We start from the raw sequence: 112,036 nt of genomic DNA on the forward strand, positions 1-112,036 counted from the left end.
GGAAAGTTGAGATCATGGAGGTTGGCTTTTGTGTGTGTGTATGTGTGTGTTTGTATTCCACTACGCGAATGATGGGTTTTTGGAATATCATATCCATGCGGGTCATTGCTACAGGCCAAAATATGCTTTCGTTCATCAGAACTTTGCCGTCTGAGCTGCTCTCTTCAACGTTTGATGGACGGGAGCACGATTTGCGTCCAGTTTTGCATTTTCCACCCGAAATGTGCAACGGTTCCCATGGACATGGAAATTGAATTCCAATGAACAAAAACTCCCATCGTCATTGCCATTGGAGAGGCGATCCAGAGTCACATGAAGGACCCAGTGTCGTTTCGATGTCCTGGAATATGGCACCTGTTTGGACGTTTGCAACACGTGACACGACTAGCTTGTTTACAAACAAACACAGATGCTCGCCTACTCTTCGCTCAACATCCTTTACTCCCTCCTACCACCCAACACTCCATTTCTAGGGCGACCATACAAACGCCTGCTATGATTCTCCAACACGTTCGGACGAGTGTTGCATTTTTATTTGCTTTTCTCTTTTGTCTTGCCCGTTCCTTGGAACCCTTTTCAGGTCACATTGTTTTATTGTGTCCAGATCGTCCAGCGAGGACTGTGTGTGTATGTGTGAGTGTGTCGAGGTGGGTCTTTAATTTTTAAAGGGTCCATCCACCCTCACGACTCATCCTTTCGCAGTGCGGCCTTCGACAGTAGTGCTTGATAATTTATTCATAAATGCTTTGGAGCTTTCCTTGCCGCTTCGGTCCTTGGTCTGAGGCATTACAAAAGGGAAGAAGCCCTTTCTTTCTCCGTTCTCGGATTCTTAGGGCGGGTAGGATTGTCTTCCGCGCTTCGTCAACCGCGCGGTTCTTCCGCGTAGGTCTTCCTTCCCACATTCCACTGTGTCTGGCATGGGCGACGTTCACGACTCTAAACACACACGTTTTCCATTCCCGTATCTTTGTCTGCCCCGGAACCCTCTTCTTACCAAGTGGCCTTCGTGTGGATGAACACATCGAAGTTCGCGGCCTGCCTGTCAGCTCACTCACGCAACCGGGGCATTACCTTCGCGTCTTCCCACTCGCCTGTGTCGTTGTTCATGCGAGATGAACGCTTCTTGGCGTTTCCCTACGTTTTCCCTTTTATTCGGTGTTTCCATCCCCCCCATTTCACCAACACTCGATCAGCGTCTTGGACGGCTCACTGTCGATTGCCTCTTTGTACAGCGCGCTCTCCTACACACTCCCCCCGCCTGGTCGACCGGTTCTGGGCTGCTCTACGACACGTTCAAGCGCCACAGTTGCGAAAGTTCCCACGGTTCCCACAATGTAAATGTATACGGAATGAATATTTTCCGTACGAAGCCAACTGTGAAACGACCGACGAATCCCGTACTCCCGGCCCTAACCTAAAGGGGGATGGTGATGTGATCATCGGGTTGTTCTTCTCCTTCATGTTGCCACGCAACCATGATGATGATGCTCACGGCTGAAGAGCGTGTTGTTGTTTTTGTTTTGATGTTTTATGATGGACATTGCTGAATACTGTGCCCAGGAGTCAATCAGAGAAGGGTTTATTGAAGCTCTGAAGTTGTTAGTGTTGGACAGTAGGATATGTGGTTCAAATTCAGTATCATTAGGAGAAGTATGAAATAAAGCAGTCAAATTGGATTCAAAAGAATGATACAAAATAAAATATCAACAAAACATTCCAGAGAAGATGGAATTGACTAAAAAAGATGTAATAGAAGGACTATACAAAACATGGAAGGACATGTTTTTAGACCTTTTCTTCACCGAAATTATTTGTGTTAGTTGTGTTTATGAATTTAATGTTTCCTCTAATTCATCATATTCTACCAAATTTATTTCAATTTTTACTACATATTAATATTAATATTAATATTAAACATATTTCTTTTATATTACACAAAAACCCAACTTAAAAGGAGTATTTTAATTTAATTTTGCACGTTGTGTCATTTTTCACTTTATAAACTCCCTTCCACGTTTCATAAATTCGTACTCAACATCAATCGATACTGACTTGCGACCCACATATCGTGCCACCCTTCGGTGGTGATTCAGGAGCTCTACCCAACATCCTGCATCGATGTAACTTCATCATTGTCCATCATAAAACATCACAACATTCGGCTCCTATCAACAAAAACAACAATATACTCTTCAGCCGTGAGCATCATCATCATCATGGGTGCGTGGCAACATGAAGGAGAAGAACAACCCGATGATCACATCACCGTCCCCCTTTAGGTTAGGGCCGGGAGTACGGGATTCGTCGGTCGTTTCACAGTTGGCTTCGTACGGAAAATATTCATTCCGTATACATTTACATTGTGGGAACCGTGGGAACTTTCGCAACTGTGGCGCTTGAACGTGTCGTAGAGCAGCCCAGAACCGGTCGACCAGGCGGGGGGAGTGTGTAGGAGAGCGCGCTGTACAAAGAGGCAATCGACAGTGAGCCGTCCAAGACGCTGATCGAGTGTTGGTGAAATGGTGGGGATGGAAACACCGAATAAAAGGGAAAACGTAGGGAAACGCCAAGAAGCGTTCATCTCGCATGAACAACGACACAGGCGAGTGGGAAGACGCGAAGGTAATGCTCCGGTTGCGTGAGTGAGCCGACAAGCAGGCCGCGAACTTCGGTGTGTTCATCCACACGAAGGCCATTTGGTAAGAAGAGGGTTCCGGGGCAGACAAAGGCACGGGAATGGAAAACGTGTGTGTTTAGAGTCGTGAACGTCGCCCATGCCAGACACAGTGGAATGTGGGAAGGAAGACCTACGCGGAAGAAACGCGCGGTTGACGAAGCGCGGAAGACAATCCTACCCGCCCTAAGAATCCGAGAACGAAGAAAGAAAGGGCTTCTTCCCTTTTGTAATGCCTCAGACCAAGGACCGAAGCGGCAAGGAAAGCTCCAAAGCATTTATGAATAAATTATCAAGCTCTACTGTCGAAGGCCGCGCTGCGAAAGGATGAGTCGTGAGGGTGGATGGACCCTTTAAAAATTAAAGACCCACCTCGACACACACACACTCCTCGCTGGACAATCTGGACACAATAAAACAATGTGACCTGAAAAGGGTTCCAAGGAACGGGCAAGATAAAGGAGAAAAGCAAATAAAAATGCAACACTCGTCCGAACGTGTTGGAGAATCATAGCAGGCGTTTGTATGGTCGCCCTAGAAATGGAGTGTTGGGTGGTAGGAGCGAGTAAAGGATGTTGAGCGAAGAGTAGGCGAGCATCTGTGTTTGTTTGTAAACAAGCGGGTCGTGTCACGTGTTGCAAACGTCCAAACAGGTGCCATATTCCAGGACATCGAAACGACACTGGGTCCTTCATGTGACTCTGGATCTCCTCTCCAATGGCAATGACGATGGGAGTTTTTGTTCATTGGAATTCAATTTCCATGTCCATGGGAACCGTTGCACATTTCGGGTGGAAAATGCAAAACTGGACGCAAGCTCAGACGGTTGAAGAGAGCAGCTCAGACGGCAAAGTTCTGATGAACGAAAGCATATTTCGCCTGTAGCAATGACCCGCATGGATATTCCAAAAACCCATCATACGCGTGGGGGAATGCACACACAAGAGCCATCATTCAATGTAACAAGGTGATCTCAATTTTCCAGGACGAATTCTATGTAAAATGCAATGTGTCATATCGACTAGCGCCATATGGAGAACGTTTTCCATCTGTTCCTGATGTCCTGCCTGTGAAAGAGATTGATAACCGTACCTTGTTCGCAAGAGACCATATCCTTGTAGCTGAGCGCCTTAGGTTCTACTTTATTATTGTGAGCTTTGTATAACCTTTTACATCTTGAATATTTAAATTATAATTGATCTGTTTTAGTTGTGCTTCGTTCAATGTATACCAATCTGTTGTTTAATCGGTTATTTACATATTGAACGGTATAATTGTTATCTTCCATGCAGCCTAATGGAATGTAAGGAGCATTGTTTGCAAATTACCCATTTTTCTCCACCGGGACCGGAACCATGCTCGTCTGGGATGGAATTAATTTTGTAGCACCTAACGTCATCTTTTGAATTCGCTCGTGTATCCCTCTGCCCTTAACTTGCTTGTGTGTATGAATAATTAAAGCCAGCTGTCTTTAAGATACCGAGCATACGTTATGATGCCAATATGCCATTCGGGAATTTGCTCTCGCCCCCGTTATCCTGTCCCTTTGGCTGGAATTTCATGCGCATGTTTACCGTGCCCGTACGCCGGTTTGGCAGTAAGCCGCCTTGGTGCTCATGCATAGGTAAATGAATTGCTACCGTTTGGTTTGGTAGTTTTGTCGGTTGTCCTTTTACGTGGTAGCTTCCTGCTGTAATCCTGCACACCGCACCGTCGTAGCGCCGTCAGGTGAAGAGGTTTGTCGTCTGCTGGATTCAATTATTCCACTTTTGTACCATCAGCACACATCTGTCTTAGTGTGTCTTAGTGCCAGTGTCTCTTGTCCTTGAGCATACAAAAAAGACCCCCCAAGTTTATTCGTACTCGTTGCAATGTGTAAGCTTAATGTGGCGAGTTGCGGGAGTGATATCAATCAATCAATAAATCAATCATTCAATTTTAGGAATTCGGCGTTATTTGCCAACTGTTATTTTTCTTTAATTCTGTGTGTTTTAGTAGTTTTTTTTTACTTTCCTTTTTTGTTATCTTTTATTGCTTACAGTTTCAATTGTGCTAGTGAACATTCAATTTGCTAATTTAAAGTGTTTTTTTATTTGCACTTATTATCTTATATCAATTATACCCTTTAATATAATATTAATTCAATATAAATACAATAAATACAATTAAATTCAATACAATATAAATACAAGTATTATTCATATTGATCCTAGCATGAATGCATTAAATGGGCTAAAAGTTGAAAAATTATAATAAATTATAATTCAATGTTTGAAAATTGTTATTTAAAAAAAGTTAAATTAAAAAAAATGAGAGAAGGTAAAAATCCGAACTTGATAAACCATGTAAAAATTACAAAAACTAAAAAAACCAATTCATTAAAGCCAATTAAACTGCCAAAAAATAGTATAAATTGATAGATATTTCATGTAAAAATTTCCGAATAAGAAAAATTCAAAAATTATTAAAAATTGCTTTATTTGAAGAATGTTATTAATTACCAAAAATGCTTGGAAAATGTCCTTCCATTTAAACTTATCTTAAGACTTTATTATACCTTTCAACTTCTAGTTGATAGGAATAAGAAATTGGATGTTAAATATTTTAAATTATTTTAAAAGTAATTCATTTTTAAAGCTAAAACTAAATTAATCTAAATTAAATCGTTACAAAAAGAAAAGAATTTGGCAGATATGTTATATCGAATGATGTGGATGGTTAGATTGTTGCTAGATTTAAAATGTCTATAATTTTTATTTTAGATTTGATTAGTTTTCCATCGCAACTACTTCCAAAGTGTTCAACTTTGGAATGTTATAACCATTTCAAAATGTCTAATTTCAATCATAAAAGACAAACAAGCATGATCATACAAGAAGTACTTGAGTTAATTTAAGTTGTCGTTCAAGAAGCTACTCGATCTTCAAATAAACTACAAAATTTAAAGAAAAATCAAATTCCAACCAATCTTTCGGGTTCTTACGGGCAGCAAGTGCATCCCAAAAGAAACAACAGCAACAGAAGAACAAAAAAAACCGATGCTTCGACACCAACCTTACAATTACCAGTTTAAAATTGCACGTTTGAGTGCGTTTTTCTCACGAACCACGATTCCACGGGACACGGACCCGGATCCGCGACGCTCTTCTTGGGAACGAAGGAAACAATCTTTAAGAAATGGCACCCCTGCAACCCATCTCCCCTTCACACAAAGGGGGGTTGAATCATTTTTATTCTCTTTACCCTCTCCCTTCCATGCTACTTGACTTTCTTTCGTCGCCACCTCAGCCTCGACCGTGCATTAGGCAGTGATTTTCTCATGATGATAAGACCAGCTCAGGGTGTTACACCTGAGAAGACACCGTGCGGTCCAAGTCTCAGGATTCACCCTTTGTTTTTTTGCGTGTTGGTGGATGGGGGAGGAATGTGCAATCACTCTTATCGGGTGTGGGAAGCAGCAAATCGGAAGCAATGTGTCTTGAGAAGAAGGGGTGTAAGGCAAGAAGCATCTCAATGTGGGGCGGTAAGAGGGAAGTTAAGAAAGGGTAAGGGTTGCTTGAGGAAGGGGAATAAACGAGAGTAAAATCACACCAGAGCGGAAGAACAAGGTCTTCATATGGTTGGGGAAGGGTTTTCCCACAACAACAGGAACCCTTTCGTTTGATCTTATGATTAGCGTGTGTAGATCGGGGGAAGATCAATCGTATGAGGTCGCTTTGAACGCTTATTTGTTGTGGCACATAATTTGCATTATTAGGTATTTAAATCTCAAAGAAATATGCCTGTCTCTATATTTATTAACGAATCATTTCTTTCCCTTTACTTAAAGCACTGAAACAATCATTTATGCAAACAATAAAACTAACCACAAAAAACCTACCTTTTTTATTAACCACCATCATTCACGCACACACACCACTGATCGCGTTTAAAGGGACCAAACCGAGGGGCCGGGGAATGGCCGTGCTTGAATGTCTTCCTTTCACGGTTCACGGATTCGCTTCCCACCTGTCTCACAAGACGCGTCTCGACTTGGCTTGGCTTTGGCTGCTTGGCGATTTTTCCACGATCATTCTGTTTGTCGCTGCGAAGCTCGCCCAGTGCTTCGCTTCCGTTCCGCACACTGAACCTGCCTTTGTGTAGGGGGGAAGCGCTTCTCCAATAACAGTAAAAATTAAAGCAACACAGAATAGGGTCGTGTCGGGGTCAAGGCATATTTTGGCAAAGGAATTTTCGGGGGAAAAGGGACGGGGAATTTAAAGGGCAGTTTTTTTTAGGTGTTTTGTAGCGTGTGTAGGTTTTGTTTTCTCTTGGTATCTAATGGTAGGAATTGGCAGATTTGAATAATCGCATGGGAGAATAGGCATGGGAATGTTTTTGGAAGGAGCTTCGGCGAAAGGGTCAATCTTGACTGAGTAATTAATGTTAGTCAAACGATTTTATACAATAAAAATGTTAAATAAGTGTATAAAATATTGTTAAATAATTCGTTTAAATATTCTATTGGAAAACCATGTGAACATTATTTAAAAATTATATTAATTCTGTATTAGAAAATGTTTAATATTAAGTCGTTCTGATGCATAAGAAAGCCATACTATCTTATAAGTTATGAAAAGGAATTCAAATGAAGTTATGCTTTTGTTGGATCTATCATAATAATAATAATCAAAATTTCATGTTTGATGCAAATTTGATTGTTTTTTTTTTAATTATTATTCTGTACATTTATTACATTTGATTCCAATTTAATTGTTTTTATTATTGTACTGTACATTAATTACATTTAATTTTAATGATTTGTTTTGCTTCAACCATTTGGTTCATTCTATTCCAGTACTTTTCTTAAATGTTTTTTGTAATGATTTGCCCTTTGCATGACCCTAGTTAATGCTACTTTACGAACAAATAAAGGATAAAAAAGGAAAATAATGATATTTAAATCTTTTTTGCAGCATCTTCATTTGGCGATAGTAAAGAGTAAGTAAATTTAATGAATGAAAATGATAAAACTTCAAACAAGCAAAGCTTCACAGCAGATTTCCTGTACATCCTCCAGTCCGAAATTTACTTTCGAAGTTTTAGAGGCGCCTTAATTAGTGATCTTTCGATAATGAAAGTCAATCGCAAACCTAAACTATGCCGTGTTTATCCTCTATTAATCTATCCTCGATTGTCTTACAGTATTTTTTAAAGACGACTTTCAAGCTTCAATTCGTTAGTGATGATATGAGAACTGATCTGTGAAATCCTTAGTGTAAAACGCCAGAATCGAACGCAATCCTTATCATCAGTACCAAGTGTAGTTGTACAGCAACTGAGGTATTTCATACTCAATTAGACCCTCCTAAACAAATTATAACCTATAATCTATACTTCTACTGCTCTATCAGTCACTATCTGTAGCGAGATCGATTACTGTCGTGTGAGATTTATCGTTCCTCTTGCTCCGATCGCGTCTCTTCTCTTTCGTCGGTTTACTGGAGCGTTCCCGCGTATCCTCGTTCCCTTTCCGTACCAGCTCGGTCAGCTTGAGCAGTGACCGATGGGTTGTATTCTGTTTTACTCGCGCGTTGTGCTTCACCATCGATTCCAGCGTCCGGTTTAGGAAGCGTTTGTTTGTTTTCCGCAACGGACACGGTCGCCAGGCGGTGGAGCCACGTTCTTCGGCGCGCATTTTCCCTAGCCGCGTCTCGCGCAGGATCTCTTCAACAGCTCGGCTATGGCAGGGTAATAGAAATAAGGGAATGTTTATCGTATAAAACTAAAGGAAATATAATAACAAACCATACCTGGTCAGTTGATCGGCACCGGTCGTTGTGCAAGGTGTGCTGGGAGCAGGTACAATAGCGACAGGAGCCTTCCCATAACAAACGTTACACGCAACCGGTCTTATCGATCCGGGAATGATACCATTCTGTGGATACGACTTTTTGATGGCCTTTACAATGCAGGGCGAGGGTTTCGGTTGCAGAGAAACAGCCGCTTTACGCACGACACCTGGTATCAGTTGCGGTTGGCCATTCATCGCTACCATATCACAGACGGTTTCTGGGACTAAATTATCGCAAAATTGAATCAACTTGGTAGTGAAATTGTGTCGAGGAACCGCATAACCAGTGCGAAAGGGGTTTTTTTGTTCAGTTACACTGTTTACAGCGCGCAAAGGGTTGTTTTTTGGTGGATGTAAACAATGCGCCATTTGACAGCTTTCGTGCAGAAGAGACGTCAGACGTATAACACGGACAAAGGTGTATAACAGTTCATTTTAAAATGACAGTTGATGTGTATAACTACAGCCCAAGTGCAAAATGGACCCATTTGAGGCAAATTAAGTAATAAACAAAACGTTTCAATTTAAGTCATGCCATTGCACATTGTTTTATCCATTCTTTCGTTTTCATTGTGTTTTTTATTTATAAATCATGAATCGAACTTTACAATTTCTCCCACCGGTGGTTCCTTTTTTTACATGTCTGTGAGTGTGAGTGTTTCGTTTCACTATGGTTGCTGTTATTGTTACTGTGAGTTAATGGCTTTTTTTCTTCTTTCACCATCGATGAGTGCAGGTAGACAGTTACAGCGAAATTTAAAAACAATTTTTTCAGTTCTGAGGAACTGTGGTTCGCCTAAAAGGGAGGAGGGAAGTACGATTACGTCTGTAGTGGATTTTTGCAATGTACTACACAAAACGAGCTCGCTCTCGCACTCAACTGTACTACTAAACTATATTATTTGTGAGTGTGTATGCATGAGTGGCAGGAAAAGCTACCGCTACATCGAGTTCGCATCAAGATGGGATTATAAAAAAACCTGTGACTGCGAAGGAAGGACAAACGTAAGCGTGTAGCGTGTCTTCCTGTAAGATTTCCTGTACCCGGTCTCCGGTGTTGCTATATCGGTAATGTTTACACCGTCTTTCTTCCTCATCCCATTGTGGTTCTTTTGTTTGCGATTATTGCCCTACTGCTGCTAAACATCTCTCCCATCCGTACGATTTCGTACGTGTAGTTTAGTGACTGTCTGCTTGCTATGTTGTGTTATGGAAAGTGTATAATGAAGGGTGCAGATGATCTAGACACTATGACTATAACCGTATAGTACATTTGCTTTGAGTAGCAAAACTCGTATGACAGTGAGCGGGTGTGGCTGTACAAAATACACTTGTTGTGTAAGTAGCTTGGTTTTGTTTTTCCATCATCATTTATTCCAACAGTTGTCGACTTAACGATTGGTCCAGTAGCGTTTGGTTCCAACCGTATTTTCAAACAAATATTATCATGTGGAAGGGCAGAGGAAAAGAGAAGGGTTTTTTTTTTAATAAAAACACAAACTCAAACAGTCATGCTGCTGATTGTTTTTAAAAACATAATAAGTTAAATCATTCCATGCAGAATGCCTTTTAGTTTGTTTTTAATCTACTCCTTCACAAATATATTCCGCTAGCTAGTAGACTAGTATAACTTAACAAACTTAATACTAGCCGCATTCTTTTTTATCTGCGTCTCTCTTCATATCCAAAATACTGGACAATTGCCAACACAACAATCAACTTATCGTACAGTACAAATTTTGCTACAATTTAGCTAATAATTAAAACAAATAATTAAACTTCAAAGAGAGGAGAGCTAAACGAAACATGATCTAGCACTCGATCGAGTAGATCGGACAATTATGTACAAAGTTTGCCTTTCGCTAGGGCTAGGCGGTCTTTGCTGCGCGCGCGATGGTGGAAGGATCCAAACCATCCAAACTACAGAACAGAAAAGGCTGTGACAAATCACGCACAACGAACGAGCACAAAGGTACGGTTCTACCAATATGTCATATATTCATAACTTAACCTGTTACTGTCGATCTCTTACCTCGATCGAACGATCGAGACATTAGAAAACAATTAGCTAAAACTCATCGGTCAACGGTTGGTAATTGGGACGCTTTCTGCGCTTTTGTCTTAGAGATCCTTCGCGAAACAACCTGCTTATTAACAAAGTGTATCTATGTCTGTATGTGTGTGTGTGTGTGTGTGTGTGTTTATGTACGTGTGTATGCACTTGAAACCCATAACGGTGCGCAATTGCTGAATGTTGTTAGTATCTGTGTCTTCATACACTTTTCCGTCTGTTTTTTTGCTTCCTTTTTGCAAGGTTCTTTTGTTGCCTATAATTCCCTAACATTTATGCCTATCCTACTACAAATGGCGAGCAATCTCTGGATGCCCGTGTTCTCCCCAGTGGCGCGCGGTTGACGGTGTGGCGGTGGAAGTTACAACAAAATCTTAGTGACGGGTTTGATGTTGCGCGGAATGGGCAGACGATAGGGGCCCCGTCAGCTTTGGAGGACCCTTGGATGGTTAGTCCAGCTTATATTGGTACAGTAGTCACATGAGGGGAGCCGATCTCGTGGTACAGTCGTCAACACGTACGACTTAACAACATGCCCGTCATGGGTTCAAGCCCCAATGGACTGTGCCGCCATACATTTAGGACTGACTATTCTGCTTAACCCCACAAGTGGTACAGGCAGGCTGGCAGACCTTGACGTTGTTGGGTCACGTGAGAGACTTCGTGGATGTATAGGAGACCATATGACACCCTTCTTATCGCTTAGGACCCCCGACACCCTAAACCCGCCAGTGCAAATCCCGCTACAACAAAGTCGGGTACATCCCGTCCCGATGACCTCAAAATCAAACAACCAAGAAGAGCACACCTCGTGGCATAAAGCACAAAGATGCCTTTCCGTAAGACGCTTTCAGTACAAGACAAGATGCGCACTTGATTCCAAATTCTGGAACCAGAACTTCTCGAAAACACAAAAATGAACGCGGCCATCGCGCGCCACCACCACACCAATTCTAATCCAATTTAGCTAACCGTCCCCGTCGGGTCAATGGGAGGAGGTCATGATGATGACGTCCGGTGCCGACTTCCGAATGTCGGCCCCGTACGAACCAGCCCCACCACTGCCGCCACCACCTCGTCCAGGACCGCCGCCAGTTTCAGTCAGGTTGGTGCGGTCGTGCGCCATCTTTTGGTGCGCGTGCGGATGCTGGTGGGTGTGGTGGGCGTGACCGTGCGAGTGGCCATGCTGTTGGCCCAGCTGTTGGTGCAGTGCCGTCTCGTCGCCACGGTCATCGTACCCGCCGCCCGACCCAGGGGGCGATAGGTCCTCCAGCTCGATCCGGTTCACCTTGGCGCTTTTCGTACCGTCGAGCGTCCCGCCGTGATGGTGATGATGATGGTGATGATGGTGTTTCACCCGCGGTGGTGGCGGTGTGACGGCAGGAAGCTGCTCCTGTTGCTGCTGCTGCTGCTGCTGTTGCTGCTGACTTTCGTAGCCGAACGTGGAGAAGCGTATGCTGTTTTGCAGCTGGTTCGGTGATTGGTTGAGCTTGCTTTTAAACACCGGCTGGAAGAGCGATTCCCTGGAGAGGGCGAAGAAAAAAAAAGGAACAAAGATAATTACAATTTAATCATCACCGAGCGCTTCCCTTTCCTTACCGCGTCTGGCACGCCATATCACACATGCCGCCGTCCCGCCCGAGCGTCCCGGACCGGGACAGTGGATCCTCCTGGTAGCTGCCCCGCAGCACGTCCGCCTGCTGCGGGTCCGCCTTGATGTCTATCCGGCTGCTAAACATGTGCGGTCCCGTTCCACCACCACCACCACCACCACTTCCTGCACTTCCTCCACCAACGCTCCCAATGCCCAGCTCGCGATAGTACTGCCCATTGGACGCGTTCGTCGCACCGCCACCACCCTCCAGCACGTTCAGCGGCTCCTTGTCGAACGCGGGCGGCGGCAGCTTGGTAATGTCCAGATCAACAAGCTTCTTCGTCGAATGGCGCCCGAGCTCGTTGAGCTTGCTTTCCCGCGACTGCCGGATGTGCTCGCGGATGATCTTGTGGTCGCGGATAATCTTCCTGCTGCAGTTGAACAGGAACAGCAGTATCATGCCGCCGAGGATGAGCCCGAACACAATCACGATGATGATGACGTGCTCCGATTGGGCGGCCGCTTGTTTCTGTTGTTTGTTGTTGTTGGTGCGCAGTGGACAGGAAAAGGAGAGAAATAAGAGCATTTTAGTGAAAATAACTGTGCTTTTGTGCAGTGTGCTTCCCTCTCTCTTACCTGACACTCGTCCTCGTCCCACCGGAACCGGCAGTTGATGCGGCCGTTGCAGCGCAGCTCGCCGGATATACAGGTCGCGTCCTCGCAATCGTACTCCGTATCGTCACAGGCTGTGTGTGCGTGCGCGAAGGAAATCGAAACCGTAAATTAAATGAACGGAACAAAGCGGCGGGGTACCACAACCCCCCCGCCCGCTGCACAAATGCACTTACTTTCACCGGCCGCCTTCTCCCTAAATGCAGTGAAGAGGATGGAGAAGGTGGAATTAATGGCGGCCGCTTCCGCGAAGAAGCGGATGTGCAGGACGTTCGAGCGCGATACGACCGAGTCGGCAATGGAGCCGCAAAAGTTTTTCAGTCTGTAGAGGGAGAGGGAGAGAGCGAGAGAGAGTTAATTTGTGCGACACGGTAATGATGCAGCAGTCCATGGCCGCTATTCGTCCGTCGCGGTCGTGTCTACATCCTAGCGCTAGTTGGTGGGAGATTGAATTATCTGCGTGGTACAATGGACACGGTTCCCTTACCTCGATGGTAGGTCCGTCCGTTCGGTGAACACGTCCACAAAGTTGCTTTCACAATCGTTCGGTCGCTCCAGCTTGAACTTGAGGAAGGATAGTTGAATCTAAAAATCCGAACGAATGCAGAGTGAGAAAGTACAACCGGTGAGAGATGTTAGCTCTTCGGGGCGATAAAAAAGCGATGGTAATTGAATGGTGTAGGTAATAAAAGGGGAACATCCATAAGTTACGTAACGAGTAAAGTGAGAATAGGAAAGTGTAAAAAATGTATCTTTTTATTAGTAAAGCTTAGTAGTTTTCGTTTTTTACCTGTTCAATGAAACTATTTTAAGTTTCCGGAAAGATTAAACAATCATACTTAATCAATATTACTCACATTTTAGAAATATGTTGGCTTAAAAGTATGGAATTTGACATTCGAGATATTCAAATTAAGCAGATGTGTTTGTTATGGGTCTATTACATTGGGCAGGTGGTAATAAATTCATATGTCAAAATACATTTGACAGTTGTGCATGTATGCGTGGCTGTTACCGTTCCGAAATGAATTTAACTGTCAGAGTGCTAAATAAAAGGCCAACAAAATCTTATTTTCATTTCAGCATTTCAGATTTCAGTGTATTATGATTCGCTTTTTCCGACGTGATTGAACGGTCAAGCGGACTACTTGACAGAATAATTCCACACAAAATCGAACTTGACAAAATAATTCCAATTCAACCTAAATCTAGTGTAATACTACCGACAAACCGACGTGACACTGGCGTTACAAAAGTGTCCCACACGAAAGTACTGTCATTTACCAGTGAGGCGAACACTTCTGTCAAAGTAAGCTCTGTTCACTGCTGCTTCGATGTAAACAACTTTTCTAAATACAAATTGGGAAGGAAGTGTGAGGCAAGATTTTGGGAGAATTATTGGACAAAACACCCAGGAAAATCATTTTATAAGTTTCCAAATCCATGCAAAAGATGTGAGAAGTACATAAAACAATACGCATTGATTTTGGGAAGAAAAACAAAAAGGGGATTTAGCAGTTTCTTTTCTGTGTCAGTGTAGTAAGCGAATCATTATAGAGATGGCGCTAGTGTTTAACGTATTTTCATTTGAAATAAGGAGACAAATTTTGAAGCTCATTTTGTTCGAAGTGTCACGTCGGTTTGTCGGTGGTAATACAGCCATTAGCGGTGCATATGTACTTTGCTATAGACTTAACATTGAGAAAAAAGTGTCAAATGATTTAACTTTTTGTCATATTGAAAATATAAATTAATTAAAAGCATGTAGAATGGGCAATTTTACAAAAAAAATCTTCAAAAATACTCCAGAACCATAAAAAATAAAATAAAACAATCGCTCCATTCAAATGAGTCAAATGAATATGAGAGGTAGCAGCTCGGTTTTCCTTTTTTAAAGGCTTTCCATTAATGCATAAAATAATTAAATAAGTTAATCACTTTTTCGTGATTCCATGTACTCTTTTTCCGTGCAGACTGTGTCGAGTGATTTGTTTTTTTGTGATTCGTCTCACTGATTCTCTAGGCCGTCTCGCTGGACACTCTATTTCTATTCAAAACATTTATTTTCCGCACTGACTCGCGATTCACTATTTTGTGATTCAGGTCACACCGAGTGAGTTACTAAACAATAAGCAAGGTGAAAAAGTTTTGCAAGCAATCATAATGATTCCTCAGGTGGAGTTGAATAGTTTTCTTAAAATGTTGAAACCACTCAGTTTTTTACTTTTCATAATGGCAATTTTCAAAAGAACCTAAAAAACAACTTTATCCGAGCATTACGTAACTTATGGATACGCACTGCCTAAGGTGTTAAGTGCATTGATTTTGGGCGTTTCATTTCTCCCCTTACCTTCCACCCGTCCGCCACCGTGACGACCCACATGCAGTCCAGCGACAGCCCATGCTCGATCACGGTTTGTTGCTTTTCGCGCGGCACATCGGTACGGTTGACGAACCCCTCCATGCCGGAAACTTCCATCCGGCAGCTTTCGTCGTCGTAGATGGCTGTGAAATAAAGCAAAAGTTGTACGACACACACACCCACACATACACACACTCGTAAATCCGCATCTACTTACACGAAGTAGGCCGCGGCACGTAATCGTACACGACGACGAACCCGTTGTACTCGATGTTTTCGTCGGAGTGGAAGTGCAACCACAGGAAGCGCTCCTTCGAGGTGATCATGGGCGGGTAGGTTTGACCGCAGTACTTCCCGATCAGCGTCGAGAAGCCGTGCGCACCGTCACGGATCTGCAAAAGGGCGACAAGAGGAGCATTACATTACAGCCGTCGTCGTCACATTGTGGCCGGAAGCGTGTGTGTGTGTGGTTTGGGGTGCAAATCACAATCTCCCCGATGCCACCCAGCACCCCCATATCGCCCCCTTACCTCGAGAAAGTCGTACTTGCACTCTTCCGACGGTTCGACGTGAAAGTGGTCCCGGAAGTCGAGCCGCACGAGAAAACCGACCGGTGCCTCCAGCACCACCACGCAGTCACTGTTGTTCGGGTAGTTGCCCGGCCAGCCCGGATTGTACAGCGTTTTCGTGTCCGGATCGCCCATCGTGAACGTTTCGCAGTGGGGCAGGGCGGACGCGCCGGCATACTCGGGCGGTACCGCCCGCTGGTACCGCACGTCCCGGCGCGGTATAAAGCTGACCGCACCGTCCCGGTCGAGGTTGATGATGTCGGCCGCCACGAACGCGTTACTGTCGGCGCCCGTTGGCTCCCCATCGTACCTGCTCGGGGCTCGGGGTAACGTTTCCACGGTTGGCACCGCAATCGGTACCGGCAGCTTGTGATGCAGCAGGAGTGCGGTGGTGGAGCCGCTAGAACCAACGGCAGCCTCGCTCGCAAGGCAGCCCGTCACTAGGAGACCTGGGGAGCGCGAAATCGAATTAAATTAACAGCACAGAACCTCGATGGGAGCGCTTCTTACCTGCTAACACGTTGGCACCGAACAGGAAAATGCTCAGCCAGCGCTGGACACTCATCGTTGCTGTGTTGCCCCGGTCTCGACCCACCGTTTCGTGCGTGCGCCGGCCACTGCTCGCCGCCACGTTCGGGCGCAAACGAATTCGGTCGAAATTGCTCAATTTCCACTGTTGCTAAACGCTTCCTTCCTTGCATTAAAAATGTGTTCCTATTGGTGCCTGCCTGCTCCGGGTTGCTCCCGTTGTCCCTCGCCCGTTGCTACTTTTAAGGGCACGAAATGAGCACACGCACTCTCCCCAGAGATGAGGCTAGTAGTAGTGATTCAATAAAAAAGGCGAATCCTGCCAATTTGCTCACACAATAGCAGGAACCGAGGGGAGGGCGCCGAATGTGTTGCAACGATGTCCGTTCTAATCTCGCTGCCAGCCTACACTTCCGGCCCTGCGTACGGCAAACAATGTCGTCGTCCCCTAGTGTAGGCAATTCAGGTGAACTCTCGCTACTTTAACGAGTAAATGTAATTATTTACCGAAAAACCGAGTGGTATCGAGAGCCCAGGAGAATGTTGTTCGACGGGGAATTGGTTCTTGCGGCTTGAGGGTGAGCGGTTCTTGTTTGCTGTTCCTTGCCAGCTCTCCTTGTTTTATACCGCGCCAAAACCCTGCGATGAGTGGTTTCTCTTGGGAAACACAAACCGCACACGGCCGCGGCACTTTTGCCGTTTGGACGTCGTCGTCCTCGTCTTTTCCGGGCCAAAAACTAGGTAAAAAGGTTCCTCGAAAGTGCGGCGCGCCGACCGTTGCTTTTCACTGCAAAGGAAAAGAAGAACATAAAAAAGGCAGGTTTAGTATTGGTTGGTTCCGCCAAAAACGAAAAAGAAAGCAGGTCCTGGTCCGTGTCTGGCCGTGTCTGGATAGGATACAGGCAATCAGTCACGTTCAAGAAGGCTGCCAGAGGCTCCGCCCATATCACCCGCGACCCTTTGGTGCGTCGGAATTCGATTAGGGTGTGGGGAGGGAGAGGGGAGGGGGGAGTGGAAGTGCTTTCCCACCAGCAAACAGACAATGATCAACTAATCAACTTCCATCATCCCCTTTTCGCCCCATGTTGCCCAGGCTACCATCACAAGCGCAGTAGGCCACGGGCTTCCAGGAAATCGAAAAGCTGCAAACGACGAAATAGCACTTAAAAATATGTCCCCTTTTTTATGCGCGCATCAATCTTTTTGCTCTTTCCCATTTTCTGCTCTGCCAAGGCTTCGGCTTTCGGGTGTGGTGCGCGGGGGGAAAAAAGGGATCTGCAAAAGTGTGACACACATCTTCACATCCGAACCCAAGAGCACATCAGCACGATTGCTGATCGATTGCGCGCGGGGCATGTAAATGATAAATGGAACACCAAAACTCTCCCTTCTCTCTCTCTCTTTGTTTTCTTTTTGTTTGGAACCGTGGAATAAACAACCACAAAATGAAAACAATCCAAAAGTGGAATCGAATATCCCCCCTCTGCATCGTATCGATGATGCACCATCACCACCATCAGGCTCGGTACGGAGAATTTGAGGCTCGAAGACGGATGGCCCGCTGAAAACCATGCAACATTGCTTCCCAATTCCCGTACACCGGGTACTTGTTTGGAACGTATCCGGTTCCACTTTCACCGGGCAGAAATGGAGCGTACCTGGGAGGCAGAAATAGAATCCCCTTGTGCGCTACTGTGCTGTCCCCCCCCCTCCGTAAGGATTCCTATTTCCTAGCCGCAGGCACCAAAAAAAGGACAAGCTAGTGCCAAGCTCCGATTTCTTGCGATTTTGGGGAAAGAAAGCATTGGTAAAATTAGGACGATAAATCAATTTAACGCTTTCGTTTCGTTTTCTGGTGTGACGGAGAAGAAGCAGCAGAAGAAGGAGGTGGAGGTCACTGCTAAGGAGGAAAGCTTTAAGGAACCGGCACTCCTGCTTTGCTGTACGATTGATTCTCCCGGGTGTGTGGATGTTCAATTTGCCAACTGGGGATCAGTGTATTCGTCTTGCCACTCTCACGCAATCACCGTTCCTTGGGTACTGGCGATTGTACCAGTTCGAAGCACTTCCGGGGACGCTGCCGTTTCTGCCGGGGGTGGTTTGATAAAGAACAGTATGCTTCGGCAAGCAGAAACCTACTACATCCCTTCCCTTTCCTGGAGCAATGCGAATTGCTATCGAGGCGGTGATAATGGTGTGTCTTCTATTCTTTACGCTTGGGACAATGCTTTTGGCTCCTGGGTACGCTTGGGTGTACAAAGAGAGAAAGACAGATTTATCGGCCGGTCTGTTTTATTTGCTCGGGAATTTGCGACCACTGAGAAAGCTGTTGGGAGGGTGAGGCATTAGATAGTCAAAGTCGAATTGATGAACCCTTCATCATCGACGGCAGACAATGTTGTAAGAAAAGTAGGCGTAATAATGGAACGAAGCAGCGTAAAAGTTAACCTGCCCCCCCTTCAAAGCCTGCTGTGGTCTGTTGTTTGCGCTATCGCGCTTTACGCACGAAACGGCCTTACGGAGTGTTTCGGCAGCGTGACAGCAAGATAAGAGTACGAGGGAAGTACTTTGAAGCTGAAGTGTAAACTTCCTTATTTGCCGATGTAAGCTAGAATTGCTGGTGTTCACCCACACTCTGTGGGCTACAAAAAGGTACACGGGTTTTTTGCTGGGCATTCTTTGGGCGTGGAAGAAAAATTGCTCAATGATTCCCGAATGTTGTACTGCTTCTTTTTTTTGTTGGTTTTTGGAGGATTTGTTTCCGAGTCTTTCAAGAGCTGTTGTGCCGACAATTTGTTATCAGGAGAGTACAGTACTTTTTAGGGTACGCATTGTCAGGATTTGATGTAACTGGAAAGGGGTGTACGTATAGTGAGTCAACGAAGTGTAATTCTAGTTCAATATTTTACAGAAAAAGGCAGATTGCAGTCACAATAGCTGTGCGACGAAGAAAATAATGATCAGGTTTGATAGGTTCGTCACTAAAACATATAGTTGCTGGAAATATAGACTGAGACTTTTCTTTTACATTTCAAAGGAAATTTGGATTGGACAGGTCATTGAGCATATAGTTGATGAAAATAGAGACTAGGTCACTTATTTTAGATTTGTAAGAAAATGTTGGGCTCACTTCCGAGACGTTAGGCTCAACAAGGACTACAATTGTAAAATCGATCATAAAGCTAATCTAATGGTAGACTATACAAAACACCAAACCAGCGAAAATCAAATTGATGAAAACACCTAGTAAAGACTAAATATAACTCAATATGTGGGGTTTTTGTGGGGTAGGTCAAAGGTCACATGAAATTACTCGTTGCAATTGAGAGTGAAATTAGTCAGAATTACAAGCAAAAACCAGATTGAACTATTTTTTTGATGCCAGAACCTCTTGTTACTTCGCATATTACGTCAAAAACGGGATAGACGTATACTTTGTTATCTCGAAAAGAGTTTTATTTTTAATATTTTAAGTGATTTTGATGTAAGTTAACTATTGAATGCATTTTTCTTCAAAACATGTGACTTGATAGACCTTCTATTAAACTGCATTATTACCAATGCCTATTACGGCCATCATTCGCCTTTTTCCTGTATTATATTCAGCTTCATGGATGCAAAGGTATCGATGTACATTTTTTCGAAGATTGGTATTAGTTCCTCTGGTTGTTGATCGTCATTCAAATACTTAAGCCGCAAAGAGGATCTCTTTAACTCTATTTCTTTGTAAAATAAGTCGCACAGCGTCAAAACATTCAACATTGAAATTATGCTTCCTTTCCGAAACCCTGGAGAGACTTTCATCGGAACTTACAGAGTTTGGGGGTTTTTAATCAAAACCCTCAAACAATTCGATTATCAATTTTCCAAACCCAATCCCCTACCCAAATGTATAAACTGTTAACAACTCGGAACAAGAGTGATTACATCACACGGTCGGTTAGTAGTCATCGGGTCGGGGTGCGTGGGGGATATCCGACCTGACAACGGAGTCACAAATTATCCCAGGAGAAAACATTGGGTGTGTGTGTGCTACAGTGTTGAAGTTGGCAGAACATAAGTTTGCAAACCGAGGATTCGGGACGGTTTGGGCCAATTGAATAAATATTAATTCGACTGTATCATTCAATCGAAACCGGGGTCGAACATAACAGGAAGCCTACAGTGGGATGCAAAAGGCAGGGTGGTGATGGTGAACCGCATCCTGCCCCTATCATGGTCCATCATCGCCATCCGGGTTCCGGGTCTGTTTCGGGGCCGCATTTGTGACAAGGAAATGTATAATGATGTTTGCTGAGGTTTCTGGTCCCTGGCAATCTCCCTGCAATCTCCGGGGTTCAATGTGCTCGCGCGGACGTCCTGGGATGGGTCGTCTTTTCGCCCCTCGGGGATGGAGTATTGCACTGGAAGATGTCCAAAAGATTTCCTCAGTTCTGTTGCGACACTCAACCTGGGGGCGGATGTGGAGGCTGCTGAGGCGAGGACCAATGTTCCGGTTTACAGAGAACAACTCACCCGTCCTCACACATACACAAACACACATGGGCGCAGGCGGCACGGACGCAGTCCGTGTCAAGATGCCAGAACGATCACGCCCGTACACGCACCGAAAGGTGCGAATGAGCTTTGACAGAAGCGTTCGACCGTGTCCTTGGGTTGGACTGTTAGAATCACCCTGCACAATCAAGCCCTTTTCGCTCGCTGCCGGTCGCTTCCTCTCGGCTCTGCCCGTGCCCGGTTGAACGATCGTAATTATACAAACGAAACGCATCGTTACGTTGGGTCACCGCCTCCCCAGTCGGCACGCCTACCATGGCGGGACGCCATGATTAAGCAAATCAAATTAATTCACGCTTCAATAGCTACCGTGTGCTAGGCCGAGATAGCCGCCGTGCAGGATGGTTTTGGTTCCTCGTATGAGTGTGTTTGTGTATGGGGTGGGGAGGCAAGGTGGGATAGCATACGCTGAGTGGCAAAACAAATATCGTCAATTAGGGCTCCAAACCGCCGTGACAAATTCCGGTTTAGGTGAGTGGATGATAAATTATTCGTGCTGCGTGATTTGATAAGCGGCCAACCTCCCGTGCGGCCCACTCCCCAAGCAAAGCGGCCGAGGAGATGTACGCAGGCAAGATTAAAAGGATTTCAAGATGGGTTGCGCGTGGGCAAAAGGATTGGCTTGTACGCTCAAGCCAGATAGGGAGCAAAAGGGAGAGACCGAGAGAGTACGCGCGCGAGCACCGTTTGTGTAATTTTTCACGAAAAATGTAATCTTTTCTGTCGCTTTGTCCCTATTTTTCTCCAGTGGAACAAGATTATCATTTTTAGTGTTTTTGTTCAAGCCTTGTGCTTCGAGTGCTTTTGTTGATGGTTGAAAACATGATTGCAATTGTTATGGCAGCTTGAAAAGAGAAGCTAAAGCCTGCTAGTAAAAACTGTGTTAAACTGATAGTGACATGGTGAGCGAGTAATAAATTTAGAAACATCGTTAAACTGGGTGTAACATCCTGGCCGTACTGGATGGATGAAACCGCACTAGGATTACAAAACTTCCAAAGACTTTTCAATGTGTCAACTAATAAGTCTAAGACAGTTTGATGCACAATTAGGTCAGATACGATGGTTTACTATAACATCAGGGAAATTATCTGAGTAACCCAGACGGAAAAGTGTCAAACGCCATTATTTTATCAAATGTTGCACACAAAATATGAATTTGATTGTAAACATTTAATGTGAAACATTTAAATAACACGTTTGTAATAAATCATTAAATTGAAATAGGTAGTTGTGTAAAGATACACTAAATTAGTCAGTGCTTTAATTTTAAATAACTGCAGATGACAGTTGAATACCTGCAGCTTTCGTGCCGAAATAATCATGTAAAATTTGTAAAAAAAAAATTATTCTGCAAACTTAAAAAGGACAATAATGAGCTTTTTTGGTTAGCAAAAACTGGATATTAATTTATTTAATTAATTTATTTATTTATTTGAAGTAAATTTAAATTAATTAATCCATTTAACTTATTTAAAAGAGTTTACATCGAGAAATTAAAATAATAATATTTTCAGCACTTTATGCTTAGAATGAAGAATGTTTAAATGGCAGTTTTAATAAAGTGTTTCTTTTCTTTCGTGTGGATTAGTGTACAGTATAAAGCTTATCTTACAGTTGTTGCCGATACATTTTGGTATACGTTTTTTGTTTGTCCATATTTTTATTCTGTAAGTCAACAATTTTTGACTGGTGAAGGAATTATAATAAATTTTCGATTTGAGTATTTGAGTAGAATTATGTCAACTGTAATTTTACATTACGAAAACACCTCAAAAACTGTGTAATTTGGTTAAAAAAAATTGATTTCCATACATTTTCAAGACATTGTTAGCACCTCAAAATACATGCCAACCTTTTTCATTCTGTTAAAACTGCCAAAATGGGCAAAACAGTTGATATGTTTTAAATATTATCAATTGGAAGATTAATTATCTACCTACTTCATGCGGACTGTCAAAAATTGAAACCTTAGAGGCAAAAATTGTGACACGCAGTCGCTGTGAAATGGATGCCGTAGCGACAAAACTAGGTGAGTTAGAGCCAACATTTAGAGCGGAAACTGTAATTTAAAAATCAGAAATTCAAACAGTATTATTGAATTTTGCTAATCAACGGTAGGTATTACAATACATGATCTTGTTACTTTTATTTTATTTTAATTTGTTAATTTTCAATCTTGGCGACAACGGATCAAGACAGATGTTAGGGGAATAATTTAAGGATGTAAAAGATGAATTAATCATGGACGAAATATTAATCATATTAAAAGGCATATTAAAAGGCGTAGAGTGAGTAAACCAAATTAAGATCGTTGTTTGAAGTGAGGACCAATCTAGTGATTTAATAAAAATTGTACGGACTTTCCCAATTCTGGACGTAGATTAATCTCCGCTTCAGCCTTTGCTGCACCTACCTAGCAGTAGGTCGTTTGGTTTTGATAATCTTCTAACAAACTCAAGTAATTTCATCTAAATCAACTCAAAATCAACGCCAGCGCACAAACCAAACCTTGTAATTGAATTATTCTTTCTTCGCAAATTCAATATTCTCAGCCCAATTTTCAGGCAACTCTGTCAGTCTGTCGGTCGCATCGAAGTACCAACAAAGGAACCATGACGATGCCAGCAACGACGACGACGCGTCGTTTGCACCAAAAGTGAGGAATAGGCATCATTAATCACCTTACTTTAATGAATGGCATTCTTCCAGCGGCAGGAAACTATCGTGCCTTAGCGCGCCAAAAAAGCCACAGCACAAGCCTGCACCACGTTTGTTCTCATTATATTCGGGTCTGGCTGCTGGCCCGGCGAGCTTTCTTTCTCATTTGCTAATTCACGAAAAATTGCTTCAAATCCAGACACACCAGACACACACAGAAACACCGACGGCAGTTAGAATCGGCTCCGCTACAAAGCCAACTTTTTGCCATTACACGGTTTCCAGGAAAACAGCAAGGAAAAGTCGTGTTTCCGTGGGCAGCAGGAACCAGTTGACAGTTTGATTATTTCTCCTTCCTGGCCCTCGGGGAGTGGGGGGCGGGGATGGGGCGCACAATTCCACCATTCTATTGCCGGCAATCGCGCAAATCGAAAAATCTGAATGAAGATATTTGAAGAATGATTTCCGTGGGAGGCGAAAATCCCCCACCAATGGATACTTCTCGGTGAGCGAATTTCACTGGAATTCTTTTGTCGCACTTTCTCTCCCACTCCCTCCCTCTTTTCGCGTCGAAGCTTTTCCCATTGTCATATACCCTGCATTGAAATGCTTTTCCCTTTCACTTTCGATTGCTGCGGCTGGCTCGATTGTCAGCTCGAGATGTGGAAGGCGAAGCACAAAACACAAGCTGTCAGCTTCATTCCCCTCCCCTTCCTTCCACCACCCCTCTCCAACAGGTACCGCAATTGCTTTGGCAATGCGCCTCCATCGCTGAGCTCCGTCGGTTTTGGTACCGGCGGTTGGTTAATGAACCATTTTTCTCTTTTGTCCGAGCGGCGGCGGCGTCGGCGATGGAATGCAGGCCTCCAAAGACACCGAAATTGACAAATCGATCAGGAAAAAAAACGGCGAGCGAAAGAGAGAAGCGTACGTGGTGAAGGGCCCAAATAAATTGTCGTTCCGCCTCACACACACAGAGACACACACACACGCATCCAATCAACTGTTCTCCATCAAAACCACCGAAATTGTGCGTGAATCATGAATAACAAAATCACCCACACGCACACACACTTACACGCACACATGTGTGTACCACAGGACAAAACATACCGGAGACAAAAGGGCGGCCGAAATAAAGATGACGAGTGCGCCCGGACGACAAAAGCGCGTCGTCCCGGTCGCCGGCTTCCGTTCGGCGCGAGCCGCTTCCTTCCGGATACATTTTGAATGAAATTTGTCTCCGCAAGTGATCGACATCGACACATGCAGGTCTAAAAACAGGGGACCCATATGCGCATGGTGTGCGGTGTGGTAAAGAAGTGAAGAAGAAACACGCACAGACCCCGACAGAGGAAAAACGTCTTGCGAAACGTGCGAACAATATGAATTGTAAGCGCAAGACAGCAGCAGCAGCAGCACCAGCAGTAAGGAAAAGCGTAATAAAATGCCGATTTAATAAAATGTTTATTTATTGAAACGCATTGGATAGAAGGAAGGCAGGAAGAAGAAGAAGATAAATAAGAAGAAGAAGAAGAAGAAGAAGAAGAAAGGACGCGTTTCAGTCTGGAGTTCGTTCTTGCTTTGTGTCAAAAAAACCGGCGACGATCTTCCGAACTTCGTTCGGATGTTGTGAAGCATCACCCGGGGCTAGTAGACCCGGGGAAAGGAAATGGCACCTTCTTCACCCATCACCCCCTCTGCCGAAACAGACCACCCTTTGCTTGAGGGTAACCACCGAGTACAGTACATGCAGGAATGGCGCTATTCTTGGCGGTTTTTTATTCTCCAACCTCTCTCTCTCTCTCTCTCTCTCTCTCTCTCTCTCTCTCTCTCTCTCTCTCTCTCTCTCTCTCTCTCTCTCTCTCTCTCTCTTGTACGAGGTGAATCCTGCCCTCCGGGGGCGGCCATCTTGTGTTGTCTGTGCTGTTCGCAATTCGTGACTTCCTTCCCTTGCTTGCGAGGGGCTGTCATCCGAGGGAGGAAGGATTCCTGCGATCACCACTGCGAAGGAACGATGATGATGGAACGCAGCCCGAAGCCTGGCTAGAGCTAGCTGATTATTTTTGCCCTTCCCTCGGTTGGACCTTCCCTCTCGTAGCCTCTTCCACACACTGTCCCAACGATTCCAAATTCAGTCACGTGCAGCGGTGGTCCAGTTTTAATGCTTCGCTGCGAAGCTCGGGGTACGAGACGATGAACCCGCTTCTCCTCGCGTGGCTGCTGTGTGTATGAGCGTAGTTGAGCAGAACGGGAGGTGTGTGCGGTTAGCAAAAGCGCTCGGTTCGGACGGACATACACAGAGCGCGATCGTGCACCGTGGGCGACACCGGGGCAGCCTGTGCACTGTGCCCGGGAAATGTAGTAATTTTCGAGCTCGTTGGATAGCAATAGGAACTAAAATGGACGAATTTTTGCCTTTACCTACCCACCCACCCACCCAGGAAGTGAACGTTGCAATGGAGGAGCGATGATGTCAGCAAATACATACACTCACTACATGTGCGGCACACATAATGGGGACACACACAAACACACACGGCGATTGTCGCTTGTGGCACACAACGGGTGTACACACTACGTTCTGAACTGACATTCCCTCGCGCAAGGAAGGAAGGTTTTGGTCGGTGCGGAGCTTTGTGGGGAGCTTTTTGTGCTCGAGTTAAAACTCCCGCTACCAGGAATCGGGGGCCGATGACCGGGCTGGGAGGTTACGGATGCTGCAGGGTTGCTATTGCCGGCCCGTCCGCCCGGGACAGTCGGTGAAAAACGAGGCCTGAATGCAATTGTGACAGGCATGCTTGGGGGAAATCGTATGACGAAGGACCAAAAAAAAATGACATCGAATTAGGCGTAGCAATCGTTGCGGAGGTCGGTTTAGAATGGGTGAGGGGAGGAAGGGTAGTTTGGAACTTCAACCTCAAACCACCGTCTTTGCCGTGTGGTTTTTCCTTCCATGTCCAAGGCCCTCGTAAACCACATTTGAGCGGTCCTCTCGGTGGTGGTGGTGCTAGAAGTTTGTGTGCGCACTGAGTGCTCACGCTGACCAAAACACATTTTACTCCATCGGAAACACGCACCAGTGGCCAGAGGGTGTGTGTGTGTGTGTGCGAGCGGTAAAGCGAGGGAAGGGCTTGGTGGGAAATGGGTCAGAAAACTTGTTATCGGCGGGCATAATTATGAGTGAAAACTATTTCCATCCACGAAGCGATGAAGAAATGTCTAGAGCGCAACTTCCTGCTTGTTTTCCTGCTTTCCCCCCCCAACCCAGCAGAGATGGGGAGAAGAAGGAAGAGGGAAAGATTTTGCATTCGTATGATCCAATTCCAGTGTTGGAAAAGGTCAGCCCTCCAACACGGTGGTGTGCTCGTCACCAGTGCTCGTCTAGTGGTAGTACATTTAGTATGCTTTTTTCCTTCTCCGTTTGCAGTCATAGGAAAAGCGTGGAAAGACGTAGACAGGGAGGAAGAAAAGTTCAGAAAGCGTCCGGAAATGATAGGAAGGGAAGGGGGAAGCCAAAACATAGGAAAGCTGCATAACGGATTGAGCATAACGGCGTTGCGCTGGGGATAAAAACGACGACGAGCTAGAAAATGTTCGCTTCCATCACACTGTGGCACTCTATCGCTTCGTTTGCTCTTTCTCTCTCACTCACTCTCTCTATCTGCATCTCCCTCCCTCGTGTTTGAGTTATCATAGCTTTAATATTCAATAGAATTGCAGTTCCATTTTGAGCAGGACACGCTGAGAGCCATTAAGTCAAATCTAACAGTATTAAGCAGGTTGGTTGACGTGCCACCAGAAGATGGCTGAAGATCGTTGCGGGAAACGGGTTTTGGGGGCAGCTGGGACAGGGAATGAAAACTTATTTCCAGCGACAAAATGATAAAAAACCATTTCCCGTGTTCGGCGGTGTGATGCTGATGCACGCTGAGATAAGAAAGTTAGCCTTGCCGTTGGACAAAGTGCAAGTGAGCTGCAGGGCTGGCTGACTGACTGGGCGACCAAAACTAATTGAGTTTTATTCGGCGCTAGCTTTCTCGGGGGGAAGCGAGCTTATTTGGAGCATTGAACAGGATCGCAATTGGGCTGTGAAGGTTGTGAGGGAGAGGTAAAATGGGTAATAAATGTATTTGGAGCATTATATTTTAATTGAGTAGGTAAACTGTAAGCTAAAGTGTAAATGTATTAGGTATTAATGATTGTGGAAGGATGGATATTTGTAAAATATTTTCAAAATAAAAGGAATTTTTTTTTAGTAATGGAAAAAGAAGATAATTTGTTTATAGGTTGATCCGCAATCAGGTTCAAAATTACACTCGTACAGGATTATAACGCCGGGATGCCTGGCTCTTAGCGATGGCTTAACACCCTTCTGCCATTCTTTGAGTTGCGGCAGATGTGATTTACAGGGTTTACAAGTCATAAATAAATGCCAACTCATCTTTTACAGTAGCTCAAGATTCGTTTTTCACTGTCAAACGGTAGTTTACTGCACCAACAGCATCTGAATATGAACTCAGATACTCAAAATTGTTTGCAGAAGCTTTTATGCAACCTTTTATATTCGTTATGCGTTTTGTAGTGGCTTATAAAACACGGATTTAGAAATTATTTGATTAAATTGAATGTTACGCGTAGTTTGGCGTTATATTAATCAAAGAAAATGAAATTATAAATCGGGTTTATTGGGGTGCAAAAAGCTATGACCATTAGCTCATATACACACATTGAAGCGTGTGAAGAATCAGATTGAGGCTGTGAAAATAGCTACCAACTGTGGGGCCTTTCACGATACTAGCACGATACCAGTTTTTTATATGTAGTTTGACAGTTGGTGGCTGAAATTATGTCAACACTCTGTACAAAACCACACACAAAACGAGCCTGCGTTTTTCAATCTAGATTATTTAAGCTTCAAAGCTAGAATTAGATTCGAGTACCTGCTCGAAAAAAATGACAAAACAAGGTGGTGTTTTTATTTATCCCAAGGTGCAAGGTAAAGAGATCAGGTGGTGGAATCTACTATCAAAGTATATGTAGTCCAAGTGGCCTCATAGCATGTTTTTTATAACCATATTTTAATGTCACTTTTTGACAGGACGGATGAAAACTTTTGCTCAATCAGTCTTCCTGGTAGCTTGAAGAATATACAAAACTTTCCTTAAATCTTCATTCAGAAGCAGAAGTGATAAAAATCAGTCTTCTAAATACATACACCTTGGGATAAGTCCACCTGTATACACCTGCCATACAATGTAAACTGCTGACAGGCTGAAATTTCAGCCTATGATCTAAAAACGGAAAGGGGCCCATAATGAACTTCATAACATTAACAATAGCAAATTATTTTTTCCATTTTTAAACAGCCAATAATTTGAAAAATTATTCAATAAATTATTAACCTCCAACAAATTATTTAAGGATTTCTTTATTTTCTTATCATTCTATCGCATTTGTGTGTGGATGTCTTTTATGAAAAAGAATTTTATTTCTAAATAACATTTTCATTGGAATATTACTCTTAGATATATTATTCAAATTTAACGTTGATCTAAGTGCAGACATCAAATTTTCGTCATTTTTTGTGATTAGATGACGGTGTAATCCCCCAAAAACTCCCGCCACTAACCATCAGAACTGCCGTGCTAAAAAGATTTTTTTGTTCAAACTTTGTTAATCTAAGCAATTAACACTTGAAACATGGGTGGTTTTGAGAGTGATAAGGCCCTTATGGTCGTTCTGTTTGAAGAAAAAATACTAATAATTTCTACTCATTACTTAAACTGTAGCAAAATGCTTCTTCTTTTTCTACTTGGTGCTACGCTCTTCATGGATTTGCCTGATTTCGAGTCTTATTTAGTACCAAGTAATCGGTTAGTGAGCCCTTGCTACGGTGGAAAGGTCCATATTAGGCTTGAATCCACGACGGAAATGTTGTTAAGTCGCGCGAGTTTACAACTGTACCACGGGACCGACCCTCAAAATGCATTACATTTAATATTATAACATTGTGTTTTTATCTTTTTATAACCATCCCACTATCTTATCAAACGCAGCTTACACAAATGCACATTAAACTCATTTCTGAGTAGCTTAAAATGCATCACAAAACAGCAAAAACTCTTCAAACTGAAAAAAACAACACCAAACTGCGGTCCACTGTGCGCTGAAGGGAGTGAATGAGAGTTTAGTGTGCTGCATCCACTAATCTGCGGTTGCACCAGTTCTGCCAGAACGGAAATCAACTTGCCCATTCGGATGGCCGAAGTGTGCAACCGAACGAGCGGGTTTTTTCGGTAATCCAAAGCAAACCTGGTACAAACAAATAGAAGAAAAAAAAAAACAACTGCCACTACCAAGTAGTTGGAAGAGTGTTTTTCCAAACCACCTAAACCCCCTTTCACTCCAATCATTTGGGTTCATTTTCTGAAAGGTATGTTTGAATTCATTCCTTTCCCAAAGAAGAAGGATTACGGCCTCCGTTGGCTTCCCTTTGTCGGAATGGGGTCACACAACTGTATGGCAAGGGTATTAAAATGGCAAATTGAAAAACCATTAACAATAAGACACACACACAAACACAAGGACATCCGAAAACTGACATAAGTCAGTAAGCATTTGTCCTGTTCGGTTCGGTGGCCGTTCCGGTGTCATGTCCCACCCGTCCCTCAGACTAGCACAAAACACCTGAGCACCACCGTTCCTGCAGGCAATGTTCCAATGCGCATCTTCTTGCCTGGTCAACGGACGCAACAAAAAAAAAAAAACAACTCGAAGGCAATTTGTGGCAAAAGGCTCGATAGAGCTGGCCTTCCTTCTTCTTCCACTATCTATCGTAGCCGTGGTAACGGTTTGTCGAACGTGTTGTATCGTATATCGTCGCGTCTGTCCCCTGGTCTGGGGGCGGCAAAGTCGCAAACTTTCTCCATTAAACTTCGGCAAATGAAATAAGCGAAAGAGGGACGAGCGCGCACGAGCTGGCCAACACGGACTTGTGCAAACGGTACAAAAAACGGGGATCCGTTTATGGGATTGTTTCAAAAGTTCCAGATCGGAACATACTCACAGCATGCTGGTGTGGTCGGACTTCCTTCTTGCTCAGCTTTGTGCTCCCCTTCTCAAAAAACCCACATGTTAACGCTAACAGCCTTCCCCTAACTGCATGAAATAAGCCTTCCGGTCGCCGACTCGGACCCGTACCGCTCGGCACAAAGTTCTTTTATGCGAGTCAACATTTATTGCCATCGCGCGCTGACAATGTTTCTGTGTTTCGCTTTTCCGGTTTGCACCGGTGGTGTGATGGCGTAATTTAATGGGCTTTTCTGCTGCTTTTTTATTTAACTTTTTTTTTCCCCGTCCGTTCTGCTTGTTATGTTTATTTCCACTCATGAGCGTAAATGCTACGTCAAAACAGGCGACAAAAGCGCCGCACAGGGGGAAATTGCGTGAAATGAGCGCGAAAAGCAAGCGCCACCAAGCAATGCGCCCCGGGCGGGCGGGCTGCTGCCAGCTTTTGCGGTAAACAAATAATAAAAAGTGAGTCGTGCTTTGCAAAGAGGAAGGGGGGGGGGGGGGGGGGTGGTAAGAGAACGGCAAAATAAACAAGTCTTCCGAGCGCCCGAAACACACACACACACAGAATGGCGCCCAGGAAGCGGAGCTCTGTTGTGTTGTAACATAATTTTAGATCTCATTCTTTTTTCTCATTCCTGTTGTTGCTACCGCTCAACCCCTTATCGGGTGGTTTATTTTTTGTATGTTTTTTTTGTATGCCATATTTTGGCTTTGTTTACTTCACTGCTGGTAATCGAGAGGCTGAGAAGTAATAGTAAGGATTTTTTAGCGCGCTTTAGCCTTCTCCATACCAGCTCCGCCCAGTAAGTCGATTTTCACCAAATTAGTGCCGTTGGGTTGGGGTGTCAGGGCAGAGAGGGAATGTAAACAACACAACTAATCAGCGCTCGAGAGCGTAAGGACTCCCGGTGAATGGCAGCATCGCGTGCGCCTATCACCCCGTCGGAGTGGAGCATGGGAGCCCCGAGTGTTGGATCAGATAGCGCGCACCGATAGCACGCACGTTCGCACAATTTGGTGCGTTGAAGAAGGCCATGGTCATGGTGCAGAGCCCGCTGCGATGCTTTTGTTTGCACCCGTGAGGAAACAGAATCATCACTATACATGCCCACCTTCACACCCATTGAGTTTTGCAGAAGGTGGAAAAAGGAAGCGAGAAGAGGAAGAGGAAGGCATCCAACGAGTAGGTTAGCGCGGCAACAGTGATGCCATGGCTTTAGTAGTATTTACTTTTCCGACATTTTTACGAGCGTGCGCAACGAGCATTTTTTTATTATTCATTTTTTTGCACTTCGCACGCGGCATGGTTTTAACCCTTGCACGCTGTGACGGAGCTTTTTGGAGCATATTTTACGAATTTTTACGGCACTTCGGTATCGGTGCTTTCGGTACCGGCCGCGTGAGGCTCGTCTCGTGAGGGTCAGCAAGCGTAAACGCACGCATAAAGTGGGCCTCGCGTGAAAAGTAAAGATAATTGGGCAAATAATATAAGGCGAGAACAGCTTGTGGTTTTTTAGGTGTTGGTGCTGAAATGTTGTAATGGCTGTTTGGTCAACGGCGCAGTTAGAACGACGATAAAACAATCAATAACGCATTGTTATACGATCGGATTGTTTTATATCTCTTTTATTTTATAAACTTTTCTTTTATGTATTCCCTTTTTTCATCTTGTTTCATCTGAAGTATGATTTGTGGGTGGTTTAATGATAAATAATGATAATATTGGAATGGATGCATTACAAGTTTATTTATTAAAATAGTCTTAAAATTTATTATAACAATTTTAAGTACTTGCTAATGTCGATATAATGTATTTAAATATATTCATCAATTAACTGTTCTGTTATTTTTCCCAGTTCATATGATTTGATAAATAAGCCCTTTTCTGTCGCCTAAAGATGACGTTGGTTTTTGGCAACCTAAGAGGTGATTCTATTAGTATAATTCTATCGAACGATATACAGTCAACTCTCTCTTATTTGAGGGGCGATGGAGGGGTCGAATAAGAGGGGTTTACAAATTACAGTGGGTGAAAGTGAATGAAAAGTCCATCCAACCTAGAAAGAGACAGAACATTTAGTATATAGCCTTGACTGTTGCTATAGGAAACTTCGAACACGATTGCAGATTAGAGCATACATCATTCAATAACCATGGCAACACCATACACAAATAAGAGGGGTATAGATTTCAGAGGTTTTCCAAATTGGAGAGTAGAGAGACAAAAATGTACTGAAAATAAAGGTCCTGTGAAAAATGTTCAAATAAGAGGGATTTTGCAAATTGGAGAGGTCTCAAATAAGAGAGGGTTCACTGTAGCAGGATACACAAATATGAAACATGTAAATGAACATCGTCAAAACTTATACAAACAGGTTTTTTTTTATCAATTTATTACACTTAAACCCTCATGAACAAATACTTTGTGAAATAATCCGTAAGCATTTCAACTTGATTTGATATATTGAGTTCAATCTTATTGTTGTTATCCCAAACAATAGCTAAATCCTCTTAGTCCTCTTTATAAATAGTAACGTTAGAATAACATAGAATATCTTTTTTATCAAATTCATTTCCTTCATGATACATCTTCAATGGTATACCAGCATTGGTGGTATCCTGATATATTTTAATATTCTTACTACGACCCATTTATTGCGCTACTGGGAATTCGTCGATGTTTTTTTATCGATTGCAACGACGTGGTGTCATAGAAAAGCTCAATCAATCATTGATTTTCGGTACGAGCGCTGGGAGGATAAGCATTTTAGCAGAAACAAACTTTCATTTATTTATGGAGCAATTATATTTTGAGATTTTCAGTTTTATCAAGTTAATTTGATTTTCAATAGTAAGAAAAGAACCGAAAGGATCCTGGAGTTCATATAAAAATTATATTTCAATGTTTGGTTGTAGGTAAATGAAAACAATCTTTTTGCAAGATGTCTCTTCAAAGACAACCAAAGTAAACCACAATATAAATATTGTCAAAGCTGCAACTGCATGCAACATTTCCCAGAAATAACAGTACACTTTAAAGTAGTAATTGCAATCTGTGCACTAGAAATTAGATCCTGCTCGCAGATTTCAACCGCAAATCGAATGCATTGTTTCAAATAAATTGCATTTCTCCCACCGCACGGACGGACACGCGCCCGTGTCATCGAAGGGTTCGAGTGGCACCGTGTGACCAGCCAGCGCACCTGAGGCGATCCGCATTCCCGTCCAACGCGCAACAGCGTCAGCGAGTGAAAGAGCGCGCGCAACCAAAGCGAGCACAAGCGTCCCCGCAGCGTGCAGACCAAAATTCCAAAACGGAGCAAAACGTTGCGGCGACACGCCGTTAGCACACTTACCCACCCACACACACAACGGTTACACGTTGCACAGCGCGAACGGAACGAAGGGAACCATCTTTACAAGGGGAACCAGCTACCTCACCATCATCTTCGCCTCGCTACCCATTCCCACGCCGGCACACACACAATGTAACGGAAAAGCTCACTGCCCGCACCGCCGTGTGCCACCGAAAAAGACTTTCAAATTGCATTCAGTGGGTGTGACGGAATGGGGCGGCAGAAAATGATGCTTTTGAAAATTTAATTTCGCAATTTAATGAGCACAGGCGCACTGGTTCGGGACGCTGCGGCACTGGTGTGTGTGTGTGCTGCTGCCATGGCGCACTACTGGAGCGTGAGGGCGTTTGCCAAGTTTACACCGACTGGGAAGGGAAGGTGATACCGTGCCAGAGCGAAAGTGCAGGACAAAAACACTGGCAATGGAGGGGGGTGGAGAGGAAAGCAACGAAATACGATGACGTGTTGAGGGGTTGATGGCGCGCGGTTCGGTGTAGAAACAGGGATGAATGGAGGCACAGGAGCGCACAACGTATCGTTGTAAGCGCATCGGTGGGGAAAGTTTGAACAGAAATCAAATTAAATGTTTTGTATCTTCTAAAACCTTATCATAATGATTGAGTTTCATGCCATTTTGGGGGGAGAATTTTTGTCATGATGAGCGGGATATAAAGAAGGGAGCAAAAAAAACAAAATTGTGAAAGCGATGCAAAGCTTTGTAAAGGGGGTTGAAAAGCCAGCAGGGAAAAGCATACCGTTCCTTACTTGTTCCTTACTCGGGATAACATGCTCCTATTAAAGTTCCGTTTTTAGTTGAAACATGCTCCCTATTAAGACACCGATCTGGATGTTGGGTAGATTACTGAGAATTAAAATGTAATCAAGTTTCTGCACTGTTGTGGAGCACAACAGTTAAACAAATACGTCCTGCAAGCTTCTTTCGGAGCATAAAAAAACACATAGCACGATCCGAACAATTCATTCACAGATTTGTTCGAGGCTTTTCGAATTGAAATGTGATTCATTGTGCAGCGAGTATGATTGCGCTCTATGGAGGTATGGATGTTTACAATGTAATGTTGAGTTGATTGCGACTGCTACAAACACATGCGTAACAATGAAAGGGAAAACATATGATACGTGAAAGCGCAATTTTTGCACTTTTTCATTGGAAAAAAGTATTGTTAACTATGTATAATCAATGCGCGGAAATTGCTGTTCATCAACATGTGTGTACAAAAATAGCCCGCATGAAATCGATCGGCTTTGGGAAAGCTCCCGGAACAAATAATAATAAAAAAAACAATCTCACAACCGTTGAGGCGATGCAAAAATGCAAATAGTGAACGTACTTGAGTGACGTTTGATTTTCGTATTGCAAAACTGAACCGAATCTGAACGAAGCTGAATTGAATATAAAATCACCCCCAGCTCGTTAAACGATGAATGATTTACTGTAAATTTATATTGTTTTCTATTTTACGACTACAAGAGAAAGGTTGGCACAGAAGGCTGGCTGTTTTACGGTTTGATAGTCAGTTGGATAAGATTTATGTAATAAGAGGGGTGTAATATTCTGCTGCAATGTTTCAACGTTTTTTAACTGCTCGAGTGATGTGCTGCAGGTGCTTAGGCTGTATTTTCATATTGTAGATATTTCAAAATATGTTTTATATATAAGTTTACGCACTAGACAGTTATAGAAACTGATTCTTGAGTTGATAAAAATAGGCGTAAAATTGCAGCCTCAAGGGACAAAACGTACTTTTCAATTTAGATTTATGACGCCAACATGCGATTGGAAGACATCTTTCTTAATAATAAACATTATGTTTGCTTAAATATATTAATATATTAAAGTCTGGGCTACTGAAAGAATGAGCAGATGGCAGAGAACCTAGGATTGCAGATAAACGAGACAAATACCAAGTTATGGTGGAAATAATAAATTCACATTTATGGGCAGAATCAAGGCAGGTCTCGTGGTTCAGTCGTCAACTCGTATGACTTGACAACATGCCCGTCATTGGTTCAGGCCCCGAAAGGGGACCATGCCTCCATACATAGGACCTGCTATGTGTCATCAGTTATTAATTGAAAGCTAAGCATAATACTAGCGGTACAGGCAGAGAGGCCTTCTTTACCGACCACTGTTGTTGTGCCAAAGAAGATAAGTTAGGCAGAACTATTTTTGAAGTTCAAGACCGATAACATTGTACTATCAACCGATCATCCTATAGCCCGAAGAAGCAGTTAAACCTCAAAGAAACTGTTAAGACGGTTGAAGCTGGGACTCCCAGCTTTAAAGTATCAGAACTCACATACTCATCTGAGACATGGATACTGTCCCAAATCTGACGAAACCCTCTTGCCCACGTTCGAGAGGAAGATGCTCAGTAGGATCTTTGACCACCCCGTAAGTGCAGTAGGACAATGAAGAGGCCTCTACAACGGCTAGAACTCGCTAGGTTTAGTGGACTGGCCATGTTTTACCCACAAAACCGAAAAACCGGACTGTAACGCTTTTTTAGGCTATCCACATAGATAAAGCGGGAGATATTCCCTTCACAAGGGTGGTCGGGTTCGATTCTCGTCTGGATCGACGTCCTGCTGCAAAAACTGATTATCTGTTTGCGAGACACTTAATAAGTCTAGGAAGTTTATCTACGCTGGCATAATCAAGTAGGTTATTACGCAGAAGTAGAAAATCGTTCAAAGCAGATCGTTCATTAATCTATTTTGAAGCACAACACTCCAGTAATTCGTCGATTGATTGGCTCTTCATTTTTTTACATTTCGTTACTGAAAGTGCCTGGATAAGCATCATCTTTAATACTCATAGCAAAATTTGTAAAACCCTCTTTACAACAAGTACCCTATCGCTCAAAGCAACAAAAACCGAACCCTCAAACGAGCACCTATAAACAATATTAAATCTTCATTCTCATCACAAATTGCAAAAACTCTTAGCACTTGCCGTTAGCGCAAGCCCACCGGGAAGCGGCAGAGATCAGAGCGAAGCATTCGCTAGGCACGGACGCCGCTAGCTAGCACCCACCACAAAGGGATATGGATTAACACGAATGGTGTGAATTAATTTGCTCCCGAGGCAGCAGAATAGCTGCTTCGCCTTCGCCTTTCCCCATCGTCGACACATTCTCCGTGCGTACCTGCCGAGGCGGAGTCGCGGAATGCTTTCCCGCTTTATCATCTCAAAAATTTTGCCCCCTGCCCAGAATGCGTCCTTCCCGAAGGCGCGCCGAACAAGCGCGAGAAGCTCCAACTCGAAGGCATTAAAATTTCACCCCGCCCCGGTGGATGGTTTTGGAACGGTGCGAACCGATTGCTTCTTGCGTCTAAGAGCAAGGCTGCAGGAAAGCAGCCGCAGCCCGGGGAAAGCGAAGCAAATCGGCTAGTAACGGTTATGGTAGCATCAACCCGGAGCATACCCAGCCTAATCCAGCCTAATTAAGGCCGATGGGAAGATGGTGGTGGCAGGAAATAAGACGAATGATTAAGTGAAACAATTCGCGCCGGACCTGGGACGTCTCTTCCTGCCATCGAAATTCATTTCACCTAATTAGAAAGCAGTGAAAACGGTTCCGCGCCTCGAAAACGCCCTGCCACTACGGTGGCCCAGGGAAATGGGGAAAGATCACAGAAAAAGCGTTCATTTTTCATGCCGCGAATGGAACAATGAATGAACGCTTCGATCGCAGCGAGCAAACAATCGCAAACGCTCGCGTAAAACCGGGCAAGTGTGTTGCTGTTCCATGATAGGAATTAGTCGAATAGGGTTCAGCTCATAGGTAACCCCCCGTTTAATAAAAAAAGCATGTTGACAGGGAGCATAGCATCGAGCTTTTCGGCACCCTTGTTCCTTGTAACAGAAAGGATTACGGGCGGGTTAGGAAATGAGTGAGAAAACGCGAGCGGGGTGAACCTTTAATGTAAAAGCGGGTTATGATAATATTCCAATGATGGCAATCTACACTCGAGCGTGGTGCGAGTTTTCGCGAATGGTTTCTCTTGCTTTTTCGTTTTTTTTATTTTTGCTTGCTCTTCTCTCCCGTGCTCGGAACAAGCGGGTGAACAAGACGGTGAAGCAGCAAGCAGGGGACAGGGGGGAGAGTTTTGATGATTTTTCGACATTATTCGACATCGTCCTTGCGTGAAATACCTCCACCTTTCACGTGTAGCGCGTTTATCCCGAACGATACCGCAAAGCAAGCAAGCAAGCAAGCAAGCGTGGGGTGTACTTTACGGGCCAAACGGAAGGAAATTCGAACAAGCAGGAGGAGCAAGGAGAGTCCTGCGGCACAAGACATGGATACGTAAATTAAACCTACCTTCCTACCTTGCTGCTGGCGTACTGGAGCCCCATGGTGGGGCGCATGTAAGGGCGTGTGCGCTAATGTGTGTATAGCAAGGCATTCAGATGGGGATCATGTTCGCGGAGTGTATCGTTTGGAGTTTTCGATGTTGTGTACTCGTGGTGTGTATCTCTGTGTGTGTGTACTTTTTTTTTATTTGCTAACTTTTAAAGCAAACTCATTACCGCCAGTTGAAAGCACTGTCGATGCGCTTGCGCTCGCAATATTCAGCGCTTTACGGGAAGCGAGAGCAGCCGTCTCGTTCGGTTTTGGGTGCTTCCTCCCCTTGCTCGATGTGCAAGCGCTGTGATAAGCAGACCGTGAGGTTTAACGACCTGTGTGAATACGGCACCCAGTTCCCGGGAGACACAATGAAAAAAGATGGGAAAAGCGCGAAAGACGTCTTAGCAGAAGTCGTTTGCTAAACATCAAATATTACCAGCGAGTCGCGACCGGCAACAGAAACCACCCAACACCGGTAGCACTGCAAATTCCCCATCCTGCTTTTCCTTCTGCTCCATTTTTCCACCACTACCTTACTGATTAGACGTATCGCGCGCCACCGATTGGTTCCCGTAATTAATGATCAATCTCCGTGGCGCGGTTTGAATTTATCGCTGTCGCATATTTCATCCAGCACAACGATCTATCCCGGATCTATCCCCCGCACCGGCGCTGGAGGATTGCTTGAGCCCGGTCGCGTTTTAGCGGTTAACGCAGGCAAGCAGGAAGGGCTGAGGAGCGTGTAAATGGGACGTTCCATGGCTTCACTTTTCGCACCATAAATAACCGCAGCCAGTTGTCGGTCGTCACCGGTGGTGGTGGTGGTTTTGTGGTCTTCGACCTCGGGAATGCTCGATAAGCTCAGCGGTGAAACCTCAGAACAGGACGCTGGCGGTTTCGGCGAGGTCGACCGATACAGTGGGGGTCACAATAAATGCGACTATGTTGGGGAGAGGATTTGTTGGAAGAGGAATGTTGGACTTGAGCATGGATTGGCAGGTTAGATCAAAAGTAGATGGCGATGAAATATTAATATTGACGCAGCTATAAAACATAACTTTTTGATGCGTTCAATACGATAAACACTTCATACAGATACACGAATGAAGAAAAACACCTTTATCATGAAACTGTTCAGTTATCTTAGCATGGTTCTTTTACTAAGTTAACTGAACAGTTCCTTCCAGTTCCAGACCGGTTCTTGTGAATCAAAGAAAAATAAAGTATTCTTCAAATTGAAATCAAGTGTTTGGAAACAGAATCAAACAGTTAAAAGTCTAAAAAGTATATAAAACTGCCTTATTGTTATTGTTATTACTGTTATTGTTATTGTTATTATTATTGTTTTTGTTATTATTATTATTATTATTATTATTATTATTATTATTATTTTTATTATTATTATTATTATTAATATTATTATTATTATTATTATTATTATTATTATTTTTATTATTATTATTATTATTATTATTATTATTATTATTATTATTATTATTATTATTATTATTATTATTATTATTTTTATTTTTATTATTATTATTATTATTATTTTTATTATCAATATTATTATTATTATTATCATTTATTTTATTATTATTATTATTATTATTATCATTTTTATTATTATTATTATTATTATTATTATTATTATTATTATTCGGATTATTATTATTATTGTTATTATTGTTATTCTTATTATTTAGTTAATTTTATAATTAAAAGATGTGTACAAGGTCATTGAGGTGAGGCAAACAATAAAACTAATAAATCCTTTCCAAAATAATATAAAAGCAGATACTGATAGACAACCACAGAAAAATCAAGAAGAATTTGCAGTGGAAAACGAATCCACCAAGAACTGCATAAAATTGTAAAAATAAATGTAAATTGAACTCAAGAAAATGAAGCAAAACTGAAGGGATGAGTCGAATGAAATTCATTAAAATGAATAATTTTTCAATAAAAAACTTTTGAAATACACTTAAAGACTGAGTTTAGTTCCAACTCTCTTTCAGAGTGCTGCATCGTTTTTGCACACAACTGTACCCCACCGTGCCAGGTAAGTGTGGGCGCTACCGAAATCAATTAATTGCAGTAATACCTACATCCATAATAGTTTGGTATTTGCGTGCCTTTTTTGTTGTTGTTGTAGCTGTTGCTGTTCCCTGTTTATGATTCCCTATCGATTAGACCTGGTGCTCGCACAATTTATTGGTATTCCTGTGGGCGCACGAGCGCCGCAACGCCATCAAAAACGAGCGGGGCTGACCGATATCGATCACGGATGTCAATATTTGGCAATGCGCTTCCCGTTGGGGTGGCGTTGTCGTGTGATTAGTATCATAATGTTGTTTGATTGATATGGGTTTTTGGTTTGCTTTTCCATGGTCGAGTAATTTGCAGTTAATTTATTAAACGTAAGCAATGTTTGCTGTAGGATTTTATACTATTGTTTTTATATTTTAAAGGTTTTTTCCCAACTTCATTACGCCACATACGTCACTGGCAAACTTTAAGCAATTAATATAATTGGTAAATCCAGCATCGGGTTTTTTCACTGCCACTGCAAAAACAGTCAATGTATTCTTTCCCCTCCACTGTGCCGATTAAACGAAAGCAATGAAACGCTCGCAGTCCTAATAAATTGATGGTTTCAGTTGTCACGAAGAGTAAATTGAATAATTGATTGGTTGGTACGGTGCCGTGCCGTGCCGTACCGTTGTTGCCGATCGCTCGCTTCTTAAGACGATGCCAGGCTCCGATTTCATCCTCACCACGACCTCCCCTCCCCTTGGCTGCCTTTCCCCGGCCTGTGGCACGGTGTGAAAGCGAGCTTGGCTCAGAGCAGAGACAATAGAGACGTTGCTCCTTTCGTTCGATAAAACCGCAACAAATTGATTTTACTTATTAGAGCGTTAAGCCGCAAAATCTGATGTTCTGCTTTTGCAGTCTTGGGCCTGCTATTGTAAGCGGCGTCTTGATGTGTGTGTGAGTGCGGTTTTCGGAGCCAAGCGTTCTTGTACACCTCCCTCACGCTTCCACCACGCAATCGCTAGGGCTGCTTGCCCCAAAAGTGGTTGAACCAACCAAATGGCAGCACTCGCCTGTGTCAGTGAGCCGTGGCAGGCAACGAAAACAAATCCTCAACTCCGGACCGGTTCCGTTCGGCTTCAGTTGAAATCCCGCCAAAAGCGCCAGCAGCCATAGCCGGTAGGCGGGCCGGCAGAAACGCCACTGTGTCTCATTCCCCCCTCCTGTCTCTGAGCGATCGAAGAGTTTTGGGTAGCGATGTGGAAGCAGACCAGCACAGAGGACACGTGTACTTTATCGGTTTACCCAAGACATTACAATGCTCCGCGCCAGGGCTGGGCTGGCGTAACGGAAACCTCCAGCAGTCCGAGCGCTAACCGCAAATGAATGTCCGTCCGTTCGTGGGCATGGAAATGAACCTGAATCGATTTTCCCCGGGCATGGGTTGTTTACTGAAACGTTGTGCCAGCCTGTGTTTTGATGCTGGAGCGTAGCCCGACGCAGCCACCGCCGCCGCACACCGCACACCGGAAGCAGCAAAGTTGGCGCTATTTACCGGGCGGTGGTTTTTCCCCGGCAGCCTTAATCCGGGCGCTGGCACAAGTGAACATCCAGGGAAGTGGGCAGCAAAACAAAAAATCAACACAGCAGGCTAGTAAGATAAGAAGCAAGGGACGGCAAGGTAAGCAAAAGTTTTGCGAAACAAAACACACACACACACACACACCACAGTCTACTCTGGCCGGCGCGAACGCTCGCCGGGTTTGGAGAAGGGCGGGACAGCGACTAGGCGTCTCCATAAAGTGCCGCAAGTGGGTAATCTTTGTTAAATCGGTCTTTTCAATACTTTAAGCGTCACCGGGGGTGAAAAGTCTTCCATTAAGCCTGGGCGTAGCCCGGCGCACGAAAGGATGCTTGAACTTTCGGGGTAAAATAGTTGTGCGCTGTTTAGCAGCCAGCGATTCCGTTCGAATGAGCGGTGGAATTATTTCATCCCGACTATAAAACGATCGTGCCGCCCGGATCGTCCCGGAAGGGTCGTTTGGACGGTATCGGGACATGGGGGAAAGTAATTTAATTAAATTATGAAAGCAATGCATTACAATTTGAGCGAAGCTACCAATTTGTTTGCAAGCATTTTCTATTTCACATTGCTTAAACTTTTGAGCCACCGAGAATGTTTGGAACAGTTTTAAGCTGAGCGATACAAATTGGCTCAACGGAACGAATAGTGCTATAGCAAATATTGCTTACATTTCTATAGACTGTGCTTTTGTTTTCTATGATAAATTGCTTGCTAGGTAGTAATGAGCGCTTCCAAAATGTGTTTTGCACGGGGAGATATAATCTTGTGCAGCTGGTTGCAATTATATGACCATTTTTAATTATACATCTTTATTCATTGTAAAACAGTTTATAATAAAATAGCGGAATTGGGGGCAAGTGTGTCACCTTAAGCATTTCATGTTATAGCTCACTAAAATGTATTTGTCAAAAGCTGATTTCCGTCTCATAACCTTTTTTCATCTATTTCCTCACTTATTAATGAGTTTCGCTTAAAAAAAGTGCAAAAAACAAACTATTTTTGACGTTGTTTTTTGGACTATGGGGCAAAAGTGCTACTCGTATGGGGCAAGACGGCTACCTGCTTAAACTACACGTATTTCTTAGATAATTGGAAATTGTTACGTTTGTGTATATAGCTCGCGCCTATAAAAGATGGTGGCACACTTGCCCCAAATAGAGGTGGCTTTTTGCCCCAAAAGTGGTAACTTTTTTGAAATTGGATTTTTCTGTGACAAAAAAAAAGTTTTTTTCAACTAACCCCACAAAATATTTCAAGTTGTCTCAGCTTTGCGGTGGTGTAAATATTTTCTCGGTTGATTGTTCTAATGACTTTTGAGAGCATATTTGTTTTGATTTAAAAACTATAATATTCTTCTCAATTTTGAAACTCAACGTAAATCCGTTAAAAAATGGAAAAAATCTATTGATCTATATGCAATTCGGCACAATATACCTAGTCATTGGAACGCAATCAACTGTATACAAAATTGATCATTTCAGTATATTTTTTAGGGAAAAATGCTTGCTAGCACTCTTGCCCCAAATTCCGCTAAGCTATTGAATGATGCCGAAGGGTTGGCATACAAAATAAAAATCAATCATTCAAGAATAATGCATTTCACTACAAATGTATTAAACATTTCACAGGAAAATTCGCTGCGGATGCCCGCGATGCATCAACTACCAGGCGCCTCCATTGATGACATTTCGGCTGATGAAGTGTTTATATGATTAGGTGGTAGATGTGTTTATTTATTTAAAATACCGCCGATGTTATTTTGATTACAGTAGCGATTTTCTAGAACTGCATGAGTGACAAAATGAAAATAAACCAAAAAGTAGCATAATTTAGAACAGCCTTTCAGGCGAGAATCAATATCAATTTGAATGATTTCCCTTTTAAACATTTCCACGAACAAAATGTTTATCGCGAAAATGTGTTTCGACACCATGATACCAGCACGCTAGCTGATTAATGCAAGTCAGACTATTTTAATACAATCATAGTTTCATAAATGGTGCTGAAGTGGTTATACCGATTCATCGATTGGTACCATTTCAAAATAATGCATTACACGTGAAAAAGAAGAGCGCCTGGGGATTTTGAGCATTTTATCTCTGTCATTTAACAAGCTGTCTGTGTGTACACACTTTCCGTGTGAAGCATTATTACAGTAAAATGGAGTCTGTACATAAAAGAGTTATCGGTTTATTCCGGGGAGTAAAATAACGTACACCGTTGTTGAGTGAAAATCCGAGTTGAATGTGTGCATTTACCTCCATTTATTGTTTACCAAGTGTTAACCATGTATCCAATTCAATGTATTCAGCTAGTAAGAATGAATAGGACGCTTTCTGTTCGAAATAAAATACAAAAATCACTTTGCAAATTGCAATGTTTGAATTTGAGTAGCTTAATTATACTTTGCAAATACTACGAAGAATAAAAGAACATTTAACTGGTTGGCAGGATCAATCCGAAGAGCAATAAACTGTTCAACATGTTCATCACCACGGGTCAAATGTAATGAAAGCGATTCCCAAAATCAGCCGAAATATCGTTCATCGTATTGAAAATTACCCATCCGCAGAAGCTGGCCTGGGCATAAACGGTTCTGCAGCAAGTAAAAGAAACCTTTACAAAAAGACAAAAAAAAACACTCATATTTTGAACGGAAAAGTGGGCTCTTTTGCCCTCTCTTTTGCATGTTTTCCATCAGGTGCAGCACGTGCGGCAGCATTCAGTTTACCGAAATTTACGAAGCATGAAAAGCTCTCTCCCGCGCACGCTGATGAATTCAGCAAAATTTTAAATGACTGGCCTGTAATTTACACGACCATCACCGCCACGGTGTGGAAGTCCCTCGGGAAAACGGGTCAACAGGCACGCAACACACGGGCAAGAGCAAGAGGCGGGTGGTAAAAAGGCTGATTAAGTAATTTCCCGGATGGAAAGGTGTGTGCGTATGGTGGTGACCTGGTTTTTACCCTTGACGGTGTGTTTTCTTTTTTTTTTGTCGTCTTCTTCTGTGCTTCCCCTGTTGGTTCTAATTTATTTCGACAAACCTCCTGGCCACAAACACAAAGCATAAAACGCTAACGTACTGTACTTTAGTGTTGGGTTATTTCCTGTCGCAGGACGGGGTAGAAACTCCCACGAGACAGGAAAAGGGAATAGATAAAAAGACATGAAAGGAAAACGAATGGAAGAAGGAAGCGCGGGTGGGCAAAGGTTGCAGCGGAAGCTGGAGCGAAAAATATGTGTGTTAAAAATGATTACGAGAATGTCTCACTTCTTCACCCGTCGCACATAATGAAGGTCGGGATGGGACGGTTTACCCATTTCCCTGTTTTTCTACCAAACCACCATAGGGGCCAGCATGGGATACGGGGGGAGGCAATCCTACATGCCGAGAGCGTTCGCTGGCCATGACGGTAACGAATAAAAGATCTGCAAATCTGATTAAGAGCATTTAAATTAATTTCCCGAACCATCTCCACAAAACCGATTGAACGCGTGTAGGTTTGTGCGGCCGAGGCAACCGAAAACCGCCGGGTTCCGGTTCCGGCTCGATGCGATTCATTTGATTTGCATATATGTATATTTTAACTGACCCAGGGAACCGGCAGAACGGCCCAGCGGCGGCGGCAGCGGTGGCCCTCCCCTGTGGCACATCAGCCGACGAACGGTCTGCGTATGCCACCTATCATTGGGTCTTCGAGCACTTTTCCATCATGCACAGTTTGCCTCACAAGCAGGCACAGACACGCGCGCGCTTGATGTGGGGCAACAATTTGGGGGTGGGGGGGGCAACAGCCGGGCAGCCAAAAGCCGGAACCGACGCGGAGCATTGTGCCCACGGTCATCGCATAAACATGAGCCGTACGCCACCCTAATCCCTCTCCTTTTCCCCCCAGCCACCGTCCGCTGCTTGGCCGGAACCGATACGACCACTTTTAAAACGGGCGGCCGACATTTCAAGAGGATTGTGCTCGAGTGCCAACAGAAGAGCAACAACAGCGGGGCACGCACACAACAACAACAGCAGCACAGAGAAAAAAGCGAACAGAAAGAAAGCCAAATGATGACTTGTGGATGTTCTGCTGCTGCTGCTGCTGGCGTTGGTGCTGAAGTGGTTCGATTATCTGTGGCACGGTCCTTCGCAAATATTGACATCCCGTAGCGATTTTGCATATGCTATTTCAACAGCTAGTCGGTCTAGTGTCATCGTGGATTCTTCGCTCCTCACGCCCTTTGCTGGTGATTGCTGGTGGAGTGGGTGGCCGCTTTACGTGCGCTCGGTGAAGGGGGAGGAAAAAATGATGAAAGCAGTGAGAGAGCGCATTTTAAAAGAAGCAATGGTTTAGCAAGACTTCAAGAGGCGATGGAACGTTAGACGATGGAATGATCTAACGCAAACAAAGTTTCCTTTCCTGGGCGGTGCTTGCAGTAGTAGCTCGAGCACAGCTGGTTTGATAGTTTGTTGAACAAACCATTTAAGAAGCTTTTCTTGCGAATTCTGATTCTGCTATTTCGGACGTGCCCGAAAATGTTGTAATCCATCGTAATGCGCTTTGGATGGTCGTAATTGTACGGTCACATCTTTAAATAAGCATCAAAACATGGTCGCATGCTTTCCGTTTCCGGTACTTATTGATTGCTGTTTGAATTTATTTCTTTTAGTAGGAAAGCAAAATGAAAATCTGATACGAATGAGAGGTAACTCTATCGGGAATTTAAATTTTGCTTTATTTAAAAGTTTACTATGTTCTCAAGACTTACTATCAAAACTGGTCCGACTTTAGAGCTTCTTTTTTTACAGCAAAACCGTGAAAAGAGTCACAGAAAAACATGTTTTTTTTATGTTTTCTTTCCGAAGTGCTACAGTTTTTTTTGTCGAGTTGATGCGCTAGGGACAACTTTCAATGTTCAAAAGTTAGCATCGTTCTTCTTAGAATTGTCCCGCAAAATTTTCCGCAACGATGTTTCATTCTATTCATTTCTCTGCACCTTTCCGCGAAAAACACCCTTTTCAATGTTCAATAACAAAATTCGACAAAATCGACGAGTATACTGCGCTCAAAAAGTCGGTACATCAAACACTTGCAGGTAAAAGAGATTTGATTCGAGGAAAAATTTTAAAAAGATGTTATAAATTTGCTGCACAGAATAAAACTTAATTTGACTTATTACTACGATTTGATGAACTCCGCTAGGTTATGGTTGCACCAATTAGAGATGATTAAATTCAAATGTATATCGCACATTTCTTGTACAGTTCTTCGAATTGTATAACCACCCGTACCAGCTAACTCGTACGTCACTCATGAGTGGACAGGAAGACCCCTTTTATTAGTATTGGCGAACGTTTTGCTCAGTTCGCCTATAGATCCAAACACAGGCATTGGACAGGATACGTTGCCTGTCATGTACGTCACAGATGTCCATTACGTTTCAGCTGCTAGCATTTCGGAGAATACAGGCCTATGGATTATCCAGTAATGACACCAGTAGAAAGCATGAACAGCAAGCATTAGCAATCAATAACCCTGGAAGCTTCAACTTAACCAGTCGAACGACAGACAAAAGGCGGCAATTTCACGTTGATTTAGGTTTGCATCATATTTGTATTAGTAGCAGATGATATTAAAATTGAACTACTAGCATACGAGGGCCGAAAATAAGCAAATGTTTCATAATACAGTCAGATTTTATCTTATTTGAAAGCCAATGGGATTGTCAAATAAGAGGGGTTTTTAAATTAGAGTGTTTAGATGAAAGATCGTACAAATTAGAAAGAGATAGAACATTTAATATAGAGTCAGTGGCTATAGAAAACTGCGAGCAAGATTGCGGATTGGAGCATCCGTCCTTCAACAACAATGGTAACACAATTCACATATAAGAGGGACACAGATTTCAGAGCTTTTCCAAATTAAGACCGCTTTACAGTCGAAGTGAACGTGAACGTTAAATCGCCTGAGTTTATTTTTTTTACATTAAAATCTGGCGAATCCAGCCGCTCTGCTGGCGAGAAGTTGAAGCTTGAATCAAAACAAACAATACAGGAATTCAAACAAAACCCGTTAGGACCATATCACCCATACGTAGGACTCTGTAAAATGAGTTAAATCCGTTTTCATTTAATAGATGTTTGAATGGTTCGACATTTTTTCAATGAATTAAAGCAATATAATAGCAGATAAATAATAATAAATTAGTATATTGGAATGAATGAAATGAATAATATGTTAAATATTAATATAAAATTTTATTGTTACATACATTGAAATCTCAGTATGACTCAGTTTAGATTGATTTGCTTAAAAATAATTACAAAAAGCTATCGTTAAATCATATGGCTTTTTGGTTATGTTATGTTTTTAGGTTATTATAACACATTTATTCCTTTAGAAACAAGAGCTATTCAATAGAACCACCTGAAAAATGCTTCAGAACATTTATTTCTCTTTCAAACCAAGCAGAAAAAGTGCTGGAAGAATGCATAGCAAAAGCTGTACTACACCGATGCGTTATCTTTTCCCCGGAAAACGCTCTACAGATAATGTGTTCATAGAAAAGGATTTATTTTATGCTGCGGAACAGAGTTTAAAAGCTGTTACTTGACCTTCCTGGAAGCATGCAAGCAAGCCTGTCTTCTTAATTATTCCCCGAAAACCCATGGTAAGCCATCCTTCCTTAAACAGCTTTCTGCTAAAATGGTGTAGATAAAATGAAACGCAATGAAATGAATTTATTGCTAAACACCCTTCCAAGGAGCCGTTGGATAGGTCAAGGAATTAAGGTAATTGTCTACTACAAACTTCGAACCACCCACACGGTGCACCCAACACCAGCACATCAGTGAAACAAAGTAAACAAAAGCATCAGTATTGTTCATCTTGTCACTCTGCTCCGTCGAAGCATTGCAAAGGCAAAATTCGCCGAATCCCTTGCCACAAAAGCAGTAAAACGAGCTTCAAGCTATTATGGGGAGCGTTTGTTTACGATTGATCCGGTTTCATGCAGTTTCGGGCGAAAGAACCCCTTCTCCATTCTTCCTTCCTATCGGCGTTGCTAGAACGGTTGCCTGCGTTCAGAGCATCAACAGATTTTTCGTGTCCCGTTGTTGAGGATGGCCTGCTCCACCACATATACAACTGTTGTCAACTCGAATGGGAAGCCGCCGGAAAACCGTACAACAACACCATGCAATGGATCGAATCGATGCTAAAAAGCCCGGCCAAACCACATGCCGGCAACATTTGGCTATTTGAGGTAATCCTTTCAACGACCATGGCCAAACGGAAAATGGCTTCCCATCGGTCCCCGGTGGATTGCAGGAAATTGTGTACATTGTGTGTGTGTCTGTGTGAGCGCGCGCGCTGTTGGGGAATTTATTCCTTGTCCTTCGCTCTATTCGTCTTAAGCAACGTAGGAAACGAACGCGGAAGTGGAGCAAGGGAGGATAAAAAGAAACATCTGCTCTAATGTACGACACATCCGGAAGGTCATCCAGCCAGGAAGGCCGGCCCGGGGAAGCTGGTATGCTGATCGTACAAATTCTAATTCCACGTTGGAAAGCTTAAGAAGAAAGGTTGCTGCTTCTACCGATGGTTGGAAGCTCACGGTGGCATGCAATATATCGTTTAATAGGTTTCCGAAATAGAACTCCGAAAGCACGGAGCGAAGGGATCGTGCGACCGGAGTAGGTCAGGCCGCAATTTCATATGAAAGCCACGGCGAACACCTGCGTCACATAGTTGCCACGGCGCTAGTTCCCGCAAAATCTCGCGTCGCACGATATCTGGCGCACACTAACCGCAAGGCACCGTCGTGCATGACCGTTTGTGTGGGTGAAATCCGAAAGGGGGGGGGGGGGGGTATCCGTAAAAATAGATTCGGCAAACAAACACATAAAGCAGCCCGGGGAAGGATATGTCACCGCAAGGATGAGTATCGATCGATGGATTTTGCTGATTTTTCTCCCTTTCTCTGGTGTGCTCTCTTGGGGGCAGGCGGTTCGTAAGGAGGAGAGGGCACCACTCGAGCAGTAACGCTTCCGGTGAGCATTCCTTTGCTTTCATCACGCCAAGCTGCCGAAAGGGAACGTGAGGGAACGAGTGGGCACATTGCTTCATCTTACTTCTTCGGTTGCTCTTGCACTCGCTGATATAGGTGAGTAAAATTGGAATCCTACACAATCCATATTCTTTTGGAACTGTGCTCGGCGCGCAAGGCGTACATCTATTTGCTTACCAAAAGCACTGGGGAGGGGGGGACAAAAATGCCCCGCCAAATTGATTGGAAAGCTTTTTGCCTGGTTGTTGGAAAACCCTGAAATTTTCTTTCATATATATGGTTCGAGTTTTGTGAAGTGGAATTTGTTCGTTTTCATATGACATTTTTGCTCACCAACAATGAGCTTATGGCATATGGTTGACCGTCTTAAGCGTCTTCGAGGGTATGCTTTGAGGGAATTAAACTCTTATGGAATGTATTGCAATATAACTGATATGTATTGTAATCTAGCTTCTTCTTCTTCTTCTTCTTCTTCTTCTTGGCTTGGCTGAACAACCGTTGTCGGTCAAGGCCTACCTGTACCACTTGTGGGCTTAGCTTTCAGTGACTTCTACCTTACTCGTTGTTAATTAATTAATTTATTTATTTATTTACCTACATATGAGTCTTGCACTCTTGAGGATGTGACAAACTAAGTACTTAAAACCTATCCTACACCTAAACCCTAACTTATTCCCCTAACATCTCCCTTGATCCGGTGTCGCCAAAATTGAAAATTAATAAAATGTTCTTTTTAAATGCGTTGGTTGTTATATCACGTAGATATTGATCTTTTCTAGTAAGAAAGGGATGTCTAATTCGTTTTTTGATATTTTGGCTGCAAATACACATGGGTTTACATTAAAACGGTGTTCGAGCGTCTGTAGACCAAGCTGAAGGCAACGCGAGCGATAATTTGGCATGGTTGTAAGTCCTCTGAATACTTGCATTACCCTCACAATTACGAATGAGCATTTATGAGTATTATCAATAAAAATAATTAAACATCTTACAGATTAGGAAAAAGGTTCCTAAGGTAATATAAACAACCTATGTGCATCTTCTCTAGGAATATTCATCCTCCATATCTCAAAGATATCAAACATGTGAAAAGCTTTAGCATGTAAATGCTCTTTCAATCAATTTATTTAGAACGTAATCGAGAACATTATTCCAAAAACAAGAAACCATTCCCTAATTGATACCAACAAGCCACAGCAAATCTATGAAAAGATAGACGTTTTTGCCTTTTTTGTATTGTTTAAAGAACGATTTAAAATAGACAAACTAATCATTTTTTCGTTCAATACAGTTCTTCATATGTTATTTTACAATCGTTTCAATTCCAATTTCACTGGCTTTTATAAAACCTGCCAGTTTAATTTGTGAAATCAGATATTTTGCTTCATCAGATCGTTGTGTTTCTTCTATTTGGTGTAACGTCCTACGCGGACATGCCAGTCTATGTAGGCTTTTGGGACTTATTTCCTACCCCGAAATCGGATAGCCAGTCCCTGCTAGCAAGGGACGGTTCATATGAGACTTGAACCCACAATGGGTACGTTTTTAAGCCTTACGAGCAGACGACTGTACCACGCAATCGGCCCCTGTTGTGTTTCACTCACTCGTTTTAGCCGTACCGTGGTTAAACACTTGAAATTTAAACAAAACCCTTCAACGGCTAAACGCTATGGGTAAGGTTTGGAGCAGATACGCCTTGGTCCTTGAACCAACACTCGAAAAGGGATTATCCTTTCAGGCGGAACACGTTCACGAGACGAAGGATGTGATGAGCTAACGAAAAGCTTGATTTTAATTTACTTGAATGTATTTAGCTTTTGTATCTGGTACTTTTTTGTTATAAAGTAAAGCGTCGATTATCCAGGGGTGGATTAACTGGCGGGCAGCTTTACCGTGCGCATGAATCTGACAGCTGTTCAATCGTGGCGAACAATTCCAGTGATTGTAAAATTGGTAGATTTTGTTGTTGTTGAAGATATTTAGTGTCAAGTGATTTGTTGCAGAATAATTGTTTAATCTATAATAAATGATTGAAAAAATATTCTACTTAGGATGAATCAATAAATGTTAAATGTTAATAAAACTAGTGACTTTTATATATTTTAAAAAAATTCCATTTCTCGAACTATTATTCGTGGAAATTGATTAACCGGCAATCGTCCAGTATTTTAGTATTCTACCGATTGCCTTGAAGCGACAGGCATGTCAAAAAAAATTTTTTTTGCTGTGAATTTTACTCGATGATTTTTTTTTTTACTTTTTAAAGCGTGGTTAAATAAAATGTTTGATTCAACCCTTTTTTTACTAATAATTTCATAGATCTTGTTCATTCTTAATAAAAAAAATCATAGATCTTATCTAATAAGTGATGTTGATTGCATGGAAGATCTTCCAGTCCTTTGAATTGAAAATGTACGTACAGTTTTTGTTCAAAATATCAAAACTGCGCTGCTTCAATGAGTCAATTAAAGCGAACAAATAAAGAGGAGGTGTCAAATTAAATCTCCAAAATCAAGTAAGACACAACTATTTGCTGCTCCAATGGTCAATTAAGAGGAAACACTGTCACATGAGATTGTTCCAAAAAGAAATGTTCGGAAAAGAAATGTAAAGTTTTGGTTTTACATTTTAAATGCCTAAAGTTTTCAAAAAGTTTCTCCTCCCCAAAATGGAGACGCTTTGCCTATTGCCTGCTGATAGGAAATCGAATTTCCGTTTCTTTCGCAATCACTGCTTTACCAAACACTTGGAGAAAGAAATTCCCCTCCTTTACTCTTGCAGCAAGGGAAACTTTTTTTTGCAACAGCCAAACGACAACCCCAGCGGGAGAAGAACAACAAAAAAGGCCCGTGCTTGAAGTCACGAGATCATGTGCATCACATCCAGAACATTCAGCACAGGAACAGGATGCAGCAGCAGCAGCAGCAGCAGCAGCAGAAGTGGAAAAGTAGGTCAACACTCCAGCGCGATTGGAATGTTCGCTCACTCGGAATCACGCTAGTGACCCCTCGGAGGCCGCACACTTTCCAATATCGCTTTTGCACGGTTGTTTAGCACACCAGAGCAGGAGGAAACTACAGCTAGAACCAGCTTGTGTGTGTGTCGGTGTGTGTGTTAGCAAAGCCGAGAACCGGGAAGCATCTTGGCGCGTACGCAAATGGGTCGTTAAGCTGCAGAGTCGCTTCGGTTCAGCAGTGTGTGACTGTGAGTGTGTCGGTAAACAAAACCGATTCAAACGATTACGGCGATAAAAGTTAGCACAGAGGGAAGCAGAGCATTTTCCTAACCCCTTTTTGCTGCTGAATTGTTTTGCAGCTCCCATTTGTTTTCCATGTGTGCGTGTGTGTGTGTGTGTGTCTGCGGCAACCAAAAATCGGCTAACCGAAAATGGGCGAAGGAAAACAATTTACCGTAAATGTCAAACAGTAGATTTACTACTATCGTTACAATACTTTACCCCTGTTCCCTTTATCTTTCCAACTTTTCTGACTTTTTTGCTCTTGTTTGTGTGTGTGTGCGCCATTCGAACGGAATCGCTCCATGCAGGCAGCCCAATTGGCTGAGTGAAAAATTGGTTTCGGCTGTGGTAGAGGTAGACAGCAGCAGCAGCAGCAGCAGCAGCAAGCAGGCGATAGGCAAGCGATATAAATGGAGACATTCTAATGCAAAGCGTGCTGTAGCTCACACCAAAAACTAACACTCACGAGTCGGGAGCGAAGGTGAAGGAAGAGGCGGGACGAAAGGGAACGCCGCAGAGCGCAAAGAAAAGCCAAAGGAAATAAAACACACTGAACCATGAATGCTGACAGCCATGAAAACAGTCAAACATCGCTGCACAACACTCGTAGGATTGTGTGTTGAGGGAGCGCGAGGGCGCCACAAGGGGAAGGAGGTGACAAATCGCGGATCGTTTTACAAGGGAGCGTGGTGCAAGGGAGCGGAGGTGCAGATTCGGACTATATTTAACCACTCGCCACACATCGCGCGCCGGTGCTGCTGCTGCTGCTGCTGCCGTGCCGTGTTGCTTCTGTGTGGTTCGTTTACGACACACGTCGGAAAAACACGCACCGGGTCCGCCGCTGACCGTAACTGACACAAATGTTCTTTTCTACTCTGGCTAAACCCCCCCCCCTACCCCTCCATGTCCGATGCACGCCATCGTCACCGTCACCAGCAGCACTTCACTGCCATTAGAAAACTCGTGTCTCGTGTGAATGTGAGTGAAAATAGGCAGAAACTCCAAAGAGAAAGGCAGTGCTATATAAATCCACCAAGGAGCGAACGGGATAGAGGCAAGTCAAAGAAGAAGCAAAAATACCCGTAATCGTGTGAAACAAGAGAAAAGAGGGACAAGGATCCTGACACAGAAAAGTTCAACAAAAGTTATCCGTGCAGCCCGTTAGTCTCCTTCGTATATTGCCGCTCGGGCGGAGGAATTGGAACGGAATGCAGCACGCCACTAGCAACAGACACGTACACACACACACATATACATAAACACAACCCAATTCTCAGAGGAGGGAAAAACCTCAAATGTGTGCATTTGTCTATGTGATTGTGTCCGTGTGTGTGTGTGTGTGTGGCAGTGAGCTAGCGATACATTGGAGGGGACATTCCTAAGCGGCATCATCATCTTCATCTCGGGGTTCGCCCGTTTTCCCCAGACAGTAGATGACACATTTGAGTGTACAGCGCCAGAGCGCGCCTCGAATTGTATTGCTCCTGCTTTCCCCACCGGGGGAAATGGCGATGGAAACAGATTTTTTAGCAATGGTGGAGTTTCATAAATAAGTAAAAGGTTTGAAAGCAAAAAATGGCAGCAGTTGTTGTTTGCTTAGCGGCAATAAGTAGTGTCAAGGTTGCGTTAAAAGTATTTGAAATATGATGTAAATATATGAAATTTAATGTTTTAAATAGATTATTGATATGAAAAACCTCACACTATTTGGCACTTGAATAAGATGATGCTTTAATTTTGAGTTTTTTTTTAACATATTGCATTTTTGGAAGATATTTTCCATGGTATTGGTTCTTGAAGTCTATACAGGTAAATTAAATGTTGATATATAAAAAAGGTGTTGTTTAACTAACAAGCTCAGATTATCCTCAAATTGTATGCAAAAAAAACAGGAGTTTAATAAGAAATTAGAATCTTGCGAGACTTTAGCACGCTATACAATTAAGTTATTTAGTTTTGATAATACTCTTATGTGATAAAACCCAATCAAAATACAAAAACTTTCAATGGGCTAGCTACATGAAATTCAACATTGAGGACCGTAACCGCCAAATGGATACAACCTGGTTACGATGAACATTCCTCGGTCCAATAATCGAAATTTCTTCATATTTGTGTAAATAATTAAAATGCCAAAATAAAGGCTTTTTACAAGCAGCCTTGAGTTAATAAGTAACTATTCCGGTAAATTATTCCTTAACTCTATCGCTTCTGCTTGTTGATTGTTGTTCCAATGATACCCGTTGCAAAAAAAGGTTGAATGTTTTAGTTAAACTAAGATACGGTTTCGAGTCCTTTATTCGAGCTGATTTGCAGAAATATTAGAACCAACAAAGCAAAACACTTTTTTTAATTTTTTCTTTGTAGTAGTATTTGTAAACTGGCAGTAATATAAAAAAATCATTATTTCTTGGTTATTTTAGATACAAATCCACACTAAATGTTCAACCAGAGGTAGCATCAAATTAACTACATTAATAAATGTCAAGAATTAAAGGAACTATAGTTACGATAATTTAGTTACGATGATTAAGACAGTTAAAAGCTATCAATTAGAAGAAATTTAAGTTTTTTTTTTAATCTTTTTTACTGATAACCGTAACATAAACATTTATTAAGATTCCCCAACTACTCAATTTTGAATATTTATATCGAGTAAACGACTTTTGGAGTACAAATAATACATTATCGTTCATTGTTTTAAATAAAATACACGATATCATATACTTCGATCTAGAAACATCGGCTATAAACTTTATATTGGGGCCCTTCACGATACTAGCCAGCTTTTTTCATTTGGAGTTTGACAGTTGGAATCTAAATTTCAGTCTAGATTATTTTAGCCTCAAAGCTAGAATTAGAGTCGAGTACCTGCTCGAAAAAATGACAAAAAGGTGGTGTTTTTATTTATCCCAAGGTTCATTAAAGAGATCAGGTGGTGGAATCTACAATCAAAGTATATTAACAGGTGGTCTCATAGCCTGTTTTTATAACCAAATTTTAACGTCACTTGTTTCAAGGACGGGTAAAACATTTTGCTCAAACAATCTTTCTGGCAGCTTGAAGAATACACAAAACATTCCTTAAATCTGCAACAATCAGCCTTCTAAATACATACAGGCTGAAATTTCAGCCTACGATCTAAAAACGGAAAGGGGCCCATACTACTTACACCTTGCTTTGGGCAATTTTTTCGGTCCCAAATACAGTCGTATTGTTCGGGACACTTCTTCTTCTTTGGCTCAACAATCGTTGTCGGTCAAGGCCTGCCTGTACCACTAGTGGGCTTTGGCTTTCAGTGACTAATTGATTCCCCTCCCCCCCATAGCAGGATAGTCAATCCTATGTATGGCGGCACGGTCTATTTGGGGATCGAACCCATGACGGGCATGTTGTTAAGTCGTACGAGTTGACGACTGTACTACGAAACCGGCTGTTCGGGACACTAGCATATGGAAATATATTTCCTTTTTAATTAAACTCTCTTTGAGTAAAGTTTGCCATTTCTCGATAACTACCAAAAAATTGCCATTTAAAAATTGGGCAACAATGAACACAAAAAAATTGCTGGAATCCCAGTTTATTGTATCCTGTTTGCGAAATGAATATCTCATGAATATATTTTAGCAGGAGATATTCGCTAACAACCGTTTATCTACGATTTAGCAACATTTATTTATTTTGCTATATCAACACTTAAAGAAAGAACTGTTGCTAAGTCGCTATGTGGTTAGCAGTAAATGAAGCATTATTGTTGATCCATTAAACAGTCCCAAAACACACCTACAGCGGTGATGCGTTTATGATGCATGAGATTGTAAAACATTTACCTAACAAACGAAACAAAAAAGCACGAAAACATCGAATCCACCGAAGCGCAAATGTTGCACCCAACTGTTAATGGCCGTGCGCGCGCGTGTGTGTGCACGGGGCGGTGCGTGCGTGTGTTGAAAATTGAAAAATAGCACACGCGCTCATGGTCAGTGCGATTTTTGTGTACATTTGCTACGTTCCCCCATCGTTCCGTGTTCGTGCAGCCTTCTGTGCTGCTGCTGCTGCTGCTACTCTACATTTGGACGCGCCCCACAAAACTCACGATGAACTTCCTCTCTGCCCAGCAACATCACTGCCGTTCCCCTGCCGAACCCCCATTCCCGCCCAATTGCCCTTCATGCACGGTTGCATCTTCGTCATTCGATCCATTTGCTTTACTCTCTCTCGCCCGCATTTCTCTTTCCCATTTCCCCTCGGTGGATGTTAGTTTCCGTGACCTTTTACACTGTGCCCATCCCGTCCTGTCCTTTTCGCTACAAATGCTCGGGCAAGAATTTGTCGATAATACCCCGTCCGTTCGTCCGTCCCTGCAAGGACTTTGCGGCGATGCCAGACGATCCTTCTGCCGCGCTGCATACGAAGCGCAGGTATTTGGAAGCAAAGGTCACCGCCGGAAGTGACGGCAGCGGCGGTGGTGATGATGGCCGGTATATAGACGACACACACACACTGTACGGACGAGCTGCAATCGACTCTGGTCACGCCGTGGTCGGACACACGAGAGATCAACGGCTGCTGCGGCTGCCTCTTCCGTCTTCCCTCAGTCGATTGGTCGGTGACGCTCGCGCGCGCTCGTTCACAGTGCCAATCGGAAACCGATGTGTCTTTATCGTCTGCTGTGTGCCTCTACACTCTACGCCCGTCACGTACTGCAACATCGAACAAAAAGCAAAAAAGACAAAACTCAACAGAAATAAAATCACTGTTGGCAATGTATCCATTTGCCAAAGGGCTTTCCTCTTTGGCGAAGCGTTCCGCAAAAGCAAAACATACGCCAGCAGCAGCAGTGAGCGAGACAGCCGGTCTGACCGTGAACGGGGTTTCCGAGGGCTTTGAAGTTCAAACTGTCACTGCTCTGTTTCTTCCGTCAGCTAGTGCACACTCACAAACACACACACGCACATTGCCAGTTGACCACCTTGTACGGGACCGTGGCGCGCGGGAGAGAGCTCACGTTGTTGCCTTTTAGGATTGTGCCAGACAGCGGAGGGAGGACCTAGCTTTAATTGTTGGCTTAGTAGCCACCCAGATCTCTGTCAGACGTCACCAAAAACTGAGAGAGAGAGAGCAGAGTAGAGCAGCAATGGGTGGTTAATATTTTATTACGATGATTTTTTACCAACTCATACAAGTCACTCATACGTGTGCAATGCTAAGCGCCATTAGTTTCGAACGTGGTGGTGCTCAGAAAGGGATAAGATCGAAGCAACAGAAGCAAAAAAAAAAAGCAAAAAGAGCACAAACATATTTGTAAAAATAAAAATAATCCCCGCCAAAGTGCCTGCACAAGCACAATGTGCTTAGTTGCGAGCGCTAAGGCGGGCTTGGGATGAGAGCACGCGCACCAGACAACCTTGTGTTGAGAGTCGAACACACACACACTCACACCCTCACGACGTTCACTGTTCTAGTAAGAATTGGCCACCCGTACGGTAGTAAAATTAGTATTCAGCGCCACCCATTGCGGCCGCACGGCCGAATGGCATTGGTTAGACAAATTTGCTTAATGATCGGCGCCACCGGTTCCGGGCGGGCGGGCAAACGGGAGCAACACTGCCGCCAAAATATTACCAAAATATTGTCCGCACCACAGAGTTTTGACATCACATCTGCTCAACCTCAACCTCGATCCGGCGTACGCCGGGAAGACATAAATCGCGTGCGCGCAAAGCAGTGTAAAATAAAAAGCAAAGAATGATGGAACTAGAATCGCCCACCGTACAAGCGCGCGAGCCGTCTGTTTTGTTTTATTTTGTAGATGGATTCGGAGCGCAAGAGCTGATGCACAAGAGCACATGTTTACATTACATCCTTTCAGCCCCGATTCGGAAGCATTGGAACGGAGGACCAACGCGCTCACTCCAGAATTCAAAGCTCGAACTCATGCCCGTGGCCAGTTCTTGCCGGGAGCTTTGACATTCTCTAGTTGGAGTAGTGTATTTCTTTTTTTTGCCTCCCCATTACGCCATCATGTACACATTGTTCCCGGATAGTGAGCCGTTCCCGCATGGCCGCCGTCTGGCCGCGTCCCCTTGAGCCGCTGGGCAAACACATCGAATGACAAATCTATTTGTCCAAACCAAACAGTCGACGTCAAAGACCGAACCGTTGTCGAACCCTGCGGGCGCTGGCACTGGACCCCAATGGGCGCTGGACGGGGGATAATCGATGGACTAAAAGCGATTGACAAGCTAATCTACAGCCGCGTGGAGTCGGCAAGTGTGGCCCGGGCTGATTGAAACACTGCACACGACTACTAATCGGCGTCCTTAGTTGGAATCAATTTTGAAGGGTCGTTGTCCATCGTTGTCCAGTACACATGTCAGATTGATGGTGCGATGCTTTGCCCTAGCCACGCAGGTACGCGGGTACGCTGGTGTTACGCAAAACCAATTATCGGTACTTGCGATCACGTGTTGGCAAGTTTGTATGCACTGTCTGCGTTGTGTGTGTTTTTGTAGCTTAAATGACGCAAAAATGCACGCGTTTGTGTCTGCTAAGGGTTATTTTTTTAAATATAAAACCTGACGTCTGCGTCACCGTGTCTGGTAGCGGTTTGGCAGCAGTGGTGGAAGGTTTTTATTTATCTTGCGTCTAATTTTCAAATCTTTACCCTGTCAAAATAATCTCGTTCCCCTCGCGTACCCCGCGTTGGCAAACATCTTTACCTATTTTGATCCGTATGACATTACGTACACGATCGCTGGCGGCGCAAGCGGTCACGCTGTTGGAGAAAACGTAACAGCAAAGACATGAACGGACGGTCGACTCGGTCGTCTTAGGGTTCGATCCATGACCGCAGCTAGTCCGGCTGGTGGCCATGACCGGGTACCGATAGATCACCTTTCCGCCCGGCTTCACCGGGTGTGTTGCTTCACCTTTCCAAATTCAAGCACACAGAGACACACACACACACCTCACCTCATTCGTCGCGCTTGAGGTACGCTAATGAGCACATCATTACGCGCCACGGCAAACAGCAATGGTACATACCAGGTGTGGGGCGTAGTAGCATGGCGTACATGTACACTGTCGTCGTCTTCGTCGCCGTTGGTAGCCTGACCAGAGCGTTTAGCCAAACAAACCTGCCTCGGTGGCGGTTAATGTTCTTTGGCCTTCCTGTTCCATCGCAACGAAGGTAGGGGGCCCAAAAGAATCGAGCATATTGGCGTGCCGAAGATGACAGGTCCGGGATGATGTATGGTCGTCGGAGAAGCGTCGCGCATTCGCGCTGTGCAACTAGCAAACGCACATAGGGCTGCCGGCTGCGTCTTAGGCTGGGCCGTCTTCGGACGAGCTGTTTCAGGCGAGATCAACTGCGTAAACCCTTGAACGTGTGTCGGAGTGCAAATGAATGAAACAGGCTTAAATGTTGCTTAACAGGTTGAATTGAAAAAGTGTGATTTATTTCATGTGACGTTGCGTTGTATCTGATTGACAATACATGTAGATATTCTATGGAATTCTTTGGATAAATAAGAAATAAAAACTGTCTTCAATGACCCATGCTTAAGGACATTTAAGGCGACAGTAGTGATTTGTTTGCTTATTTTTATCGAAAAAAAATCGACTTTTTGTTAGTATGGGCTCAATAATTACAACTAATTTCGGTCCCGTAACACAAATTCACCTTTTATTCCCCAAAAAAATTTCAAGAAGAAGAGCATTCTCGTGGACAAAACAAAAATCCACTCTAACATCAATCTTCATTAGACTACTTTAAGCACTCAACGTTTAAAACGACTAATTATTATTTTTGAATAAAATTCTAGTTACCTTTATAAGGCTTTATTGGCTTAAATATGGGATTCTTGGAAATGTCAGCATCATTTTGGAAAATCTCTTTACATGAAATACTCCTGTATTTTTGGAATTGGATATTTTTGAATTGCTCTTTGGATTGCTTTTTCTTGGGAATTTTTAATTTTATTTTGATGCTACTCATATCGCGATAGTCCATGATATTGACTCTTAAGTTCCCCAAATTCTTCGTCTGATCAATGTACCTCCTGATTGCTCGCTTCATCAGCAATTTTCAATTGCAATTCTACTTCAAACGAAACGGACCAACACAGTTCGGCCAAAGCTTTCATTTATTGGTTTTACTGGACGGTTTTACGGCCACAGTCATAACCGAGTACCAATGTTAATAAAAGGCTTCTACCGTTTATTAGGGCATATATAAAGGACCAAGAATGTAGGTTTATTCGGTAACCAGAAATGATCATTAGCTATTGATACTTTTTTATCCTTCGCAAAACGATGCCAAAAACTGACTAAAACGTTTCATTTATACGTTACAAAAACAAGGGCAAGAGTCTACTTCCAGTTAAAAGCCTTACTTACACAACAGTAGTTATTGAAAAATAAAAAAAACCACTGCGTGTTTCTGAGCTGATGTTAAGCAGTATAACCCATAACAGACTTTAAGCACAAGATTTGAACAGGTGAGAGCGTGATGAAGTAAGGAAAGTAGAGATTTATGGTTTGGTTGGCCTTGCTAGTGTTTGAAAAAAAAAAACTACAAACACAGCTTATTGAGCACGAATTGAGTGGGGATTACACAATAAAACCAACTTTATAATGCAGATCATCAAAAGGCTAACCGAATTACAAAATCATTCTCCCCAAATCACAACTTCGCCCACACCGAAAAGGGTTAACCACCGGCCTTTCCAACGCTCAATTTGTTAGCGTCACCGCCGCAGCGCGTAGTGCAGCGCGTCTTGCGGCAACCCCTCCATTAGCAGGCAAATCGGATCTGTTTGCAGCGGCAAACTCATAACCGTCTGCTCGTACACACACGTTTTCCACTCTCGCACACACACACACACCCTCCTCGTCGTGTGGACCACAAACGCGCGTGGCATCGCATTTGCATCAAGGCTGGTGTCCGGCACATGTCTGCAAATTACATAAATCTCTCGATCTTCTCCCAGCCCCACTTCATCAAAAACCCAGCAGCAGAAGGGCCAACACAAAATTTTGATGGATGCGCTTGAAAAATGTTCGAAGGCTGTTCCATCGTTTCATCGTTCCCCCCTCACCCCCCGCTGCTTTCGGACGCCGAAAGCATAATCTGATTTTGAAGCACGACGTACACGAAGGATCGTTCTTCGTTCCGTTCGCCCCACAGCGAAAAGCATGTCCATCTATTCATCTTTAATCTTCATGAATCTATTCTAGCGAAAGCGTGGCCATCACTCCCCTCCCCCAACGGCATCACCTCCTTCCCGGCAGCGCATGTTCACATGTGTGAAGTCAACCGTGAAGGGGGGGGCCTAAAAAATTGGACAATCCCGTGTGCCAGGACCGACCCGATTCGACCAGGAGAAGTAAATCGTAAAATTGGAACGTGAACGGAAGAGAAGGAAAAAAAGCCATCATACACCAATACACTCACACACACACATAGACACAGGCCAAAAGGCAGAAAACATCAAATATTGCTTCTCCTCTCACATTCCGTGCGGGGAGAACGGGGCGGCGCACCGTAATAGAAGCGAGCACCAGCAACTTGTGCCGAGGATCACTCATCTTGTTCTTCATCCCTCTGTGTGTGTGTGTGTGTGTGTGTGTGTGTGTGTGTGTGTGTGTGTGTGTGTGTTGGTGGGTATGGGGAGAGGGGAAATCCAAGGGTACGGTAGCATAATGTTTAATAATAGACAGCCATAATGCGGATGATGAAAGGATATTTATTTACTTTTATTACAGTTTGTGGTGTCCGGGCCTCGGAGCGGAGAAGGACTGTGGTCACAAGGGTGCTACGAGTGCACCCGTTGGATAGGATGAGGGCCTATAAAACGGAGGGTGGGAAAGGGAGGGAAGGGTAGGAAAAAGAATAAAAACACCAATCGCATGGATGTGACGTGCGCTGTGTATGTGTGTGTTGTGCTTACAACGGTACGGAATTGGGCAATGAAATTATCCCTTCCAATTTTCGTGTTTCACTATTTTCTCCTTATTCTGAGAGCCCCATTCTGGACTGGCCTGCCAACGGAGCATGTGGGATGGGAGAGGGTGGCTTCTTTGTTCTTTGCTAGCGCCCTTTCGGTGGGGCGGAAATGTGTTGTGTTCACTTATTGACCTCCGTCTTTCATTTATGATAAAGGATGACATTTGAACCGGAAAGCATGTCGGGGAACTGGTTTCGAAGGGTGGATGAAGCCACTTCGTAACTTTGCGGCTTCACTTTTGTTAGGACCGTGGAGAGAGAATGATGACGCCACAACCCGGAAGAAGAAGAAGAAGAAGAAGTTCTGGTACGATCATTAATGTTTATGTGTTCGCAAAAAGGAGCAAAAGGGGAAAGCAAGCGCAAGGGGAGGCTTAATAGAGCTGGAGCGATGGCAAATACACAAAAGTGCCCTGTGTTCCTTCTGCTCCGTGTGTGTGTGTTGCCTTCCTTCTTCGCTGCGGGAGGGCTGCGCGCTCCTGTGGGAGACGATTTTACAACATTTTAATCACAATCTCAACCTCAAGGAGCTGCCACTCTTTCTGCACTGACACTAGCTGTTGCTGATAATTTACGTTTTGTTTGACCCATTGCTTGCAGGCTGCTTGTTCGCTGGTAATTTTCTATGCTGCCTACGAGATGAAATGGCTGGCGGGGAGAGTTGTTCAAGGTGGAGAAGATGCGGGGGGAAATTAAACCTGGGAAACGGATGTCAAACGTCAATCAGTCAGTGGGAGGGACCTTTTGTTTGATTGGTAATGCTTTGCGCGAGAGAGGAAAGCCTTTGCCCGCCGTTGAATCGGTAAGAAAGGAGGAAAAGCTCAGCTGGGTGGTCGGTTGGGGAAGGGAGACATGCTACACGCAGACACACAGCGTAATTAAATGGTTGAAGGTAAGCGCATTCGTTGGACCGCAGCGGCAGCGTGAGCGGTAATTGTAATTTTATAATCCATTTCAATTAATTATAGACGATGGATCCCGCTGGAAGATCGGTGGAAATGACTGGCTGAGCCGGTAGACAATACTTCAAGAGTGATTAAACTGCCAGCAATTGATATGCACGCACAAAGAAGAGCCATCCACAGTGGGAGGTGAAACATTTGCCCCGTTTTCTACCAGCCCTGTGTTTGTGATGATGAATGCATGCTATGAGTGTGGATTTGTGTTTTTTTCTGCTCCACCTCCTTCGCTCTACTTTCTCCTATCCACCCTTATACGAACCCTCCGCTCTCTGTTTCGCTCTCGGTGGAATAATTAATAGCGAGCAGGAAGAAGAGCAGAACAGTCAGGGGGAAGGTGAAATGGAATAGCCAACCTGCTCAGAGCTTGCATAATTGTTAGCACCTTCCCATCCAGACACATACCGAAGCCCACCACAATAATGCGGACGATGCGTACGAGTAGATAAGGAGGGAGGGTTGGGCTGGCTAATAACACTAACGATGCCGTATGCAAAGCGACACACAGCGGAAAGACGGGCGTGGTGTGTCTGTTTCAATTGAAGCAACACTAATAACACTCCACCGTACATGTTCAAATGGGAGGTGGGGATTTGTGGAAAAACCAGACTGCACTCAGCATGTTTGTTTCATTATACTGTAAAGTGATATGAACGAGAAGAGAGTGTTTTTTTTTTGTTTTGGGACGAGAAAACATAAAACACCAGGCTGCTCCATGGCTTTTCGAGCGTGAAGCACCAGGCGTCTCCATTCGTGAAAACGGGGAATAATATTGTAGTTGTGTGCCTATTTTAAGTGGAATTGTGTATTCAAAGAACATATTTATATTATTTCTCGGTATTGCTGTGACCTTTGCAGTAATTTTAACTCCAAAAGCTCAATTAAGCAATACCAAAATTCGATATTTTTTATTAAGTGCGTTTCCAAAAACGGAAACGTATATTCATCAGTGCCTAGGACGCAATTTTACCCACATCTGCTGCCTCCCTCGTGACAACCTGTTTAAGTGGAAACGAGATTTGTTGTTCCCCCATATTTTCTACCTACCCAAATGTAGTCCGTGGCCGTGTGGGCGCGCGCGCGCACCTGTACTTTGCGCCTTACTTCCGCAGACAACAGCAACCAGCCTGAACGGCGGGCCCGGGGCCTGACCTAGCCGCTAGCGCACTCCAGGCCTGGCGCGTACGTTCGTGATACGAGGTGATGGCTTCTTGATTGATGGCAAAATTTCATTTCTTCACTTTAACTAATTTTCGCTCGAATTTGTTGTGACGCTGGCCGGGGCGACGGGATGCCAGCGCGTGAATACAAACAGAGGCCCCTGGACCCTTCGCAGGCGTATTTCACTTTCGCTATTCGGTATTGCTCACCACGACAACACACTTGTACACATTAACACACGCACACTCCCTCTCTGTGTGTGTCGCACACACGATGACGCGCCGGTGATTATTATTATATTTCTTAAGAATTTGATTTAATTTTCTGCTTCCCTCACTTTTCAACACGCCCGCACTGGGGGTGCTATGTGGCCGCCGGCTGCTGACGTTTTTGCTCCATTTGGTTGAGGAGGGGGGTCGTGCTGGTTCTCGGACAAGGAGGGGGAAGAGGATGATTTTTTTATATATTTTCACCACCACTTACCAACACACTTGCGCGCGCGCGCGCTCACTACTTTCGGCTGACAGAGCAATTTGCGATGGTTTTAGGGAAAGAGGTGCACGGATACGCACCGGTAGCACATTACAGCACGCTTTTACCGCACATCACGACACACACACACACAAACACACTCACACAAACACATTCACTTATACGCATTCATCGACGCGCACACTTTCACGGCAGGAATTTAAAAGATTTGCCACTGGCTGTTGCGGCTTCGCCCCAATTCGCCTACGCTCCGTTGTGTGGCGTCGTGTAGTGTGTAAATACAGGAGCAATTTGCCCCCCACCTCTGTGTCGACTCGTGGATCGTCGTTTATTATTGTTCACACCTCATTGCACGACTTAGCGCAATTTTTCTTTGCCACTTTTTAGCGCGCTCTTTGCGCTCGCACCACACAATCGCTCGTTATTGCCGATATGCTCGTGATGCACACACTTACAGCAACCCGCAAGAAGGACACACTGTCGGGGAACACTGGGAGCCGATTTCGCTACGCTTAGAGAGAATTATTCATAATTAGAACATTAAAAATCAAAACTCGGTGCTCAAACTTTCTGCGTACAAAACAACACGCGGGAACGAGAGCGTGCATGCGGTGGAAAACTTTGTACAATAACATCGAGGATGAAAATGGCTTTGTTTTGCTGGTTCAAATATTGGGAGGGGATCGGTTAACGTGTGGTTCGGTGATGCTGTCGTGAATGGAACGGTCTGACTGTTCGTCTTTGCCGTTCTTACAGAGAAGCGAACTCTTTGGATACGAAACACACACAGAGCAACGATGCAAGAAAAGCTGTCCTGTTTTGGTTGCGTTACATAATAATAATCCAAAAAAGAAAAACTTCCCGTCGCGTCCGTTTCTTTCCTTTTCGCCGTCCCCTGCAAGCGCTGTTGTCTTGCGCGGAAACTATTTTCGGGTACGCCGGCGGTGTGCCCGTGCGCGTCAAACGGGTGGCGCTGTGCAAAGAATTAAGGTGACAAAACAGTCGATGGCGCGATGTTCCCCCGTATGTTTTTACGCCGTCTGCGCGATTCTTCGAGGGAACGACGGAGGCGAACATACGCCAATATGTTCGGAGTAGAGTGTGTGTGTTTTTGTGTGCGTTTCTGTACGTCGATCTACCGCTCGATCTACCGCTACAGACTTTGGGCCCCAAATCCGGCAAAGAGCGACATGCCAGGTGTTTGGGGACGTGTGCTCAGTCAAACGATGGTACTTATCGTTCGTTTTCGTTCTTTCAATCGAGACTGTGAAACACGTGAAGCGTGTATTTTAAGTTATATGTGTAAAATATTGAAAACATTTAGGGTCCTGGCTGTACGAAAACGTAGCGGCAACATTCGCTGCCAAATCGTACGGAAGAGCTGTCAAATTGCAAATGTATTGCATGCGAAACAAATCGATTTGTTTCGTGTTGGCTTGTTGCAGGCAACACTTTCTGGGATGCAGTTGCAAACCGAAAACGGACAAAAAGTAATCTAAACTTTATTCAAAGTCATTTTTATGGGCAAAAACATACAGTTTTTGAAATAAATATAGATAAATCAGAAAGCGTTGTCATTGTTGCCTTGGTAGGCTCAAACCAATACAATAAATACGGTCACATTCCAGTGCTAACAGCTCTTTGGTTAAAAAAAAGCGGTACTTAGCTTATTATTTATCAGTTGTACATTTGGTGTCGAAATTCACTATAACTAATCAAATGTAGCCATTCATTTGAAATGTATTTTGGATTAAAAACAAGATATTCGATGGAAGTTTCGCGAGGTACTTGAGTTAGGATGATGTCTACGGACCGCATTCGCCACGTAACTCTAGAGCAGAATTTAAATCAACCTGTCATTTGTACAATCCATCTAGCAGTATCAAATTTTTCATTTTACAGTCTTTTAACGAATGTTTTTGGTTTTGAAAATTCTATTCTATCCACAAAGTAGGAAAACGATAAAACAAAAATGCAAATGAACATTATATTCACGATAGGAAATATGTCAATAAAAGCCACTGTTTGTGAGCTCTATCTCGGCCGGGCTCGTGGTACAGTCGTCAACTCGTACACCTTAACAATTGGTCCATCGTCGTGGGTTCAAACCCTGCATGGGCCGTACCCCTCATCTGTAGGATTAAGTTTTCTGCTATAAGTCATTAAAAGCCAAGCCCCACTAGTAGTAGTTTTACAGGCAGAGACCGAAAACGGTAATATTGTGCCAACAAAGAAGAAGAAGAAGAAGAAGAAGAAGGCTCTGTTTGTTGTTAACTCTGAGCTTTGGAATCAAAATGAGTTGATGTATATCAGGTGGGACCTATTCAGTGCAATTTGACGTCTAATAATGAAAAGAGGAAGTAAACCTGGAATGACAGCTTGATCCGTAACAAACTGGATGCTATGATGGTTGTTCTATATTACTCACTTCTAAGTCTATCCAAAATGTTCATAATTTTACACAATACATGAGATAAATCGATGGTCTGTTGAAAGGATATATACACAGACACTCTGATAAGTTCTTTACTTTTAGTATAATATCATATTTGGTTCGGCTGGTATACTGCTCCTTGCATGCTGGCTGAACGGATTCGACAATTGTTGCCTATGTATCAAACTTTGTGAAAAAAATGATACAATTGGAATCCTATAACCTTCAAATCTTCGTTTTAATCCAATAACTGGCCGAATGGTAAGTTTTTTGGCTTCTTTCTTCGCGCTACGGCTCAAGAAAAAAACATACTTTTCCTGCGAGATACTGTTTAAACAGATTTGGTTAAGGAACAAACTGTCAAATTGTGTGTCAAATTTAGCTTAACTTTACAACATCTTTTGTTTAGTTTTAGGGACTTGTAGAATCCAGTTTTAATGATAAATTAATATAATTAGAATTTTAGTAACATGAAGTCGGGAAAATTTTAATTACACTAACCAAGCCGTACCTGTAGCAACGTCAAGCAATATATAACATTTCGTTTGCCAGCGCATGTCGGTAACTTGCGTCAATGAAATTCGTCTTAAACTCCTCTCCTCCCCCATCCCCCCTTTTCCCAGGCAATGATCAAATCGCATGATATAAGATATGCTACACGTACATCATTCGAAGGTACGTTCGAATGGCCAGTCGTCATACACGCGCTCACTTATCACCTACCAGCGATCCACGACCAACGAGACGTCGAACCATGAACGAACCAGTGCAAACCACTTGCCCCATTTGCCCCGCATCGCTCCACTCCTCCCTCCTCCTCCCTCCCCCCTCCGTACTGTGTTCAATTACACTTCACGCTCCACTCAGACTAACAGGTGTCGAAGGCCCAATCCTGCGGCCTTTAGTTGATTATTTTCTTCCCCCGATCGTGCACGGCTCGTTCCACCTGTCCGTTTGCCTTGACGTTATTCCCCTCGCTTCCGTTTCTTCACCTCTCACCCCCTGTTTCCTTTCCATCACCATCACCGCCGCCAATGCTGCTAACCAGGCTAGGCAAACCTCCAAAGAATACGTAATCAGTAGGAAATTGATCATTTAGAAACATTGGCGCTCGTGTTGGTGGTTTGTCGGTGTGTGTTTGTGTGTGAGTGTGGTTGTGCTAAGACGGAGGGAGAGGGAAGGAGCTGCTAGCGGGCGATGGAACGCACCGTGATGATTCCATCATGCGCGCTTCATCGTCCCATCCGGATGTGAGGGCGCAGATTGACGGGACGAAATGTCAACGGCGCGTCAGTTCCTGTGACAAGATGGAATATCCTACCAGCAAGCGGATGCGACAATGCTTTGCCCACGCGTACAGGCAGAGCAAAGCGGACAAGAACAAAAAAGGGGGATGAGGGGGGGGGGGGAGGAGCCTAGCAGCAAAACTAGGTAAACATCTGAGACTATGTGAAAAATGGCACTTGAGGCACTGAACCCGGCCATGGAGGTGGATGTATTTTTTCATTGCTTTTAGTAGATGTGCTCCATCACATTGATGGCCCAGGAAAGGGGGAAGAAGCGCCTGGTGGGATTAAAAAAGCTGATTCTGTGAAAGAAAGGTGTTTTCTTTTCTGTTCCTTTTTTTTGTCGTATATTCTGCCTGCTCCATGTAAGGTGCTAAGCAAGTGAGCAACAGCAAACTGACGCCGATGCTGCCCTCGTGTTGCGTTAGTTTGCAAATCTTGTTGACGCTGGTACGCTGGCTTACGGGCTGTGTGTGTTACCTTATTTCTTGTGCGCTAGTTACCATGGAGACTCTGCCACCATGGATGGAAAGTTGGAAAAGCGCTACATCCACTCTCGAAGAACAAAAAAAGAGCAAATGAAAGAGAGAGAGAGCGCTAGCAACTTCGAACAAGAAGCTGTCTCAAGCAAAAGCAATCTCTGATAAAACCTGAAACAAGGTAAGTGGGATGGAGTAAAACAAAACAAAAAAAATCTGACACTGAACTGGAAATGGGGAGCCAAGTACATCCTCTCGGACAGGATATTGCATTACGCTGCGCTGTTCTTGTCAGCTCGATTCCCTCCAGGAAGGGCCCCCTCGACAACACGGTTGGGCACAAGCATGCGGCAAACTCACGATGACAGCAAACAGCCACGACGACACAAAAAAATTCTACGAAAATTAATTCAAAAATTTGTAACGCAGATCATGCCTCGGATTAACGAAGGATAAAATTGTCCAGTTTTGTTAGGCCGTCTACACCCTCCACTTTCCCGTCCCTATTCGGCTTGCAACGCGGTAAACGACGACATGCATAAAACCCACCGGAAGTTGTTGGAAGATTAGCTGTTCCGTTTGATTTTGGCTGCCGATAGGGAGATTTTATACTTTTGCAAGCAGCAAAATAAAACAACCATCATCAGCAATCACCAACGATTCCCCCGGTGCGTGCTCGCCGCTTGAGCAACCACTTGGCGAGTCTATCCACTTACGAAAGTTATTTGAATTGTTTCTTGTTTTCTCGCTCTGTTCTCGGTGCTTCTTGTTTCGCTTCTCGCCCACCACGCGCTGGGTTCTGTGAGTGGGAGGGAGTCGTTTTTTGTCATTCATTTTTCCCACTGGCTGGCCGGACTTTTTCGCACGCAATCACCACACATATCATCCGGCCTAGCCGAAAAGTTGACACACACGCCGTACACACCATTATTAGCTTCCTGCTTATCCTGCCCGGCAGGAGGGTGGTGAATGTATGTTTTCCTTTCTCCCCCTTTTTTCTCTCTCTCTAGTTCAATCTTTCCATCTACTTCTCTCTTACTGTATTCTGACTTTTTCACCTCGTGTAGCTTGTGACAGGCCCGAACGGTAGACAAATCGTACCGTACGAGAGATCGAGTAAATAATGATGCTGTGCTCCAACCCCTAATGATGGTGGGGATGCCGCATGCTGGCCTACTACCACCACTTGGCTGTTTGGAGCACTGTGGCTGCGCTACATGGTTACCCAGACTTTTGTTGTTGTGGTTGTTGTGCCGTTGGTCCGCTTACGCTTTATTTCGAGGCAACGTGTAGCACAGCAGTAGGCGACGATTTCAGCGTCTTTCTTGGATGCGCTGAATTGCTCTCTCGCTCTCTCTCTCTCGCTCCCTCGCGCTCCCGGCACCGTCGTAGTGTACGAGCAGATTAGCCGTGAACTGTCATTCTCACTCTCCATCAAACTGTGGCCTGTGCACACTTCTCTCAACCGGACCACTTCACGCGCTCTGTCCGGCGGTTTGGCAGTGGCGTGCGGTTCTAAAATAAAAAAGAAACGGACGCAGGACCATACCAGCTTCTCACTCGAACACAAGGGAGTTTCGGAGGAACTGCACACACATTAACTGGGTTTTGTTTAACACATGCGGGGAAATAGGCGGGATGGGAATGGGACGTTCAAAATCACGACGATTACTTTCACGCTCTCTATCTCTCTCACACACACACAGGCACACGCGTACGTACGGAGAGAGGTTCTATCTCGAGCTCCCGTTAATCATGAAAACTATCCACACTTAATCCTGTTTGGAATTTAATGCACTTAAAGCAGCACACGTACGAGACACACACACACTCACACCTATACGTCCTTGCGGAGGACTTAATGCACCTCACTGACAGTCACCACATAATGGAGGAGGTCCGTCCAGGGTTGTTTTTTTTGTTTTTCGCCCGCACGAACTCGTTCACTCACACCGAACGAAGAGGAAAAGTGGTTCAACTGGGAATAACATTTCCCCCCACGCACTTGACTCACAATTCGCGTTTGTCGTACCTCGCGCGTCTGTCGTTCCCAGCCTTCCCAACGATAGTAGGCACTATAGGCACTAGGGACACAGTGCCCGACTGAGTGGCCTGACTGACACGGGACGTCCTCTTTCCCGCACGAGAGTCTGTACACGTCTGGCGAGACAGCGCGCGAGAACGAGCCGGACCCAGAGCAGCAGCCGTGTACGTGTTCGCATCTGCTCCGGCGAGCTGGTGTTGTTTTGTGAGAAGAGCGGATGCTGCGCTAAGTAGCAGCTGTTTTTTGTGCGTGGAAAATGGGTGAGATTGCGGGAGAGGGAGAGAGTTTGCGAGATGAGATGAGAATGGTGATTGGTTGGGAAATTCTGAAGGATGAGATTTTCACTACGACAAAGAATGCGCGAGCATGAGGTCAAGTTTCTAAAAGAAGTTATATAGAATACTGGTAAACTTACTCTCAAAGTTTTTTGGTTTGTTGAATTCAAAAAACGTTAATTTTCGTTTACACTTCCTTACACTAGTTCAAGTTGTTTCAAGATTCAATAAATAAAATCTACTCTCCTCTCGTAAACCAATTGCTAGACTAACTCGTCCCTCCTAGAAATCTTCATCTTCCTATGATTACTAGATCACTATCCAAGAATTTTCAAAGTACGACAATTTAATTTCCTATGCCTACTCTTCGCCCATTTTATATTGTTCAATGCTAAACCAGCAATACAGTCGGGCTGTCCCAGCTTTTCGAGCATTTTGCAATCAAAGATATGCGACCAAGAATTTTGCAACCAAAGGATTTTGCGGCCAAAGGATTTGCGACCAATAATTATGCGAACAAATAGTTTGCGACCCAGAAGTTTGCGATCAATATGTTTGTGATCAAGAAGTTTGTGATCCAAAAGTTTGCGACCAAAGATGTTGTGACCTAGGACTTTTCGATTTTGCTCTGCGTTTCCCGGAGCCTACCTGAGCTTGAGTAGCAGATGGAAATGTATATTCGCACTATACGTTGTACCGTCTAAAGTTTCTTTTTAAGTATTCAATGTCCATTAGACCTTCTTCTTCTTTTGGCACAACAACCGCTGTCGGTCAAGGCCTGCCTGTGCTACTACTGGGCTTGGCACTTACTTATAACACACAGCAGGATAGGGAGACCTACACATGAGAGCACGGTCCATTTGAGGTTTGGACCCATGATGGGCATGTTGTTTAGTCGTACGAGTTGACGACTGTACTACGAGCAAAAGACCATTAGACCAGAACATATAGAAAACAGGACAGATTATGTAATTTCACATAACCGACGAGACATTACCTTTAACTTAAAAAAGGGCTGTGCCGTTAAAGACGGAACGTCAAGTCAGCCTATATTCTTAGGTTCAAATAAATATAAAACCTAGTACATTTGAACACCCATTTGGTGGAGCCAGAGTGATAAAATCGCTATTTGATTCAGCTAATCAAAATGAGCTGTATTATAAATAAATTGATTTTTTATGCTTATAAACTAACGGTCCTGATGATCTTATGACACAGGTACAATCAATGTGCTGATAATTTTCGAATAAACTATGCATACACTGCTTATATGGATGTTAAAAATACGTACATTTTCAATAACATCTGTATAAAATGTAAACTAAATTTTAAAAAATCTAGTTTGACCACAAAAACGATGCGTGGTCGACCACGGTGATTTGTTATAATTTAAGCTCTTGAACCCGCGGGCATAAACCGAAATATTTTGCACAAGTTTTGTTTTGTACAAGTTGTCCCCGAGATACGCTGTTAATGCAAACCGAGAAGCAACTGCGTATCGCGAGTTTTCGCGTAAGTCTAGAGGGAAATTAATTCATTTGCGACTATTAATGTGTCAATTCAGTACAATTTGCTCATGGAACTGTCAAATTTAGAAACTGCGCATCACCAAATCATCGTATAGAAGGTACCGCGTATCGCGGGGACTACCTGTATATGCCGGCATCTGTCATTCAGGAAGATTCCTGTGCTGTGTTGTGCCGCCAGGTGTGTGTATGAGTAATGTTTATGTACAGAACGGCGCGAATTGTGGTGTTGCCGATTTGCATGCGTCCTGCCTGACTAAAGCGGCCTCGAAATGGGAGTTACAGGGCTCTGGAAGTTAATCGAACAGTCCGGCAAGCCGGTTCCGCTAGACACGCTCGAGAACAAAGTGTTGGCCGTAGGTAAGAATGGGCGCGTGTTTGTGTGTGGTGTGGAAACGAAGGCTCTAACTGTTTCGTTCTGGCATTGGCAGATATTTCGATATGGTTGCATCAGGTGGTGAAAGGATTCCAGGACTCGAAGGGAAGCGCATTGCCGAACGCTCACGTGCTCGGTCTATTCCATCGGCTGTGCAAGCTGATGTACTATCGCATCAAACCGATATTCGTGTTCGACGGTGGTGCTCCACTGCTAAAGAAACAAACGATCGTGAGTGGCTTGTTTTGGGTGGAATGGCACATCAAAAGGTAGTCATCTAACACTGTTCTTCCCATTGCAGGCAAAGCGTCAACAGAGTAAGAACAACTATCAGAATGAAGCTGACCGCATACAGCAGCTGCTGCTGGAAACGCTCGCCAAGGAAAAGGTCGTCCAGCAGGCGCTCGGTTCGGCCACCAACATTCTTATCTCGCCCTCCAAGAAAGCAATCACGAACGGTGGTCCCAGCACCAGCAAGCAGCCCGACCGTGAAGAGGAACCGGACGCAATGTTTAAGCTACCACCGCTCAAAGCACCGGAGGAGCCGATCGACCTAGACCGGAGCGACAGCTCGATGGATGAGAAAGCTTCGCGGCATTACTATCACCTGAACCTGAACGCCATCGATGTGACGAGCGTGTACTTCAAGAACCTGCCGGCCGATGTGCGGCACGAGATTCTGAACGACATCAAGGAAACGCGCAAACAATCCTCCTGGGGACGGCTGCACGAACTCCCGGTGCAGAGCGATTCGTTTTCATCCTTCCAAATGAAACGCTTGCTTAAGCGGCGCCAGGTGCAGGTAGAGCTGGAGGAAGCGGAAAAGGAAATGGGCGGTAAGTGCCTCTCGCTAACCGAGCTCGAATCGCTGCTAAACGAGGAAGGCGTAGAAACGTCTTCCAACCGTGCGGCACAGAAAATCGCATCGGATGAAAACACGCGCTTTCTGCTGGTGCGAGACGTGCAGAAGGCGATAGAGAAGGCGAAAGCTCGCGAAGAGGCAGAAAAGCTAGCACCGGCGCCACCGAAGGTGCCAAAAATTTCCAAAGATGAAGTTTACAGCCAGCTGCAGGAGGAGGCAGACGATAAAGAGATGGACGAGGATCTGCAGCTGGCCATTAAAATGTCGCTAATGCAGGACGAAACTCCGCACGCCGTCATTGAGCTGGATGAGGATGAGTTGCGTATGTCGCGCACGCAAAAGCGGGTGCTGGGAAACGCCGCACAAAGCTTGGCGCGTGGCTTTATGCTCGAGTACGGTGGGCTTACGACGGAAGAGTTTAACGAGCTGCTGCACCAAACGCAGGACGTTGATAGTGGGGACATTAACGAATCGATGTCGCAAATGTTTGTCCCCTGCGAGGAGCCGTCCACTGTGGAACGGGAACGTGCGACTCTAACGGAAATACGGGAAGAGCAAGAGATGATACTGGAATCGATCAAAGAGTCAGAAAAAAAGACGGAAGCAAAACCCCCGTCGGAAGGGGCGGCAGACAGCGACGCGGAAACCGAATCCGACTCGGACTTTGTCGATGTGCCGGAGGATAATTTGAACGATTCGGTGACAGGAATTTCACTACCGCTGAACAGTACGAACCACTTTAAACCGCACTACAATCCGATCGTAGACTTTACGATCGATGATCTGAAACAGCTGTCCCAGGCGGGGCCATCGAAGAAGAAGGAAGTGGTGCAGGTGGTCATCAAGCCGGAGGAAATAGGAGTGTGCGACCAGGACGATATATTTGCGGACATTTTCACCGTAAAGAAGGAAGCGCCCGAGACGCCAGTGAAGGAGAAGGGAGAAAAGGAAGCCAATCGCCCGGATGGACCGAATCCACCGATGATTAGCATACCGGAGAAGCAAGTGAATGAAATCATGCAGGAGCACCATGAGAACAACAGCTCGGATAGCGACAAACAGCCGAGTGTGGACGGTGCAGTAGCTGCGAAAGCGTTTACCGGGTTAAAGATAAAGAAGGTAGAAACTATAAATGCGCAGCTAAAGGAGGAGCTGGAAAATCTGAAGAAAGCTCCGCCAGTGATCGATCTGGGGAATATCGGCCTTGGCCAGCCAGTTCTGCCCGTACTGGATCCGGTTCTGCCCGGTACGGATCTGAAAAGTATTAGCGAAACGCTGAAGCAACAGCTGGAAGAGTTAAAAGCGAGTGCTAACGCAATCAAATTGGATGAAATTAATCTGGATGCTGTTGTGGCGAATAGTGAAGAGGTAAGGAATAATGTGACAGTGTTGCTGTATTTATCAATTGTATTATTTATTTCTTTTTTCCATTACAGCCCAAGGTTTGTAGCGAGGATGAAGAGAACGATAGTGAGGCTACCATTATTTATGATGCTGATTTAGATGCGGAAAAAACACCCACCAAGCAGATTGAGTCGCAGAATTATAAGAAAGGGGAAGCTAAATCACCTTCAACTGCAACCGAAGATGATGTATTGAAGTCAAAATCTCCCATTACAACTATTGGAGATGAAGAATCATTAACGAAATCTCCTTCAACGTCTAAAGAAGCAAAAGGAACCGACACAGCTTCTCCTGTGATTGAAATCATCGACAGTCCTGCCAAGGCAGGTACGTTGGAGCATTTAATAATAGCACGCACACCCGGCAAGGACTCGCACAAATCAACCGAACCGGAGGAATCGATCCCCCGCGTGCCGAAACCCTTCTTCGTCAACAAAACACCTCCTTCGGCGAAGAAAGCAAACACTGAAGAAGATGCAGAACCAACGAAACAAACCACCCCGAGTAAACCCGTTGCGAAAGAGCTGTTCCCCGCCGAACCGGTACCGTCTACAAGTAAACAGGCGCCACCACCACCACCCGCACCGGAACCACAGCCCGTACGGGCGGAAGATCTCATCACCGAAATGGCCGACACGCTCAAGGAAGCACACACACCGCTCGAGCTAAAGCGCATGGCGCTCAATCTGGCCGAAACGGAGCGTGAGCTGGAGCGCGAGCGGAACAAGCAGTCGCGCATCGGCCTCTCGATAACGGAGCAGATGCGCCGGGACTGTATGGAGCTGCTGCAGATCTTCGGCGTACCGTTCATCGTGGCACCGATGGAGGCGGAAGCGCAGTGTGCTTTCCTGAACCAGCTCGACATGACGGACGGCACCATCACGGACGACAGTGACATCTGGCTGTTCGGGGGGAAGAAGGTGTACAAGAACTTCTTCAACCAGCAGAAGCTCGTGCTCGAGTTTACGATCGAGGGTATCGAGCAGATGTTCCAGATGGATCGCAAAAAGCTCATCCAGCTGGCCCTGCTCGTCGGTAGCGATTACACGACCGGCATACACGGTATCGGCGCGGTGACGGCGCTGGAAATATTGGCCTCCTTTCCACCGACACCCGAGCAGCCGGGCGAAACGTCCGAGATGATGTCGATGCTGTCGGGGTTGCGCAAGTTCCGCGACTGGTGGTATCACGGTCGCAACGGTGCAACCGGTACGCGCATTTCGCTCAAATCGAAGCTTAAGAACATTGAAATTGGGGAGGGTTTCCCGAGCACCGGGGTGGTCGAGGCGTACCTGCAGCCGACGGTGGACTGTAGCGAGGAGGAGTTCACCTGGGGCTACCCGGACGCTGACCGGTTGCGGGATTATGCGCGCCAAAAGTTTGGCTGGAGTCAAACGAAAACGAACGACATACTGTTGCCGGTGCTGAAGCGGTTGGATGAGCGTAAGTCGCAATCATCGATTAAGAACTACTTCAAGGTGCAGAGTGCGGTCGGGCACAATAGGTTGAAGGTGAGCAAGCGGGTACAGCACGCTGTGGATACGATGGCCGGAAAGATCGTCCCGGAGGAGGAAGCGAAACCGAAGAAGCGAAGTCCGGCGAAAGCGAAACAGCCGGGTGGTCGTAAGCGGAAGCAACCTGCTGCCACCAAGAATGCGATCGAGACAGTAGATCTGGAAGTGATTGAAGAGGAAGAGGATGAAAAGAAAAAGGAGGAATCTCCAAAGGCGACCGTTACCGAGGAGGATGATGATTTTGTTGAGCCAGCAAAAACGACCCAAAAGGCTAGCCGTGGCCGTGGTGCTGCTGGTCGGAAGAAAGCAAACGATGCCGCAGCCACAGGAACGGCAGCCAAACCGAAGCGTGGTCGTAAAGCGGCACCGAAATCGGACACGACCAATGACACACAGCAGCCAGAGGGAGGAGAGCCTTCCACCGTCCAGCGACCGACACATTCGCTGGCGAATATTGGTGGAATCATTGCGAACATTAACCAACAGTCGGCGGACAGCATGGGGGTGGAAGAATCGGTCGAAGGGCGACGAAAGCGGATCGGTAACAAGATGCCGGACTTTAATCCGGCCATACCGCAGCGCGTGAAAGATGAGCAGATCATGGCGGAACGGAAGCGCCAGGCGGCCGAATTGTTTAAGAAGCTGAAAGCGAATGGTAAGAAGTAAAGGGCGAAGGGAGAGTTGTTCGATGCGCGTGATGTAAAGTTATAGTTGCAGGGGTTTGTGATTTTTGCATTCTTTCAAAAGCAATTTCAAACAGTTCAAATAAATTCCATGTGCATTTAAATGTGCTGTTTTGTAACTGCTTTGGGACTCGGATTGAGAAATGTTTTGGTAATGAAAAATACATTTAATTATCCAGCGTTTTCCATACTTGTTGGCTCTCGATCGCTGAAATGTACTGCTCCTCAGCGTCTTATATTGATCCTACACGTAGTTCATCTTATTCTCATGGCAGATTAGCATCGTTATCTCAAATGACTCAAGAAGTATGTCCCGTTTCTGCAACCAATAGAGTACCCACAAACTTCTTCTTCTTTTGGGCTCGACAACCGTTGTCGGTCAAGGCCTGCATGTACCCACTTGTGGGCTTCGCTTTCAGTGACTTATTGTTTCCCCCTAATAGAGCAGGATAGTCAGTGCTACGTATTGCGGCACGGTCCATTTGGGGCTTGAAGCCATGACGAGCATGTTAAAGTCGTACGAGTTGACGACTGTACTACGAAACCGGCTCCAACTAGTGTGTGGTAAATCTGAATCAGATTCATGAATCTAAATGAATCCTTTAAGAGAATCAATGAATCTGAATCTCGGTTGGACAGATTCATGTATCTCAAGAGATTCTTATATCTCGATATATCCACGAAATTCTAGGGATTCAAAAATCTCCAATAATTCATAGAGTTTGAGCTTTTTCTTATATATTCTTCTTATTGGCGTAACAAACTGTGTGGTCATGCCAGCCTATACAGGCTTATAGACTTCTTGCCATGTACAACACAGCCAGATACATGTGGTCCCCGAGATACACGGTTAATCGGGACCGAAAACTGCCTCAAAATACCGCGTATCTTGAATTTCCGCGTAAGTCGAACCTCGCAATTTCCAGCCAAAATATCACCAATCTTGTGTAATTTTGCAAATAGGGGGTAGTTTTAGCCACCAAATTAATTATTTGATGTGATTCTGACTGAATTTAACAATTTTAAACCTTTTCAAATCGTTTTAAACATTCGATCAATACCCAAGTGACATTTGCTCGAAATTGTTTTCCCATATCTGCTCGATTAGTACTCGATACGCTTAAAATTGTGAATTTGTGTGTGATCAAGTGTGTTCCAAGCGCCAAGACTTGGTGTGTTGGTAAATTAGACTTGCTTCTATCGATTGACGATGCCATCGAGCTCATTTTACACACATAGCTTAGATTTTTGATGAAAAACAAAAGCTAATTTTGTGTGACGTTATTTTATAAAAAATCAATATTATTTAAGAATAAAATGGCTACCTGACCAATTATAACGATAGGAAACATCATTTTCGAGCGAATCTAGAAGAAAACAACGAAAAAGCCGCATCACAGTTGATTTTAAAGGCCTTTTTCTAAATTCCCTTAAACTGTTGAAGTTTAAGGCTCCAGTTTAAGGGAATTTGCTCGAATTAACGATTTTTGGTGCTCGAAAATGTCACTTGGGTAGGGAAATTATTCGGCATTTGACAATGGATGTGTCAAATTAGTACAATTTGCTTAAAGAACTGTCAAATATAGAAAACTGTGTCCGCGTATAAGAGGTACCGTGTATCTCGGGGACCGCCTGTAGTTTGTTTTGCTACAGAGAGACAGTCCATGCGAGGCTTGAATCGACGACGGGCATGTTGTTAAGTCATGCGAGTTATCCACTCAACCACCATGGGATTGTGAAAAATCAATATTTTGAAAATCATCTTACGAGATTCATAAAGTCTTGGAGAATCTTTGGAGATCCATGAATCTTTGGAGATTCAGTGTGGGTGATTAATAAGAATGAATCTCAACGAAAGATTCATGAAACCCAACACTACCACAAACACTCTGAAGAATACCAGAGCTTTAACGTTGCATCGCTATTCTTGAAGCTTTTTGGAAATTAAAAATTTACACACGAAAAAAGTTAATAATTACGGCAAGTTATTTAATAAAAGCAGTTTTGCTGAACCTTATCTGCTGTTTCACCAATGCATCGACATGCCTAATACACAAAGCGTACTACAGAGGCAGAGCCGCTAGTAAACAGGTAGTACATCCTCATGGCATTGAACATCAATCCAATTATTGCTGCTTGTTTGTACGCTTGATGATCATCCACAAAGCTAAGATTAAGGAAGAGACTGGTAGAAAACTTCATCCCGGGTATAGATATCGAGATATCATAAGGCTCTTTCTGCCCGACTGAACGTGGGGTTCGTAGCCTCTCCTACCTATTAATAAACAGTTGATGGATAATAACATTATCCCAAACATTATAATTATTTTTTGATATTTTTTGTCGCTCTTACGTACACTGTTGTATTAATAACGCAGTTGTTGTATTAAAGATGTATTAATAACATGTATACGATCAATCATTTAAAAGAATGATCAAACTTTCTACAGCCTTCATGTAACATAAACAGATTTAGCCATTCCAGTGCATGGATATAACACATTCTACAAAAACCTCTTGTCATATGAGGCTAAAAAAATATTTTCTGCTATCAATCTAAATATATCATAATTCTATTAATTTTTAACAAATCTTTTGCGTAATGAGAGTATAATCTCCCCCAGAGTAATCGAGAATTACAGAGCAATCGATTCTGAAACGACACAAAGATCGAAAAAGATCACAGTGAACAGTGAGTTTACTTTTAAAACAGTTATAACAACGTTTATTTAGTAAAATGGTTGACAGAAGTGATTGACTTAGAGCAAGTGATTGACATAAGTAAACGACTTTAATTTCACACCATGGGAATATGTTCCACTCATTGCACCGACAGACCTTTACATCAAACCTATCTAATATTGCACCATTTTATGCACCACCGTCCCGCCCAAATGGTCAAAAGGTTACCCTCCCTGTATGCTTAGCCAGAAGCCGGCCCCAAACACCAAGCGTCTCCATGTCCCCGCGCACGTTCCGAAAGGAAGGTATCAATTTGTAGTAATCGGAATTAGTACGACATTGAGTGGACAGCACACGTGGGGGGCGCACACCACCTTTCTCTCTCTCTTTCTCCCCGTACGACCTGCCTGCGAATAGGACAGGAAGGTGGAATAAAAAGAAGAACGATTTGAATTTTAGATTGCAGAAAATGAGTAACATCCGAAGACGACAGCCGACGTCGACTCGGAACGACCGGCCAGCCGGGTGCAAATGACGACGTTCTCTGCCGCGTGGCGAGTTTGGTGGCAGGAGGACGATGTCTCTATTAAGCCAGCCAGGTCTTGTGGGAAGGTTTCATTCCCCCGTTTCCCTACACCTTCACCGTCCACCGTCCACGGGTTGGTTTGGGTAATGAGGACGTGCATACCGTACCGTACCGTACCGTATGCTAATTGTTCACCGTCTGTTGTGTGGAAAAACGGAAAATGGCAATTAAGTAATTTAACCGGAGCAAGAAAACTTTTTCCTTCCCCGCTCCCGCAAGTGGTGGGGTTTCCGGGCGTGCTGGAAAGTGATTGTCGCTGATGATGACATGGTGGGACATGGGGGAATGATGCTCGGGCTCTAGACGTTTGTTTAACGGTTGCTCCGTTGACAGATTTACCACCGACATGATGTACCGGCCAGGTAATGGAGATTGATGACTTTCTGCCATTATATTGCTCTTATTCCTTTCTCAAGATGGCTGTTTTGAAACTGTAGACTTTACATAATAACTTCAAATTGATTTCGGACCTGGGGATAATTTTCAGAACAAAGTGATAATTTTTCATGATGAATGCGTCTGTGAGATTGATTTTCATGTGTAAAAAAACCTTACTAATCTAGAATTTCTGTTTGATTAATTAAAACAAGCGTTTTCGACTCCTTTCTTCTTCCCTCTGTCTCTTCAATTTCAATTCTAAAAACAATACTTTTCCCCTGTGATAGTCCGTGCCGAGCCGCCGTACCGACCCTTGTGAATGTGAGCGGTTTGTGTGTGATTTAATTTGAAAGCTGTCTTTATTTATGAGCATAAACAACGCAATGATAAGCTGCGCGTACCCAGTGGCATGTATGTTTGTTTGGTGATTAAAATTCATGTATTGTACAGTGAAGCGAAGTACGGCAGTGCAGGGAGTGTTGAAATGTGTTTTTGCTGATAAGTTTTGCAAAAAAAAAAACTCGGCAAAACAAAGCAATTCAATTCAGCGTTAGCATGGTAATATAATCCGTACCCCCGGTTGAGCTAGAGCTCATTTGCTAATGAATGTAATAAAAGTAAAGGTATTAAGAAAACAATAAAAATGACACAACGTTTGTTTGGAGCGCTTTTATAATGTGTAACAGAAAAGTATTAAATTAAATGGTAGAACATTAGCCAATACTAATGAAAGTTAATCAATTATAAAATAAAAAGAGAGTAAAACAGAAAAGAGCAAAAAGAACGGAAGAGAACAGAGCAATCAAAAAGCAAAACTATAATAGAAGGTAAAACAAGCAACAATAGAACGAGATACACACACACACATACACTCACTAAGCAACTAGAGAAAGTGTGAGAGTGAGAGAGAGTAATGGAGAGCAAAAACTACTAGATCATGTGTCATTACAGTGCTGCACAAAAAAACGCCGACACCAGGCGTTAGAATTTTTGTTAGTAATTCCGTTTTGTTAAAAAAAAATGTATTTTTTTTTTATTATTTCAAATACATTTTATCATAAAGGATTGAAAAAATCAGGATTCAGCGGAATCCTTTTTTCCATTATTCCACTGTTTACCGTCACACACTCACATACAAACATCGTTTCAATCGCTCTCTACAGCTGGAAGACAATTTGTCGCCTGATGTGCGCCACAACTAACACTCTCCCGCACATCGCACACAGCAAAAATCACCTCCCCGCAAGGGGTTTGCCCACAAAGCGTGGGGGGGAGCATGAATGATGGCGGCTGCATCTCGATCGGGCGGGCCTTCCTCGCGCCGGGCTGGAAGCGATTGTGCACACTCTGTCGGTTGTTGCCGTTGCGGCTGGTTCATTGCTGCTGCTGCTGCTGGTGGTTGAAGTTGGTCGATTGTTTCGTTCGAGTACGGCGCGATAGCAAACCGGGGAACCGAGCCCCGGGACGGATCGTGCTGATCGTGAGTTATTGGGGGGTTTTGTGCGGGATTCCTGCCCCATTTGTCCCACTGGTTTGATCAGGTTTGTGAGCAGAGCTGATGGGCAATGGCAGTGCGCGCTTGCACTTACACAGCGAACGATGATAAGAGCCGTGCAGGAAGACATTACCTTTACCGTGAAGGTACTGTAGGTAGTGGCTGATAAAAAAATAGCCCCATTGAGGCATCTTGAGGCAACACCGCACAAGACACATCGAAGGTATGAGTCAAAAAGGCATTACGGTACGCAGACCAGCGCACAGGGAGTGATTGATAAGACGGTTCGATTAGATTACAGCGGTGACCAAACCTCTGCAGTCTCGTGTGTCTCTCCTGCTGCGGCAAACGAACGAACGAATCGCTACGACTTCCGCGCTCAACAGTCTCACCTGACATCGGATAGTGTGTGAACCGGTTCCTTGTCGCGTCGCGAGTTACCCGAGGGGAGATTGGCTCGATCTTTCACTTAGTGATAGCCATTAATTTCTTCTCTCGAAAGCAGTCTTAAAATCAGTGCGTGTGTGTGTGTGTGTGAATTGTTTCTGCACGATCCTCCTCGTCTAACTCCGACGCGGATAAGATCAACAGGTAGCCTTTCGGGGCCGTGTCGGTTTCTCCTTAGCATCTTGTTCCATCACACGTCGTCTCGTCGGCGTCTATTTCGTATTTTGCTCTTAAGACGGTGTGTTTCGTTGGTGTTTCCTTCTTATTTCCTCATAATTAACCCTTAGCATTTTTTTTGTTGTTGGTGTGTGTGCATGCGTGCGCCGATTATCAGCGCCAAACGGCGGTCCGATTTCACGGTCGTGTCACTCGCCGTTCGACTGTGTGTGTGCCCATCAATTGAGCCGCCCGAGCGCGCGTCCGGGCCCGTGATGGACGGGTCGACGGCGTCCGGGTCGACAGTCTTCGTGATGCGCTCAAGATGAGATGGCACCGTGTGACACTGTGTCACCGGCCGGACGGACAATCGGACCGACACCACACGCACCCCCGCCCGGTGGGTGCTTGTGTGTTTGTGCGTGATTAGGGGCGCAAAGCGTGCGCGTGCGTAAATTTTGAGCGAAAGAAATAGTGACAAAGTGGAAAAGTGGAAAAGTGGTAATAATAAAAAAAAATCTTTCCCGGCAAATCGTGCCACACTTCAAACGATTGTGGGACGCCTTTGAGAGGGGGCCCCGCTTTAAGAGAAGCGAAGTAAGAAGTAAGAAAGAGAACGTTAAAAATCGTTTTATGATGTTTTGAAAAAAAACAGCGTTTCATAAAATTAGGAAATAACGACAAAAGAGAGAAAGAGAGCGCACAAAAAAAATCAAAGTGTGGGAAGCATAGAGCAGCACAGCACAGGAAGGCGGGGTGATCCCTGGATGTGAAAATTTGACAGTTGAAAACACAGCGCCTACTACAACCAATTAAGCCTGGCCTGCTCGCTCCATAATCGTTGTGGTGCAACGGACGTCGGAGATGCACCCAAGGTGAACACAGTGATATCATGTGAATGTATTCGGAGTGTGTGTGCTCGCTATCACTGTGGATTACGAATACCGTGAATATGCGTGAACGTGATAATGAAATGGAAAAATAGATCACACCACCGAGAGGGTGTGTGAAATTCAAGATTGTGTTGTGAAGTTCAAGTGTTTCGCCAAAGTGTTCCAAGTGTGTCTGTGTGTGTGTTAGTGGCTCAGTCCCCCCCCCCCCCTCCTGTCCCCCTTTTAGTGTGTAGCGCGATGTATAAATTAATGTCAATTATGGCATGAAAATTAGTGACCAGCGGGTATTTGTTTTACACCAAAGTACGTGCACCGGTACGAGAACCGTGCGACTGTCCGACGCTCCGCCACCGTATCTAAACGGACTATTCTTACAACCTCATCGTGACATCGGAACCCCCCGGTAGTATAGTACAGTAGTACACTATTGAGCGGGGTGGGACCCTACTATCCCCTCTGCGGAATGACGAGTGTGGCGCGGGAGATACGTTAGTTACAGCACACCCGCGCGCGCGGTCATGTCATCGGCAGCAATGTTCTAATTAATGGTGCTACTGCTGCTGCTGCTTCTTCCTCGTTTGATCTGTGCGTGTGTGTGTGTGTGTGTAGATGGCCAGTGTGGCCACAGCGTATGTGCGCGAGAGAGAGAGTTTTGGGGCGTAAAAGTGCTGTGAGACAAAAACGGCGGTGATGTGCGTGCAAAGATTAATGCGAAGTTTAATTCCAAAAGCCGTCGTCCAGTGCCCGGGCCACCACCGGCCAGCGTAAAGATTAATGGTTGTTTTTTTGGTTTTAAAACCCAGGGGAATTCTTGTCGGTTGAACTATGTGTGTGATTTTTTAACGAGCAAAGGGGAATTGGAAGACAATTCTTGGCTAAACTTGATCCTCAAGAATGTTGTTTTGTTGAAGTATATTTTGGGGTGTATTAGTATATATATACAAACAAGAATTGGGGCTGCTCAGTACCAGTAATGTTGATCAAGACCTCACTCGTTTGCATGAAATGTGTACTGCTAGCCTGTCTAGGTCTCATCAATATCTCACTTATCTGTGAGGATATCAGTCGGTGGAGTGTGGCTCTTATCACTAAGACACTGGCGCATGTCCTATTATGAGGAGGTCTCCGCTTAACGTCCCATTGCAAGTGTGCACCAGTAGTATAGAGAGTGAGAGAGATAATGTAATCTGTTGTCCACCTGCACCAAGATCACGAACGCACACATATGACACGCGATGTGCCAGTAGTCTCTACAGTACAAACCATTCCCCAAGATCACGAACGTGCGCGCGAAAAAACTGTCTGGTTCGGGATATTGATAGCGTTGAAGTGTCTTCGTTTCACTGCCTCCCTTGCCGTTACTTCCCAGACGGCATTGTGTTTCGTTTAAATGACTTTTTTGTTTTGTTCGGCTTTCTATGGTTTATCTTGTCTCTAAAGCACTGTTCTAAAATTAGTCAATCTCTTCTGCTGCTGCTGCTGCTGCTTTGGCTATTGTTGTTGTGGATGACGGAACGGTGTCAGTGCGGGCAGAGAGCGTTGATTGGTTGCGTGGTTTGTGGTTGCGGGACCAGATGTGGTCACCAGCGCACGAACTTGACACGGCTGCGAACCTACACCCTCCACCCAGCTGGGGTTGGTTGATGGATCTGACGGATGTGAAGGGAAAAGATTGTCTCGCTGCTATTGCAAACCACTTTCGGGCAGGGACGGTTCTCTTCGGGTTTCGTACACAACACAGACGCGTCGGTTTGTCGCTCTTTGTTGTGAGGGTTTGCGAAGGAGTTTTCTTTTCCGTGGAGGAATACTTGTTTATCGATACACACTAGTACCACTCGCATCGCGTAAGGCGTTGTCGCACGTGTTTGGCAGTTCGGGGCAAGGCGTGATAAGTGACGATGACTTTTGCTTGACGTCACAGGTATTGGGTGAATCATTTTATGTTTGATAAGTGATTTTGGAATTCGATTAAAATGGTTAGGGCATGACTGCGTCATGTTTGGTCAAAGTTGGATATTTCTTGATGAGGTCATGAAGAGATTCATGCTGAGCATGCAATACTAAACAAAATCAACGATTTCTACGAAAATAGAATGAAGGATTTTGTATTCATTGGCCATTATAGGATTTCTTGTGCACTAAAAGCCCTATTATGAAGTTGTTACAATACTCCAGTTCCTAATATATATTCAATTTTCATAGAACATCAAGTAATGAACGAATGAAGTAGAACGAATGAACGAACCAAAATGATTCGTTATTATCATAATTAGGAATGGTTGATTTTGACACAAAAAATGCATAAATTGTGAAGGTTATATTTTTACGGAAATAAACTATTATAAGCTGGAATACTGCCATTCAAATGCCCATTATGCCGCAGGTCATTATTCTTTTAAGGCATGATTACAAGAGATTAAAAATTGTAGCCTCGTCTATGATTTTAATGTTACTAATACAAGAGCGACTCAAGGACTACATCTAATTTACTAAAGTCTTCTAGGATATATGAAATCATCTGAAGCAATAGGACTGGAGCCTTCCTTATTGATTATTCTATCGATCTGATACTGACATTCTGATGATACTGATGATGACTTATGTTCTTGTTCGTTACGACTCTTATTATTACAACGACTTTCAACTATATGACTATCAATCAAGATTTATATGGAAGAAATGTCACAAAGATTCCAAAATAGTATTATGAGAGCCCATCAAGAAGTCATCAAGTCTAGGTCAAGGTCTTGCTGTGTTATATCTTTCATTAATTCTATAAGCTTCCATCATCTAATAAGTTCTACACTACAAGATTCTACAATTTATTAGAATTTTGGTTTTTCTCTAGCTATTTTTGAGTCTATTATTAACAAATTTACACAATCATTTATTTATTTATTACACTGTGGTGATAATCATTCCTTATTGCTACATCACTATTTCTTGAAGTACAATTATTTGAACAAAACCTCAACCTCAAACCGATGTATATTGCACGTCCATTTTATAGCCTAAGGGGAATTGAAGCTAGTTGTAAACAGCTTTACTAGTATAAGCCCAAGTCCCAGCTGCAGTAATCCGCCCTGGTCCGGCACTAGAGTATATACCATAGTTTTGCTGTAGATAGTGGCTTGACCTGGACATGGATTCCAGCTCGGGCAAACCTTTACGTAACGCAGTTTGATAAGGGCAGCTGCATAACGTTCTTTCACGTACCGGGCGGCGGCAGTGCTGCAGAAAAGTGTGCCAAGAAATGAATCAAATCGCTGTCAAGCTAGCTGTGAGTCGCAGCAGAAGCGTCAAGGGTGTTGCCATTAAAAACTGTCCATCAAACGCCAACACCGACCATATAAACACACGCACGCACACACGCCGATGGGATTCACGTGCCCTTTTGAGTTGAGTGTTTCCAATCTTATCAGCAACTGGACGAACGCCAAAGGGGTCGATTAAACGCCGAACGCTCTAAAGAAATTCACCTTTGAGAGGTTCCCCGGCAGTTCTAAGACGAGGTCTAATGCGAGGAGAGGTACCTAACCACCATCAAAGCAATGTGGGGCAGTTAGTAAACAGTGTTCGCTTATGTAAAAACGCATCGACGAGTGTTTGTGTTTGTAAACATTGATCCGGACAACACACGCGACACGGTATACCACTTCGGCGGGGCCCACTTCCGACTGAAGTAGGCGAGTGTTGCGATTGTTGTTTGCTGTCACAGCCAGATCCGCCATCATCCGCCACCGGGAACGTCATGTTTGGCATGAGTTCAACAACACGTTTCGTGCACGGGATGAGCATCTTCGCAAGGATGCGGCCAGAATGTGTAGTTTTGAGCTGTTTGGAGCTGCAACCGAATGTTTGTCCGCTCCCCCCAGCATCATCGATTATTGGGGTAGTCTTGAAACGGTGTTTTTGAAACACTTTGTATTTCACATCACAAGTTTTAGTGCGTGTTTTACGGCGGTGATCGTTTCCCAAGTTACCCAGCAACAAATTCGTTTAATGCTGCCTTACCAATGCTGCTGCTCGGTTCGGCGATCGTATTGGGCATGCAAGCGATCGTTAAAACACGACAAGAATTTCTGTTTCATTGCTCATCCTACGCGTTTTGGGAAGTTGTTTGCGGTGGGATGTGAAGTAAGATGTGGTGGTGATGTATGATAGAGAGTGTTTGAGGAGATTTAAATCGTTTTAAATTAAACAAATAAGGGACGATCATGTAGTGAATGTTTTGACCAGTACAAATTCCTTTATTAATTAAAGTATGCAGAAGGAGAAGTAAGTTTAAAAAATCAAAGCCTCATTGTTTAAAATTATAAAAATAAGACAAAAAATGTTTTTAGCCGACTGTGAAGAAGAATATTTTGAGTTGCAAGATGTCTAACCAAGCTAAGCTTATAAGAATAAGCGATCCTTAGGATCAATTATTAATATTTAGAGCAGTTCAGCTAGATATTATCTGGAAACTTTTTAAGGTGTGTTTAGAGGTTCTGTACACGGATTTAGTTACCGTAAGATTTTACAGTACTTACCTCTGCTCTACCTACCTCGTATTTACTTTATATCTACTGCTCTGCTTTGCTGGTTACCTGCAATTGATAAATTATTATTTACTACAGTTTTGATAATTTTGAATTATTTTTTCATGTAGTTAGATGTTAGATGCTTTGAAATGTTTATCTTTTTTAATCCTGAAAGCAACTTTCAGTTTTTTTTTCACAATTAAAACTCTAACAAGTCTAATTTACTGTAAAATCAAAGAAGAAAGTTTAAGTAAAAATGAATATAATTGTGATCGGTTTTGGGAAGATAAAAAATATGTCGATTGCAATGCATTGGAAAATTTCAATAATGTACTTTTTTGGCACTTTAAAATCATCTAAATACAACTTTACTTCTACCAGTGTCCTTTCTATTGGCACATTTGTCCTATATCATCTTATCAACTAAAAAAAAAAAGATCCATTGTTTTTGCTGTCTCTTTCTCCTAATCAAACGTCACCCGCCGTCTGATTGCAATAAATTTACACTCAATAAGTGTAATCCTTAACTCACTCCCCACCAGGTCCACTTCACAACTCAAACCCGCACCACACAACTGTACCGATTGCCCTCTTGCCCATCCCGTGTTGTTTGCTTTGGCATTATTTACACCCCGCGCCGGTATCAATTTAAGAACAGGCAATAGATACTCGTAAAAATTGCTATTACTTGCGTGCCCAACCGCCACCGGACCGATTATTCGGTCCCGTCTTACCCGTCTGCACACTTTTTCGAGTGAGAGAAAAGTTTTGTGTTGTTGTGCTTTGGCTTTCGGGAGGATTTGCTTTGGGGGCCACTGATTTACGATCGCGCTGTGAAAGGAATTTAATGTACTTGCGGCCGCCAGCCCGAAACTGCGTAGCGCCAGAGTAGCCAGAGTTTGTGTATGTGTGTGTGTGTGTTTGTGTAAGTGTGATAAACGTACTCATAGTGTATTTTTTATATTTTGAGTAAAAAGAGCCTCTCCTCCTCTCCCTGTTTGGGTCGCGATGTTTGATGCCGTTTTGTGGCTGATGGTGGCAGTTGGTTGACTTCTTTCTGTTGTTACTATTTGGAGTAGAAAAAAATTATTAGTGTATTTTTAATGTTTCGGGAAAGGATGGTGGGAAATTATGTTGGCTGTGTATTTTTAGCAAAACCGGAACACGTATCTCGTTCTGTCCTTTTCTCACGCTGCGATCGTAAAAAAGCGAACTGTGTTTCTAAAAAAGAGGTTTCCCCAGCAAAGTTATTGCCACTGTTTAGTGTTTAGAGTTTAAAAATATGTGTCTGTGTCTGTGTTGTTACTGTTTACTCCTTCCTTTCTCTACCCACTAGAGAAGAAGGGTGGGTTGTAAAAGAATTCAAGTGTAAATTATTCTATTGTCTCGCAGGGACGGCGTGAACCATTCGTTGCTTATTTATTGCAATCCCATCCCGCTGGCCGTAGTTTGTGATTTGTTTTGCTCTAAATGAATCCGTCACTGTGAGTGGGTGTGTTTTTGTGTGCCTTTTTCTCAATAGGGATCGCAATCCCAACCACTGGAGCAACAGAACCTCGTGTGTGTGCGCGGAAATAATGCTAATAACGGCCCGTGAGCGTCCGTGTCGATCGAACTCAATCGATGAGAGATCCTCGTGCGTGCTGTGATAGTATAGTTTAAAGTAAACGAGTGAAAAGCGTACATGCGCTGCTGTAGGCCGTAGTTTCCTTCGCTTCTCCCACGGCTTCTCCAACGATGGATACGCAGGAACAGAACCAGGTGGAAATACAGTCAGTGAACCCGGTACCGAACAGGCGCCCGATCAACGATCTGCACTATACCGCCATCAACAGTAACTTCCGGCAGCAGAGCAAGCTAAACAGTGGTAGCAACACATCGCCACCGGGCAGCTCCGCCGGTGGTAGTGAGGAAACGAAGGCCTTACTTCCGACGGTGGGGCCAAGTGGGCGCAAGTTTGTGATCGTACCATGCCAGACGGGTGGAGCGATCGGAGACCCAGGTGGAACGGTCCCTAGTGGCAGTGGTGGTGTGAATGGGGCCCCGATAGTGAAGGTAGAACCTGGTGAGGGTTCGCTGTCGAGTGGACCGAGCTCGATCACAGTGCCCACGGCACCCGTTGGGACGTATTTGAAGCCGAAATATTTCAACAGTCTACGATCGGTACGATCAGGTAGGGCAGAGTGTGTGCACAGTAACAATAAATGCCATCTTAAACCAATGCCATCCTCTCCAAACAGCGAACGATCCGCAAGGGTTGGCGAATGTGCAGCAGCCGCAAACGACGATCGCCCGCAGCGGTTCGTACATATTCAGCGATGTCGGAGGTACGCCGCGGCTGTTTTCCGATGCCACCTCGATCCGATCGCTCGCCTCGATCGGGATGGGATCGACCGATGGGCGGCGTATGGTCATCCGGCGGGTGCCGAACTCACCGAACGAGCTGCTCACCATGATTAACCCACCGACGTAAGTTGTTCGTAATGCAGGAGCTCCAGGAGCGGTTGGAGTCACTACTCTTAAGATATCTCGCAGTGCCTGACGGTAGCGCGTAAGATCATTATCTCACACTAAATGGTGCGTAGTAGTGCGGGATGGTGAAGAATTATTCAATTGAGCAGATTCTCCATCTGAACGGGGAGGGATACAATTCAAGGGAAAGTGATTAACGCCCCGACACGCGATCGTGCGTGCCATTGCGTGACGCACAGGCAGCATTTCTTGCGCTAATAATGACCCAGATAACAGCGTTCCGTGCGTTATTAGATTACACAATTGTTGAGGGATAATGGAATCAAATTGAGTTAGCGATGCTGCACCTTTTTTCGACAGCAGCAGCAGTAGCATTGACAATGTACGATAAAGCAGGTACTAGAATGTCGTTTTCGCCTTCGAACTCATCGGGAGCGCTCAAGTTCTATTGAAGTCAGACAACGACAGAGAGAGAGAGAGCGCGCGAGCGTCAAACAGTTGCAATTACCTCCAATCTTGTCCGCAAAGCGGGAGTTTGTGGTTTACCACAATCGTCTGTTTATATAAGGCGCAGCCGCGCTGTCAGGCTGCATCAATCTCTCGCAAACGTGCGACCACCGAAAGCCCAATCTCATCGCACACAGCGTGGCACGTTGCCGTCTGATATGAATGCTTAAATTTGTCAACCCACATTTTGCGCCGAGTCCCCACACACACACACACTGCGACAGAAAGACAGTTTGAGGTTTCGGAAAGTGTCTCTGCGCACGTCTGGCGAAATGAGGTCAGCTGCTCCACCTCCCACCGGTGCCCTGTGAATTATGCGGATTAAATTGGCACCGGCGGAATGGAGCGTGGACGTGGTCATTCCACGCGCCAGGTCGCTTAGGCATCGCTGTGGCTAACATTCCCCGGTCCGGTGTCGTTCTAATCCATTCAGCCGAGTTCGGCTCAATTGAGGAAATTGTCATCAGCGGGGATGTGCTGGTACAGGGGAATTGCGTTCGATTAGCCACTCCGGTCCCCCTCCCGCTGGTTTAAGGTACGCGCGGGGTGACAGCACTCGAAAAATGGCCCAGTTAGTAGTAAGTAGCACTATGTCTGTTGCAAAATGTGTCACTGATTGTGTGGAGGGAGGGACAGTGTGCGAATAATAATAATGCAGCGTTGCAGAGCAAATGGAAAGAATCACAGGGTTTGTATCACACTGGTAGGTGGAAACGATCTACAAAAGGACACTTGACAGGCGTGTTTTGAGATCGTAAAACTCAAATTTGTGTTGGCAACTGCTACAACCCATTTACCATAATCAAGAATCAGACGCTCGTTGTTCTTGAGCAGTGAATTTGACGTTGAATGGATGTTTTATACATTCTAATAAGACTATTGGGTGGTGGTTTAATGGTATTCGTTCCCGGCTCCTGTAAATCCCCAAAGAGGATAAAGAAGGGAAAATGTTATTATCACCATTATTAGGAGAACTTTTCATACAAATCGTTTGAAAGCTTTTTTTGTCATTGTTAGTGAGTAAAGCACGCACAATCCGTTCTTCATTTAGATGCAATGTTTTCAATAAATAATGAGGTTCATTAAGCAATCTACTTTTAGCATATAAATATTTGGATCATTGAATATGCCTCCGTTTTTTCAGCAAAAGTTTTATGATTTTCTGCATACTTCTGTAGTTATTATTGACAATCAACTTATTGACGTAAAGTTCTACGCAGTCATTCCGGGATATACAGGCTTTCGAGGCTTATGAGAACTTATACAGACTTTAATTCCTTCTTCTTCTTCTTCTTCTTCTTCTTATTCTTCTTCTTTGGCACAACCACCTTTGTCGTTCAAGGTCTGCCTGAAGCACTCCAATGGGCTTGGTTTTCAGTGACCCATTCGGGGCTTGGGGCCATGACGGGCATGTTTTTGAATCGTTCGAGTTAACGACTGTACCATGAGACCGGCACTTGTTGACTTGCGAATAATGTATTTTTATATGGTATGTTGGGGCTCACGATTCTTTTATTGAGTTTGAAAGTGATTATTTAGCTTTGTAATCCCATACCATACTAATCACTATTTTTCGCAAAAGTTTTGGAAAAGAACAGCTTGTATTAAGGGTTACAGAAGCTTTTATCAAGATCTTGTTGTTTGCATTTCTTTCCTCAAGTCTAAGCGTTTTTATTTTGAAAAGGTTTTGTGCCACGATGCCAATTTATTTGCAGTTACTACATGTTAGCATTAAATCCTCCAGATTTTCATTTAATACGTTAGCCATGGCTATTCCTTGTGCTGTGATTGATTAGGAGACATGTGGAGAAGCTAAATATGTATCATTTTATGTGTAAATCAATGCAATAGCTTCTCTTATATGAGTTGTATGTATAATGTAAATGTAAATTTTTCTCATATTTTGTGTCTAAGAGACTGGCTTTTATATGTATTATACAGATATAGTGAGATGCAGTTTATCTGGCTGTCCGTATATCCGTGTTTTTGAAAAGTGGCAGTTCAATGCATAGCTGACGTTTTGTGCTGATGCGGATATCTGAAAAGAAAACAGGATGTTTAAAAAACTGACTAGCTTTTACCAAAACATAATGCCAATTAATAGAAATTACCTTAAACCATTTGTGATAACAACCATACTTGGACCCATTATCCGTGTTATTCCATTGCACAATGAAACATTAGCCTATTGAAATATCACGATAAAAGATGCCTGAAAATGGTTTGAATGCTTTCGTACTCAGGTACTCAGCTATTGCTATTGTACCTCATAATAGCTATTGTTTCTCTAATCTCCACTCCAAAAGAAAGCCAATGACAAAAACAATCTTTTATTGCATAATTGGCATCATACATGTTGTTAGCCTCCACACTAGCTAACTTCCTTATGAGATGTCATTAACGCGTATAGGCCTTTCTTCCCCACATAAGGGAGTAAAACACTAAACCTTATTACCTGGCCGGTTCGTTCGGTTTGTTTGTGTAGTTTTTTTTGCGTGTAGCTCAGTATCAGTGTCTGCTGCTCCATTTCAAGGCACACGAATCATATCTCCCGCCAGCAGCTGCCGGTCGCTTGGCAAAGGCCGTGAATTCGGTGGACAAATATTTAACCATCGTCATAAACCAACTGAACCATTAGCGTGTCACTGTGCGCAAACGTGTACTTGACGTTGCCGGACCAGTTTCCCCTTCTGTCGCACACGCTTACCCTCGTTCCGTGCCCAATGCCTCGCAGAAAGAGACAGTTTGCTTTGCTGGGCGATTAAAGTGTCCGGTTGGATGATAAATATCGGATATAGTGCGATAACGAGCAGTGATCTACAAGAGCGAGAATACAGTGCGCAGAAGGAGAGTTGAGCTGTAATTTTCTTAAATCAGCTGTTAAGTAATTTAACAATTTAACTAATGCGATCAAAACATGTTAAAAATGTGCTCTACATGCATTATTTTATTATAATAATATTTATATTTCAATACACTATCTTCACGTACGCTGCTCCATCTCCGACTGTACCGTAAATGGAATTCAGACCACATATCCTCCGGCACGACCATTGTTGTCACAGACGATTATCACCTGCCCTGATATGACGTAGATGGACCGTATTGCACATCCGAAAGGCTGGTGGCTGGTGCCATGTCGTGGCAGGGAACAAAAAGAACGCCCAAAAGCTTGGATGTTGCCACGGGGGGCCAGCACAGTCCACTCAGTGCGATCCGGAACGTGAACCGGTACGAATCGCTCCAGGCTTCGATCCAGTTTTAGCAGGGATCAAGGGGTCTTAGTGGTGATTTAAAGATCCTTGGTGTTGTGTCCCGTGATCTCAATCGTGCTATCGCTGCCGCAAGCTCAGGCAGACCAAGGAAAAGAGCTTAAAGTTTAACTCTCGTAGACAAAGTGTATCACTTGTCGCGCTTTGAAGTGAATATGGTGTAGTGTTGTGAGAGTTTTTGCAACTTTTCAAAGCACACCCATACATACGCGTTCAGAATGAGTGTGCAGGGCGGCTGCAAGCTAGAGCCTACGGCTAATGGCGTTGAAAGGATCGAGCATCATCAGCCGTTAAAAATGCCTGTTCAAGCGAATGGAACACCCGGATCGACAGATAGAACGCCCCTGATGACGGGGATACCGAGTTACCCGAATAGTCCGGTCATGATGCGAAGATACATTGGAGAGTAAGTGAAGCAAAGGGTAACAAAAGCAAGTTGAGTTTTAAGTGATCAACACGAATCCTCAAACAGTGCCTGTGAGATAATTTTGATTTGCTCGTACAAGAGATAAGCATTTAAGCAAATGTTAAAGAAATTTATAATCAGTGACCTTTCCTAGGTTTGTTGACAGCATACAACATCCGTCCAGAGATGAGGAACACGTGTGTTTAACTATTATGTGCGGCTTTTCATGCTGGATTAAGATTAGGAGGAGCTAGCAGCGTCTGATTTTTAAGCATTCGCATGTTCAAGCGTCCGTAGACTTTGCCTTAGTGGTATTTGTCTTGGTCCAGAAAGTCAAGCATTTTATAGATATGTTGTTAGATTTATGTCTCACACACAATGGTTACATTTTTGCAACGGATGATAAGAAAAGGCGTTCCTGGCATGCCGATGGCGGCACATCTAGAGCACAATGAACAATTGTATTTAACCGAACTCATACGTACTTTTGCCACATTTCGCTCATCTCCAAAAGTTCATTGCACAAACCGCAAACGGTCTGGAATTGTGCAAGATATCATTTCACGAAACACAACTCCTCGATGGCATTCCTCTCGGACAAACCCGATCGTTCTCAATTTCGATGGTTCTAGTAGTATGTCGCGATGATTGTTCATTTCCGTCATTTCATTTAGAAACGGCTGAATTTTGATGCTTTTACTGTATACTCACACAAACGGCACGCAGACGATGAAGACCCGAAAGACTTTTCATGTCAGTGAAGAGCGCTAATTATGTGAATCATATGATGAGGACAAACATTTCCCAAAAAAGTCGTATGTAAACGATTGGTAAATAAGATTGTCCGGCATCCAAAATAGATCACAGTATCATATTTATTGCTATCCTTGGCGATGAACGATAATGATCGTGTAATTCACTCGGTGTAATGCTCGACTCGATCGATTAACACTTCTACCAGACCAAATAAACGAATGCGAAGGAATGTTGAGACATACGATAGCCGTTTGCTGATACGGGCTGAAATTACATCCCTTCGGTGGAGGCTTCGGGGTGCTGCGACCTTGCGCCGTGTTGTTTGTACTCGTGTGTGTGTGAGTTTGAACGATGTTAATTAGTTAGTGCAACACGATCGCTGGTGGAAGGTGCTGAATATCCAAAAACCGATATTATGCTCCCAGCAAAGCAGGAAGTGAGCTTATCCCTGTTCAAACAGTTGTAGGGGAAAAAAGTGCTCCAAATCCGCTTTTGGTTATGTGATAACAGGAAGTCTTTTGACACCTTGTGTGCGCCGGACAAGGGAGAACGTTTCGTGTTTGTTGTTTGAATATTGTTTTTCTCAATGGTTTGACTACTTTAAATCTGGATAGTTAAGTTACCATTTAGACTGCAGATGCTAAATAGTCATTCTATTGGCACCTCAAGGTCTTAATTTATGCTTCAATGTTGATGCCATGAATTTGTGATCTTAATTTCATTGTGAATCTTCAAAAATAACTTAAAATAAGGCTTTGTCAATTGTTCTCTACTAAGAAACTGTTATTAATCCTCTTCCAACCACTCTTTTGCAGCCCACCCGATGAAACGTACGAGAATGAAAGCTACGGCGGCATGTCGGATGATTCCGATCTTGATAATCTCAAACCGCGCAAGCAGCACTGGGCGAACAAGATGCAGTTCGTGCTGGCCTGCATCGGATACTCGGTCGGGCTGGGAAATGTGTGGCGATTTCCGTATCTGTGTTACAAGAGTGGAGGAGGTAACAAACGACACCAGCACCGCCCGCAGTAGCGTTGACCCTCTAACGCGGACCCCTCTTCCCGTTTTCGCAGGTGTGTTTCTCGTGCCCTACTTCATCATTCTGCTGATCTGTGGAATACCCATGCTGTTCATGGAGCTGGCCGTCGGCCAGTATACGGGCCGCGGACCGATCGGTGCACTAGGGCAGCTCTGTCCACTGTTTAAAGGTAGGTAGCAACGTTAAACCCTAAATGTCACACTACACAAAGGGTTCGTCGCTTGTAGCTAGCGCGAGTCGTTCGATGTGCCGACAGGCGGTCGTTAAATTTAGAATTAATTTCTCCCCCAAAACCTCACCCAATTAAGCAGGCTCTGTCAACAGTGCACTTAACAAATGAACGCAAATAAAGCTGCGCTGCCAGCAGGTTATGAATGAAGCCGGCACACAGGGGCTGCCGCCGGGAGGAAATCTAAATTGTGAATGACGGCTCAATTCATTAATGGCACGCTCGGATGGCAAACCACCCGGGAGCACTAATGATCAGCGAGTTCAGCAGTTGGAGAACTTTATTCCCTTCTTCCTCCCTAGCGCTTTACCTCCGCTTCTGCTCGACCCTAGACCGAGGTCAGTTGGGTTATAAATCTCGACCGAACCTTACCGCTTGATCTCGCTCCGGGAACAGTGGCGTGAAATAGCTCTGACTGGGTAGGCGGGTTGGTGATGTCACGACGGGACAAGAAATGTGTTTACACAGAGCTTCCTGCTTTGGTGGGGACAAGCGAAACTCGTGCTTTACAAGTTTGCTAATGGATTACAGTAATCAATTATAAATGCGCACAGGGCTTCCAACTGGAGGAGCGAATAGAGGTAGCAGCAAGTATTTGTTTGGTTTGTTTTTATTATTTAAAATCATTAAACTGTCTTTTTCATGCACCAAACCAAACATAAACGAATTTTTGAACATTATTTTCTATCCTAATCTGCTCTCTGAAGCTCTCTGAAAAATCATAAACAGTTTAAGAAGGTTTAATTTTATAGAAAATTATGTACTACTTTTACGGAACATCAACCTTTGGTTGGTTTAATGCTTCACAATTTCATTTTACTTTATTCTATCATTAATAAATGTAACCAAAATTTTCCATGTTCACTTTAAATTCATGTCTAATTACCACTTAAAGAAGTTGTTTGTGCTGTATTTAATTCATTTAGTCATTTTGGACACGATCAATCATCTTGCCTAAGTGTTCTCCGCATTTAGACAAGAGCACCCCCGACAGCACATTGTCAACACTTACAACAATCAGCCGCTGATTGATGGAACAGTTATTAAAGAAGAATTGTAAAAATCAACACTTGTTAACTGCGATGGAATGCACTTTACCTGCATCTGCAACCGTTCCAACCATTCCTCCCATCGTACCAGCAGTAGCAAACTAAACGGTGTCGGTGACGGTGTCGCATTTATTTATGCTAATGACCAACAACCCCCTCGCAGCGTGGCTGCTGAGTACGGCAGTGAAGTGTCAATCATTAATCATTGCTCGATGGCCGATGGCGCGCAGCGGCACTGTGCAAAACGAAAGTGTGCGTACTGGTGATCGTGTTTTTTAACATAATCGCTGTTGAATCGTACGCCTCGCCAGGCCGATGCTTAACGGTGGGCAGTCAACGCAGACAGCTTGGCACCTGGTTTTAATAAACGGTCGTTTTAACTGTCTTACGCCTTCACGAATAGAAATAAGAGAGGGATAGGGGAAGTAAAAAAAAATGTAAACACACACACACACACACACACACACACACACACACACACACACACACCAACCAGGAACAAGTTACGATCGACGGACCGCCCATTTGTGTACCACTGGCAAGATGGCGATCACGCGTGGCTGAATAAATCATTCATTAGCACCCGCGCCAGATCGATCGTCCATATCTTGTGATCGATAAATAATGCATGCGCAATGCGACTGTAAAGAGGAGGGAGGGATCGATAAGGGAGTTCGCTGCTAACGGATTTAATGGGAGGTAGACATGATCCGGTGGTTAATCGAGCAGTTAAACGGTTATTTGCATTGTTTTGTTCGCGCCAGCACCCCCCTATACTTACGGGGAAAGCTGTCACAATAAATCATGAAAATTTAAATACCATTTTAGCTACAGCGTGTTGAGTGAGGGAGGATAAAAACAAGCAGCCAGCAGCAATTGGGAATGTGGTTGTTGCATTATTGAGTTAGGTTAAGGTGTGGAGAATGGTTAAAGGTTTAAAAATAGCGTTGAAAAAATACACACGATTCTAAGCCGTTAGGTCATCTCCATCCCATATTGAACAGCGCGTTTCAATTGATCGATTTTTAATGAAGCTTCTTCTGCCTTTGGGAACAGCTTGATGATCGCCACTCGTACCGAACTGAAGCAGCATTTTTTAATGATAATTTAATAGCATCGCTGATGCATCCGACCCTCAGGAAGGAAATGGCATGGATAGAGAAGCCTTTTGATTTATTGCACAGCAATCGGACGCATTAATTAGATGGCCATGCATTTCCGCACCATAACGCACCACGTGGCGACTGTTGCGCAACGTACGCGAATGACACCGCGTGCCGTCTGTAATCAGAGCCATCGTTTCATAACAATGCTTTCCCGCTCCCGCACCCCCCCCCCCCCCTCCCCCTTGACAATTGTCATCCGAATCCGGCTTTGCGTACACGAATGGTAGAGAACGAAACAAAAATGCATTCTAAATGGCATTAGATCATAGTGAGATTGCAGTTGCAGTGGATATAAAAAAACGCATACACGCGTACCGGGGCGGCCGGTTTTGTGGTTTGTGATTTGAGCCATAATATGCGCATGCAATGACAGAATGATTTTATATATGTGGCACACTACTAAGCGGATTTTTTGTTTACGAGGTCCATTGAGGTATCTAATGTTGTTGGGCAATTGAGCCCTTTTTTGTTCTTCTTGTTAAAAGTACAATAGTTGTAGTCGGCAAAAGCCTTGTTTAATGCATTATTATGGTTGACTGTCTGTGATTTGTTTGCCTTTAAAATTGATGTTTAAAAAAATTAAGCTAGAGTATCAGGTAATTTTAAAGATGAACAAGCTGTTAGCTGTTAAAATGCAACTGACTGTATACATCTGAATATAATGAGTTCCGTGAACCAGTGACTCATTTTTTCAATTATCCTATATTACAAAATACAAACAACTACCATGTATCATGTAAACTTCTCGCTATATGCGGCGGTATGGTTGAATGTATAGTATTAAATTCAAATATGTAATGGGGCATGACTATTATATTCAGATACTACTGTACATATAGAGCCTAAAGATAACTAGTTAATTGCTAAAACATGTCTCCAGCCTATTCAGAAGTTTCCTTTCGGGATTGTTTATACTAGTGATGTGCTGTATGGAGCGCACCCACCACTCCGATCCGACTCCGACTATTGTTAGTTCGATTCCGACTCCAGCAAAATGGAATCACTAGATCCGCCCGGAGTCGGAGTCGTCCGGAGTCATCCGGAGTCGTCTGGAGTCGTCTGGAGTCGAACGACTCCGAACGACTCCGACTCCGGACTACTCCGAACGACTCCAGACGACTCCGAACGACTCCGAACGACTCCGGACGACTCCGACTCCGGACGACTCCGGACGGCTCCGAACGACTCCGACGACTCCGAACGACTCCGAACGACTCCGAACGACTCCGGGCGACTCCGGACGACTCCGAACGACTCCGGATATTAGAGCGCGGACCTACCTTCCGGAGTCAATTCCGAATTTATCGAAGTCGGATCGGAGTCGACTCCGGATTTTTGCCAACTTTACCCATCACTAGTTTATACCTTTTCCATCTGAGGTCATACTTTGATCGTTATCCAATTACAAGTGGGAGAACGATTATTGTAACTGATCCTAAAATATATACTAAATCTAATTAGATTCTCTGACGTCTTCGGTGACTTGCGTGGGCTATAGGATCTATAATTATTTCAGTGGTCCCTAAATAATGTAATTTGTACTTCATGTACCTCTTCAAACACGAAGCTTTTACCTGGAAGTATTTTTTACTAGTCGAGGATCATAACTATTTGTCTATAAAATTACATGTTAAAACCAACATCCCTCAAATAGCGGAATATCAAACCTATTCTCATTCATCCTTACCCAAGGTACCGGTCTGGCGAGTGTGGTCGTTTCATTCCTAATGTCCACGTACTACAGTGTGATCATTGCGTACGCAATCTACTACTTCTTCACCTCGTTCCGGCCGGAGCTCCCGTGGACGGACTGTTCGCACCGCTGGAACACACCGGACTGCTGGATACCGGAGCGCCTGAAGCACAACCTGACGCGCCCCGACATGTCCCGCACACCGACGGAGGAGTTTTTCGAGTAAGCCATCGCACATCGATCTCGGACTCAGGCTTCTTCAATAACCATTTAAACTTTGCCTGTTTTTTTCCACAGAAATAAAGTGCTTCAGATAAGCCACGGCATTGAGTATCCGGGTGCGATGCGCTGGGAGCTGGTAGCGTGCCTGGTCTGTGCCTGGATACTGGTGTACTTTGCCATCTGGAAGTCGATCAAATCGTCGGCGAAGGTACGCTACCTTACCGCCACCCTGCCGTTCGTGCTGATTGTCGTATTTCTTGGCCGCTCGCTCACACTGGAAGGAGCGGACAAGGGACTGCACTACTTCTTCCGCCCGAACTGGGAGGAGCTGGGTAGGGCTAACGTGAGTACAGTCTTGAAGTCATCTTATGCTGGAGTCGTACAATCACAATCTTGCCACCATACCCGCAGGTTTGGATCAATGCCGCAGCGCAGAACTTCAACTCGATCGGTATCGCCTTCGGTTCGATGATATCGTTCGCCAGCTACAACAAGTACAACAACAACATCCTGCACGACACGCTGGCAGTGTCGTTTGTGAATGCCATCACCAGTCTGCTCGTTGGCATCTTTGCCTTTGCAACGATCGGTAACATAGCGCTCGAGCAGAACACGACGGTCGAGAACGTGATCAGCGGTGGGCCCGGGTTGATCTTCGTGGTGTATCCACAGGCACTGGCAAAGATGCCGGCCGCTCAGCTGTGGGCCGTACTGTTCTTCTTCATGCTGCTTTGCTTGGGTTTGAACAGTCAGGTAAGATCACTGAGAGAGACTTATTGGAAGCCTGTTCTTTAAATTAATTCCCTCTTTGTACACTCTCCAGTTTGCGATCGTCGAAGTTGTGGTTACCTCCATACAGGATGGATTTCCGCGGTGGATCAAGCGCAAGCTCGTCTACCACGAGCTGCTGGTGCTGATCGTGTGCGTCGTCTCGTTCTTTGCCGGGCTGCCCAATCTCATACAGGGCGGGATCTACTTCTTCCAGCTGATCGATCATTATGCGGCGTCTGTTTCGATCATGTTTCTGGCCTTCTTTGAGACGATCGCGATTGCCTGGTTCTATGGCATCAATCGGCTGTCGAAGAACGTAAAGCAAATGACGGGTCGGTATCCGTCGTTCTATTTGCGGTTCTGCTTGCTGATCGCTGTCCCACTGCTGTTGATCGTGAGTTAAAAGCGGATTTTCGGGGGAATACTGTAAGACTTGACTCATTTGTTCTATGCTCTTCCAGTCACTGTGGATATTTAGCTTGATCAACTACGAAGCGCCAACGTATCACAACGGAAAGTATCACTATCCGGGCTGGGCCCACGGGCTTGGATGGACCATTGCCTCCGCGTCCTTGGTTTGCATTCCATCCTATGCCGTGTATCAGATCGTTCGCGCTGAGGGCAATACGTTCGGCGAGGTAGGCGGAATTGTGGCGTGATCGTGTAGAACTTGAGAGTAATTTAACCTTGATCTCTTCTGCAGAAACTGTTAAACACACTGAAGCCAAACATCTACGAGTGTAAAATATGTGGTGAACATCATTGCGATCATGACTTTCCCGATGAGGAACTGGGACCGGAAATGACAATCGTGGAGTCAACATCCGGTGCTCCGCTCATACTGCAGCCGCCTCCTCCCGGACATCTACAGTACACACAGCTGCAGCAGCAACAGCAGCATCAACAGCAACATCAGCAATCACAAGACGAGCCAATGCTGCGTACCACCAATACTAACAGTCCTCCTCCAACCACTAACGGTCCACAGAATTCAAACTCTAACGGCGATACGCGATGATCCCCTTTGGTGCAAAAACCGTTGATCGTACCAATGACAAACAAAACATTGGAAAATTTAACCCATTTCTAGGTAATTGTTTAGCATTACAGATAAAAAACACAGCAAACCCCCAACCCCAACGTGTGCGGATAAAAGACAACTCAATAATTTTAGTTACAAACAGTGTGTCACCACCATCCACCCCAAACTTAGTTACCATATTACGTGAGCACGTGATCGTGCATTCGTCGTGAAAGGCACCATTCTAATCCATTATCCGTAGACGATCGAGGCACGATCGCTACGATGCCGTGTTCATGCCTGTTTGCTCTTGGCAGCGATACGAGCCAATGAGCGAGTCTAGCGTTTTGGGGCGTCGTTACCTGGGCAATCATTGTACCAGGCTTTCTTTCTTTCTACTAGCGTGTAATATCGTGCAGGCTCCAAGAGCTTGCCGCTTCGTCGATGGTTGTGTAGAGAATTCGGAATCGTTCGTTAATGTTTTAATTTCTTCAGTGACAAACCAAGTTTAGTCGTGGCCTAGGAATAGAACGAATAAAAAGATGTACGATATTTGTAAAGCCCGGCTAGGCTCGGTTTCTGGAAAGTAATAAAGTCAGAATACTAAAGGGTGTCTTATTATTTGGGGATCGTTCCAGGTACTACTTGCAGGAGATGGTACTGAACTTATCCCAATCCTGGAGCCGATTTAGAGTTGCACCTCTTTCGGAAAGAAACTGCTTCTGATCATGTGTTATCCCTGAACAATGGATTTAGCCTTCAACATGGTCTTTGAGATATTCCACTTCAATCCACTACGGACTTTAGCACCAATCTGGAGTTGGGTTATCTGGAGGTAACTCTAATTCTGACTAGGATGACTCTGGTTCAGACTCTTTATCAGGAGCCGCCTGGAATTGTCAGGAACGGTTCAAAATCATTCAAAATCTTCGGAATCGTTGAAATTGTAGGAATCGTCCAAAATCTTCCAGAATTATCCGGAATCGCTTTGGAATCGTCCGGACTTGTTCATAATCTTTCCGGACTGTCAAGAACCATCAGAATTCCAAACGAGTACAAACGGTGCCAACAGTTTCTACCCACCAGAAATGATTTCGATTTTATGTTAGCCGTCCGGAACCAGTTCCTTTTTTGTGTCAAATTGATCTAACTCTATTTCAAACCGAACTGGACTTCTGATACCGACTTCTGTGTCTGAAACTGTTCCATAAACGATATGTGCCAAGTGACGGTTGAAATTTTTCGCCGAAAATACTGAAACAAGAAAGAACAGGAGTATATTCTTAAATCGTTTCAAATTGTGTGGCAACTATTTTTTAAAATTTTTCTAACATTTTTCAAAATCCTAAGAACCTCCCACTGTGCAACGAACGGATAGTGTCGAGCGCTCCGTAGCGGCAATTAACCGAACTACACAAACGTCAACCACCCAGGTTAGCTCACAGGCAGCTTTGTTTACATACATTTTCACACCGAGCGATTATTTCGGGAGCACTGGTTGTGTGTGTTGTCGGTGCAGAGCAGAAAAAAGTGTAGCTTCTTTTCACGCACGGTGGAAACGTAAATAAACGCAGCGAGAAAAACGAAACACAAACGCCCCACAAAAAAACCGGACTCGAGCCCGCATCGCGATGGCTGCCGGCTGCAGCAAATCCTTCACCTCCAAGTACGAGGAAGAAAAGTACTACGATCTGGAGTATGAGGAGTTTTGCAAGAGCTTCGCATTTTCCGTAAGTATCTTTGCTTTGTTGTCCGACTGTTGTGGTCGGACTTTCCCGCTAGAGAGAAATTGGCAACCGTCGTTCTTGTTTGCGTAATCAATCCTTTGGTTTCGGTTTCGGCTTTCGCTCCCGCTCTTGGTCTCATCACTGGCAGAACTCATCGACCTGTTGGATTTGCAACGGGTACTACGGGCCAAACTATGAGGAACCGCTGTGCGGCACGTGCCATTCGTTCATCTTTCCCAACCACCCGCAAGACGAGGCGGAGGGCATGGTCACGGAGGTGTCGGACGACGAAGATTCGGGCAACGACGAGCCGCCCGAGAATGGGTCGGAAGCGAAGGACCGTTCCGACGGCGATCCGGACTACGACGATCTGGATCGACCGCGACCGTCGGCACCGCGCAACGTGAACCAGTATCTGGAGATGCTGTCCCAGCCGCGCGAAGCGGACGACGAATCGCAGCGCCAAATCTGCGCCCTGCCGGTCGAGGTGCTGCTGTCGATCTTCTCCTACCTGGACGATCTGTCCCTGTGGAACGCGAGCGAGGTGTGCAAGCAGTGGAAGCGGATACTGGAGGTGCACATCCCGCAGCAGATGTGGAAAAAGTACACCAAGGAGCGGTGGCCACTGTTTCAGCAGATCTCGACCATTCCCAACTGGCTGCATGTAAGTGGCTCGCGGTGGTGCCAAGGGTTCAGGGAAGGATGAAAATGATGCTCTTTTTTTCCTTCACCCACAGATGTACGGTGCACTGATGAACTCTTGCTTCTGCCGCACCTGCTTGATACACATGGCGCACAAGGCGCCGATGCGTGGCCGGGTCAACCATATCCGCGCGAACCGGCTCCGCAACGACATACGGTCGCTCGATCTGGACGCGACCGAGGGCATCGATGCGGTGGCGCTCGACAATCAACTGTTTCACTGGCAGGCATCGATCCTGGGCCCGGCCGGCAGTCCGTACGAGGGCGGGAAGTTTTTCCTGTACATCGTCATACCCTGCTCGTACCCGATGCTGCCGCCCCAGGTGCGGTTTCTCACCAAAATCGTACACCCGAACGTGTCGCGCCACGGGGACGTCGGGATCGATATCATCCAGCACAACTGGTCGCTGGCACTGACCATCTCGAAGCTGCTGCTGTCGGTGCAGAGTCTGCTGACCGATCCCTTCACACAGGTAGGGTGAAATGAAGACGAAATGGTCATTGTATTGTCGGCCATTGTATTGATCGTTGTGGTTTGTTTGTCCTTTTTTTGGGGCGGGTAGATTTGCATGGAACCCGAGCTTGGCCGGATGTACGAGAACGATCGACCGAAGTTTGAAGCACTCGCACGCCGCTGGACGTGGAAGTATGCCATGTACGAGGTGTTACCACCGGTCGATGGATTCATATAGACACGCCAATTGGAGGGAAAGAGTGCGACGCCGAAGCACTCCCGGACTAGACTATCACTATCTTACACTACTGTACAGTTGTATACCCCTGTCTAACTTAATCCCTAGGTGTAATTTTAGGTTACTTTACGTGCGTGTTGTGCTTTACCGAAACCGGCCACCGCTTTCGATGTGATGATGATTGGACAGTCAGGAATTGTTTTCTGAGCGGAAGTAGTAGGACAACTCTGCGAGCACTGAAGCTCAATTTTGACTCATTTTCATCCTTATTTAGACTTAGTTTAGTGTAGTGTATGTGAAAATGGCTGTACGTTATGGTCATAACTGAATAATAAGCAGATCTTAAAACCCCCTTCTTTTGCCATATTTAAAATAGGTTAAGCTCCCTTCGTCGCAATATCGTGGAAAACTGCTCTTTCTTTCCCTTAAAACGTCTTTAATGTCCATGACCGAACTAAACGCCCCAACAGGTCCCACTCATTTTTGTTTGGTAAACCACAAAAGCACAAAAACTTGAGCCTCAAACGGAGAGCATTATGGAAGGACTGCCATTGTGAAGTACCATTACAGTGGCTGTGGAAAATGCAGTCATTTCAAGGTAAAAGAATGTGTATTGAGTGTGTAGATTAGAGTTACAATAATTTCGATTATTAGATGTATTAGAGGCCCATTTCGGAAGAATTCCCAATTAAAATGCCCAACTTGTAGTGTGCATTTTTTGATAATAAATAGATCTAGGAAAGTCCAATTTCTCTCTCGTATACATATACAAACAATTCCATAACGTGCCATCAAGGGAGAGCAGGAATAACGATCGGAAAGCCCGGCATTACATACATCGATGATTTTGAATTTATTTATTTTTTCTCTAGCTTTTTTATATATTTTGTGTATTTTTTTCTCTCTATCTCTCTCTTTGACAGTATCTAACAGTAACTTCGTCCACAGCATTCGTTAGCTACCTCGGGCTTCTGGTCAGCTTTCACTCCCATCATCCGCACAGTCTCTTGCGAGGAGTTACACAGGGAATGAAAAGATTGTGTTTGTGTTTTGCTCCAGTCCAATCGGTAGTAATATCGTTCGACAGGCCTGGTTGGATACAGTTTTTTGAAAATAAGGGGAAGGGGATAAGGGGGGAAGGTGGTTGAGTGTTAAAAACGAGCTAGAAGGGAATAAGACCGTTTGTACATCTAGTGTTTAGAGTATGCGGAAAGTAGTATTTGGGGGCTTTGTTTTCGCGTGTTTCGCCTTTCCTCCTTTCTTCCTTCATTAATCTAGATTTGGTTTTTGGCTACCCGGTTTGCTTACCCAAACACACACACACACACGCGCGCACCATCTTGGGTGTGTGGAGGGGGAATTAAAAACTGAAACTTAAACGATCGTTTCCGCCGACCCAAACACGGTAAAAATAAGCCACCCGAACGTATTGATGGCGGCGGCCGTACTGAACACGGCCGACCATGATTGCGTTAGTTCCAGTATGTGACCGGCCAGGTAGACGCCGAGAAAGCCCGGTATTGCACCGACCGTGTTCATCAGCCCGAACACGCTGCCCGAGTGGCTCGGGGCCAGATCCTGCGGGTTCACCGTCACTGCATTGTTGTGCAATCCCGAGAGGCCTACCCGAACCCGGGGAAGAGGATATGTGTAAATATCGAGTGGAAAAAGCCACGGGTACGGGACCGACTTACCGATAATAATTGACATGCAGGTAAGCGCCATGTTGAAGTCCTGCGTGCGGCACATTAGAAACAGGGCACAGTTTTGCCCCAAGAAGCATAAGCTCTGGACTAGTTTGCGGATGCGCGTGAGGGACCACTGTTTCGCGAGCAGATGCTCGGTGAGCAGCTTGCCGATGAACGTGACCGGTGGAAGCGCTAGCCAGGGGATCATGTTGACCACCCAACCCTGTCGCAAAAAAAGGGTAAAGAAGGTCGTTAAGCACACAAAAAACCAAGGCTCCGTTCGCATTCGCTTACCTTAGCGTGGGGGAAATTCTCGTGAAAGTACGTCGGCAGCCACGACAGCAGCACGAAGAAACAGTTCATCTCGCAGGCGTGCGCCAGCACGCACGCCCAGAAGCTGCTGCGCTCGAACAGCCGCAACCACGGTACGGCGTCCGGCGTGCCGAGCTTCGTGTACATCCGGCTCGGCATCGAAATGTTAATAATCCTGCTCCGGTCCGATGCCATCGTGTAGTAGCGCAGGAAGAGCGTCCACGAGAGGCCCAAAAACCCAATCACCCGGAACGCCGTCGGCCAGCCGAAGTAGTCGAGCAAAAACGAACCCACGATCCCGGTCAGCAGCGTCCCGAGCGCCGACCCGGACGTGAGTATGCTGAAAAAGCTGGCCCGCTCACACGCGCTCAAGTTCTGGCTGGTGATGCTGATCATGCTCGGAAAGTGGACGCCCTGGCAGGCACCGTTGATGATCCGCACGGTCACGATGAACGGGATCGAGTAGGAGGCAAACAGCGTCGACGAGGTGATAATGTTCGGCATCCAGAAGGTGATCAGCGACCAACCGATCGCCGCCAGCAGTATCACCTTCTGGCCGCCGAACTTGTCGCTCAGGTAGCCGCCGAGCACCTGGGTCAGCGTGTAGCCCCAGAAGAACGAGCTCAGCACCGTGCCGGAGTCGGTTTTGCTCCACTTGCGCTCCGCTGCGACGGCCGGCACGAGCAGCGGCATGGTGGTGCGGGTCGAGTACAGCATGCAGGTGCCGGTCAGGAGCGTCAGGAACCAGGTACGCTTCTCATTTCTACAAATGGACACCCGAAGGGCTTTAGTTACTTCCGTCACCAGGTGTGTGCATCGCCTCGTACTTACCTCGTCCATATACTTTGGCCATCGTTCAGATCGCGCAGAAAGGAATACTTAAGCTTTTCTTCCATCATTTAGGCTGCTGCCGCCGGTTCCGCGGTTCCGGTTCCCCACGGTATCGCGGACGCCTCGCACACTCGTTGCCCGCGCTGACGTGGTGCAGGAGTGGGGTTGGGGATGGGGCTAACTTTAACGTTAGCAAAAAATGAAGAGAGCGTTTGCCTCAGTCGCACACACACGCATACAAACACGGCCACGGACGACTAGTAGCGGGGAAATCGACACGGTATTTGCATGTTGACGGGAGGTGCTGTGTGTCGGAGGTGCCGTCCACTGTCCGCGAGGCGCTCTCGCTGTGATGTGAAAGTTTTAAAGAATGTTTTCGTTTTTACAACTTTTCTATCGCCCGATGCGACGGGGTATACCCGAATGGTGGGAGAGCGATGTAAATAAACAAGTCGATGACAGTTCTCGCCATAGTGCTGGTGGCGCTCTCTGTAGTGTTTTGATTGAAGCAGAGCAGAGCTGTCAATACCGGGAAAGCTTCTTTGAAATGGCAGTTAAAGTGAATCAAATTACCGTTTTTTTTTAGATTGAAAGGCGATGGACAAGTTGTGCAATTTGTTTAATGTTTAATGACAATGTTTTAGTACAAAAAACTGTTTTCAGATAATACAGTCATTCCCCGAGTTGCGCGACACTCTAGTTATGAGAATTTGGTTAAGTGAATTTATAGTTTTGACAGCTCATGCGTCAAATTAGTACAATTTCCTCCAACAATGGCCAAATTCAAAATACAGTCAGAATTTCAATTCCCTGCCAACTGTTGCACGTTTTTCCATACAAAAAATGTTGATATTATTTCTCGAAAGGCATGAGATTTTTGTAAATTTGTGGAAAAACTGGTTTTTCTATACAAAAGCATGCTGTTTAATTAAACCGTCAGCCAACTATCGAGCGTTTAACTAAAAAGCATGCCTACTAAAAAAAGGGTTTTACTGTTGAATTCTGACTGTAAATTGCAGTTTTGCTCTGAGTTTGAAATCGCAAAATACACAGAATTATCCGAATTTTCTACACGAAATATATGAAATAGGTAAGAATTAATATTAAATTATTAGATTAAATCATAAATAAGTTTTTATTATTCATATTTTTGGCTGAAAAACCTGAAACGCATTATGTGCGTAACTTGGGGAAAGACTGTTATGAAAATACATGGGAAAACTACAAATGTCAGAGAGATATTTGAAAAAAAAAGACCATTTTATTATAAATCATTTCTTTGAGCTTAAGTGTACAAATATACGATTTGCCCGTCAAGCGAATTTTTGTTAATGGCTTTTAAAAAATCGTGTTTTCTAATAGCCGGAAGCGTGTTCCTGGATTTTCCAAGAAGGAATACCCATCAATTGTTGCATTTTAGTTACTTTTTTAGTGATTTACAGTAAACGATCATACTCGGTTACCTAATTGCAATTATCGGCCTCTTTTGCCCTTTGAAATCAATTAAAACACAATTAAAACTAATAATTCATACTCATTCACCTCACAAGCACTATAGTTCAT

The 112,036-nt window shown here is 44.3% G+C and overlaps 6 protein-coding genes across 19 annotated transcripts; 3 read left to right on the top strand and 3 right to left on the bottom strand.

The window, feature by feature from the left end:
• Window positions 1-7,313: 7,313 nt before the first annotated feature.
• Window positions 7,314-8,869, bottom strand: LOC120959576 (uncharacterized). Its single transcript, XM_040383047.2, has 2 exons — window positions 8,467-8,869; window positions 7,314-8,394 (listed from the first exon to the last, which is right to left on the bottom strand). Exons 1-2 carry the CDS (start codon window positions 8,709-8,711, stop codon window positions 8,064-8,066), a joined length of 576 nt encoding a protein of 191 aa, XP_040238981.2. The 5' UTR covers window positions 8,712-8,869; the 3' UTR covers window positions 7,314-8,063.
• A 181-nt stretch (window positions 8,870-9,050) lies between these two features.
• LOC120957858 (uncharacterized) lies at window positions 9,051-72,265 on the bottom strand. 4 transcript variants are annotated; one of them, XM_049608706.1, is made up of 11 exons: window positions 72,104-72,265; window positions 65,267-66,378; window positions 16,286-17,090; window positions 15,737-16,224; window positions 15,424-15,598; window positions 15,195-15,349; window positions 13,332-13,429; window positions 13,021-13,166; window positions 12,809-12,918; window positions 12,178-12,701; window positions 9,051-12,101 (listed from the first exon to the last, which is right to left on the bottom strand). In XM_049608706.1, the coding sequence occupies exons 3-11, from the start codon at window positions 16,338-16,340 to the stop codon at window positions 11,564-11,566; spliced, it is 2,289 nt and encodes a 762-aa protein (XP_049464663.1). In that variant the 5' UTR covers window positions 16,341-17,090; window positions 65,267-66,378; window positions 72,104-72,265; the 3' UTR covers window positions 9,051-11,563. The 4 variants fall into 4 exon arrangements, with proteins under 4 accessions (XP_049464663.1, XP_049464662.1, XP_040236208.2 ...); XM_049608705.1 differs by having other exon boundaries at window positions 65,267-66,383; XM_040380274.2 differs by having other exon boundaries at window positions 72,086-72,265.
• Window positions 72,266-74,075: 1,810 nt separating this feature from the next.
• On the top strand, window positions 74,076-78,859 carry LOC120957925 (DNA excision repair protein ERCC-5). Its single transcript, XM_040380387.2, has 4 exons — window positions 74,076-74,276; window positions 74,348-74,523; window positions 74,594-76,522; window positions 76,591-78,859. Exons 1-4 carry the CDS (start codon window positions 74,189-74,191, stop codon window positions 78,736-78,738), a joined length of 4,341 nt encoding a protein of 1,446 aa, XP_040236321.2. The 5' UTR covers window positions 74,076-74,188; the 3' UTR covers window positions 78,739-78,859.
• Window positions 78,860-83,740: 4,881 nt separating this feature from the next.
• On the top strand, window positions 83,741-105,129 carry LOC120954887 (sodium- and chloride-dependent GABA transporter ine). Of its 11 annotated transcripts, none has more exons than XM_049608250.1 (11): window positions 83,741-83,881; window positions 91,308-92,088; window positions 92,156-92,384; window positions 98,144-98,331; window positions 98,405-98,539; window positions 102,507-102,729; window positions 102,805-103,072; window positions 103,141-103,482; window positions 103,553-103,894; window positions 103,962-104,138; window positions 104,204-105,129. In XM_049608250.1, exons 2-11 carry the CDS (start codon window positions 91,653-91,655, stop codon window positions 104,516-104,518), a joined length of 2,655 nt encoding a protein of 884 aa, XP_049464207.1. In that variant the 5' UTR covers window positions 83,741-83,881; window positions 91,308-91,652; the 3' UTR covers window positions 104,519-105,129. The 11 variants fall into 11 exon arrangements, with proteins under 11 accessions (XP_049464207.1, XP_049464210.1, XP_049464211.1 ...); XM_049608253.1 differs by having other exon boundaries at window positions 91,364-92,088; XM_049608254.1 differs by having other exon boundaries at window positions 91,405-92,088.
• Window positions 105,130-105,870: 741 nt separating this feature from the next.
• On the top strand, window positions 105,871-108,390 carry LOC120954889 (uncharacterized). Its single transcript, XM_049609109.1, has 4 exons — window positions 105,871-106,251; window positions 106,397-106,912; window positions 106,986-107,423; window positions 107,514-108,390. The coding sequence occupies exons 1-4, from the start codon at window positions 106,153-106,155 to the stop codon at window positions 107,640-107,642; spliced, it is 1,182 nt and encodes a 393-aa protein (XP_049465066.1). The 5' UTR covers window positions 105,871-106,152; the 3' UTR covers window positions 107,643-108,390.
• A 375-nt stretch (window positions 108,391-108,765) lies between these two features.
• LOC120954888 (solute carrier family 17 member 9) lies at window positions 108,766-110,912 on the bottom strand. Its single transcript, XM_040375191.2, has 4 exons — window positions 110,474-110,912; window positions 109,625-110,405; window positions 109,337-109,553; window positions 108,766-109,264 (listed from the first exon to the last, which is right to left on the bottom strand). Exons 1-4 carry the CDS (start codon window positions 110,539-110,541, stop codon window positions 109,017-109,019), a joined length of 1,314 nt encoding a protein of 437 aa, XP_040231125.2. The 5' UTR covers window positions 110,542-110,912; the 3' UTR covers window positions 108,766-109,016.
• Window positions 110,913-112,036: the final 1,124 nt, after the last annotated feature.

The sequence above is a fragment of the Anopheles coluzzii genome, chromosome 3, assembly GCF_943734685.1.
Source record: "Anopheles coluzzii chromosome 3, AcolN3, whole genome shotgun sequence".
In the NCBI taxonomy this organism is placed as follows: domain Eukaryota; kingdom Metazoa; phylum Arthropoda; class Insecta; order Diptera; family Culicidae; genus Anopheles; species Anopheles coluzzii.

Coding starts and splice junctions, on each gene's coding strand:
- LOC120959576 (XM_040383047.2), bottom strand. CDS start 8,711: ATGGTAGCGATGAATGGCCAACCGCAACTGATACCAGGTGTCGTGCGT. Junction 8,395..8,466: donor GGTGCCGATCAACTGACCAG/GTATGGTTTGTT, acceptor ACCCTGCCATAG/CCGAGCTGTTGAAGAGATCC.
- LOC120954889 (XM_049609109.1), top strand. CDS start 106,153: ATGGCTGCCGGCTGCAGCAAATCCTTCACCTCCAAGTACGAGGAAGAA. Junction 106,913..106,985: donor CCATTCCCAACTGGCTGCAT/GTAAGTGGCTCG, acceptor CTTCACCCACAG/ATGTACGGTGCACTGATGAA. Junction 107,424..107,513: donor TGACCGATCCCTTCACACAG/GTAGGGTGAAAT, acceptor TGGGGCGGGTAG/ATTTGCATGGAACCCGAGCT.
- LOC120957925 (XM_040380387.2), top strand. CDS start 74,189: ATGGGAGTTACAGGGCTCTGGAAGTTAATCGAACAGTCCGGCAAGCCG. Junction 74,524..74,593: donor TGCTAAAGAAACAAACGATC/GTGAGTGGCTTG, acceptor TTCCCATTGCAG/GCAAAGCGTCAACAGAGTAA. Junction 76,523..76,590: donor TTGTGGCGAATAGTGAAGAG/GTAAGGAATAAT, acceptor TTTCCATTACAG/CCCAAGGTTTGTAGCGAGGA.
- LOC120954887 (XM_049608250.1), top strand. CDS start 91,653: ATGGATACGCAGGAACAGAACCAGGTGGAAATACAGTCAGTGAACCCG. Junction 103,895..103,961: donor CTGTCCCACTGCTGTTGATC/GTGAGTTAAAAG, acceptor ATGCTCTTCCAG/TCACTGTGGATATTTAGCTT. Junction 104,139..104,203: donor AGGGCAATACGTTCGGCGAG/GTAGGCGGAATT, acceptor TCTCTTCTGCAG/AAACTGTTAAACACACTGAA.
- LOC120954888 (XM_040375191.2), bottom strand. CDS start 110,541: ATGATGGAAGAAAAGCTTAAGTATTCCTTTCTGCGCGATCTGAACGAT. Junction 109,554..109,624: donor AGAATTTCCCCCACGCTAAG/GTAAGCGAATGC, acceptor TTTTTGCGACAG/GGTTGGGTGGTCAACATGAT. Junction 109,265..109,336: donor CTGCATGTCAATTATTATCG/GTAAGTCGGTCC, acceptor GGGTTCGGGTAG/GCCTCTCGGGATTGCACAAC.
- LOC120957858 (XM_049608706.1), bottom strand. CDS start 16,340: ATGAGTGTCCAGCGCTGGCTGAGCATTTTCCTGTTCGGTGCCAACGTG. Junction 16,225..16,285: donor CGGTGCCAACGTGTTAGCAG/GTAAGAAGCGCT, acceptor CGCGCTCCCCAG/GTCTCCTAGTGACGGGCTGC. Junction 15,350..15,423: donor CGTGCCGCGGCCTACTTCGT/GTAAGTAGATGC, acceptor TTTATTTCACAG/CCATCTACGACGACGAAAGC.